At 36.7% G+C, this 132,932-nt stretch overlaps 7 protein-coding genes and 1 pseudogene across 7 annotated transcripts; 5 read left to right on the top strand and 3 right to left on the bottom strand.

Annotated features, from left to right (window-relative positions):
* The first annotated feature begins 24,589 nt into the window (after positions 1-24,589).
* LOC140164061 (uncharacterized) lies at positions 24,590-27,662 on the top strand. Its single transcript, XM_072187322.1, has 3 exons — positions 24,590-24,667; positions 25,472-25,696; positions 27,486-27,662. Exons 1-3 carry the CDS (start codon positions 24,595-24,597, stop codon positions 27,527-27,529), a joined length of 342 nt encoding a protein of 113 aa, XP_072043423.1. The 5' UTR covers positions 24,590-24,594; the 3' UTR covers positions 27,530-27,662.
* Positions 27,663-32,799: 5,137 nt separating this feature from the next.
* On the top strand, positions 32,800-56,641 carry LOC140163801 (ovochymase-2-like). The gene is made up of 14 exons (XM_072187116.1): positions 32,800-32,866; positions 34,368-34,545; positions 36,038-36,330; positions 36,624-36,763; positions 37,628-37,811; positions 38,310-38,426; positions 38,584-38,838; positions 39,299-39,646; positions 40,388-40,825; positions 41,472-41,696; positions 42,303-42,313; positions 50,481-50,585; positions 54,843-55,044; positions 55,750-56,641. Exons 1-14 carry the CDS (start codon positions 32,800-32,802, stop codon positions 55,755-55,757), a joined length of 2,571 nt encoding a protein of 856 aa, XP_072043217.1. The 3' UTR covers positions 55,758-56,641.
* A 3,904-nt stretch (positions 56,642-60,545) lies between these two features.
* LOC140163799 (development-specific protein LVN1.2-like) lies at positions 60,546-64,404 on the bottom strand. Its single transcript, XM_072187115.1, has 5 exons — positions 64,311-64,404; positions 63,444-63,604; positions 62,354-62,432; positions 61,254-61,436; positions 60,546-60,640 (listed from the first exon to the last, which is right to left on the bottom strand). Exons 1-5 carry the CDS (start codon positions 64,402-64,404, stop codon positions 60,546-60,548), a joined length of 612 nt encoding a protein of 203 aa, XP_072043216.1.
* Positions 64,405-71,930: 7,526 nt separating this feature from the next.
* LOC140163798 (L-ectoine synthase-like) lies at positions 71,931-89,577 on the bottom strand. The gene is made up of 2 exons (XM_072187114.1): positions 89,382-89,577; positions 71,931-72,493 (listed from the first exon to the last, which is right to left on the bottom strand). The coding sequence occupies exons 1-2, from the start codon at positions 89,575-89,577 to the stop codon at positions 71,931-71,933; spliced, it is 759 nt and encodes a 252-aa protein (XP_072043215.1).
* Positions 89,578-93,776: 4,199 nt separating this feature from the next.
* LOC140163797 (development-specific protein LVN1.2-like) lies at positions 93,777-105,088 on the bottom strand. The gene is made up of 5 exons (XM_072187113.1): positions 104,956-105,088; positions 99,086-99,249; positions 98,481-98,559; positions 95,422-95,604; positions 93,777-93,886 (listed from the first exon to the last, which is right to left on the bottom strand). The coding sequence occupies exons 1-5, from the start codon at positions 105,086-105,088 to the stop codon at positions 93,792-93,794; spliced, it is 654 nt and encodes a 217-aa protein (XP_072043214.1). The 3' UTR covers positions 93,777-93,791.
* Positions 105,089-106,715: 1,627 nt separating this feature from the next.
* On the top strand, positions 106,716-109,328 carry LOC140163796 (cytochrome P450 2J4-like). The gene is made up of 2 exons (XM_072187112.1): positions 106,716-107,067; positions 108,811-109,328. The coding sequence occupies exons 1-2, from the start codon at positions 106,716-106,718 to the stop codon at positions 109,326-109,328; spliced, it is 870 nt and encodes a 289-aa protein (XP_072043213.1).
* A 74-nt stretch (positions 109,329-109,402) lies between these two features.
* On the top strand, positions 109,403-112,826 carry LOC140163795 (cytochrome P450 2U1-like). The gene is made up of 2 exons (XM_072187110.1): positions 109,403-109,754; positions 112,645-112,826. The coding sequence occupies exons 1-2, from the start codon at positions 109,403-109,405 to the stop codon at positions 112,824-112,826; spliced, it is 534 nt and encodes a 177-aa protein (XP_072043211.1).
* A 4,322-nt stretch (positions 112,827-117,148) lies between these two features.
* Positions 117,149-117,898, top strand: LOC140163794 (cytochrome P450 2J4 pseudogene; annotated as a pseudogene).
* Positions 117,899-132,932: the final 15,034 nt, after the last annotated feature.

The raw sequence follows: 132,932 nt of genomic DNA, 5'->3' as shown, positions 1-132,932 counted from the left end.
GCTGGAATTTTGATACAACAATTTAGATACATCCAAAATGGACAGCCGGAATTCAACCCTAGCAAAACCCCTATGGAAGACAAAACCGGAATTTGTACAATTGATTGATTTACAACCGGAATTGATACAATTTACCTGCTGGAATTAATATAGTTTGGTTTAAACTCATCTGAATGGACCCTGATTATGATTATGACCTGGGGGTTACTTCAAAATGAAATGGCTTGGTGTTGCAGTATTAAGGGCTGTGCAATAAACGCTTCCCCCCTCTCGGCCTGCCAAAATTACTTCCCCCCCTCGGTCCACCAAAAAAGCTTGCCCCCCCAATTGGCAAACCTTAAATGGTCTACATATAGACCTAGATGTTTATCAAGTTTATCAAGTTAAAGCGTATTGTATTGTGTATTAATTGTTTTCCTAAGCCTTTAGAGAATTTTTAATGTAAACTACATTTAGATCACTATATAACTGCTGCACTTCTGGTAACATGTTTCGTCAATCCATAACCTCTATTTAAAAATTCTCTCCCCTGTGCTACATACACATAAAAAAATGAACATTACATTAAATAGCAATAGCTCGCCTGAAAATGTATTCATGGGGCACCTTGCCAGAAAATTTTTGAACATCACTTGAATCTAAACAAATAATTTTTCCGAGGGGTTTTAGTGCTTTGGTACATCACTCAAGGGACAACTTTGGTCCTTTAAAAAAAAAATTAATCAATTTCTTTCAATTTGACAAATATGGGGTCATTGGGTGAGAGATGGATGGATGGTTTAGGGGGAGATTTAGGAGAACATGACCTTTTTAAAAATGAGAATTTTGAATGAGAGCCAAAATAGTCCCGGTTGCAGAACATAGACTGCATGTAGAGGGTATTAATGCATAAGAATGTCTTGAACATGATGGCTTTTTTTTATTTCAAAATAAGTAACAAAATCAGTGATTAATGAAAGTTGTTGAACAAATTGAAAAAGAGGTCTTTGGGTGTGAACCCCGGGGTGTGTGAGCATGTGCTTAAATGCAGAGTTTTAGGTGACACCCTATACGGTGTCACCTCCAAAGTGGGAGTGCCCCCCCCCCCCTTTGCTCCCATTCAGATCATAGAATGTCTGTCTTTTGCTCCAATTCAGATCATAGACTGTCTGTATAGAAATAGAGTCTATGTTCAGATTTATTGGATTTAGCAGGGGATTTTGATAGTTATTTAATAATCACTTGGTTTTTGTCTCGCCTGATAAGGCAGGAGACTATATAATCACTTTTCCGTATGTGTGTAGGGGGGGGGGGGGTGTGGGTGGGGGTGTGTGTATGTGACAAATTTGGTTAAAGTTTTGGTTAAAGTTTGCCTTCCGCCTATTTTCTCGGAGATAAGGAGTCGCACGTTCCTCAAACTTGGTGGGTTGGTGCATCTTGACCCCAGACAGAACCGGTTTGTATTGGTTAGTGGGTCAAGGTCACTGAGGTCATCTAGGGGTCATCTGAGGTCAAATTAGTAAAAACTGTCGTATGGCCATGAAACTTGGTGGGTGCAGTCAACATTTAAAGCCAAATTTTTGGAAGGTCATTTCAAGGTCACCAGGGGTCATCTGAGGTCAAATTAGTAAAACTGTCGTATGGGCATGAAACTTGGAGGGTACAGTCAACATTTAAAGCCTAATTTTTGGAAGGTCATTTCAAGGTCACCAGAGGTCATCTGAGGTCACATTAGTAAAAACCATCGTATGGGCATAAAACTTGGTGGGTACAGTCAACATTTAAAGCCAAATTTTTGGAAGGTCATTTCAAGGTCACCTGGGGTCATCTGAGGTCAAATTAGTAAAAACTGTCGTATGGCCATGAAACTTGGTGGGTACAGTCAACATTTAAAGCCAAATTTTTGGAAGGTCATTTCAAGGTCACCAGGGGTCATCTGAGGTCAAATTAGTAAAAACTGTCGTATGGGCATGAAACTTGGAGGGTACAGTCAACATTTAAAGCCTAATTTTTGGAAGGTCATTTCAAGGTCACCAGAGGTCATCTGAGGTCACATTAGTAAAAACCATCGTATGGGCATAAAACTTGGTGGGTACAGTCAACATTTAAAGCCAAATTTTTGGAAGGTCATTTCAAGGTCACCTGGGGTCATCTGAGGCCAAATTAGTAAAAACTGTTGTATGGGCATGAAACTTGGTGGGTACAGTCAACATTTAAATCCAATTTTTGGAAGGTCATTTCAAGGTCACCAGAGGTCATCTGAGGTCAAATTAGTAAAAATTGTTGTATGGGCATGAAACTTGGTGGGTACAATCAACATCTAAAGTCAAATTTTGGAAGGTCATTTCAAGGTCACCAGGGGTCATCTGAGGCCAAATTAGTAAAAAACTGTTGTATGGGCATGAAACTTGGTGGGTACAGTCAACATTTAAAGCCAATTTTTGGAAGGTCATTTCAGGGTCACCAGGGGTCATCTGAGGTCAAATTAGTAAAAACTGTTGTATGGGCGCTTGATGCAGGAATTCCAAATAATTATAATTAACATTCACTTTTTTCCATATCGCCAATAACACTTCCATTACAAGGTTCTTCGCATAAGCAGGCAATTACAAAACCAAGTGGTCGCGAAAGCAGGCGAGACTCGTGGTTCGAGAACCGCCTTGTTTTCTTTGTGATTTAGCTAGCTTCTTGGGATTTTTTATACTAAAATTTCACTGGCATGGTAACACATAATAACAAAAACACATCCTGTCGCAGATCATTGATCAGCGCGCAGTATGTTTTAAAAATAAAAATACATTTATGATATAGGCCTATAAAATTAAATTAAAATCATAAAATATAAATGAATGCATAATAAGTTTAATGACTTAATTAATAATGTTCAGTGTAAATATTCAACAAGTTTTGTGCTCTACAGTCTATGACTGAAGAAGCCTTTTGGTTTCAAGAACAGAAATTTGCAAAAATATAATGCCACATAAATTTACACTTTATAATTTATAAATAGATAAAATTCCCTTTAAAAGGAAAGCCAGCCTCAATGTAGAAGAGGTCTTGTAATTAGTTTTGGTCAATGTGAAAGGCATTTTAGGATCACGCTTACATCTACATGACAGTCCACCAAACCATCAACGATGAGAACATGCACACTGAAACAGCAGAAAACATTAATTCCTAATCTCATGTCAACTCTTTTAATTCATTACATGTACTCCAAATTGTTCTGGTCTGTTTGTTTTGTTGTTGTTGTTGTTGTTGTTGTCGTTGGGTTTTTTGTCTTTTCAGCTTTTTACCCACGATATCTCAATTTCCAATTTTGTAATACCAGAACTTACGAACTCAATATCTTCGCTTAGGAATGTCCGATTTCACTGCTTTCGATATATACACTGCCGGTTTGAGTTAACTTACATGTACATTTTATTTTAAAATAACTTAATTAATTCGCAATGTATAGTTTAAGCCTACTATATTATAATAGATAGTGGCCAGCACATTTATAAAGGACTGGTTACTCACTACAATCTTCACTCTTAAACTGTGTTTTTCTGAATGTGCTGATCATGTTGATTGCTAGTCGGAAACTCCTGCTAAGCTATGGACATGGCATCTTACATACTCCATTCTATAACAGTCTGCCTAGTGCCTTGTGTGTTTTCTCTTCAATCATTTTGTTGAATGTAATTTTATGAATCAAATAGTTATGTGTCATTTTATTTATAATAAAGAAGTTATTAAATTAATAAAGTAAGACAATTTATTTATCTATAAGTGCATGTCAAATGGGGTACATTGTTCAATACTATATGCATAAATTATGCCCATATTATAGCTAGGCCCTAAAAACTTTATTTTGCATCGGATTTTTCCCGTTGAAAAGACAAAACTGATGTTTATGATAGCAACCATTTCATCAATAACATTTTGAGTCATTTTTATCCATAAAACGACACAGGATATGATAGATAACTACTTTCACATCAATATGGTCCATATGATCACAGATTGTTGAGAATCTGTCATATGATCCGGGGATATGATGAAGATTTTGATTCTATAGATCTGTTATCAACATGATATCACGCTGTTCAGTGGTCAAGGAGTAAGGACCCCGGTCAAGGACACTGATATGACATCATAGGTGATGTCAGATTTTCTTCTGCTGACCATATGATGCTATATATATTAACTATTATTGTTACATTTAGGCCTTTAAACTTTTAAAGTCATAATTAATTAGTTCAAACATAACTTTGGTAATACTCACTCGATTTCATTCGTTGAAACGGCAAAACATACTTACTTTTCCTAACAAATCGAATTAAAATATTTAAAAAAAAATTTAACCACAAAAAGTTAAAAAAAATCATTCCAATACCACTAAAATATAATCTCTTGAGTAAACTGACCCCAAACCTGAAACAGGTACCAGCCCCGAATGGGCTGGTGAAAAGAACCCAGATACACTATTCCATAACCCCATAGACCATGTCTGAAAATAGTCTATAACCTTGACCAGTCCGTCCTCAGTATTGCAAGTACTGTATGTGTATTTGAGTTTTGTGTCTTCTACCCTGATTTATCCTACAGCACATAAATTCTCATTCACTCTAGGATTTTCAACTGGCTATCATTTTAGCCTTGTGTAGGCTCATAGTCCCGCTCATAGTCATTTAAGCTTGCAACATGTTTCTTTACTGGTTTAAAAAAAAATGATATTAAATACTGATACCGATTTCACTGATTTTAGACCTTATTATTTTTCTTAATATAAATATAAATAGTCAGTTTTATATTGACATGTGAATTTCAAACTTAACAAATATGGCCATTTCTTCTGAATTGATTTCTACTGATTTCTATATTCATTGTTGCTATTAGATTTAAATGTAAAAAAAAAAACCGGGAAAAAAAAACACATGGAACTTGCTGAAATATGAAAATCGAAATTCAACGCTACATGATCAAATATTTTTATATCAAAAAGTTGAGAACAAAATCCACCATTCATCATTTATTTCAAGAAATTGGAGATAGGTCAATTTGAAACCAATTTTTAGCTATATATAAAGTTTTATGGTAGTGAACTTGCCTTTTCATTGAAGTTTTTTTTTTTTTTTGCTCTGAGCTGAGATGAATATACCTCTCCAGCTTGTTGTTCCAACTGAGTTCATCAATTTAGATTTATTTTGCCTCTAGTTTAATACCTTCACTATCTATGATCTGCTCTAGACATTCATATATCAATTGAAATGGATATACATGTAATTGTAGGCACTTTCACAGTAAGGGGCATTCGATGAGATGGGGTCAATTGGTGAGAGCTTGATTTTGGGCATTCGGTGAGAGCAAAATGTAAAAAATATGGGGTCTTTGGGTGAGAACATGACCTTTAAAAATGGAGTCTTGGGGTGAAAGCTGAAACAGTATGTCACACAGAAACCTTGAACATTGAATTTCTAGCTCAAAATGGCTTCATGTAACTTTGTTTTTTCAAAATAAGTAAAAAATATCAGTGATAAATGAAAGTTGCTGTTCAAATTGAAAAATAAGATCTTTGGGTGACAGAGCATGTGTTCAAAAAACAATATGGGGTCTTTGGGTGACAGCGACGTTGAAAAGTGGGGTCTTAACAGCCCTACATACGCGTCACCTCAGAAGTGGGAGTGACCCCCCCGGCGGCGAAACCACTACTCCCCATTCGTCTATGATGAAACATATAGCTCAATTCTAATCTTTCATTTAGTTGTAACTGGAGATAAAAGAACAAATTCACAGTTTTATCAATTTCTTGAAAAAAGAGCCAAAAACATGCATTTTCGGCATGTTTTCTGATAAGCGAGTCACAAAAATCATCAAAGACTTGGAACAAGTCTATTAAAGCATTCAAAATCTTGAATATTATCCCGAATATTATGCCTAAATTTTGCTCAATTTTCACTTTCTTGTGTTACTTTAATCACAGATCCTGGAATAATTAAATGGTTGGTTATAAGAATGAAACATGACATATTTTTTCAACTAGAATTACGCGGTTCGTAATTAAGGTGGCCCCCACACATAGGTGTTTGTAAATACAAATAATATGCAATATGCAAATAAGCTCATTAATATTCATAAATTTGTAAATAACATGACACAAACTACACAGCACATCAGGCCACCATTTCCAATCCACAAACCAAGTTAAGGGCTGGGGTATGAACGTTTGGACAGTATTTATTGTGGGACATTAGAGCACACCAGACATATCAAATTGCATTCTGAATACGAAGAATGTCATTCTGATATCAAATAGTTTTGATTTTTGAAATTCGCAATTTAATACACATTTTATGGCAAATCATTAAAATTGATATTTTTGATATTTAACAGTACTTGAAGCAAACTTTGTAAATCTGATGATTTATACTTAAAGTGTATGTAGATGGGATGAAAAGCCGACGATCAATTGAAAATTTTGACCTTTCGTATTGAAGATATGGATTTTTTCTCCCAAAACACCAAAAAAAATTAGGTCTTTTTGGGAAAAAAATCCATATCTTCAATACGAAAAGGTCAAAATTTTCAATTGACCATCGGCTTTTCTTCCCTGCTACATACACTTTAAGAATATATCATTAGATTTATATAATTTACTTCGAGGACTGTTATATATCAAAATTTGAAAAATATCAAATTTTTATAATTTGTCATAAAATTTGTATTATATTGTGATTTTCAAAAATGAATATTATTTGATATCAGAAAGACATGCTTCGTATTCAGAATGCAAATCGATAGGTCTGAGGTGCTCTCATGTCCCACAAAAAATACTGTCGAAACGCAATAAACGCTCATTTTAGATCCCTTAAGTTGATCAGCCTTTGCGACTAAACTGCAGAGTGGATTAATGAAAATGCATGCCAAAATAGGCAAATGAGACATGACACAAATCTATACAGCATATCAAACCACCATCGGGACCACCATATCCAATCCACATACCAAGTTTGAAGTTCATTGGCCTTTGCAATTAAACTGCAGAGTGGATTAATGAAAATGTACGCAAAATATGCAAATCAGATCATTAATATTCATGCATAAAAGCTGCAGAGTGGATTATGGAAAATGCAGGCACATGTTGATGTTATGTGGAATCAATGTAGGCCTATGTTGTTTCAACTTTGAAATTGAATTTCAATGTTGTTTTAACATTGATGCAACGTTGAAATCTCCTATCGCGCATATGTGTAATACACATTGTGTATGTACACTATGAAACTTGTGCCCCCCCCCCGGACCTATGCAAGAGTTATGGTTGTAAAGTAAATGAAGCCATGTATTTTACCAAATTATTTATCACAGAAAACCCTAATTTCATTTCTGGCTTTATATTGTAATACTGGTAATAAGTTTTCAATTCCTAATGTTTACTAAATTAAATATTAATGTTACTTGTCTTCTGCAGTCTGTGTTCAAATCCTGGGGTTCAAATGGACAAGTTAATAATATATATAGGCTTAAAAAGTTCATGCATGTCAATATTTTTTACTTTGATAGATTTGACATTTAGTGTGTGCTTACATTTTAATTATTCTGAACTTTTAGGCTATCCTGCTTTATTGAAATAGTTTAAAACCGTACATAAAAGTATCAGATGAAATTTTTAAACCAAATCTAAAATATCCATGAAAGTTCCTTGGTTTATAAATAAATGTTTTTACTTCCAAATTCTGTCTGCCCAGTATACCAGTACATGGTATATACAGTTTAAAATATGCAAGGACATATGAATGTCTTGGCACCAAGGTCTTTCCTGGCAAAATGTTGTTCCATGCATGTTCCATGTTTATTTTTAATGATCACAATGACCCAACACTCTCAATGCCAAATGTAACCAATTGGAGCTCAAATTTGACCCCAGAGTATGAGTTTTTGTGCTCAATACATTCAAAGGTCATTTTTATGAATGTTCAAACATTCTGTGGTCAAAGAACTGTGTCCTGATCTATGAGAAAGTTTGAGATTTAAGTTTGAGATTCTGTTTTACATACATGTACAAGCAAAATATTCATGTACCAGCAAAATATTCATGTACCAAGTATGTACCAGACATACTCAGATACACTGCAGGTCTACGGACACACATACTAGTACTGTAGTACATGATAGTATTAAATCAAATAATTTTATTATAATTTGTATCATGCTTGAATACTGAATTTGAAAAAAAAATTGTTGTAACTTTATAGTTTTTAATATTACAAATTGACAAAACCGTTTGTTGTTTTTCCGTTTGTTGGATTAAAAAAAATTGCCAATGTTGTATTAAATTGTTGTTATCTACCAATTATTTGATATCAGATTGAACTAAATGTGATAACAATTATTGAAATATGCTTGACAAGAATGTCCACTTCTCAAACATATTATAAGTTATATTCCTCTTATTGTTTTATGCCTTGCAGCACAATTTTGGTGTAGCAATGAAATGATAAAGGCCTTCAACAATTTTGAGTGTACTGTTTCCCACCTGCATCCAAAATTGAGAATTGCTACATGTAGGCCTAAATGTTTAATTATTTTATTTTTATTTGACATTTTCTCTGTTAGATGACATTTTAATTACATTCATTTGCTACTTTCTTACCGGGCTTAGAACACCCCCTGCATTATTATCAATGTATAGAATCAACCATAATTGCAATAAAATTAAATCCTCAGTTCCAAAATGTACTGTTGATATTGGGCTGTGACCACTTGTTTCAAAATAAAGAAAATAATACTTAATTAGCCCTAATAATAAGTTACCTCATGCCTCTTTAAAATGTTAAACAGTAGGCCTAACCCCTATCTAATGCAGTATGTGTCAATGTCCATTTCCACAACAAAAACCTTAAGGGATGAGGTATGAATGTTTGGATAGTATTTATTGTGGGACATTAGAGCACATCAGACATATCGAATTGCATTTTGAATACGAAGAATGTCCTTCTGATATCAAATAATTTTGATTTTTTTTGAAATTAGCAATGTAATACATATTTTATGGCAAATGATTAAAATTGATATTTTGATAATTAATAGTACTCGAAGGTATGTAAGTGGGATGAAAAAGCTGACGATCAATTGAAAATTTTGACCTTTCGTATTGAAGATATGAATTTTTTCCCCAAAACACCAAAAAGAATTAGGTCTTTTGGGAAAAAAAATCCATATCTTCAATATGAAAGGTCAAAATTTTCAATTGATCATCTGCTTTTCCTCCCAGCTACATACACTTTAAAAATATATCATTAGAATGATAAAATTTACTTTGAGGACTGTTATCAAAAATGTGAAAAATATCAAATTTTAATAATTTAGGATTTAGCTATGTTTCATGTGGCATAACAGGATAAGATTTCTTTTATTAAAAAAAATAGTTCTGTATTTTTCTGGAGTAGGGAGTAGAGGAAGAATACATCATATGTTACAATCAAATCAGACACACACCTTGAGAGCACAGATTGTAGAAGCAAAGTACCAGTCTTGAGTCATGGATTCAGGAAGAAACGAAGGCTTAATTTAGGGAATGGGATGGAGGCCATTGGATCAAAATATGTTTTTAAGCTGAGAAACAAAAAATTTAGATTTTGAAGAGCATTTTGTATATTTATGGAGTTCAAACTTAACAGGATATTAAATATAACGAAAAAATGTGTTAAATTAACTAAGAAAATCTATATTAAAATTGAAAAAAAAGACAATTTCGCCACTTCAGCGGCCAAAAAAAACATTGCCGCCATTGGCAGCAAAAACAATCTGTCTGATCATAACTCCCAAGCCCCCCTCCCCTATAATATGGTAACACCCATGAACACACTAGACACATGCTAAAATAGCCTAAAGCATGTAGAAGTACGCCTACATATTTTCTTTTTCTTTCCGTCTTTCTCTCTTTTATTCTTTCTGCTTTTCTTTCTATTTATATATATTTCATATTTCTTTATTTCTTTTATTTTGTTTTCTTTCTTTCATTATTATTATTTTTTCCCTTTATTTTTTTTCTTTCTCGTTTTTATATCATTATATATTTCAAACGTGCTTGTATGGCTTTGTCTCGCTGCCATATTATTGTGATAACTGCTATTTGGTCAGATGAATTTAATAGACAAGTCTGTTCGGATCTATATCAGTAAGGTGAGAACTCAAGACCAGTGGTTCAAATCTAAGCTGCAATCCAAAAAATGAAGGCCTACAATGCATTATTATAACATATATGGAGGACAAATTTGTTTTGATCAAAGCATGTAAATTAATGAACAACGACTAATTATATTTGTGCAAGTACTGTCCGTGCAAGTACTGTCCGTGCAACAGGTGAGACAAATTCAATGCGCTTAAAGCCATATTATAACATTTGCTGCGGAAGACGCCCTCACTGAATTTTTAAAATTCCTTTTTTACACGATTAAATTGTACTTTATTAAACCAATATACCCTGCAAAAATCAAGACTCTAGGTGTTGTAGTTTTGTCAAAATCCAAGATTTTGAATAAAACACCGGAACCGGCGCTTTATTATTACGATGGAATTATTAGTCGAACGCATACACAATGTTCATAACACACAGTACGTACACGGCGTGCGGGATGGTGATACACAACAAAGGGTCGTACCACAACATGACCGAAGGAGTGGTACGTATTGGCGACATGTGCGCTGGTAGTAAATTCCAATTTTCTTTGCTTTGTAGCAGTTGTTCGGCTCAAAAATAAAAGGGGATATAACTGACAGTAAATGCTAATCTATTTTGTTTGAAAATGTTATAATATGGCTTTAAATGAACATTGTATGAATCTTTTTGATCAATATATGAATTCATTTGACCAAAGACGAAATTTAAGTTTACAAAAAGACACTTCAAAATTGTTATGGACGAATTCAAACTTAACGGGATATTAAATATAACGAAAAATGTGTTAAATTAACTGAGAAAACCTATATAGGCCTATACCTATACAGAGTTGGGTAGAGATTTTTTTTATGCATCGGTGTAAAACAAAACAACAACAAATTCTGTAAAATTAATTGCATGAAACAAACAAGAGCAGAAAATTTCTCACAGCAAATTTCAAAATAGAGCAGACCTATTTCATATGATATATATTTTATGGCAGATACAGAGAAATTTTACTTGTTACCAAATATGGGCTGTCACTTAAGGGATCTAGAATGAGCGTTTATGGCGTTTCGACAATATTTTTTGTGGGACATGAGAGCACCTCAGAAGTATCGAATTGCATTCTGAATACGAAGCATGTCTTTCTGATATCAAATAATTTTCCTTTTTTGAAATTCACAATATAATACAAATTTTATGACAAATTATTAAAATTTGATATTTTTCACATTTTGATATATAACAGTCCTCGAAATAAATTTTATAAATCTAATGATATTTCTTAAAGTGTATGTAGCTGGGAGGAAAAAGCCGACGATCAATTGAAAATTTTGACCTTTTATATTGAAGATAATGCATTTTCCCCCAAAAGACCTATTTTTCTTTGGCGTTTTGGGAAAAAAATCCATATCTTCAATACGAAAAGTCAAAATTTTCAATTGATCGTCGGCTTTTCATCCCACCTACATACACTTTAAGTATAAATCATCAGATTTATAAATTTTACTTCAAGTGCTGTTAAAGGAGTATTTCGTGATCCTAGCATCCTCTTTTTATGACATTTTCAGTACATATCCACGAAAAAAGCATATTCGCAAAATTTCAGTTGATTCCGATATTGCGTTTGCGAGTTATGCATGATTATGTGTATTACACTGCTCCATAGACAATCGAAATTCAAATTTAACGATATCTTTGCTAAACGAATTAATCTGCAAGAAATATTTTGTACATAAACATTATGTAGCCAGAGGTTTCAAGTGATATAAAAATCTCAACTTTATTTGAGAAAAGCTAGTGGGGGATGAGGCTGTGGATCACGAAATGCCCTTTTAAATATCAAAATATCAATTTTTAATGATTTGCCATAAAATGTGTATTACATTGCGAATTTCAAAAAATCAAAATTACCGGTATTTGATATCAGAAGGACATTCTTCGTATTCAGAATGCAATTCGACATGTCTGATGTGCTCTAATGTCCCACAATAAATACTGTCCAAACGTTCATACCCCTTTAGTTTGGTTCGAGGAAAAAATATAGAAAAGTGAAAAAGTGAAATAATGGTGGTAAACTTGTTGTTGGCATAGAAAATGTGAATACCAAACACAAATTGTGTCATTGATATTTTGAATAATATGATTAAGTGGGCTTATTGCCTCAGCAAAGACAAAATCTGACAATTTTTCATCCCCATTTTCATCCCTGATTTTTTTGGGGGTGGGCAACTTTCCCCCTGGCTCCGCCACTGTATTGCCTGGAATCGGCCTCAATGAAAATATCCCGGAAAATATCATCTGTGATATAATTATTATTTAAGCCAGTTTCAATCTAAAATAATATAATTTTGCTTAATTTCCCAGGCTCAATTTTGCACATTACTGATTATTTTGATTTCATTTCCAGGATCTGTGATTTCATGAACATTCAAAACACAATATTTATACTGAATATCATTCAGCACATTTGACCATGAACAGGGATTTACTTTTACTGTGTGGAATGTGTGTGTAAACCACTAAGAATAAACTTGTTACCTGTCAGATTTAATTATGATCTGCCCTTGCCTGTATCTCATTCTCAGTAATTTGGGGTTTAATATTGTAAGATTTCAGTTGAAAAATTTTGAACTATGTCATGAGAAATGAGGCTGTGTCCCAGATTCTGTCAATCAGATCTGGATGGGGAACATTTTGTCCTGAGATGACCTATGTAGCTTGTTGCAAAAATTCTATAAAATGCTGTATATTAAATCACAGATTCTCAATCACAGACCTAGAGGTAGTGCAATAATTATGGTCCTGGGGGAGGGAAAATTGGGTGGACAAGAATTTTTGGCTAGTTGAAAGGGAAGCACTTTTTGGCAGGGGGGGGTCAAGCAATTTTGGGCACACATTCATAGACCATTTAATGTTTGCAAATAGAGATCTAAAAATTTGGCTTGTGCAAAGGGGGGGGGATTTTAGCAGGCCGAGAAGGGGATCTTTTTGGCACACCGTTTGTAAATTTTACCCCCCCCAGGCTGGGGAATTTGAGCATTTTCCCAATTTTCCAGCCGGATTTGAAAGGGAAGGCGAATGTCTTCCATAGGGTCCAGCTGGAATTTGAGCATTTTTCCCATTTTCCAGCTGGATTTGAAGGGAAGGCGAATGTCTTCCATAGGGTCCAACTGGAATTGGAGAATTTTTCCCATTTTCCAGCCGGATTTGAAAGCAAGGCAAATGTCTTCCATAGGGTCCATCTGGAATGGGAGCATTTTTTCCCATTCCTGCCGGAAATCACATAAATGCCGATGTCTTCCATAGGGTCATCGGTACTAGAAATTAGGAGCTGCTGGAATTACAGCTATTTTGTCCATCTTCCAGCCGGAATCTACAAAAATGTCAATGTCTTCCATAGGGTCTTTATAGACTTCTCATATATTTATTGATTTGATATCTGCTTTATGCGTAATTTAGACCAGCCGGAATTGTACCAAATGTCCATACCTCCTGCTGGAATCTATGCTTAAATTGCCAGCTGGAATTTGAGCTTTTCCCAAATTCCAACCGGAATTGCACTTTTTTCAAATGTCTTCCATAGGGGGGGGTGCGGAATTCAACTGGAATAGCCCATTATTACATGTTTCTCATTTGCAATTTTGATTTTCTGAGTAATAAACCCATAATGAATCAAATTTCCAGCAGCATTCTTCATTAACTTGTGGAATACATCTCTTTTGATAAGTGGATGAGTTAAATGAATTAAGCAATTCAATTAAAATTCAATCCAACGCATCAGAGATCAAATGGAATACATAAACATTTTAATGAGATTAGAAATCTAAAACAAGAAATAGATTACGACATGAACATAGCGATTCCACATACTGAGCGAAAAGCGAGCAGGAAAAGGAGCAATGATGAACAGAAGAAAAAGAGTCATCCGCTCACTCAATCATGAACGAAATAGAACTGGAGCACGCAATATATCACGTCTAGAGTTGAAAATAATAATATTAAAATAATAATACTAGTGAACACAATAGTATTAATAATAAATATAAAGTATAAACAAATTAGATTAAATTAATAAAATAATTTAATGGGGGATATAGGCCTATATATATATATAGAGAGAGAGAGAGAGAGAGAGAAGTAAAATAGAATTAAACAAAATACAAATAAATTAATTGATCCATGGATAAGCAGTCACAATATGTAAAAAAGAGGCGGTTTTAAAAGTTGCATAATAAAACATTGTGACCGAATGCAATGATGTGTCCAGAGACAACTCTCAAACAGTAGGGTATGCTAAGGAAATTGGGCTCCTATGTACAGTCAAGGCAGACCTACTGCATCTTTTGAGAGTTGAATGGACCCAAGTGCAATCTTTTCTAATACATAAAAAGCCATTGTGATTTAATGACGTGCGACATTGTAAATAAGACCAATACCTGAACAAAAAAAAATGTGCTACCAAATACTTTTTAAATTTTGTAACAAATCTTTTCGAATTATTCTAAAAGTCTTGGGGGACCTACTGCCAAAATACAGAACTCATTTTTTAGAATTAAAAACATATTATCTTGTTTTGCCGAATGAATCCTTTTGTTAGTTCTAACTGGCAATAAAAGTCAAATTGTAATATCTGCTCAGTTTGAATGATCAAAAACATGCACGTTTTCTAACAATAATGTAGTTACAAAATTATAAGACTTGACACAAGTCTAAGCATTGAAAATCTTGAGAATAGTCTAAGAGTAATATTTTGTGTTATTCTTGATAAAGAAAAGGCTAGTGTATATGTTTCCCAAAAATTAGAATGCATAACTTGAAATTAGTCTTTGTACAAGTCTTTGAACTTGATTGACACAGTATACGAAAAAAGATTCGGCCCTATTTCCATAAATTGACCAAATAGTAAAATTGGACTTTTATTGCCTGTCAGAACTAACTAAAGGATTTTGATTTAGCTATGTTCCATTTGGTAAAGAAGAAAATATATTTATTTGTTAAGAATTTAAATAAATTGTTGCTGCATTTTCCTGGAGTAGAATTTGTTAACCCTTTATTTCTGTTTTTCATCAGTATGTGGAAATAACATTATAATGTCAATTCCAGCAAGGCAAGGCTCAGCTAAAATTACATTTAAAATCAAACTATTTTAGTAAACAAATAAAAGCTTATCCTTTTATCTGACTTTTTTCCAGTTCTGTTCTGAATGATCCTCCAATCTACGAGTTTATGCTTGGTAGCAACTCTCTGGAGGAAATATCAAATCATTCACAAAAAATTCCATGCTCTGGAGTCTATGTTCATCCTATGTATGGTGAGCATGCTAACGCTACCTATGACGCGGATATTGCATTAATGAAAGTGGAGAGGCCGTTTGAAATAACCGATCACGTCAGGACGGTATGTGTCCCGCAGGTGTCACAGGAAGATGATTTCAAAGCTGGCAAACCTGTCACGATTACTGGATGGGGTACAACGTATGAAGGAGGTTAGTTCAAAGAACTGGTACACATGTATGATAGTATCGGGAACAATCCATACTTAAAACCATTACAACATTTTCATAGAAAATAGATTAGTATTTCTTTGTCATAAAATGATAGATTTTACTGTCAGATATATCCCCTTTTAATTTTGAGCCGAACAACTAAGGCAAAGCAAAGTAAATTGGAATTTACTACCAGCGCCGATCGCCAATACGTATCACTCTTTCGGTCGTGTTATGGTACGATCATTTGTTGTATAGATCACAGTTCCACACGCCATGTGCATACTGTGTTATGAACATCGCGTATGCGTTTGACTAATATTTCCATCGTAATGATAAAACGACGGTTCCTGCGGGGTTTTTTTTGCAGGGTATGTTGGTTTAATAAAGTTCAATATGATCGTGTAAAACAGAATTTTGAAGAATATTGAGGGCGCCCTCCTCAGCAAATGTTATAATATGGCTTTAAATTAAATAATTATACATGAATGAACGATGGAGGTTTGCAACAGAGAGCAACGTTTTGTCAAGCTTGTAAGTCATAACTTACGATGAGAAAGTTGCAAATTACAAAGTGCCGTAACTTTAGTCACCAGCGATCACTTGCATTTCAATGAATGTATATATTTCCCCGGCATTTTAGGGCCACAGAATCCAGATTTATTTGAAGTCACAGTACCAGTCGTAGGTCAACAGGAGTGTATAGATTATTATGATCCGGAACCAATCACAGACAACATGATATGTGCAGGATTACATGAAGGTGGTAAAGATTCTTGTCAGGTAATTTGTTAATACTTTGTATATCCCAAGAACAATCCCCGTCATTCGGAGGGCAATATTTAAGATTAGTGTGTAATTAATCACACTCTCACGTAAACCATATACCGTAAAACCTCGTCTACAAGCATATAAAATGTCTTTGATGAAAGCTAAACTAATACGAAACAGCCGCAAAAATGCCAATACAATAGATTGGTCTTATAATAATACTTGTTTGTATATGCTTGTATCGGTAATGAACTTGTGCCAATTACACATTGTAACTGGTCTGTATTTGTTGTTGAACCTCACAGCCACAAAAATACTGGCATATTTGACACCCAACTCTGGTTGGCAATATGCTAGGAGTTGCTGTTACCATGGTTACTGTTAGTTTAAGCATTTCTTTTTTACAGTCTATGGTTTGAAGAATAATATTAGGAAAAGGGTAAAACATTTGATAGATTAATCAAGTTAATTAATATTAATTCTGTTAATTAATTAATACTAATTAGTTCAATTTTAAATTAATAATTAAATAATAATACAATTAAATGAAAACCAGTGGTCTAACTCCTAATTAAGTGAAGTGTACACTTAGCTCGGTCCACCAGTTTGCGGTGCAATAACCATGATAACCGCTCTTGTTTTAACAAGATTCGACCCGCTTTTAAATTTTCACCACTACATAAACGGCCATTTTGGTTTTATACAAATTAATTTTGTGTGAGCTTTTGGGAGATAGACGCATGGGAAATAGATTTTGTTGGGTGATTTCGTGCTTTGACTGGGCTACATTGAGAGAGCGGAAAAGTGATTTTAATATACCAATGTTGGCAATTTGTCAATACCCCAGCAAGTTACCACCGCCGTGAATTGAACCCGGGACCTCATACACCATAAGGCGACTTGAGTATGCTACTAGGTCACAACTAATTCCATATCGGTTATTTTGTAGGGTGATAGTGGTGGTCCCTTAGTAGGACCCATTGAAGATCGATGGTACCTTGGAGGGGTTGTAAGCTGGGGAACCGGTTGTGCTAGACCTGAATTACCCGGAGTTTATACAAGGGTCACTGAATTTGAAGACTGGATAGCTCCTATTTTTGACGGAGGAGAGCCTGATAAAAGTGAGTTTGATTGAATAAGTAAACATAGTATTAAGTAATTAGAATAAAATGATAATATCGATTAACTAACAAAATAGTCGATGCTCTATTCATAATTAAGTCCCCAACTTCAAGTTAGTCTTCATTTTTGTTTTCTTATTTCATCCGCGTTACATGTTTTGCCCTCTTCTTCGATTTTCTTTTTGTTTGTTTTTCTTCTTTCTCGTCTGCTTCCTCTTGATCTTAACTTGACCTGTCAAATGACTATTTGTGCTTAAATGCGCTCGAAGAGTGCGAAAATTTTAACTTTCATCGCTTGTAGGGGTCACAGAATCGATGCTGAATTGGTCAATTTGCCCCCCCCCCCCAGGTTGCGCCCTTGCGACCCCTCGTTAGAAGTATTGGTGCATAGAAAAAAAATGGACCTAATTCTAGTTGTATTGTTTCAGGTTTAGGATACCAAAAAGCACTACTTCCGCTAATTAATGTAGCAAGACGAAGTGGTAATTTAAGTATTACTATACAGCACTATGTACTGTATGGGTGTTCCATCCATTAGCGGGAGCGAGTTGGCGCAGCGGTAGTTCCCTCGCCTTGCACCACTGAGGTCCCGGGTTCAAGCCCCTGCGAGGCCCAAGGACTCATGTGCACTTGGTTTATCTCGATCTCATGCTCGCTCTCGCAGGTTTTCTCCGGGATCTCCGGTTTCCTCCTGTATCGCTAAAATCGGTGATTAGTTGTTTGGTTATCAAAAACTTCCTTCACCCAATGGAATTTGGGGAGCTACACAGATAATTGGTGGATGTTACAATCTAAATGCGGATAGGTGTGCACCGTTCGGCAGCAACTGGCCTAGTTGATGCGATCTGATTGTGATGATTCACCATTGCAGCGAATACAGCGCTTTGAGTCCTCTAAGGTCTGGAGAAAGGCGCTTTATAAATCCAAAATTTATTTTATTTATTATTTATTTTTGTTTGCTTATTTCATCCGCGTTACATGTTTTGCCCTCTTCTTCGATTTTCTTTTTGTTTGTTTTTCTTCTTTCTCGTCTGCTTCCTCTTGATCTTAACTTGACCTGTCAAATGACTATTAATGCTTAAATGCGCTCAAAGCGCGCGAAAATTGTAACTTTCATCGCTTGTAGGGCTCGCAAAATCGATGCTGAATTGGTCAATTTGGCCCCCCCCCAGGTTGCGCCCTTGCGACCCCTCGTTAGAAGTATTGGTGCATAGGAAAAAATGGAGCCAATTCTAGTTGTATCGTTTGAGGTTTAGGATACCAAAAAGCACTACTTCCGCTAATTAATGTAGCAAGTGGTAATTACTATACAGTACTATGTACTATATGGGTGTTCCATCCATTTACTAAAAACTGCTTGATCTGCCCATTCACTTGCTTTTGCTCTTTTAGAAACGAGTGACTGTGATGACGATGAATTTCTGTGTAGAGGTGGCTGGTGCATCTCCTCTGCGTCAAAGTGTAATGGTGGACGAAGCTGTTACTACGGTACTGACGAACTTTATTGTGGTACGTAACTAAATTAATTTTATTGCGTTACGATGGAAGAATTCATAAGTATATGAAACACATAAAGATAATCATACTAGATAGGATCAGTGCGAAATGTTTTTAACTTTTATAAATCCATTCCACAGGTCCAAATTCCATTTTCTTCAACCCATTTTATTTTGAGAAACTATCTGAAGAATCTATTATTGATACAAAGACCGTCGAAGAAGTCGACGAATGTGCTGAGTTATGCCTCGCACAAGCAGAAATCTGTACAGCATTCGATGTCACTGAAATCAACGATGTCGGTTATGACTGTAACATGGCTGGGGCAACGTACCAAGTCTTGAATACGACTGGTAATGGTACAACAGTGCATTTCAAGATTGAGATGTTTCCAGGTAATGATATATTTCAATAAAAATGATCAATCTATGTATTTAATTACAATACCTTAATATGAGCTACAGAAAATGACAAAAAAAAAAAAAAAAGACGTAGAAAAACAAAACCTAATCGTTTTGCTTGTTTGATGACAACTGACATTTGAATATATGAATACAAAAGCCACCTAAGTCCATACTTTGGCCAAATTGAGTTAAGCATGGGAAAGTGTTGCTATACATAGGCTTGTCATATGTATGAAAGAACAACTCAAATTCATCCTCTGTGTCTATTGAGCATGTCAAAAATAGCATGTATGAAAGAATTAACCCAAGTCCATGATTTGAGTCTTGTAACACATTGATTGAAATCCAGTATGTATAAAAGTCCACTTGTAACATCTTCATTGTTGGAGAGTGACTTTTGAAAAAAATGAGTTTAATCAAGGAAAGTGTGTGGTTTATATTACATGGCAGAATGCTTATCAACATTATACATAACTGTGTGCTTTATTTTGTATTATCTTACTAGTGGTAATATCATTCCAACATTATTGTCTTGTATATGATTCAAAAAACCACCCAAGTCCAGAATTTAAAATGAACCCCACGAAGTCCCTGAAATGCTAATCGTCATACCTAATACAGTTTAACCCACCCATTTGCACGTACAACTCACCATATTGACCAGGTAAATCTAACTGAAGGAATTAAAATGATACACAGGTTTTACTCTCAAAATCACTTCCCATGGACTTGGGTGGGTTTTGGATTCATGTATTCATTTGTAAGAAAACTTGCATAACATGATATTCAATATAGATCAGTATATGCCAATAGTTAAAGCGGAACAAAAACAGGCAAAGTTTGATGGCCAAAAATTACCAATTACAGAGCCCACAGACTTAAGTGTCAGGAAAACAATACAAAAGTACGCTGAAAGTGATGAAAACCACTGTGCACAAACGCAGACAAACAGAACCAAACAGACAAAAAAACGACCTTTCGAGCAGATACCCTGCTCTTCTACAGGGACAGACAACTTAAAATCAAACAGCGAAAACTACATGCTATAGTTTAAAGACAAATTTATATCAATTTGTAAGCGCTCTTTAGCAAATTCACAGTTCATTGAATTTACAACCGTATGATAAAACAGGCGAAAAAAGTAACTTTTTGAACAAGATTTGCAATTTAAAGAGAATTGGCCATTACTCATTCCAGTGACGCTAGTATATGGACAATATAAGTGTGCTTTTTCATTTAATGACATAAAATTTGAAAAATATTGAAGGAACACTTGAGGTCTTGACCTTTAAAACCTACATTTTGTTCAAAAAATGTGCTTCGGTAGGACTTTTTCAACAGATTTACCACATTCGCCTTGCTATAACATTAAATTGCGTTATCTGTTGACCTAGTGACGAAAGGTATTTTTAGAGGGAAGTGTTAGCTTTCGTTTGATATAATAAAAAATTCTGATTAGATGAAAGGAACACGTGAGGTTTCGACAAAAACCAATCAAAGAGGCCCATTTTTCAGCTGGAAGCTCCACAGCTCTTCTGGTTCTGGTTCTGGTTCTGGTTCTGGTTGAGTCGGCATTGCCAGACATGCTGTACTTCACCAACTTCGCGGTCAAAGGTCTATGCGCATTTAATGGCGTCGCGTCGCGAAAAGAGCTAATTAATGAAGTTTATTTTTGAACATTTCCCCGCTCGTCGCTGTCACTGTCGTCTCGTCGAGGTCATTCCAGTCGGTCGTCGTTCTGTGGAAGTAGCTGAATTTGTGCACATCCTTCCTGATCAGCTCCTTTTGAGTTTCCTGCTGTTTCCTCTTGTTTTCAATCCTGCTGTTCCACCCTGATGAACATAGTCTTCCGCTCTAATTCCAACTTCCCCATTCATGATCCTATACATGAGCTGGAGTCTGGCGTCTTTTCTTCTGTCTTGTAACGCTTCCCATCCCAGCACTCTGGTCATTTCTGTGACACTGCTGAGTTGCTTGTAGTCATTCATACAGAATCTTCGATGCTATGCACGCAACCGTGTAGTGTAATCAATGACTGTATAGTGGAGACAATCACTGCTTGCTTGAGACGAAAATGTGTGCTCAGGTGTATTAAGGTGGAAACTGTGCGCATGATGGTTTATAAGAGAATCGTTTTTGTATAGAAACATTTCCATATGCTAATCAAAAAAGTTCAAATAGAACTCAGTAGCAAATAAGAGTTGTGTTATATCAACCTTTATTCAGCAAATGCTAAATACAAACAATGCAAGAATACAAGGAGGAATAAAAAAAACCAGGACAAACTCTGGACAAGATGCCCCAAAAATACAGGGTGACACATTATACATTAGCAAAAATACAAGAGAATATAAAAACAAGCAGAACACACCAGGAATACCGAGCAGCAGTAGCGTAGCTAGCAGGGGGGGCAGGTGGGGCAGAGTGCCCCCTGACAAAAAATGAAAGAAAAAGTGCCCCTCTGACAAAAAATGAGAGAGAAAATCAGGAGGGCAAAGGAAAAGAAAAAGGCAAGGAGCCCTTTTCTAGCAAAATTCAGGGCCAAAATAGTGTAAAATACAAAATTTTCCGCGCTACGCGCGCAAATTGTAACAATAAAGCCCTTTTTAGCCGGATAATGGGCGAAAATAGTGTAAAATACCATTTTTTTTTTTTTTTTTCGCGCACATCATCCCAATAAGACCCTTTTCGCGAAGCTCGATGACATACAGTCTCTATGTATTTTATGATGCAACTGCAATTTTTTTCGTCTGTGCCCCCAAAATTTTATTTTGCCCCCCCCCTGACCAAGAAAGCTGGCTACGCCCCTGCCGAGCAGGACTGAAAGAACCCATCAAAATGGCAGGGCGGCGGGTGCGGTCACAAACTGATGTGAGGGTGATCTTCGGAGCCCCTGGTCGGCTCCTGCATAACATTCCAGATCGTGTAACTAGACAGGAGGACTATTTTGCTGAATTCTTTCATGAATTTCTTGGACGGTTTGGATCTGCCTACAAAAGAGAATATCTCGACAATATGTCCAACATTTTCCCGGGTAATGAGCCCACGTGATCCGACGAAATACGATGGCAGGAGCAATTAAAGAAACAATATTAATAGGTGTACCATTGTTGTTGTTTTGTAATATAGGATTTAAAAAACTTTTCGTGTTGTAAATCTCCTAGTGTTGTTGTAAATATAGCTTTTAATGTCGATAACCATAAGTTTTAGTTTGATCGCATTTGTCCTTTTTATTTCAGCTCCTGGTTCAGTTCTTACATCCATGGGTGGACACATAGCAACTCCCAAATGGATACAAGGCAACACAGATACAGAAGGCTGGTTCACATGGGCAATTAAGCCGAGCTCAAGCAATCTGAACACAATAGTTTTTAATTTCCCACAAGTCCATTCTCAGAATCAAACCATTGAATGTACCGATTCAGGTAATACAAACATGGTGATTATCCGATCAGGGAGCTCAATTGACTCCCCTGCTGTAGGAGCATACTGCCTTAACGATGTGCCAGAGACTTTTAAAGTGTCCTCCGCTGCGGCAAGATTGGAATTTTACACACCTGCTGCCATGGACTACGGGTTTCTATCAAGTTATGGTGGATGTAAGTTATAGTTAAAATCAAGATAATTTTTAACTTATTATTTAGAATCAGGAGACAATATCGTTACATTTGGTCTACGAACTAATAACCTTAAAGGGAGTCTCCGGCAATCTTAAAATTATGCCTCATATGTTAGAAAAATGATTATCATGCACAAATCACATGGTTTTATTTAAAGCAAGCTCATATTGACCATAAAAACAAATAAAAACAGTCGGCTCTCAACACACGATATTCAAAATTAGTGTAATGACGTAATATTTATTTGTGCTCAATTGTCGTCAGCCTTCGTTGAATTACTGAGACGTCATTGCACTCGACAATTTCGGCGCCCGGGAATTTTCAATTGAGAGACGGATGTTTTTATTCGTTTTATATGGTCACTATGAGTTTGTTTTAAATAAAACCGCGTGATTCGTGCTTGAAAATTATTTTTTTTACATATAAGGTATAATGTTGTGATTGCCGGAGACTTCCTTTATTAAAATAACATGTGATGCTGTTCTCCAGTGGACAGAATAACCAGCATCCTATATTGATCACGTGATGCTACGAATTGCAATGAACTACTCGCTCTAGATACCAAGTTGACCTCTGAAAGCATGAGAAAGGTTTTTAACACTAGTCTCCACATACATAAATGACAGCCAGTGAAGTTTTCTAAAATGAACTTGCTTAGAAAAGATATCTTCTGACAAAGATTATATCTTGATAAAGATGTGGTTTCTTTCAAAAGTCACTCATATGATTAGTATCACGAAATACTCGAATGCATTATGATACATTAGGATACAGTGTTGATCTAAAGGTTTTAGGTCATTGGTTCGACTCTAGGGTAACTTTACTACGATGCCATAATATATGTCTTATATTCAGCAGGGCCGGATTTACCTTTTCGGGGTCCTGGGCCAAGCCAAAATGTGCAGGCCCAAAACGCACCGTGTGGAAGGCATGTGGACTTAAGTGGCCAAGGTTTGGCTAGATATGGAGCATTACAATTTATATATGACATTTGCGCACGAAGCGCGTGAAAAATTTCAATTTTAGACTATTTTAGCCCAAATTAAAGCTGTATTTTGCTATAACAGGCCAGTGCGCGTGAAGCGCGCAAAAATAGTAATTTTTTACCCTATTTTGGTCCAAACATGGTGTTTTTCGGCTAAAATGAAAGATGCACAGGGCAATTTAGGGATCCCCAAAATTTTGGGGCCCTGGGCCCGGGCCCATCTGGCCCAATGGTAAATATGGCCCTGATATTCAGCATAAATATATATTTGCTTAATCAATAGATTGGGACTGCGACAATCAATTTATCGAAACAACAGGAACATTCCAGAGTCCATTCTACCCGGATGACTACCTTGACAACCTCAACTGTAAGACATTAATACAAGCTCCAGAAGGCCTCTTTGTCCAGCTAGATATCATAGACTTCTCTATTGAGTTCGACGGATACGAGGAAGGCGTATGTAATAGTAATTGGGACACGTTCAGAGTGTATAATGGAATGGAAGAGAATGATGAAGATCTGATGGGAGAATTCTGTGGGAATCTAATACCACCACAGTTTGTGTCTACAGGAATGTACATGCTTGTAGTATTCAAATCTGATTCCAGTGCTACCGAGAGAGGATATAGAGCATCTGTTTCGTTTACTGATGGTATGTATGCTGATATTATTGTAGAAAAACAGGTAAATCTTATTATGATATGCTTGACACGGTGGTTAAATTAGTTGAACAAGAAGTTCAAGAAGTCTTGGGTCCTATATTTACCTAGACTATGCCATAGTCGAATTTTGATAAATAAAAATATGTTATTATTAATGATGATGAACGCATCCTGTTGGAACTCGAAATTATACTGATGTGTATTATAATTAATAGTAATGGTCTTAAAGAGTTTATATAATTAGTGACAGTAAAAGTAAAGTATACTTATGTTATTGAATGCAACATATCTTGCATAATCGCTCACTTTAATATTGGAAAATTCTGATTTTGCGAAAGCCCGAGTCAAAAATCCAAAACAAACAGAGGGAGTACGCTGACTGAAAAGATCGGATGTGAAAATCTATTAATTGAACACAAATTAATACAAATCAGAGTTTTATGCTGATATGTAATAGCCAGAGTATGCGAAATGGGCAAGTGGACAACGGAGAAGTCTAATATTTACCATGCAGAAGACGCCAGAGGATCTCCGATTGGAAATATTTACTAAAAAAATAATTATTGACATTAACTTCCTATGTATCCCGCCTTTCATTACCACATTCAATTGAGAATGCTAAATAATGTGAGAAAATAAACACTTGTGTTAAATTTTTAGGAGTTGTCACTCCCGCACCCACCGAGCTACCAGAACTAATAGAATTACGACAATTAGTCAAAGAACAAGATAGTCAAGATAGTCATTATTGACAATGCTAAGTGAGAAAATAAACACTTGTGTTTAATTTTTAGGAATTGTCACTCCCGCACCCACCGAGCTACCAGAACTAATAGAATTACGACAATTAGTCAAAGAACAAGATAGTCAGTTAGAAGCCTTCAAGTTTAGTATGGCAGCTATATGTGTCGTGTTGGTACTACTCACGTGTGTTCTTGCACTATCAATCTATACCATTACAAAACGGGAAACTCTAACGTGCAAGGAATTGGAAGGTTTGAAACACAACCCAGAGCCTGGTAAGTTTGAATAATGAGCGGGCTATTCCAGTTGAAATCCATACACCCTCCATGTAAGGCATGACCTTAATCTTCTACACAAGGACCGTTCGAATGGGGTTACCTGAATGGGTTACTCCATTTAAAATCTGCTCCCCATGTGTGGGAGATTAAGGTCATGTCTTCCATATAGGGTGTGTATGAATTTCAACTGGAATAGCCCATTGGGATTGCGGTCAAGTAATTATAAGAGTTGAATTTTGTGTATCTCACTAAGAGGCCCCATGTCACATGGGCAAAAACGGCAAATCGCACATATTTAGCAGCATTTTTGCACATTTATCACCATTTTGTAGACTTCAGCACAGATTTCTCGTGTCTTGCCATATTTTGTGACGATTTCTGCCGATCTTAGCATATCGATCAAAATCTGATACAATCTTTGTAAAATTTACCGCTATTTCCAAATTCAGCATTACATTCCAAGAAGCATCAATCCTAATATAATGTCCGCACGTTATAGTCGTGCGAGAGCCAAGGGCTTTTCCTGTCACATCATTTTGGTTACTACGAAGCTGGACTTACATTTACGACTGATGTTTGTTGTTTAACCGGTCGGTCAGGGCGGACACACGCTTGTGTTCTGATGAGACCAGGCTCTTAAAAATGGCTCGAGCCAAGCTTTAACGCTTATTATGATGGTCTCTATGGGTCTGAAACTTGTGTTTGACTATTTAGACTTTTGTTGAGCCAAGTCTAAGAGCCCCCGACATAATGCCCCATACTGCTTCATAGCCTTTGCATCGATATCTTACTTCTCGGGGGTGACTTTCTCTGGCCTTACTGGCTTTCTGGTCATCCCCTCCATAATTCGTTTGTTTGATATTGCCTTTGTTTTTTAAAATATATACTTGTGTGATTTCATGTGAATTATGGGAAAATAAAATATCTTGTAAAAATATCTTGTATCTCGACCCAAGTGCTAAGAGGAAAATTGTTCGCTTGATTTGAAGGGAGCTGAATTTCTTTCCTTCATCCTTGATCTTTTTCATCAATTCTATTTCTTTCTTTTCACTTTATCAGTTGTCTTAGGGCATTTAAATAAAGGCACTTAATTTAATGCCCACGTGACTAGATGGGCGCTGACATTACTGCGTCTGCTGTGTATTTCACGCGGGATGCATGTCCAAATTTTCTAGCAAATTTGTCATTTTTTGCAACTTTGTAGTATTATTGTAAGAGTTTCCGTCGATAACTTTTTTTCCGTCGATCAAAACTTTCAAAATTTAGTTCTTGAAAACATACTAAAAACAGAATCCCCCAATGTATAATTAAGTTGCCTTTTAAATTTTCAGCAATTTTGATGATATTTGTCTGAAAAATTCCTATCTCTTAACATTGTAGCACATCTACTGATCACTTGGTGGTCTTGGTATGGCGGCGCCCATGGGTCACGTGGGTATTAAATTTAGTGCCTTTTATTTAATACCCTATGGTAACTGTTTATACAGGCCAACATATATTAAAGCTTATAAGCTTGGCTTGGGCAATTTGCTTAGATACAGGTCCCATCAGAATCCAAGCGTGTAATAATCATGATTATGATCGGTTTTTAAGCAAGATTTAAGGAAATTGATATCCTTCATTGGCTTTCCTTTTTATCACCAATCAGTATTTAGTTTACGGTCACCTCCAGCTCAAAGGGTTGCGAAGTGAAAATGCACAGTTTAAGGTATCTTCAACGTAATTTTACTGCAGCCCAGGTTACTGGATACACTTTAATTCGAATATTTTTCTATTACTTCAATAGGTCATCACGCTGGTAATACAAACGCTGGATATAACCACGAATAGGGACACTACGGAGCGAATATCTCTCGGAAGTGAGGCTGTGTCACAGTTCTTTGCTTATTTGCATAAGTATCAATTACACAAATCATATCACAGAATAGTACTGTATGTTTTGGATTTTTTAAAGAATCTTTTTGGCGGAGCAACTTTGTAAATACTGTGAAATATCACAGTAGAATTTTCTAATGAAACTCAACATTACACTTTGATGAACTTGCACCTCAATGCTTAGCCTTTAATTTTGAGACTAGTTCGCGTCTGACGTCAGGGCAAAGGCATGGTGTGATTGGTTGCTGACCTGCGCAGGATTACTTTCTTGAGAGCTTTATTGTGACGGGTTTGTGGTTCAGATCAACCGCTTTGGGAAGACTTTCCTTGTTTTGGGATTGTCTTGTAATCTTCGGCATTTCTTGTGCGATAATTGTGTACCTCTATGCTTCATAAAATACTTTCTGGTAGTTTAAGTTTAAAACTATCATAAACCTGTAATATTTTGTAATGGGATGACACTGGACTTGAATGTAATTATAGTGACTATCTGAAATAGTTCTTAAGGCCAACTCTTGTCTTTTCAACATAATTTATTTACTTATTTATATTTTTCCTCATAATAAGGTATTTTGGGATACATTATTATTTATGTAAGGCAGTGTAAGTGCACAACACAAGCATAAAGTATTGATAAGTTACAAAGTGCTTAGGTTACTTAGTACACCAATATTAAGTGTTTTTATGTAGCAGTTTGAGACTTTATTGCGCTTTATTATGTTAAGCGCTTTATTAGCATGGTATTATTATCATTATTATATTTGGCTTGAAATTGTGTTGGTATATTATCTATGTATAATTATGATTTTTACATGTATAGTTTTCATCAATAACAGTTCTAAGAAATTTGGTTCTACCTTCATGTAAAGCATAATCAGGAAATTTAAGGTTTGGTTTTAGGGTTCAGGGTTAGAGTTAATGTGTTAAGGTTAAGGTTTAGGGTTAGGGTTTAGGATTAGGGGTAAAAAATCGTGATGCTTACATGAAGGAATAATCAGAAATTTAGCTTGATTTAGATAAAATTCATATTATCTTATACTAAATTTATATATATTTACTTTGTTAAGGGAACCTACTCCTTTACCATGTTTACATCTATAACATGCGGTATACATGCATTTTCACCAGATTGGTCTAGTATTGGATTACATTGAATGTCGTTTGCATTTTCTATTATGTCACTATTATTCAAATCTTATTGCTTCACTTGTATCAAGATATCTGGATGTACCATTGGAGTGCCGAATATCATATAATTTATTTTACTTACATTCACCGATAATTTATCAATTTGATTTTAACCAGATGCTTATATCCTAAAATTTGTTTATGTTTCAAGTTCCTAATGTATGTAGAATAAAATAGTGGTGAGGTATTTGTTGTATTAAGAGAATGAACAACAAACCCGAAACTTTTTATTCAAATTGTTGTGTTCGTTTATGTAATTTCTGCATTATACTAAAATGGTATCGATTTAGGCAGTCTTTTTTAGATTTTTTGGGATGGCATCCATTTTAAAATTGCCACTTTGATATCCTTCTGATATCCAAATTTTTGAAATTTTGACATTAGTCCTCGAAGTAAACTTTATAAATCTACTGATATGTAAGTGTGTGTAGCTGGAAAATCGATCATCAATTGAAAATTTTCACCTTTCTTATTGAAGACATACATAAAGTTTCCCAAAAGGTCTCAAATATTTAGGTCTTTTATGTAATTTCACGTATAACTTCAATACAAAAGGTCAAAATTTTGTTTAACTTAAAGGAGCAAATTGAACAACTTTATGTAAATCCAAACGTGAATATTAAATTTCAACAAGCGCGTAAAAACATACAAACAAAGAGATTACAATACTACATGGCTGTAGTTACTCACCCTGAATAGGGCTTTCTTTTTTAGTTGTGTGGTGGCAGTCCTGCCGATGTAAATAGCACTCATCGAGCAATAAACTTGACTTAGGCCTAAATTGACACACTTGCTGAGTTAAAACATAATAAATAAATTCGTGATAGGCGAATCTAATCACTGTACTGGACTTTGGACATAATCGTATATCATTATACTGTAATCAAGAAGGGCTATCAATATCAATATAGTACAAGGATCTTTGACCGTAGACTTAAGTACATAACTTATTGGACCTACGGAACATACAGACGTTTAGATGAGGTAAGGAAGTTTTTAAAGATAAAATAGATTTTATTAATACTCGCATGATATTTATACTATACCTCCTTTTCATATGCCATACATTGTAGAGCGCAATTTTAAATCGGTCTCATATTGAAAATGAGCCTTAAAGGCCTCGTGACTAATCCTAGGATTAACGATCCGCTAATACAACTTGTAAATCTATTTGCTCAATTTTCATGTATATATGTATCTTAGTTTAATGTTCATATACCTTATTTTGATGTAACTATGTTATACAGTAAGCCAAAAAATTAAGGTACCAGTTGTGTTCACCCCTGTATATCCTATATAAAGAAACATGGGTCAAAATTAAAACCAGCAGCCAATACCTGCACTCTTTAGCTCTGATTTAAGACCTCATTTGTTGAAATTTGTTGAAAATTAAAGAAACGGTGGTCTAAAACCTAATAAAGAAACGAAATCAAAAGTTGCACTTTTGTGTTCTAATCAATGAAAGCACGATGCTAATTTTAATGTGTTAATCAATGGAAGCACGGCGCTGGTTCTCTTGCTCGTGAACGCATTGTGTGCAAATCAATAGGGCACGCAATGTAGCAAACTGCAACTTTTACATTGGCATCTTCCTTGGGTTTTTTGATCGTCATATCTTTATTGCTTGAACAATTTCAACAAACGAGGTCTTAAATTCGAGCTAAAAGATGCAGCTATTGGCTGCTGGTTCCAATTATGACATATCTGTCTTTGTTGAGGATATACAAGGGGTGAACATAACTGGTACCTTAATTTTTTGGCTTACTGTATTTTGAATATAACCTAATTTCTATAAAAAACAAATCTGTTGCTTTTTGGCGGACTTCAAAAGAACGTGTTTTTTTGTCAAACGTAATCTACAGTAGAATCAGAAATGAATATATGAATTTCATTTCAAGTTAATACCGTTAAAGGGTTACTTAAAAATCTATATTAACGTCATTGGATTCAAGAAGTATTTATTATTTAATATGTTTTAAGTCATTTTTAGCTTCTAACGAATGTTTGTTCACGGTATTCTACATCGAATATTTTGTATCGAATCCTTTTTGTTCGTTAACAACTATGGAAAACTTTGGTGCATCTGCTCACGCCAGTTTCAAAAGGTCTTTTTAACACTGGAAATTCTAGTGAAATTTCGGCTTTTCTACCTATCTTCAACCACTACAGGAGAATGAAAAATGTTTTTAAATATCTTCGCTCGGTATTAAAAACTTTGCTATATCTACTTTCAAATAATATAAATTATAAATCCATTGAGTTTTGGGAAAAGGTGGTACTTTTTACTTAGAAAGTTGTACGTTTTTCAATTTTCAATGGGAAATGAGAGATTTTTCTTTCTTTTTCAAGTTTTTTGAGCAAATTATTTGATAAATAATTTCAGAACATTTCACTGGAACATGCTAACATTTTTCTTCGCGTTGCAATAAAGACTTGAGAGAGTTATCTTTCTTATGATATAAAATTCATGTTTATTAGTGGATAGCAAATGGTGGCACTTTTTGATCCAAAATAATAGTAAATATCACCAAAACTCATTTTTTCGATGTGCACGGGGATTCCAAACAATGGAAATCGATCAGCCATAACGAGTGAACAATGGGGAACACAATGGGTTTTCCCATGCTTGCCACATGCAGTAAATAAATGTTGCTCTTCATGCTACCACTTTTCTGCTCATATTGTGGCCAAACTTTTTCATATATTCGTTTGATGAAAAAAATGACTCGAATCTGATAGAATAACGAAAACCTGTTGAGAGCATTCCACATAGAATAAAAACATAGCTGAACCAGACATGACACTGGCATAATATTTTACAAAGCACTGTTTTCAATGAAGCAGTAGCAACCGTTATCATAGTGGAAACTTGCGAACGACTCGACTTGAAAAAACCCAATTACTTAAAAAGATAAATAATTTGATAAACTGCGCACATGTTAGCTCTGAATTAATAACTATTTTTAATAAATCGTAATGGGCTATTCCAGAAATTAATGGCACCCTCCTAAAGAAGACATGTAAGTTTGTAGCATAAATTTGTAGGAATTCCGAGACCAAAAGTATCCAAAAAAATCCCATTTTGACAATAAAATGATTGAAAAATTGGGAATTCCCAGTGTCCCTAAAGAAGACAGGCAAATTTTTGCCAACATTTTTGGTAATTCCCAAGCCTAAAATAATAAGGTGTCTTTTTCTTGGGAATTCCCATGTCTTCTTTAGGGTTGTGAAAATAATGACCATTTTTTTAAAGTTGGGAATGCCCAGAGCAAAAAATGGTGAAAAATTTTGGGAATCCCATGTCTTCTTTAGGGGGTGCCTTTAATTTCTGGAATAGCCCAATTTAAACCTAAAGAAAACGCGCATAATCAAGTTAAAATAGGCTCAACGTTTCCTTGACAAGGTATTGGACATGTAAAGGTTATCGCTATTACTAGATTATTCCTTACCACTATAAAATGTTATGTACGTTTGTTGTTTGCTTGCCTGAAAAAGCGGTTGTTCCGTGTATAATACCAGTCTTATCTTTACCATGCTGATAAAATCAAGATCCTTATTATTTACTACGTCACAATAAAACTTATTTTCCAATCATAGAAACACATTTTCCAAGCAAAATAACATTGTGATTCGGATAATATCAAAAATGTTGTGTACAATTATACAGTCTAAGTAAGAAAGTTAAACATTGAATGGGGATTTTAATTAGAGAATGTGTGCTAATTCTAAATTTGAATACGATAAATTACCGTATTGTGACATAATGTCTTTGCAATCTTGTTAAATATTCTTTTCAGTGCTGCCAAAGCATGATATAATCTTACTTTAGTTAGTACCATTTGGGGTACAGTGGCGCACCATTTGATTTCTTGGGGGTAGGGCATGGAAGTTTTTGAAAATAAAACCCCAATTCGCCAACTAGTGAGACGAAATTAAATCACCGAACTGATAAGTAGAAAAATGAAATTCACAGGGGGATCGGGGTTTTGTTGTAAATGGGTCACTAAGTTATCAAATATTGATTCTCCACAGGCATAATGGCAATCATGAAGCTGACAGTGTTTCTATTGGCAATAATCATCACATTGGCAGCTGCTTGGCAGGGTGAGTAGGCAATAGTATGAAACCTTTATGGGACACTTCGTGATCTGCAGCCTCATCCCCCATCCCGCCCACTCGCACTAAAAACGTTGGGATTTTTATACCAATATCAGAAACCTGGGAGTTTAAAGTGGATTTTTAGTGGTCTGTACCATCTTTCTGGCAGGTGATGCGTACTCATCACCCGCAAGACTTGCAGATTCGGTAGTTCCCGGGGGTACTTCGACATTGGCACAGTGGTCTATGGTACGCTACAAACGCATACAAAAATGCTCCGATTTTGAACAGTGGTCCCAAATTGTTCCGTTTGGAGGAACATTATAATCAAAGAATAGATTAACATTAGGTGTTTTGTTATCTGGGTAATATCACAAAAAAGGTTAATGTTAACATAATTCAATGGGCTTTGAATCTTTAGCACTGTTCTATTCTTCGGCCACAATGTTTTTATTTTATTTATTTATTTATTTATTTATTTATTTCAGGCGGATCAATTTGAGGCCAATGTCATCATATAATCTTTATGCAAATAACTAAAGTACATCAGAGATAGGTTTATTATTATTATTATTATTATTATTATTATTATTATTATTATTATTATTATTATTATTATTATTATTATTATTATTATTTTGTTCTTTCTTAATTTTTCCGAATCCTAATAATGAGAGGAATGCAATAACTTCTATCCATATTCGCCCAATTTTGAAATTTGAGCAGTACATTACCAGCCATTTGTGTTTTTTCTTGCAAATTTGCATTATTGCATTTTCTTTTTTAATTATGTTCAGGATGGTGCTTAGAGACACTAGCAAGCAAAAACATTGGTGTTACAATTTTGTCCACATGTACCCATTATTTCATTTGAAATGACTAGTCTATTGTTGAAATACAGGTTAAATTAACTGTTAATATACATGTTAATATACATGCAAATCTTGATTTTCGGTGAAAATTATTATGGAAATGAATAAAGTTGGATCAAATATGTTTTTGAAATCGCCTGAATATTTTGTTTATTACCATATTCTTTTAAACTAAATCTGTTTTGTGCATGTAGATCTCAACAGAAAAAGTATATAGCGCCATGACTCGCGATAACTGATCATTTCTACAATGCCATTAATTATTAAAAGGGCATTTCGTGATCCACAGCCTCATCCCCCCACTTTTCTCAAAAAAAGCTGAGATTTTTATATTACTGGAAACCTCTGGCTACATAATGTTTATGTACAAAATATTTCTTGCAGATTAATTCCTTTAGCAAAGATATCGTGAAATTTGAATTTCGTTCTGGTGCACCAGAACAAAATTACAACGCATTGTCTATGGAGCAGTGTAATACACATAATCATGCATAACTTGCGAACGCAAAATCGGAATCAACTGAAAATTTGGGATTAGGTTTTTTCGTGGATATCTAATGAAAAATGACATAAATAGAGGATGCTAGGATCACGAAATACTCCTTTAATGCGTTCACCTGCTCTTTATTTTGCAGATGATCCTAAATGTGGGTTACAAACCGTAGATTTGTTACCAGAAACTCAAATCGTCGGAGGTCAGCCGGCACAAGAGGGCGAATACCCGTGGCAGGCCGCCGTGTATGTTGACGGAAGGCGAATCTGTGGTGCATCGTTGGTGGCACCCGACTGGATAATAACAGCTGCCCACTGTATGTAAGTACAATAGAAAAATAAATAAAAAACACGGTTGACCAGCAATAGGGCAAATGATAAATAAAATGGCCAATAAAAAGCCTATGCGTTATTTTTAATGTATTTTTTGGAAGTTAAACCACCAGCCAGCAAAGAGTTGGCTGTAAACGCTACCATGGTGTACATGCCCTTTGGGGTGGGTCTAATAAATTCACAGTGGGTCTCGGTGTTTACCCGGGCGGGGGGGGGGGGGCTTCGGAAATATACCACGTAGGCTGTCGAATGTTGACTTTCTCCACATATCCTCTTCACAGGATCTGTGTTTTCTCTGTACCAACCATTTGCTATTTTTGCCACATATCATTGTACCATTTTTTCACAAAAAGCACCCAAATGTGAACTAATTGGGCGCTTCTAGGGACAAAATACCTTCAACCAGAAAGAACCCCTTCCTACCTATACAAACATTTATTAAGCGACCTAATGCGAACACAGCGCTTAAAGTAGAATGTCATTTTGAAACACCTGTCATCGCTGTAAAAAGCTCATTTAAATACATCCTTATTTCACTATGATTAGTGTTTTCATTATGACTTTCAGTATTCTATTGTCATGTCATTTATTTTCAAAATCAAGATACCGGACGTTCAGACAGAATTTCTCCACAAAAGATAAGTCAAACACAAAGCCCGGACACAAAGCCCAATCATTGTTTTCGTGCTATTGGTTACGTATTTGTTCATCAGCTGTCAGTAGTGCGTAAGAGCTCGCTCTACTTTTGAGATGCCCACCAGTAAATTTGTGAATATTCTCAATCATCCAGGTAGATAAACATAATGAGTATTATGTTCATCTGACTTCATCTTAATTCATCTTACTATTTTTGATAGCGAGAGTCGCGTCTCATCCAAGACCATCATCAGGCTGACTGAACAGATGCTTACTGTGACACACTTGATAGTATGACGTCACAGGAGAGTCGCCGGGGTAGTTTCCTGTTTGCTGCATCGTACATGTAGGTCCATGAAAGTCCCCCTCCTCTATCTGTTCAGCGAATATATATATATATGGGAAACGAAACAACACTTGCACAAACGCATGTATCAGCACCGTAGACCCAGTTCTACAGGTTTGAATGACCCTGCAGTTTACACGCACCTCAAATTTGCCAATCATTCATTTTGATGATAAGGATGTGCTAGTGCTCGATAGAGAACATAAATGGATTAAAAGAGGGGTCAAGGATGCCATACATGTCCGGCGGGAGGAACCTTCACTCAGCAGAGGAGGGGGACTTCGCTACAACCTTTCAAGGACCACATAGCAATCGGAAACTACCCCGGCGACTCTCCTGTGACGTCATACATCATGTGTGCCACTGGTCAAAAGTTCAGCACCTGATCAGTCGCCTGATGAACAGATTTAATACTCATTTTATTATACCCCACCAGTGGCGTATCGTCATATGCGCTTACGAGTGCAAGCTTACCCTTTTGTCTGCCTTTCTTTCCAGTGATGTTCTGAATGACCCGCCAATCTACGAGTTCATGCTTGGTAGTAACTCTCTGTCGGACATATCAGAAAATTCACAAAAAATTCCATGCTCTGGAGTGTATGTTCATCCTATGTATGGTGAGAATGCCAACTCTTCATATGACGCGGATATTGCATTAATGAAAATGGAAAGGCCGTTTGAAATAACCGATCACGTCAGGACGGTATGCGTCCCACAGATGTCACAGGAAGATGAGTTCGAAACTGACACACCTGTCACGATCACTGGATGGGGCACAACGTTTGAAGGAGGTTAGTTCAAAGAACTAGTACACATGTATAATAGTCTCGGGAATAATCCATACTCAAATTAATTTATACTAGGTTTGCAACAGAGACCAACCTTTGATCAAGCTTACTTCCAGAACATTAAAACATGCAAAGCAGATACCCATATCTTATCACTTACGAAATTCATTACTTTATGATACGTCATAACTTACGATGTGTAGGTTGCAACTTACGAAGTCCGTAACGTTTTTGATCAGCAATCAGATGAAGTCCATTAAAATTCACTTGCATTTTATGAATGTATTTTCCCGCAGGGCCACAAAATCCAGATTTATTTGAAGTCACAGTACCAGTCGTAGATCAACAGCAGTGTGTAGATTATTATGCTCCGGAACCAATCACAGACAACATGATATGTGCAGGATTACCGGAAGGTGGCAAAGATTCTTGTCAGGTAATGTTTTATATTTTGTATATCACGTGAACGTAACCCCGTCCTTCGGAGGGTAATTTTACAGTGTGCATGGCTGTAAAAGAATACTTATACCAGTTAATTAAACATTTCCTGCAACACATATTTTGTCTAACTACACCCACAAACTATAATTGATATATTATTATTATATATGTCAATTTGACCATAACATATCATTTTAATATATCATATCTTCATAAAACATTGCAAGTAACTCGTTATGTACTGGCAATTCCTATCCCAACGTTGACTGCTAGGGTATAACCATATTTTCCGAATTCGATAGCATAATTCGCGTGATATAGGTTCAGCTCACAACTGGGGTGGATATCCCAGACATTTTGCAGGGTCTATTTATGTTTCTTCCTCCACTTTAATACAGCATATTTATTCCAACTTTATTAGGATGTGCCATTTTGTCTCAGATTGCTGTCAGAACCAGTTGCTTGTATTTGTACAATCCCTTAAATTACAATCCAGTATTCTTATGAACTTCTTTTTTCACAAACACTTTTGAGACTATGATACATATTTCGATTTGTAAAGCGCGTTTAGTCTCAAAGCGATTTGAATATCTAAACAGTACCAGTACGGATTAAGACACAGTCACGGACTATCATCCTGCTCTTTTCGAAAGTGACTGCAAAAAACTAGTACAGGTATGGCTTTCTGTACTCGGGACTGATATTTTTCCAAGTCAATACCCCAGCAAGTTTCCACCGTCGTGAATTGCACCCAGGACCTCATGCACCAAAAGCGACTCGAGTATTCTACTAAGTCATGCTCTCGATCTTTCCATTTAAGAATATAAAGCCTAATAATTCAAAATCGTTTATTTTGTAGGGTGATAGTGGTGGTCCCTTAGTAGGACTCATTAAAAACCCCGACGGAGACCGATGGTACCTTGGAGGGGTTGTGAGCTGGGGTTTCGGTTGTGCTAGACCTGAATTACCCGGAGTTTATACAAGGGTTACTGAATTCGAAGACTGGATAGCTCCTATTTATGACGGAGGAGAGCCTGATAAAAGTGAGTTTGCTTGAATAAGTAAACAAGTATAAAATAAGTAGAACCAAATGATAATAGCGATTAACTAACAAAACATTCGATAGTCTTTCTCCAAGTCAGTCTTTATTTTTGTTTACTTATTTCATCATCGTTACTATTTTTGTCTTTTTCTGGTGTTATTTTGTCTTCCTTATCTGCTTCATCCGTTTCTTCCTTCCTTCTTCTTCCTTTCGTCTTCTTCTTCTTCTTCTTCTTCATCCTCCTCTTCTTCTTCTTCTTCTTCTTCTTCTTTTTTGAACTTTGAATTTTGGCCCATCATGACCTTCAACATCTTTTTCTTACTTACTTCCTTCTTCTTCTTCTTCTTCTTCTTCTTCTTCTTCTTCTTCTTCCTCGTCCTCTTCTTCTTTTCATCATCTTCTTCTTCTTCTTCTTCCTCTTCTTCTTTTTCATCATCATCTTCTTCTTCTTCTTCTTCTTCTTCTTCTTCTGTCCATTCGCTTGTTTTTGCTCTTTTAGAAACGAGTGACTGTGATGACGATGAATTTTTGTGTAGAGGTGGCTGGTGCATCTCCTCTGCATCAAAGTGTAATGGTGGGCGAGGCTGTTACTACAGTACTGATGAACTTTATTGTGGTACGTAGCATATTTAATTGCGATACGGTATCTAAACATTCAATCTAGGCGTCACTCGGAAATTCTGATAGTTTATCTGTTACACTTTAAAACATAATCGTATAAAAGCTTCAGTGCAAATTGTTTTTAACCTTCATAATTCAAATCTATTCCACAGATCCAAATTCAATTTTCTTCAACCCATTTTATTTTGAGAAACTATCTGAAGAATCCATTATCGATAGAAAGACCGTCGAAGATGTCGACAAATGTGCTGAGCTATGCCTCGCACAAGCAGATATCTGCGCAGCATTCGATGTCACTGAAATCAGCGATATCGCCTATGACTGTAACATGGCTGGTGCAACGTATGAAGTCTTGAATACGACGGGTAATGGTACGACAGTGCATTTCAAGATTGAGAAGTTTCCAGGTATTAAGATCACTTTCTTTATAAATGTTTTGTAACAAAAATGAGCATTGTATACTATATGAACCAAACCCGTCCTTACTGTTTGCCCAAATTGCAGTTTATCATCGTGTAATGCTATTTATGCGATTGGTATCCAAACTATTGAACTTATATAGGGCCTATTTTTGAATATTTATGCTACTTACACAAATTATACTCTTTCTCACAATTGTAGGCAGTGTACTACGAGTAGCACAAATAGCACACTTTCGTAAGCTGTAAGCTATTTGGTTGTATTGACCAATTATTTCCAATAAGAAAAGGAAAGGGAAAATATATACCTTTATTTGTTTTATGTTTATAATTCGAAAACAACATTCCGGAAAATTGTTCGTTTAGTAATTCTCACTGGCTGCAGATCAAGCTTATAATGTCGATAACAATAATATTCACATTACCGCATTTGTCATTTTCCTCTCAGCTCCTGGTTCAGTTCTTACATCAACCGGTGGACGTATAGCAACTCCCAAATGGATACAAGGCAACACAGACACAGAAGGCTGGTTCACATGGACAATTAAACCGAGCTCAAGTAATATTAACTCAATAGTATTTAGTTTCCAACAAATCCAATCTCAGGATCCAACCATTGAGTGTACCGATTCAGATAATACAAACATGGTGATTATCCGATCAGGGAGCTCAATTGACTCCCCAGCTGTTGCAGCATTCTGTCTGAACGATGTGCCAGAGACTTTTAAAGTGTCCTCCTCTGCGGCAAGATTGGAATTTTACACACCTGCTGCAATGGACTATGGTTTCCTATCAAGTTATGATGGATGTAAGTTGTAGTTTAAATCAAAACCTTGTTTAACATATTATCACCGATTTAAATTTGTCACTACTTGTTTAAAATCAGGGGAGACATTTTCTATGCGAACTAACAACCTTAAATTTGTCGGTCGCATCACATAGTGGCGTAGAGTGATTTTCCATTTCACATAGTGGCGTACATATTTTGTCCGTCACGTACGCCACTATGTGTTGCGACCGACGATTTATTGTGATGTTGTTCTGTAGAGGACCAAATACCTCTTATTTCTAGCTAACCAGATGGTTAACTAGTACGTTTGCATTTGTTCTGAGATCACAAATGACTCGAAGGCTTTATTACAGTCCAGTGGCCTTGATTCTAGCTAAGGTATCTTTACTGCCATGGCATATGGCATGACATGTACTGACTAATGCTGGTTTCATACTTTCTGCCGTTTGCCGCTGAGCGGCGTGACGCTTCATCATGCCGCTTGCACTTGTTTGCAAGCGGAGCAGCACACCGCTGAGCGGCAGCGGTATGCCTCTGAAAGCCACTCTTGTCGCTCAGCACCGCTCCAAAATCGTATTTTGTTCTCATACCTCAGAGCGGTACCACTCAGAGTTGACTTAAATTCAACTCCCAGCGGCAAAGCGGTGGTGTGATATATCGGCTTGCCGCTGATCACCGCTAGCGTTTCGGGTGCGACTGCGCAGTGAAACAAAATCATCTTCAGAGCGGCAAAGCGGCAAACGACAGGAAAGTATGAAACCGGCATTATGTTAATCATAAATTCATTGACACACTTTACCTTTACTTCAATAGATTATGATTGCGACAATCAATTTATCGAAACAACAGGGACATTCCAGAGTCCATTCTACCCTGATGGCTACATTAATAACCTCAACTGTAAGACATTAATACAAGCACCAGAAGGACTGTTTGCTCAGCTAGATATCATAGACTTCTCTATTGAATTCGATGGATATGAGGAAGGCGTGTGTAATAGTAATTGGGACACGTTCAGAGTGTATAACGGAATGGAAGAGAATGATGAGGATCTGATGGGAGAATTTTGTGGTGACCTCATACCGCCACAGTTTGTGTCTACAGGAATGTACATGCTTGTAGTATTTAAAACTGATTCGAGTGCTACAGCGAGAGGATATAAAGCATCTGTTTCGTTTACTGATGGTATGTATACTGTCTAGAATACTGTCATATGGTGACATGATTATTATTATGATATGCGTGACACAGTGGTTAAGGTCTTTGGCTCTTATGCAAGATGTCCTTGGTTCAATACCCGGTGAAAGCAAGCTTCAGGACATAGATTTATATTGTTATATAAAAAAATTGTAAATAAAGACAATTATATTATATAATTGTCTTTATTTACAAATTTAGGGATATCTGTTAATGTACCTATGTTTGTGCAATCAAAAATATAGCCATGTCTCTTTTTCAGGAGTTATCCGCAGTTGGTCTAATAACCACACTTAACATATGCTAATAAGAAAATAAACACCATGAACACGGGTGTTCAATTATTAGATGTTGTCACGCCCACACCCTCTGAGCTTCCAGAACTAATAGAATTACGACAATTAGTGCTAATAAGAAAATAAACGCTTGTGTTCAATTATTAGATGTTGCCACGCCCATACCCTCTGGGCTACCAGAACTAATATTATTACGGCAATTGAATTAGTGCTAAGATAATAAACTCTTGCTTTTAATTATTAGGTGTTGTCACGCCCACACTCTCCGAGCTACCTGAACTAACAGAATTACGGCAATTAGTGCTAATAAGATACTAACTTTTGCGTTTAATTATTAGGTGTTGTCACGCCCACACCCTCCGAGCTACCAGAACTAATAGAATTACGACAATTAGTCAAAGACCAAGATAATCAGCTAGATGCCTTCAAGTTTAGTATGGCAGCTGTATGTGTCGTATTGGTACTAATCACGTGTGTTCTTGCGATCTCAATCTATACCGTTACGGCACGGGAAAATAAAACTATCAAGAAACTGGAAGCTTTACAACAAAGTCATGTGCACGGTAAGTTCGTGGCGTAAGCCACATAGAGTATAAAACGCAATGTATCAAAGCCACAATTTTAATACCGCATACTTTTAGTACTGCATCAAAGCACTCTAATAATGCATTGAATTATAGTTTGCTTGCTCTATGAAAAAGGTGATAAATCCAGGCCTAATTACTGGTAAATTTCACTCCCAGCTGGACAAATCTACCCCAATGATAAACTACAGTAGACAATCCAAAAGATAGAACATTAGAACATTGTTATGTAATAATGTTATTATGGAACCTGTTGGCACACTTTTCACACCATGTTGATAGCTCTATAATAGGGTATCAGCAGAGGTGGAGGGATTTGTGGTTTTGATAGTTATTCCTTTTTCGTAGAGCAAGTAGGGTATAATAATATTTAATTTGGATCATTCATTCGTCCTTAATCAATGATTTGCGTTCCTTTTATTGGCAATTATTTCAATTCAGTTCAGAATCAGCAGCGCTAATAAAACATCTGGTCACCTACTGCCATTGGTTATATAACTGGTTCCCTCAATGACATGACAGATACAAATATACACATGTGGGTGAAACTGAACTTGTGATATAAAAATTCAATCTTTGTTCAAGGCAGTGTTAACGTAAATTACTGTCAACCTTTGGATAAGAGGGAAAAGAAAGAAGGAAGAAAAGAAGAGAAAAAAAGAAGATTGGGTTTGCTTCGGCCCGATTAAGAAAACAAGAGCGGGGATAGCAAGCCATAGGGTATATTGCTGATCCATTAATTATCCTTTTCTGGTGCATTGTGGGATGCCACAATGCACCAGAAAAGGATAATCAATGGATTAGCAATATACCCTATAAGTATTGCGCTGGCCTGGTCAGCCTTTTCGGGGTGTATTTGTGTGCTCGGATGATTGCGATTGCACAATCGCATCACGTGGTATTGTTAATTCGAATATGTTTTCTTCATTATTTCTAGATAACCACTACGAAAATGTTAACACCGGATATGAGCATGAATAGGGACACTACGGAGCGAATCCCCTATCTCTCTCTCTATTTCCTATGTAGTTCAACAGTCTCGAGACACATGTCGTAAACGGAAGTGGGACAGTCACAGTCCCACTACATCAACTACATAAACCACATCACAAAACAATGTTTTTGGTTTTCTAAAGAATATTTTTGTTTGGTGATACAACTCTAAGTTAAGCTACTAAGCTCCCATATTTGGTGCAATTATACACCGGGATTATACACTTTCGGATAGAAGCATGGGGTTTCCACACATGAAGTACATGGTCAAAAGTTTATTTTAAGATGTGGAGGCATTTTGGACTTGACCCATAGTGATCTATAGATGGCAAATTGGTAATACAGGGGTGAAAACTGAAAAATGTATAGTTTATGCTATCTACGACCGACATATCGTTACAGAGTTATTCTACAAAAACATCGTTTTGAGTAAAAAAAAATACATTTTTGGTTGTGTGGGGTAACTATGTCAACTTTCAAAAAGATTCCGGCAAAATGGTGGCAAAGTCTTTGCCTTCATATGAGAATCAAGAAAAGGCCACCTTGCCACCTAAAATGAGCTCTTTATTTGTTATGAGGAAATGGCAGTTAACAGTGGCTTATGGTCAGCCAATTGCCTATGACCTCTATTTTAGTAGGTTAACACAGAAGATATGCATAACTATTCTTTTCGTGTTTCCTTTCAGCTAACCAAACAATTTGCCACCATTTTGAAATGTTTACCCCTGTACATCCAAAAAAATGTGTAATTTTTATCAAATATATTTTCTAAAATAACTCGAAATCGATAGGACATACACTCTAAAAACGATCTACTCATATTTGAATAGAAAGTTGTCAATTTTGACAGGTAAAACTATTTAGATGGGGACATTTATCTTCAAATGAATCGGATATTCTTATCAAAATGACAAGAAACGCATCAAATTTGATAAGTTTGCCTTATCATTTAAAAAAAAAAGGTTCTTGTCAGAAATAACCCAACTGTTCAAATTTGAGTAGTTTGTCTTAAAATAAAACGTAAACTATTCATTTTAATCATATTGTCGGTGCTGTTGAAACACTGTGAGCAATAAAAACTGATATAACTGATGTGGTTTTCTTATTTTTCGGTTACCTTTCTTTCAAATGTCGTTCTATGGCCTAATCCTGATACACAGTATAGCTTTTTGCCCGTATACTTTCGATGCAGGAAATGAGCGATTCATTTATAGGATAATAAATGCGTATCACTTGCTGGGAGTAAAATTGTACAAAATAATGCACGCGTACTGAGATGTTCATCCGTCTAATGCACGAGCCCCGAAGGGGAGAGTGCATTAGACGCATCAACATCTTAGTACAAGTGCATTATTTTGTACAATTTCTCGAGCAACAAGTGATACGCATTTAATAACCTATTTCATACACGAGAAAAAATTCCAAGATGTTTGCTATTTTTATAACAACATTGTCACTAAAAGTATTGAAAATACAAGCAAATATAAATGCATCAACCCACAAGAAAAATGTACGAGTCCGAAAGCACTGCGCGTAGTACGCGGAGTGCGCGCCCGTATACACAATCAATGCATGGTTTGGATTTTACTAATAATTGCTCTGATTGGTTCTCGTTATCTAAGCGTGTATGAAATCATAATAATCAATAAATATTAATAATTTTACGATACAATATCAAGTAACCATGAATATTGCAACTAGAATTCGTCAAATATAATGATGAGATCACAATATTTGATTAATCACTATCAGTACATGTACTGTAAATAAATTCATTGTGTTTGGTACAATTTGGACTTTGTAACCACGATATCAACAAACTCCAAGACATTATCGCCAGTAGTTTGCATAAGGCGAGAAGAGGTTAACCCTGTTTTAATTGTATCATTATTGTCTGTCCATATCTATATAGATAGTAAGGGCCAGAATAAATTAAATTAACGTTTCCTGTAACGATGACTAAAATGTACAGAAAATGAAAATCAAGCGCGTAGGTTGCATTGTGTCGACTGTCGAGGAGTAAAACTCTTGCAAGCACGATCATCATAACAACATCGTATTGAAAAACATACATGATTATTGGCCCGCCCCTAAATAATAAATAGTTATTAAAAACAAAACTTGCGGTGGCAAATTCTGGCCACATATAATTCGTTTGCTTAACCGTTTACTTATATTTTTGTATTTTTATCATGTTGATTATGGAAATAAACTTCTCTTGTATCTGATACTAGTATCTTATCTTGTTTTACACTGCAAATTCCTAGCTGTAACCCCTTTAAACACGTTAGGCGTTTAGCCAAATTTTTATTATCATGTACATGTTCCTTTTCAGAAAATAAATTTCATATTTTGAAACCTATTTTCCTACACATCACAAATCCAAAATAAAACCAACGGCGTCCCTTTGGTTTACAAAACTCACACTTAGAATCTAAACGCATCCTAAACTATAACTATTCTTATATTCTGTATCTATATCTGTTCTAAATACTCCAAATGAGGGATTTACAATGTAGGTTTAGCGTACAGTGCGTCGAGGCGTAAAAGTCTACTTTGTTGAAATTTACATAATCTTGCACTTTGTTTGTAAATTTTCTTCCTCTAATTCCTCTTTCTTTCTTGTGTGTCCTTTTCCTACTAACTGGGTCCTATTATCTTGTTTCTTGTATTTAATCCGATTATTTAGTGTCTGAAAAACCAAGAAGAAGGTCTGCATGGTTATAACATGGAAGGAGATAAATATATCATCCTGCCATTTGAGATGACTTCTGTTTGATAACCGGTGACAAACGCTAGCATCAAACATGTCAAAGGATAAAGTCTGAAAATGACGCAATGAGCGAAAATTTTCCAAGTTCCAAAATTTACAAGCTGATATCATCCTAAAAAAGGCTCAAATGTTACCTGAACTGTTTTGAAATTGGGTCCAGAGATCTGGTTACAAATGAGAACGTGGGGAGATTGCGTGATACCTTCCAATTTGCAGGAGCCAAATTCTCTAAGCAATTGGTCCGGGAGATTAGTAAGCTCGCGCTCGTCAGCAGCTTTATACAATCTGGAACGCCCGAAATGAGCCCCATTGGGTGGCGACTCCTTACCTTAAAATCTAACCTCACCCCTTGCTTGCAGCTATGCATCTCTCCCCACGTCCTCATTTAATGTGTTTAAAAAAACAATGTTGGCATTTGTATTTTATACTAGTTGTATTTTAATATTGTGTTTTGTGTTGCCTTTTTAAGGCCCTCCTGCCTGCTTGATGTCCTGCCAACACAGGTTTTCAGCGTGTCCTACGGGTGTTCGTACATTCTTTTGTTAATTTTGATGTATTTTTATGATGTGATTAATAAAGAATGATTGAATATAATAATAATATATATACCTCTTTTCTTCGTCCATGTTTCTTCATCTTTTCTTTATTTTTGTTTTGCTCTGGATGGGCAAGTAACCCATACGGGGAAGCCCTGACTACGCAACTGAAATAATTTGTAAGATTGTTGTGTTTCAAAGACAACGCCTGGGGGTGTGGGGTGGGGTGGATTGTGGTGTGGGGTGTGTGTGTTGTACTAAATAAACGAACATTATCAAATAAAATTAAAACAGTATTAAAATTTTTGATCTTTGTGGTAGAACAGAATATTTTATTTATTAGTGTACTTTACAATAATGCACTTGAAGGATATAAAAAGACTTGAAATTTGAATCACAAGTGTAAGGTAAGTACGAAAAGATCACTCAATTCTATTGAGAATAAAATGTAACGTACAGTGAGTGTTACGGGTAACAACCCATAATTTGTATATGCCATTGTAAGACGATCCAGCAGCCTGATGTTAATGCCGTGAGAACATCACATGTGCTTGCTGGTCATCCGTAAATAATCAAATAGATATATCATATTAAAACCGCATCAAAATAAACACTACATGCAATAGCTGCCTTCAATGATCCATGTGCTGCTAAACCTAGGAGATTGCGGATACAAGATATATAGGATCCGTTTAGATATAAATTCACTGTGTGTGATAACTTGTAAGCCAAAGGCATGGTGTTGATCTTATTTTGGATTTGTGATGTGTAGAAGAAGGTTTCAAAATATGAAATTTATTTTCTGAAAAGGTACATATAGATGATAATAACAATTTGACTAAACGCCAACCGTGTTTAAAGGGGTTTACAGCTAGGAATTTGCAGTGTAAAACAAGATAAGATAGCAGATACAAGAGAAGTTCATTTTCATAATTCACATATTTAAAATACAAAAATATAAAAAAATCGGTTAATTAAGGGATGGGGTATGAACGTTTGGACAGTATTTATTGTGGGACATTAGAGCACATCAGACATATCGAATTGCATTCTGAATACAAAGAATGTCCTTCTGATATTAAATAATTTTGATTTTTTTAAATTCGCAATGTAATACACATTTTATGGCAAATGATTAAAAATTGATATTTAACAGTTTAACCAAAACACCAAAAAAAATTGGGTCTTTTTGAGAAAAAATCCATATCTTCAATATGAAAGGTCAAAATTTTCAATTGATCGTCGGCTTTTCCTCCCAGCTACATACACTTTAAGAATATATCATTAGATTTATAAAATTTACTTCGAGGACTGGTATATATCAAAAATGTGAAAAAATATATTTTAATAATTTGTCATAAAATTTGTATTATATCGTGAATTTAAAAAAATGAAAATTATTTGATATCAGAAAGACATTCTTCGTATTCAGAATGCATTTCGATATGTCTTATGTTCTCTCATGTCCCACAAAAAATACTGACGAAACGTTCAAAACGCTCATTCCAGATCCCTTAAGCAAACAAATTATTATAAATGTGGCCAAAATTTGCCACCGCAAGTTGTGTTTTTATAGGGACAGGTCAATAATTGCCTTCTTTTTTCAATATGTTGTTATTGTTGTTTTGCTTGCAGGAGTTTTAAATTTTGGAAACGTCAAAAGGTTATTAATTGATGTCACAAGATAATTCTCAAAATAAAATAATTATATTGATATTAATCCGCGATGTTATAAGGCCCCGCCGATTACGAACTGGTCAAACTATAGGGACATCACGTGTCCATCAATCAGATTATGGTCGGGCCGATTTCTGGGAATTGTTTTAGGGGCGCACCATTAGATTTCCATGGGGTGCCATGGGAGTTTTTTGAAAAACAAACTTTGCCCACTAGTGAGATGGAAAAAAAATCCCCCACCTTTGTATAAGGGTATTATAGGTATACATTAAAATTGTGGGGGGGGGGGATCGCCGCGACGAAAACAAAATTTGCTGCCAAAGGCAACAATTTTTTTTCACCTGACCCAAACTGCCATGCCCCCCAAAAAGATTGAAATTTCAATCTCGCCGTCCCGAATTAGGGACAAATCGTTTTCGACTGTATATTCAGTCGGGTGATTTGAATTTTTTTTTCAATCAAAAGTAGTGATTCTCAATCTTTTACAATCTTTTAGCGATTAAAGTTAGGGGAAATCTTTTTGGATTGAATTTTCAGTGGAAAGGATTTATTTTCATTATTTTTTCAATCTTTTGCTGTCCCAAATTAGGGACAAGTCCTTTCCAGTTGAAAAAGAAATTGAAAATGTTCACTCTAAAACAGTTTGAAATCTCATTCCAAACATTATGCAACGCATGTCATTTGGCAGTACATTAGGAGTAACACTTGATTAGATAATGAAATCAGTCTACAAAGAGAGTTAAAATGAAAACAAAAAACATTTCAATCTATTTAGATTGATTCCTATCATCAATCGTTAAAAGATTGAAACATTTCAACCGGCTAATTTAAGAGAGTGCATTCCTTAAGGCCCGGTCACACTATGACGGACGATAAGCAACGAAAGGTGACGAACGTGAAAATCACAAAATGTTAACGGCAAAGCGACGGCAAAAAGATGAAAAACAACATTCGCTAACGAGTGGGGACGACCTTCAGCGACAACACGACGGCAAGGGACGAAAGGCTGCGGCAGGAAACGGAGACTTGGGCCCAAACCCGGACGTTGTCTGGGCGGCGAGTGACGATGTCTCGACGGAGCCCGACAACAAGCAACGAGGTCGGACGGCTGGCAGCGGATTTGCTTGCGGCAAGGAACGGTAGCTGACGGTGGATTGCGGCGATGATGACGTGACTCAGCGGCCGACATCAAAGACTGTGTGTGTGCGGGTCGTATAGTCCACTTTGGCGTTTCCACTCCTCACAACATCAATGATAATCAAAAATATTAACATCAATATCAACAATAATCAAAAATATTAAAATCAATATCAATAATAATCCAAATTATTAATATCTTTATCAATGATAATCAAAAATATTAACATCAATATCAATAATAATAAAAAATATTACACATATCAATAATAATAATTAAAAAATATATAAATATCAATAATAATCAAAAATAGTAATATCAATGTCAATAATAATCAAAAATATTAACATCAATATCAATTATTATAATCAAAGATATTAATAAGAGTATCAATAATGATAACAATTAAAATATCAATAATAATTTAAAAAAATAATATAAATATCAATAATAATCAAAATATTAAAATCAATATCAATAATAATCCAAACTATTATATCAATATCAATAATAATCAAAAATATTAACATCAATATAATTATGAATAATGATCAAAAATATTATCATCAATATTAATAATAATCAAAAATGTTAATATCAGTATCAATAATAATCAAAAATATTAACATCAATATCAATAATAATCAGAAATATTAATATTTTTGATTATTATTGATATTTCTTTTTATATGAACTTCAAAATTGCACCGTGCCGGACAGTCTATTGAAATCAATAACGTCAAAAAATGTCAAAAATCGCACAAAAAGGTTAACATGTTAAAATCGTGGACCATCGTTTAAAAATCGTAACCCGTCGCAGACCACCGTTTCAATGCCGCAGGTACTCGCAATCGACCGGCCATCAAAAGTCAACATCCGTCACCCTCCGGCCAAAATTCGTAAGTCACTGTCGCACCAAGATCGTTACAATGTGTCGTCAGTGTTCGAGATGTGACGTTACTTGCCGTTGTTTTTTCGTCAATTGTCGTTGACAACGACTACCAACGAAATTGTGACGACCTCAAAACGACTAAAGACGGCTACGTACGGCATGGAAACGTCAAAGAAATGAGGGTTGCGGTCTCCAACGAAATCTGAACGGAATCACAACTACTACTTTTGCCGTCACAAAATTTTCAACATGTTGAAAATTTGCCGACGAACGCGACGAATAATTTCGGCCGTCTGCGGTCGCTAACGGATTCGTCAGCGACAACTAACGGCAACACACGATGAGTGATGGTAAATTCAAAAGTGCAATTCGCAGCTTAACGTCGCTTGCCGTTCACCCCTATTCGTCATAGTGTGACCGGGCCTTTAGCAAACTCAAGCCAGATGATGGTGGATACGATATAGTAATTTTTGAGGTCGCCAGTGGATTAAACACATAATCATGAAATCTTCACAAACAATTCTAAATTTGTTATGTGGTGTCAAAGCTAAATTATCTTACTCTAAAACCGTTGGGGTACGACAATGTACCAGGCTTGTGCATTTGTATGAGCTTGGAACGGTCCATGGTTTTCCGTGGATTAGCATGTGTTCCTCACGGACCAACCTGGGTAAACAAACAAACTGAAAGTGTGTCGTTTTTCAATTTATAACTGCTAACCGTATAATTTGAATGGGGCTGTCAGCCTTGTATTTTCGCCAGCCTCGAACGTCACGTGTTGCGTGTCCTATGCCGCCTGACTCAAGCTGGCAGATGGTATGGTCAAGAATCACAGTATCACGAGGCAGCCACAATACATGTAAGTACGTGTAGACCCTCTTATTACAATCAGTAGATAAGTAAATAAAGTTCTTAGATCTTCTTGTATTTTGTATGTGACGTAGCAAAATAGAGGAGACCGTTTCAGCGTGGCAAAGGTTATGATACAGCACACGAAATACAATCCTCTCGCTCCGTGTGATCGTCTGCAACTCATAAGTTAAAAGGTGAAACGGAAATATTCTTATTGAAATACTAGAGGATTGATCAAGGAATTTTGCAAGAATTTCTACATCTTTGGATATAACAAGAGGATTATTTCTATTGCAAAGAGTGAAGAAATCTACCACATTGTCTCCTCATTTAAGTTCAACTAATAACAGTTCAAGGTATGGATGGTGAAGACAGATTTGATAACTTTATAAATTATAATGTAGTATGTATATAGTATGTAGGAGGGCCGGTCGGTATGTCATGCCCTGTAGTTTTCATGGTTTTAGAGTTTCGACAGGCTACATAATTGTGTTTTCCAGTGTTTTTTTCATGCAAAAGGTTTTTAAAAAATTTCATGACAATTATATGCTAGTAACCTGACAATGAAATGTTATAAATGTTTTAAAAGAGTTTTGTGTTTTCTGGCATTAATGTAGAAGCAGGAATACACACGGAATTAGCTGGAATTCTATACTACTGAGATGTTGATATACTAGTATTGAGATTTAGATGTGGATATCTTTCATCAAATTATTCATATCTATTACAGTAGAGTTTTGATCTAGCCAACAACATTTAGGAAACAAATTATATACAGGCAAAAAGTACCATATTTTTTGTATTGAATTAAGAAATCAGATAGCAACGTTCACACTATATTTTTGCGGGACTGAGAGCACATCAGACACACCAAATGTCATTCTGAATACGAGGAATGTCTTTCCGATATCAAACATTCTTGATTTGCTTTAAATTCGCGATATAATGCAAATTTTATGATAAATTATTAAAAATTGATATTTTTGATATTTAACAGTCCTCGAAGTAAACTTTGTAAATCTAATGATATGTTATTAAAGTGTATGTAGCTTGTAATTTGTATTATAGCGCAAATTTCAAAAACTCAAACTTATTTGATACCGGAAGGACATTCAGTGTATCCAGAATGCAATTTGGTGTGTCCGATGTGCTTTCATGTACCACAAAAATACTGTGCAAACGTTGCTATCCGATCCCTTAAAGAAATATTTTAAAACTGCTTCAGTTATATCGCAATGATGGCTCGATTTTACTCCAAAATGTAATACCAGTTCTCCAACAGCATTGTGAAATATCTTCCACGTTTGTTATACGTTTTGGCACTAAAATGTACGCTAAGGTTATGCATACTCATACAGAATATAATCTTAATTGAAAAAAAAGCTTGTTTATCACATTGGATATGGTGGAAATAGCTCAAATGTAATTCATAGTTTCAAAACAATATTACATTCGTTTATATGCTTGATGCATTCTGGGTAGTGCCCCCCCCCGACTTAAGAAGTGTCGGGGATGTGCGGTTAAATTATGTTACTTTTTGCATGTAGTTTCTTCCCTACATGTTGTTGGTTAGATCAAAACTCTTAATGAACGATATCCACACCTACGTCTCAATATATCAACATCTTGTATAGGCAAAGGAAATTTTGTGAGTATTCCTGCTTCTACATTAGTATGCCCAAAAAAACAAAAACAAAAACAGGGTCATTCGGTGAGAGATTATCAGAAATTTCCCCAAATTTTTTGAAAAAAATACAGCATACAAAACAAGGATACTTTGCCTGTTGGTGAATATTCAAAAAGCAACTTTACTAGACATAGTTGATATCATGGTGCCTTCAGAAAAGACCTAATTATTGAAATGGGTTGTATGTTTGAAGGTCATGAAGGTGAAAAACTATTCGGTAGTGCATGCTGTTTTCGCTGCGTGCAGAAATTGCAATCATCACGACAAACCGTCTGAAGTATGATTGACATGGGAGTGGACTTGGCGCGAACTATAAGTATATTATCTTTAATTCTGACTCATTATAAACATCTCAAAAAGTAACTAACACCCATTAAACAATGGCCATTATTAACAAACGGGGGATTGTATTACAAACATAACAAAATGTTATGTAAATGCGTCAAATTTGGGAAGCAGAATTTGATTTCTGCGCATTTTGACAACTCATTTGGAGCAATTGTCTAAAATATTGATGCCGCAGCGTACTGGCCATAATGTGTGATTTGTCACAGCGACGCCCTCAGCTCAATTTTACTCGGATTTCTACTTTTTTCATAATTATAATGCCCAGTGGTGTACTAAAATACCACGTAAAAGACTAAGCCTGAAGTGCTTTAATAACAGTAAAATTAAACTTTTTATATTAAAACCTGGTCGACCCGGTTTTATTCAGAGTTCTTTGATTGAGTGCTTGCTAACATCTCCCGTGGATGTCAGCTTATGTGTACACACGTCGAGCGCGATGCTCCGTGCAGTATTACATGTTACGATCGGCGAGCGTAGTGCACGCAAGGCGTTGGAATGAAATCGCAATTTACTTCGTTATACCTCATTTTGTTTGGCTCGAAATTAAAAGGGGATAATGTGATCAGTGAAAACAAACATTTAGATAGGTATCTATTCTTTATGCAAATCAAACATTATTGCTTTAAATCAATGTAACCCAAGATTTGAAGGTTGCAGTAAATTCTATTGATTTGTATTCAGTAAAATGGAAGGAAATCTGTGTGATGTAATCTGAGTGTTTTGTGTTGTTGTAAGTACATCTTTCAAATCTAGACCTCACTACATTAAATTAAATGTTTTATTGTTTTCTGGGCTATCGTGTCAAATGAGGTGTCAAAATGCGGAGAAATATATTCCGCTTCCAACATTTTACAGATTTGTAATACAATAGCCCATTTTTGAATAATGGTCATTATTTAAGGAGGAACTAGTTTTTCTTGAGATGTTTATTAGGATTGCACAGCCGACTTTCGAATGCTTTTGAGCGTGTTGACCTTGAGGCGCCAAGAAGTAAATCTGGGAGGGACAGAACAAAATACAAAGTTTCTTTTTGTTTTTATAGAGATACATTGTTATAGGTAAGTATTAAAGAACTGTTGTAAATATATTAATGCTTTCCATACGGGCACTCTTATATGCAATAGGGTAGTCTTTGAAGTCCGTGATAATTGAAATTTCTGCACGCAACGAAAACAACATGCACTACCGTTAAATTTCACCTTCATGACCTTCAAACATACAAACTATCTCAATAGTTAGGTCTTTGCAATAGTGTGTGGTTCTCTGTATGCCTTAACATATCCGTAGGACGGAGCATTCTCGTGGATCTTTTCCCAATTCTAAAAATCATGGATAGAGTGGAAGTATTATTTTAATTACAGATGTTGCCAACCAAATTCATACATTTTTATTGCCCAAGTCAATACGCCAGCAATTAGGGATTGAATGTGTACAGTTTTAGGGTACCTTTTTAGCGAGTTTTAGCGAGTTATAGTGTAAAATGTGCATGAAGGTCGTATTCATAGGTACCTCAAGTTGGTGCGACAAGTATCTGATTTTAAAAGCGCTAGTCAAACATCATTTTAACCAATCAATAATCATTTTGCTGAAGAGGATAATAAGCTTCTACCTATTTCTAAAGAATTTTCAAATAGCTCTGGTCTTTGCTTGCTTTGCCTAAATCCTGTTCAAGTGGTGGATTACAAAGCATTGTATTTTGTCTAGGTATATATAACTAACAATTAACAAGACAGGATCTCGTTGACTTGGGGATGATTTGAAATGACCACCAATTATTGAGCAAAGTTCAACAAACCATAACCCCGCTTCCGGATATCGTTTGAAGTCAAATGGTATACCATTTTAAAGCTTATGGTATATATTTTCTAAACATGAAATAAAACTAAATTGACCGGGGGAGGAATTTACGGCTCATTCGTAGTGTACAGTCACATATATATATATATATATATCCATGGGTGAGTTTCAACAAAGAGCAATTTGGGCGAAAGCGCCCTTAAAAACACCCGATTCGGGCAAGTTTGGGGATTATATATTATAAAATGGGTGCTTTGCTTTTTGTACAAAATTGGTGTACTGATGGGTTGCAAAAACAGCAAAACGTAGGCATAGAGAAAGTCAGTATCCAAAAGTCTGCGTGGCACATATAAAATTTTGATTGAACCCGAGACCTCATACACCAGATTCGAGTACACTAACCACTACGTCATACTGTACCCTTGATTTCAGATGGTTGAATACGACGAAGACTATGTTAATGGACTCATCAATGATCTATCTGCCTTCAAATTCGGCATGGCGGCAATATGTGTACTATTTGTACTGCTCTCAGCGGTCTTGGCAGTTTCGTTATACACCGTCACAAAGAGGGAATCGAAAATGTATAACAAGTTGCAGAATATTGATAAAACTGAAGCGGGTAATCAGTTGGGTAAGTACGAAGAAGAACAAATAACAGTGTACTTCGGTTATGTCTATAAATGCGCTTTTATAAATACGCACGTGACCCATGGGCACGACATATCATGACCAGCAAGCGAGACCAAATCCTCATGCATTGACCACTATACAGAAAGGGATAGGAACTCTGTAGATAAACATGATAAATAGCATCAAATTTAAGTATTAATTGAATAGCAAAATTATTACACTTTTTGCAATTCCGAATTTGTAATACGAGTATGTTATCAAAAACAACATTTTGAAAGTATTTGACGACGGAAAAAAATCATCGACGGAAACGTTTACAATATGAACTCAAAGTTGAACACAATAGACAATTTTGCTGCACAGCAGTCTCATGTTTTCCGCCTTTGCATTCAGTTGTATAAAAAGACAACTCGCTATGCAGAAGGTCACTTCGAGACTTACTGTTATGGCAGCGCTGAGGTGGTCACGTGCGTATTTATAAAAGCGCATTTATATATAACCCAGGCGTTTTGAGATATTGGACGGACAATTTTTCCAATAAAATAAGCCTTACATTAATGTCATGTTCCTGCTGCTTGTTTGCAGATAGTAAAAATCAGTAAAATAGTTTAGCCCATTCGAGGCGGATGGTCACAATAGTTCATTATTATTGATATAGTTTCCCAGTCGCTCTTTTTAAAACTTTTGTTTTCTCTTCAAAATACAGATAACTAGTTGGAGGCACCGTAATTCACGACGTTTGTACGCATCCCTGTTATGTACATGGAAGCTGGGACCACTTAAAGCGGAACATGGCGTCTCACGGGACTCAAATCATCGCACTACTAGTATTATGTGCCTCAAATTATCTGCAATAAATGAAACAATAAGACGAGGTGCGGCTTATGTCGCGACCTAAATCTTGGGGAATATTGTATATATTTTTGTAAACAGCGAACTTTTACGATCATAAGTCTTCCTGACTTGTCATAATTGATTACTTACCCCTCACTTCTTATACGTATGCCAGTTAAATGAAATTGCATTGATTGAATTGCCGTTGAATTGGCTTAAGTTATAAGAGTTAGTGTAAGAAATCAAAATAGAGGACAAGACATGCTAGGTGAACGAATCTGAACGCGATACCTGAACTCGGGTTGTCCATTTGCGTTTCAGTACAGTGTTCACGTCCGTATACCTAGTGTTGTCTAACATCTCTCAAATATCTACTTCCTAGGAATTTGAACCTCGCCTACCTCGATCTGTAGGGCCTATTCAAAATTAGCGCCCCCTTGCGCCAAAGGTATAAATGGTATAGCGTCCCGTTTCGTTGCTTTTGTTATGACTTTCATGCCGAGTGAAGCTCAACACGGAGCTCAACAATGAATCTCTCGTACTTCGTGATCGTAATTTGGACGATTTTATATTAGTTTAATAATAATTTACAAACTGTTCAAAGATTCAATAATATTTTGCAAGAGGATGAGAGTACATCATACGAACAATGTCAAAAGGTTAGGTCTTAAGCCATGCAAGACCAAAGGTACATTCGACAGTCATTAGAGAGATTGCGATTTCCAAACGTAGCATCGAACGTACGTGGAATCTATTCAAAATCCCGTCACAGGAGAGTGATTTTGAATAGATTCCACGTACATTCGATATGTACGTTAGGAAATCGCAATATCTCTATTATAAACGCATTTGCGTTCGTCAACTAGCGTGGGTAGTCTCTTCCGCCACCGTGCCGGTTTGATTCCGCTCACTGTACGGATTGAGTATGTTGAGCAGAATCAAACTGGTGGTGGAGGAGGCTATACATGCTTTCGTCGGATGGCTATAAAGCTTAATACCTTCTATTCTATTTATATAATTATGATAATTGTGAAAATGTTAACAAATATATTTGTGTACAAATCAAATGGATACCCCATACGCATTCCTTTCCCATAATGTCACTTTCTCCCACTTCTTGATGTCAAGTCTAAAAACATTACTTTGGTTTCACCACAACAGAAGTCCTAATAATACATGGGTCTGTTCGTTTCTCGTCAACTGAGCTTGGTAGTGACGTCCGTTCTTTTACGCGATTCTGTCGTAACTAAGTGTGTTAGTATACGCATGTGTATACGCTCTGCGGGCTAAAGTAATTATACCACATTTCTCCCTGATGTAGCAGTGACGTTATTACGAATTTTATTGGGTGCAGCTTGAAATAGCTAGCGCCTAATAAAGACGCCATATAGTGGGGCGCGAGTAACAGCTGCCTCTACGCGTCCACGTCACTGCCAAATCAGGAAATACAATGGTGTAGCCTGCGAGATTCTATACTGCGACCAAGTGAAATAAGCAACTACGTCACTACTATACTTGTCTTCTTGAGGGAAACAAAGTGTTACTGAACACACGTTATTTACACAAGCATAACTCTTTTTTCGTCCTAATCAGATGAAAGTTGACTCGATTTTGATTTTGATAATGCCAATAGGATCATGTAAGCTCAAACCCGTGTCAAAGTAACCCGAAACGCAAGAGTACCCAGCAAACACAAAAAAAAACGTTTTAAAAACGTTTTAAATAAGTTATATTTTGGCTTTTGGTTTAGGTAAAAACGTTTTAATAACATTAAAATGTCGGGTTATATAAAGGTCATGATAACATTTTAAAACGTTTTGTATGAAAACACACTACAACAATATTTTTTAAATGTTTTCAAAAAATGTTATTTTAAACTATTTTGCACACATTTTTGCCAAATATTTTGTCAATACTTAAGGGCTGGGGTATGAACGTTTGGACAGTATTTATTTTGGGACATTAGAGCACATCAGACATATCGAATTGCATTCTGAATACGAAGAATGTCATTCTGATATCAAATAATTTTGATTTTTTGAAATTCGCAATTTAATACACATTTTATGGCAAATCATTAAAATTGATATTTTTGATATTTAACAGTACTTGAAGTAAACTTTATAAATCTGATGATTTATACTTAAAGTGTATGTAGGTGGGATGAAAAGCCGACGATCAATTGAAAATTTTGACCTTTCGTATTGAAGATATGGATTTTTTTCCCAAAACACCAAAGAAAATAGGTCTTTTTGGGAAAAAATCCATATCTTCAATATGGAAGGTCAAAATTTTCAATCGACCGTCGGCTTTTCCTCCTGCTACATACACTTTAAGAATATATCATTAGATTTATATAATTTACTTCGAGGACTGTTATATATCAAAATTTGAAAAATATCAAATTTTTATAATTAATTTGTCATAAAATTTGTATTATATTGTGATTTTAAAAAAATGAAAATTATTTGATATCAGAAAGACATGCTTCGTATTCAGAATGCAATTCGATAGGTCTGAGGTGCTCTCATGTTCCACAAAAAATACTGTCGAAACGCAATAAACGCTCATTTTGGATCCCTTAAATAACATTATGTTAAAATATTTGATCCCAGCAAACACAGAAATGTTTTTCAAAACCATTTAATAACATTTAAATGTCGGGTTATATAAAGGTCATGAAAACGTTTTTAAAACGTTATTGCAAATATTTTGGGCAAACATTTTTCGCAAAATATTTTTTCAACCCCAAAATCACAATCTGTTTAGAATGTTTTGTATCAAGTTTTCAAGAATGTTTTTGGAATGTTATTAAAACGTTTTTATACCCTTTATATAACCCGATTTTTAAACGTTTTCTGTAAAACATTTTTGTTTGCTGAGCAGTAGATTATCAAAAAATGTTTTTTAAGGTTATGAAAACATTTTATACTCTTAATATACCCTTTATATAACCCGACATTTAAACGTTTTCTGACAACCTTTTATAACATTTTGCTAATGATGTCAAAAACGTTTTGTGTTTGCTGGGTATTTCCGTTCCGCTAACAACAGCGTCATTTGCTGTCTACTGATTTAATATTTTGGCACTAGTCGAAATGCTTTGAGCAAGACACGGCTGGAGGCATGTGTAGTGAACGTTTTAGAAGAGAGAAGAACACAATAATGTATATTGTTCAATATATTTAATGGAATAAAGCTTTCTTTGTCTTCTTCACAATCATACAAACTCATTATATTTGGTCTATTAAAGCTGATATTTTGCTTATATTGCTGATAATTTTATCTGTATACGTACAATCGTTGTGATTTCTACCTGTTTGCCTCAAAAATACATTTCATCATACTTTTTTTCTATCACTTATCACAACTTCATAATCATAAGGGGTCATGTCCAAACTGATCCGTTACTTTTGTCGTGGCCCGTACGTTCACGATTCCGATGAGATTACTGACCACTAGCCGAAATAATACCGTGAGCTACTTCGTACAATTGTACCACCCTGCTAATGCTGACCGATGTTGATTGCTATGCACGACAGAGCAGCAAGGACAGTACTTACAACGGCAAGGAGTTGCTTGCCCATCTGATATATGACACTCTTAAAATTTTAAAATACATGATACATATTCCAAATGTGTATGATATAGCGTGTGTTTAGGGTCCACGACACGTGCACGACACCAGTTACGATTGTACGACAATATTCCATCGGTAAGAGTAGTGGGTCTAGGTCTAGAGACTGAAAGACCGCAAGTTTGCTTTTACTTAGACATTAACCCTAGAACTACTGAGCCATTAATTTGTAACACGGAATACGAAGGGGGTTGCTACACCCCCTATTTGTAATTGAAAACGTCACATACCATGGTACTAATTTATAGCTAGTTTCCTCTAACATCCAGTGATATAAAGTCGCTCTGATGTCATGATGTGCGCGCGCCCTTGCAAAATTGAGTTATTCTGGCTGTATACTAAAATATAGGCAAAATTGATTTTTGGCTAAAAATTCTACGAACATGCGATTTCCACCGAGTGCTCTCCTATATAAATGGAAATGACTATTTTAAATAAACTTGCAAGTAAAAAGTCAACATCTCTTGGAATAATTTTTCAAGAGCGAAATGAAAACCATTGATTTTACTGTAGAAACCTATGGTTGGCCTCACCAACCCCCTTTGTGGTGATATATGATGATCGGTCCTACCCGAGGGGTAAGGTGCTGGAGTAAAAAATGTATCACTATTAGCTTAAGTCGTTTGGGCGTAAACACGTATTTTGTTATGACGTATGAAAGTCTTTTAAGGGGTTGATACAACTTCCTCTTCGTAGTTCTAGGGTTAAAACATCTAACGCATAATGGGCAATTCCAGTTGAAATCCATACACCCCATGTGGAAGCGTTGATCTTAACCTTCCAAACAGGGCGTGTGAATTTCGAAAGGTTTTATCTTCATGTGTGATTCCATTTGAAATCTACACCCCTTTTGCGAGATATTAAGGTCATGATTTCCACAGAGGTGTGTGGATTTCAACTGGAATAACCAATGCCAAGTTGTATGACCCAAACGGATCACGGATGGAAAGAAATTACATATAAATGCTTTACCCATCTCAAGAATCTAATTAATTAAAACTAAGATCACTGACAATGTGTTTTTATCATGTCTATGACGAGCACGAGCTGGGTGGCTCAAACCATCGGCCTGGATCTTCCACACCTTTTCGGAAATCACTGTATGTCCGCACGGATAAATCACGCCCTAGTGTAGAATATGGAATAAAACATCAATAGAAAAATCAAAATGTAAGTTCTTACGTGGTGGGAAATTAGTAACATCATATAGGATATCACGTTAAATACGTGATTTAAACATTCAAACCTTGGTTTTTTAACGTTACCATGGTTACACACGTCCTCCTCTGATAGTCGTTGACTAATTGTTATTTGTTCGGTTTGACATCTCCAGATAACATTTAACATGTGAAAGCCTTTTGTGAAGCTTATTTCCGTTCGGGTTAATTACACACTTGGACAGATTTTGACACTGACTGCGAGCTACATGCATATCAGGTGTAGCTCATTTGTACAAAGGACCAAAGTTTTAACGTCCCCTCCGAAGGACTGGGTTATTTGATGGTTCATTTACCCAATTCTAAATACACCATGCATGTAACTCTAAATGCGTTACTTATATATGCTTACCTAAAATTATATCAAGAACAATAGAAAGACTTATTTTATTTTGCTGAGTGACGTTATGAGTTTTCAAAATGAATCTAACATTTAAACTTAAATAAAAAATGTCTACTTTTGCAGTTCTGGTTTTAAGCCCTCATAATGGTTAGAACATGGATATGGATAAGATTACTCACGTGGCTCTCGTCCACTTTCTTTGATAACACCAGAAAACACAGAGGCGACTGGAATGCAGTTACCACGTGTAAATGTAAAAGAGCCATAGCCTTCTGCTTCATCATCTCGTACATTATCAGCCCAGGTTTCACATTCTAACTGATGGTCACCGATAAAGTACGACCCGGTAAAATTAGCCGTTTCTGTAAAAAGAGAACCGGAAAAAAGAAAATGTAATCCTACTCAGTACAAGCACGGATTCCCTCAACTCTTCGGCTTTTCCTTTCCATATGCATGAGTGATCACACTCACGCACTCTGAATACTATTTATGATATATACCTATTCTCCACAGCTCAAAACCTGAACAAGCGGTGCCACCTCTGGCATACCTGGAGCGGACCGAGCGGACAGCATTATAGTGAACGTGAGTAGGATTTAATCTTCCCCAATAGAAGTCCTTTTCATAGGGCTAAGCGAGTGCCATTTTCAGAGCGTCTGGTTTAAAACAAGATTTTGTGCCTTATGGGATCTGTCAAGAGATGTTAATATAATTGACAGGAAGTATCAATGAGTCAATAAGGGAACTTTTGTGTGGAGAACAACAGAAGTATACCATACTGACATCCACTCTTGACACTTTCTGTCAAGTCCTCGTGATAGCTCCTCTAGTTATATACATACATACATACATACATACATGATTTATATAGCGCCTTTTACAAATAGATCAAGGCGCATAACAGTGCATGACAAGAACATACAAAATAGTAAACAAAGCATAAAATTAATAAACATAATAATGAGATTTTAAGAGTTTCTTAAAACTTGTGATTGAGCGTGCCTCCCTGATGTTACGTGGGAGGCAGTTCCACAGTGCCGGTGCAGCAGCTTGGAATACTCTTTCGCCAATTTGAATATAAGGCACAACATCTTGTTTATTTAGTTGCTCTGAAGATGGAACTGGCTGGAGTACCAAAAGCTCATCCCTCTGAAAAGGACTTCTCCGGGAAAAGATTGAATTCTACTCATGTTTCCCAATCTAGAGTACCAATGTAATTTTAAATCACGTGATGAACATCCAACTTAGTCAACCTTATGGTGTTAAAGTAAATACTCACGGGCTACACATCGGTCTACTCTTGTTTCACGTGGTTTTTCCTTAGTACACTTGTCGTTTTGAATGAAAAATCTTTCGTCCTGTTAGTGATTGAAAAAGTATATTAGAATAGATAAGCGTTAAAGAATGTGGTTTTATTGTTGTTGGATTGAGTGAATCAAATGAGTAAACTTAAATCCCAATAGGCTATCGCGTATCACGTCGATGCTAACAAGAACGCGCCTCCACCCTCCTTTTACAGCGCATGACTATACCACATTACCATGGATTTTTCCCCCGAAGCACCAAATAGATCTTTTTGGGCAAAATGTATATCTTCAATATGAAAGGTCAAAATTTTCAGCTGATCGTCGGCTTTTCATCCCAGCTACATACACTTTAATTACATATCATTAGATTTATAAAGTTTAATTTGAAGACAGTTAGATAATTATAAAAAATTTAAAAAATATAAAATTTTAATAATTTGTCATAAAAATTTGTATTCTATCGCGAATTTCAAAAAATCAAAATTATTTGACATCAGGAGGACATTCTTCGTATTAGGAAATTCAATTTGATATGTCTGATGGGCTCTCATGTCCCATAAAATTACTGTCGAATCGTTCATACCAGAGCCCTTAAGGGATGGGGTATGAACGTTTGGACAGTATTTTTTGTGGGAGATGAGAGCACATCAGACATATCGAATTGGATTCTTAATTTTAATATATAATTTGTCATAACATTTGTGTTGTATCGCGAATTTCAAAAAATGAAAATTATTTGATATCAGAAGGACTTTCTTCGTATTCAGAATGCAGTTCGATATGTCTGATGTGCTCTCATATCCCACAAAAATACTGTCGAAACGCTCATTCCACATCCCTTAACTGTACGGATATGGATACTTTCTTGTAGGCTAGTAAATAAACAAACCGTCCAATTAGCATTATGAACAATTTCAAATACTTCACTGTTGACATCGCCCTCATCGTTTGTCAGAGTACAATGCGAGGAATTTACCAATTTGGAATTCATCCATTTGAGCAAAGCACGGCGATAATAAAGGTTAACAGATTGACAGATACCGTATTAAATATTCAACATACCCGCTTAATGAGCTCGATAACCTTGAATCTCTCTGTTGTACCATTTGCTCGACGAATCTCTCCCTCATGAGCAAATCTCTCTTCGTTGTAATCGTACGCCCTCTCACTGACCTCTGTTTCTGTCACAGTCCGCCCGTTTTCTTCATAACTGGTTGTGCGAACTACAATTTACATGTAGACAATACGATAATTATTTACCGTGGTTTTATAAAAAAAAACTGTTTATAGCAGACATTGGTATTTTGATCTGTTTACTTAATTCAAGAAGTCCAAACAGCACGGGACGCGCGTATATTGGACAGTCATGGGAAATTATATACTGTACATATCTCGGGGCCATGTACAGTACAAGTTTGACTTTTTGTACATAGGCAAAGCAACTTTATATCCCCTCCGAAGGACAGAACTCTAACATAACTCCATTTGAGCCACAGAGGAATAACAAGGCGTGAGCTTAAACGGGTGACCATATACAATCATGTTTTGTAGCAAATAATGCTGTGCAGTGCGCACAGTACGTACACTTGAAACAAAAGCGATACACTAAAACGAAATTATCAAATAAAGTGGTCGATAGATGACTTTTTGCTCGAAACATTAGAATTATGATCACAGCGTGGTGAACATTAATCTGTAACGCTGTAATGAGCTCGTTCAAAAGGCCGTGGGAACCAGGTGGAGAATTTTCCCTGGATAAAGGTATACAGGAATGTGCCACGTCGTTAGGGTACCTTTGCAGTGATTTTTCATGAAAATCCTGTACTACTTTATTTGAATCACGTTTATCAACGAGCGCCCGTCTCGCCGCGTCTGGGTCAACGATTAAGTATATGTGGGAACTTTTGGAATTAAACAAATATTACTTACATTCTCTAAGAGTGTGTAGCTCTGGTGCACAGCATCGTTCCTGCGCCCATACGCAGGCTACAGCAAAGAGCAATACTAAAACTAGTTGACGCATGATGAAAATAGCAGAAACACGAACTCACGACAGTCACCAAAATGGATATCCAAAAGGTGTACCTGATAGTTTAGATTACTCGATTGACCTTTTAGGTAAATCCCATAAGCCTTTGCGAGAACACCTGAGATGCCGATGCGCACATCGTTTAGTGAACATCGTTACTGCGCATTGCAAGTCGGCGTGACATCAAATGACGACATCTCAGGTGTACTCGCAAAGGCTTATGGGATTTACCGTAAAGGTTAATTCTGCACTCTATGGTTGGGCAAAGTGGGTCATTCACGTGACATAATCTATCCAGATTGAATTGTATCCACCTAGATGTGCGTTTAGAATAAATTAAAAGAAACACGCACATTTCTTTTGGTCTCCCCATTTAGGTCTTTGCCGCCACCCCCTCCTCCCCGACCAAATCATCACCCACCCCGACCCCACCCATGCACTGACCCCCGTATAAATGGCTCTAAGCGGCCCTGTACTCATCCCAGCGAACGTGTGTTTAGTTAAGGGACAAACCGAATCTAAAATATTGCAAGGCATTATACCATTTTCACCCTTTTGTGTTGTAAACTGTCATCATTCTTTTGTCTACGTTTTAACACGGGTGATAGATTGCAGTTTAAAATACCCTCCAAGGCCGTATCATGTCACATTTTAGGCTAGGTGAGATGGAGCCGACGGGGACCCAGCTATGGCTGCCGTTGAGGTGTAGGAATGCGTGCAATTGGATTCGTCTATACTAAATTCCACATTAAATTGAATCGTACTTCACAGTTTGGATAGACATACGTCTAATTAGTTTGCACGTCCTTGTTTGTATAAATTTAAATTATTGTGTTTACTTGTCCCGTGAACTGTGTCCTCTAAAGTTTAAGTACATAAAACAAAACTTATCACTGGATCGAGGAATCACATGTTAAAATCTTGTATAACTTTGTCTCGGGAACTTTGTATCTTTGGAGTTTATTTTTCACATGATCTAAAGTCAAGTGTCACTTTATACCATACTCAGCATTTCAATTTGTAAGCGCTCTTTAGCAAAGTCATAGTTCATTGAATTTACAACCGTATTACAAAACAGGCGAAAATAACAACTTTTTACACAAGATTTGCAATTTAAAGAGAATTGGCCATTGCTCAGTGAAATAAAGCTAGTATACGGAAATATTATAAGTGTGCGCTTTCATTTAATGACATAAAATTTGAAAAATATTGTAAGGAACACTTTTGACTTTTAAAACCTACATTTTGGTCAAAAACTGTGCTTGGATAGGTCGTTTTCACTAGATTTACCACATTCACCTTGCTATAAACATTGAATTGCGTTATCTGTTATTTTTAGGGTGAAGTGTTAGCTTTCATTCGATATAAAAAAAATTCTGATTGGATGAAGGGAACACTTGACAAAAACCAGTCACAGAGGCCTATTTTCCACTAGATCTCACACAGCTCTTATGATGCTATTCACTCAACCGTGTAGTATAACCCAGACTGCGTAGAGGCTAGACTCGCTTCGCTATGATTGGAAATATCTATGTACTCGGGTGTATCGAGGTGGAAACTGTGCGTAGATGCATTTATAAGAGAATAGGTTTTATAGTCAAACCGTTTCATATGAGAATAAAAGTATAGAGAGTTCCCGTGTTTTGGGTTACCCGCCATCTTGGTAAATTAAAAATAGCAAAAGTCATACCATTATACAAAAAAGATGATGCCGAGGCATTCTCAAACTATCGTCCAGTTTCTCTACTACCGTGTTTTTCAAAAATTCTTGAAAGGTTGGTTTTTAACAGATGTACGGATTACATTGACAATAAGCAAATCCTTAACCCCAAACAATTTGGCTTTCGGTCAAAACATTCCACCTTTATGGCTATAGAGCAAATGGTAGACAAAGTTACTGCAGCAGTTGAAAGAAACGAAACAACTATTGGAATATTTCTGGACTTATCAAAAGCCTTTGATACAATCGATCATAACATACTCTTACATAAATTAGAACACTATGGCTTTCGTGGTATTGTGTTAGAATGGTTCAGAAATTATCTAAGTAACAGAAAACAATATGTTTATTATAATTCTTATGAATCAGAATCACACGATATTATATGTGGTGTTCCACAAGGATCAATCCTGGGGCCACTTCTATTTATACTCTATGTTAATGATATAACTAATGCATCTAAAGTACTCGAATTCGTCCTTTTTTTAGACGATACCACCATTTTATACTCCCATAAAAACGTAGAACGCCAGACAAACCTTGTTAATGAAGAGTTAAAGGAAGTAAGCAATTGGTTTAAAGCTAATAAATTGTCAATTAATGCTACCAAAACAAATTACATGATACTTGGCACACCCAAAATGACATCGATGAATCAAGACCTGCAAATCACACTAGATCACACGGCTTTAGAAAGAGTGCATCAAACTAAATTCCTTGGTGTACTAATAGACGAATGTCTCACTTGGAAATGTCACATAGATTGCGTATCTAGAACAATTTCAAGAAATGTCGGTGTCATGAATAAATTGAAACATTTTGTTCCAAGTCGTATTTTATTTACACTTTATTGTACGTTAATATTGCCTTATTTGAATTATGGAGTACTTTTATGGGGAAATACATGTAAAACTTACTTAAATAAAATTGTAAAAATTCAAAAATGGGCTATTAGAACGGTCATACTGCAGTTACTGTCCGTTTTCCTATACACAATACACAGTGCTCTCACCATTGACGCGTGACCCCTACAAATGATGTACGTTGCAAGAATGGGCACTTGCCTAGTTAACATCACTGTGTGAAAAATAACCAGCCAATATGTTAGCTATTCTCCAAACTTCTAGCAAATATATTTCTCTAACATGACCTAAAATTACAGCTAGGTTAGATGTTCAGAAATAGTCGCACTTTTGTAAAATATGAGTGAGGGCAAGGCATAGCTAGCCAACTCCCCGTGTTAATTGAATGGAGATTTGACCGAAAATATTGGTATCGGACCGCTCACTTCTGAAGGATGCCACAAAAAACGGTACAAGCTACATCTTAACTATTCTCTGGCAATCATTATGATGAGTTTCTTATATAGTATGCCGAAATTGGGTACTGTAGGTGATTGACAAAGGGTCGCACTTTTCTGATAAATAAGTGACAGTGAACATGAAATATCAGCGCCCATAAACCCAAGTTAGTAGCTAGTTAGTGGAGGCCGTCACGGGACTGATTATTGATTATTGAAGTGCCTTATTAATAGATACGCACGATTTAGGGCAAGAAAAACAAACCGGGACACTTTTGGACACATCATCATCATCATCATCATCATCATCATCATCATCATCATCATCATCGACATCATCATCATCATCACTTTCTACATTTTTTCTAAACAACATAGGGCCTACCGTTTTAATAAGATTAATTATTATTAATGCATGTAACTATAATTATTGTTTAGAGCGTGATGAAATAAAACATCACGATTTTCATCACAAAACAAATATAATGCATAAGAAATCGTTTGTTTTACAGCGTGATGATGAAATAAAACATCACGATTTTCATCCCGAAACAAAGTAATACATAAGAAATCAATTTTTCGTGAGTGATGAAATAAAACATCAAAATTGTCATCACGAAACAAAGTAATACATGAGAAATCGTTTGTTTTAAAGCGTGATGAAATAAAACATCACGATTTTCATCACAAAACAAAGTAATAGGCCTACAAAGAAATACATTTTTTGAGAGTGATTAAATAAACATCACGATTTTCATCACGGAACAAAGTAATACATAAGACATCGTTTGTTTGATTGCAATCAACCGCGACAGTTCGTCTCACACACATAACAATGCACTGCGATCAAATAGGTTGATGACAACATTTGATTGAATGGACTGCACTGCGCCATGATTACGTGCACCGGTTCAAATCCTTTGTTTGGAGCCAATCAATAATTTCACGTACAGCCTCTATTAGAGTTTACACACGCTGCAGCTGGGGTAATCGACCGAAGCTGATTGCCGTTAGTGATCGAATGCATGAGCTTATTTGCTTTACTGAATCGATTTACTGGATTAATTTCCTGTTAACTGGGTTTAATGCCACAAAGGTCGAATCGCCTTTGCCATGGACCATGACTGCATCATGTGGCAAACGTTCACTATTCAGCATCGAAGTGGTTACGTAATTCTCTTGGTTACCGGATCACGCTACTTTGGTATGCCTTCGAGTGCCATATACTTTATGTGGTGATCATTTCGATCGTGGTTCATTACTCTAGCGCGTGATCCCGTTGACATAGTAACATTACGTAACTTCGATACTGAATAGAGACCACACAGTGCCATTGTTTGCTAATTATAACATATTAAAAGTTGAAGATATGTACACACTGGAATTAGGTACATTCATGTACAGGCACTCTATAAATGAGCTGCCCTGTTCATTTGATAATTATTTTACCAAACGTTCTGACATACATAACTACAAGACACGATATGTAAATCTAATCTAAATCTAACCAAAAATAAGAAAGTCTTTTCTGATCATGCTATACGTACAAGAGGTCCCATTCTTTGGAATTCTTTAGATAAAAATCTGAAAGCTTCAAAATCTGTTAAACATTTCCGTAATCAATTCAAAACAAAACTGATCTCTAAATATAATTAATCTTTTTCGTGAGCACCCCCCCTTCTCCCCTTCCCTTGTCTTTTGGTTATGTTATGTAATGTTGATTTATTTTGTTAATTCATTTGATTTCAGGGAAAGGCTAACTTTCAGACCTTTTTGGTCTTCCAGCCTTTTCCTCCATATGTACCGTGTTTTATATATTTTTTTGTAATGTCTTTGATTTTTATGGAAATAAAATATGAATGAATGAATGAATGAATGAATGGAGGGAAACCTAAACTCCGTTTACAATTTTCAGAATACCAACACTCGCGCAATAATTAGCAAATGTTATTTTGTAGAATGTAGCACCAATAGGGTCATTGACCAGATAAAAGGAATGAGGAATACGGCGGTGCGAATCACGTTATAAACACTATTGTAGTCCGTCGCTTGAAAACACGGGAACTCTCTATTGTTTTGAGACCCAGCCGTGTCTCCATCGCATAATAAATTATAAAGCCGTATTTAAAGCTGATTATGCAAAAAAAAAAACACTAGTGTTGCATACAATACGAACAAGTTGGCCCGCTTAATGACCTTTGAACCCAAATATATGAACATCCTATAGACAATTCATGTGTGCCGGGGTAATTAGCGTCACTCAACTATGTTGTTTGTGCCAGAAGGTGTAATTTTAAGGTATTTCGTCTCGGACCGGAAGTGACCCCTTAATGGCCATTGACCCCAAATAAAAAAACCAAAAACATATACACTGGGTAAAAGCAATTCATGTGTGAACATACCGCCTCTCTGCTATGTTATTGACGGTATTCTGTTTTAGACCGGAAGTGACTCCTTGATCACCCCGGACCCCAAATAAAAAATATCACATATATACTTGGTAACAATAATTCATGTGTGAACCACACATGAAACAGCAACAGGGCACAATCCCCGTGCATTGTACGATTGTGAGTTCTCACATATTCATGAGGGCCGATTGTGCCGTGCCGTGCCGTGTCTATCAATCACGCTAGCGTTGCGTGCTTTCGCGTATTCGCCAGTGAAGTGTTACGTGTAATCCGACTATCACCATTTCAACTGAATCATGCTTTTGAGTTCTGTACCACGATCGAAATGATCGCAACACAATTAAAGTCTATATGGCATGTATTACAAATTCCAAAAGGCGCGTGATCCAGTTACCAGGGTGTAATCACTTCGCTGGCAAATACACGATAGAGTGTTGCGTGCTAGCGTGATTACGCGAAAGACCATAAAGATACGTGGTAATTGCGTAGCACTCTCCCCTGTTGCATTTCATGGAACAATCGGCCCTCCTTATCGGGTGATGCTGAGATTTTGACTGATTGCAGTCTGTATCTCTTTCGTCTGTGGTGTGAACATACCGTCACTGTGGTATGTTTTACATGGCTAATAAAAATTGTTGAAGGTATTTGGTTTTAGACCGGAAGAGACCCCTTAATGACCTTTGACTCCAAATCTGTGAACATCTTATACACACTGGCTAATAAATAAATAAAATTCAGAATTTGAGCCATGAAAATGAACCTTTTAGTGTGCAGTGTTTTTGACGTGACGTCTGAACATTCTCTTTGTTTGTTACGCGATTTGATGAATTTGCTGGAATAGTAGCTTGTTTGCACAACGACATATCAATTAAAAAGTGACCGAAAAATAAAGCTTTAAAAGAAAGCTGTAACTTATTTTGGCTATGATAATGACATGAAATCTTCATCCACACCTATGACAATGGGCAATATATTTTAATTTACCCTATTTATCTTATGACAATGTATGTTTTAATAAAACCTTATTTATCTTTTAATTTACCTATAGTTCAAGGTCGCGATCTTATCTTATCTTTTTTGTTTTAGACCGTCAACTGGCCGTCAACTGCTCTCATCAATAATCTTCTCCCAGTAATTTCAATACATACGTCGTATATTCAAAATGACACTATGAAGTCTATGAGCCATCTACCTTGAATAAAATTATATATTTAATCATAACTCTTTTGTTTGTTATCGTGAAATTTATTTGTAGCAATTGTCATATAGAAATTTAAAATGATAATCTACACCCTGTTATTGAATATATGAGGAGAAATATCTTATTATGCGTATTAAATATATATTATATATTCGGCTAATAGTTATGGATCCACCCAGAAAACACGAAAATAGTTAAAATAGTTAAAAGTGTTTTGGTTTTAGTCCAAACATTTCAATAGTAATTACGTTTCACTACCTGTGAGAATTGATCAAAATTTAATCCTTAGTATCAATGAATTTACCACATCATCAGGCTGTCATGCCATTCTAGTTAGAGGCAGCATATGACACACATGGATCAATGAGTTACATAAAAATGTCCTTGTGTGGTATTCAGTTCCCATGAAGTGAGTTTGCCTGAGGCAATAAATGTTGATCCCTCACTATTAGAGTTATTCCCGTCGATCTAGTTAAAAAAGGATGTGAGACATGATCACTTCTGTTCAGGCAGTGACACCTAATGAGTATTTCAATATCGGGTTATATAAAGGTCGTGAAAACGTTTTTAAAACGTATACGTATTATATGACAAAAGGCTATAATTACGACAACAACGTTTTTAAAATTTTGTCAAAATGTTGTTGTAACATGTTTTTGACAAACATTTTTGCGAACAATTTGTCAGCACTTAAATAACATTATGCTATATACCCTTGTAAAACATACAGCTGCAATACTTTAAATAAAACAAAATGTCATTGATTTTATGCAATTATAAAGAGAGAATGTTTCAACTGTTTCTTGAATCACCAGCACGGAAGTTTTTAAACAAATCATCATGAGTAGTTCTTTCTAGCTCTCCCCTCCTTACCAGAATGATCAGTCCTCAATAACTCGAGTAACCATCTTCTGAAAAATGATGGATCTCTTTCCCATCAATTACCGGGTAAAAAAGAGAAATACATTCTGCATTTTCAGTAGCATTCACTGTTAACGTATGCTTATCGTGCTTATTCATGATCATCATTGTGCCGTTTGCATCATCAATTTTTGTCTCCACTGCAACCTTCTCGTCGTCAAAACTGTAAGTAGCTTTACCTCCTGTATAATAATAACACGCTTCCAGATGATTTCTATACTGCATCTTAATGGCAGCTCCAGGATTAATGCTCGTAATGCAAAAACCGACTAAAAACCCGTCAGATTTCAGCAAAAGTCGCCGACTGTAACCACCTCCAAAGTCAATATCCCGGTCGGTTCCCAAGATATCTTGAAAAGATCTCATCACACGGATGTTACTGTCAGATTTGTCTTTGCAGTAAACTACAAAGAGTCGCATACCATTTGGGGATGAGATGGTCAGGTTGCATGACAGACCGGAAGATAATGCGACTAAGTGCTTCCGTTGCAAGGAATATTTTGTCCCGTCATCGGCGAATAAACAGGTACCTGCATTGGAAGGAAGAAAATAAAATTATTTTACTAAATTTAATTTTAATCAACCCTCATCATCACATGCATAAACGTTAATCCTGAAATTAGGAATGAATCAAACTTTAAAAGTGCGTTAGGCACCACATCCAATTTGGTCCTTTAGAACTATCGGTGCCCTGTTGTGGTACCGATGACTTTTAACATCGCTCCCAGGAGATGTAATAAATTGTATCAAGCATAATAATTAACATTTGTATAGTGTTATTGTTTATCATTTAAATAAAAAACAAATGAACTGTACAAATGATCAGGGTACGATGAAAAGTGCCATCGGTACCTCTTTGGGCTATAGCGCTATAGGACCAAAAAGGTGTTGTATCTTAAGTTTTATACCCGGTTTCAACTCGTAATTTAAGGGATACAAACCGCCCAAAACAAACCGCCCACAGGACGCGCAAGAATGCAATACCTGTTTGTCACTTATGATGATTTTGAACTGAACGCTCATTTGTTAATTGGGTAAGACCATACTGCATCTACAATCCCTCATTTCAAATGTTTAGTTTTGGTTTCTCTTTTGTTCAGAAACCAAAAATCAAGGGATTAAAATGTGGAGATGAACTGGTCTGCAATCATAACACTATTATGCTGGGTGGATATATAACCAGAAGTATACAATAGCCTAACCAGAAGTATACAATAGCCTATTGTGCTAACATAATTATTATCATGATTGATATCGGAAATCTATCCCCGGCCCCGCGGACGACAGTTGATGCTCTCTGTCAAAGTTGGCATATTACACCCCAAGTTATAGGCCTAGAAATCATATACATGTGCGTATACATATTGAGAGGTGGGTGGGGTGGGGGCTTTGTTTGTTTGTATGAAACATAAACGATGCATGGAGATGATTTGATTATGAATTATTTTATTATCCCCGGTAAGCACAACTCATACCTTTTACCTAGGCTCCACTCTCCCCCACTTATATAACCCCCTCTTCCTTAAGTGTCTCCTCCTCCCCCTCCTCGCTAGACTATATTCGATATCTCCTCCATCTCGAGCTCTCCTCCCCCTTCCTTTTTCACTTGCAATGCTCTCTCCCATCTGTTTCCCTTTCTCCCTGTCCTTACCTCCCCCCACACACACTCTCTTTTCCCCCACACAAACTCTCTTTTCCCCTCTATCTTCTCTCTTTCCCCCTCTATCTTCTATTTCGATTTTCAGTAAAAATTGCTTCAGTATTGGAAGTCATAGCCTTCTATTGATTCTGGTACATGGGATTAAGGACCTGAATCGATTTTGTTTATAACACTCCAGTCGCCGCTTTTGTAATGTCACGATTTTGTTTATAACAACTTAGTCGCCGCTTTTGTAATGTCGAATGCAAATATTTCGATGGTCTATATTTTTTCACAGGTGAAATAGCCTAGGCTTATTCGATTTTGTAAACCACGTCTTTCAATGTAGATTACCATGCTCAAGTTCTCTCCTCGTGAATATTGCACTGCGAAATTTAAACATTTTTTTGTATACTTAGAGTAGGTAACTTCAAACCAAACATTTTTCTTCGTCACACCACTTATAAGAAACTGAAACCAAAAGTTGGATAACTGCTTGGTTACTGACATGTGTTAAGAGTAGAGTATTGAAGTAAATCTGTGTGTAATTTTGGTTCAATTTGATGGACAGGATTTCAAGATATGACCTTGTGAAAAATTATAAGTTTCTTTTTGAGCTCAGTTTACATAGGAGCAGTGGCTATTTTAACGTGCCTCCTATATTGTATAGTTTGTGGTGATCAGTCAAACATTCAATTGGCAGGGGAAATCAAGCAAATATTGCTTCACGACGCCTCTGGTAACGCCCTTTCATCCTAACCCAGTTTTTCGGTCATTCGTGGGGGAAAGCCTTTGGACGAGAAAAATTGCAACAGGCGTGGGGGTAGCTCCATCTACCGGATAGAAATTGTCCAGAATTGCCCTGTGCATCTTCGTTTTTAGACCGTTAAACACCTTAATTTGGGGCGAAATAGTGTAATGTTGTAAATTATTTATCAAAAATGATAATTCAATTAAATGGAATGACATTTTAAATGAAACCTGCCCTTCTAAGTAAATCAAAAGGATTTTTTTAAATTATTATTACATTTTACAGATATTAATTTCGTGCATATTGTTGGCCCCTGTATGCGTTTTATGCATTTGTGCAGAATATGTATTCGTTTTTGCATATCAATACCATCAATACCATAAACTTAGTGATATTAATGATCATAGTGTATACTTTCATGCAGCTGTAGGTAATTAAAAATAATGAAAAAGTAATTTAAAAAAATAATTAAAAGTCAATTAAATGAATTCGTGAAATACATTAGTGAACCAGGCACGTTATATATGTATCATTCTTAAACACTTGAGAACGTTCCTGCAATCTTTCGCTTGGCATGCGAGGGGTCAAAGGTTCGAATCCCAGGGGTGCCAAGTCAAAATTCTTCTTCTTCTTGAAAAATTCGGATCTTCTCTGACTTCCGATACCAAAAAGCATGGGTCAGTGTTAGGGTTAAGTAAGAGGAAATAATAATGGTAATAAACTCGTGTTACATCTAGCCTCATATACTTACATGTATGTACTAGCACTATGTGTTATCGTATTACGTCCCGTTATGGTTGCAGAAAAAGTTACGCGTGCGGCACACACATACACACACACCCCAGATGGTCGTACCGTATTACAACTGCTGGAGTAACATGCATTTTTCTTTGCTTTACCTCACTGGTTCGGCTCAAAATTAAAAGGGGACATATCGTGCATATTGTTGGCCCCTGTATGCGTTTTATGCATTTGTGCAGAATATGTATTCGTTTTTGCATATCAATACCATCAATACCATAAACTTAGTGATATTAATGATCATAGTGTATACTTTCATGCAGCTGTAGGTAATTAAAAATAATGAAAAAGTAATTTAAAAAAATAATTAAAAGTCAATTAAATGAATTCGTGAAATACATTAGTGAACCAGGCACGTTATATATGTATCATTCTTAAACACTTGAGAACGTTCCTGCAATCTTTCGCTTGGCATGCGAGGGGTCAAAGGTTCGAATCCCGGGGGTGCCAAGTCAAAAATTCTTCTTCTTCTTGAAAAATTCGGATCTTCTCTGACTTCCGATACCAAAAAGCATGGGTCAGTGTTAGGGTTAAGTAAGAGGAAATAATAATGGTAATAAACTCGTGTTACATCTAGCCTCATATACTTACATGTATGTACTAGCACTATGTGTTATCGTATTACGTCCCGTTATGGTTGCAGAAAAAGTTACGCGTGCGGGACACACATACACACACACCCCAGATGGTCGTACCGTATTACAACTGCTGGAGTAACATGCATTTTTCTTTGCTTTACCTCACTGGTTCGGCTCAAAATTAAAAGGGGACATATCGTGCATATTGTTGGCCCCTGTATGCGTTTTATGCATTTGTGCAGAATATGTATTCGTTTTTGCATATCAATACCATCAATACCATAAACTTAGTGATATTAATGATCATAGTGTATACTTTCATGCAGCTGTAGGTAATTAAAAATAATGAAAAAGTAATTAAAAAAAATAATTAAAAGTCAATTAAATGAATTCGTGAAATACATTAGTGAACCAGGCACGTTATATATGTATCATTCTTAAACACTTGAGAACGTTCCTGCAATCTTATTGGTTCTTGCCCAGCTTTACCCGTGTGATATGACACGATATCACACGGGACAGCGCGTTTGCGTCGACGCGATACGCGTACTCGCTATTTGGACCAATCGGAGGCTGATCGATTTTAAGCCCTAGGTAATTCCTTGCAAAATATAGATTTAATTTGATTAAAATTTGTATAATATTTTTTATTTGAATTGAAGTGTTTAAGAATGAGAATAAAGGTATTGTTTTTAGCCGCTGCCGTGCATCTATCGTCTCATATAACACGGGTGACATCATTATTTTTGGCGTAAAACTCGCCTTCGCCTCGTTGTTTTAATTAAAATGATGATGTCGCCCGTGTTATATGAGACGATAGATGCACTCCAGCGGCTAAAACAATACCTTTATTCTCTAAATTTTCAACTTTAGTAGGTGATTGATAAACTTTACTTCGAGGACTGTTAAATATCAAAAATATCATTTTTTAATAATTTGTCATAAAAACTGTATTATATCGCAAATTTCAAAACTTCAAAATTATTTGATATCAGTTAAAGCCATAATTATTATAACATTTGCTGAAGAGAACGCCCTCATTTTTTTTTCAAATTCTGGGTTTTTACACGATTGTAATGTACTTTAGTAAACAAAGATTGTCTGCGAAAACATGACTTTAGGTGCTGTAGTTTTGTCAAAATCCGAGATTTGGAATAAAACGCAGGAACCGTCGTTTTATTATTACGATTGAAATATTAGCAACCATAACGGGACGCAAAATATTACTAACAGCATAGTCCGAGCCAAGGTTCATTATTGTTAGGGTTAGGGTCATAGGGTTAGGGTCTTAAGGTTATGGTTAGGGTAAGGGTTAGGATTAGGGTTTAGGGTTAGGATTTAGGGTTAGGGTTAGGGTTAGGATTAAGTGTTAGGGTTAGGGTTATGGTGATTATATACGAATTTATTAGTACTAATTATAATAGTAATACAGACTTGACATTTAATATGGACTATTTTTCGCAAAATTCCAAGACTGGTCTGGACGGAGTCTGCATAGACCGCACGGGCTAAATATTAATTAGGGTGTGTCGGGAGATGGTGTAAAATAATTGTTTGATAGAAAATGTGCTTTCCATATGTGTACATTATGGTGCTCATAATGTAGTGAATTAGCCTAAAATGGCGGATTTAGAGATGCTGAATTTGAGCTTTGTGGGGGACACAATTTCGGACTTTATGCAAAATGGTTATGTTATTATCAAATTTATAGGGGTTTGAAGTGATATTTCTTAAACTTCGTCAGCAACTGGCATTCATGACAGCAAAAATACACTTACATTGTACCAAGGCTTTGAACAGGGGAGGAGCTTAAAATATGGCTCTTAAAAGCTGTACGTAATCAGAAAGTTTGAATGGCCCCTGGGGTCAAATGTTATAAACTTACGGTACAAAAATAACTGTGCTGATTCCTGGTTGTCCAATGAACTCACACTCTTTCTTTGTGTACAGTAAGTTTATAAAATTTGGCCCCAGGGGACCATTCAAATTTTCTGAGTGCGTACCACTTTTAAGAGGCATATTTTCAAAGCTCCTCCCACTTTCAAAACTGGTAGATCACAGGTGCATTTCAGTTCTGACAAACACTTATTGGTATTTCGGTTCAGTAAGATCGCCTCAAACCTCAATAAATTTTATAATATCAGCATAGGGCCTGCACTTTGGCTCGTTTTTTGCAGGTTTACATGGTCCAATAATCACAAGATGACTGACATGTGGTAACAAAGGAAGCAGTCACTGCAATTTGATTATGTCCCATATGATTGGCCATTCAAGACACCCCTGTGAATATACTATAGCGGCCTTTTCAAAATATAATACCTGTTTGCTTGACTGCATTGACAATACCCGGGAACAATACACACAGTATATGCATTGGACAAACTTTTTACAATAAGCATGATAAGTGATGATGTGACCTCCAGATTTATACATCGTTCGTCTCGCACACTGACGACATTTGATTGAATGGACTGCGCCGTGATAAAAGCATGCAGGGCCTCTATACCCTATACCCATGTACAGTTTATCCCTTACATAACCTATGTCTTGAATACGCTGGCAAAGTTATGTAATAATCGGATTAATACTATATAGCAGTAGGTAAAAACAAGTTTTGAATAATCCGCGCTACAAAGTCCCATTCAGTGATCCCAGCGAAAGTGAAAAAAAATCAAATTGTTACGTGTATACATTTTTAATGAAAACAAATGGCAAAAAAACAAAACAGGAAAACGACAGTATTGACGAAGTTGAAGCCCCATTCAAATACATGTAGCTAATTTATATACTGTCAGTACCGGTATATAAATTACAGACTCACGTAAATGCATTTTTTTTTGTCTTAGACACACGGCTTTCGGCTGAACCACTACACTAGCAAGCTATGTTAGCACATCTATGACAATGACGAAACGTACAAAATCATCCATAGGCCTTGTATGACCTTTGACATTCTTTTGTGGCGAGTGACATGGTCTTTCAATTCACGCCGAGTGTCCTTGACAGGTTCGACTATGCTTCAGTGGTCATGAAAGAATTCAAAAGATAACCTCTGCCCCAATAATCCCAGGCAATTATCTGAAACTGCTCCTCGGATCATAAGAACTCAGTCCTCAAATGATAGTCATAATAATGTCCAAAATATAAAAATTACTGACTATCATTGAAGACTGAGTTCCGCAGTCTAGTATCCAAAATCTGAATTTTGATGATTTGTACGATCGTCGGGATGAAAAAAAAAATCAAAAAAATCACTGAATGGGCCTTTAGTTCCCTACTATCCTTACCCTGGCAATATAAAAAAGAAGAAAAAAAAAAAAAAAAAAAACAAGAAAAAAAAAAAAAAAAAAAGACAAAGAAAACGCATTCTGAATACGAAGAATGTCTTTCTGATATCAAATAAATTTCATTGTTTGGAATTCACGATATAATACAAATTTTATGACAAATTATTAATAAAATTTGATATTTTTCACATTTTTGATATATAACAGTCCTCGAAGTAAATATCATAAATCTAATGATATATTCTTAAACAGTCCCTGGCATACCATACATGTATAGGCCTATGTATAGTACATTAGTCTGCTTTATCTGTTTTGTGCTGTTTAAGCAAATTTAAACATAATTTCCATAAAATGTAGCTTTTACTGTCAGATATGTCCCCTTTTAATTTTGAGCAGAACAAGTGAGGTAAAGCAAAGAAAATTGGAATTTACTACTACTAGCGCCAATGAATGTTATACGATTGTAAAGCGGTACGATCCTCTGGGTGTGTGTGTGTGGGGGGGTGCCTATGTGTGTCCTGCACGCGTATTTTTCTGCAACTATAACGGGACGCAATACGATACCGGTATGTTATAAGAATCAAACTTACAAGAAAGATGGCTCTTGTCAAATCCTACAATTCTGTCAGAGAAAATATGCATATTTGCATTAAATTTTTTATTAATTGACATAATTGGTTAATTAATAAATATTTTATTTAATGATTTACCATAATTCCAAACATGTCAAACAATATGTCAAATTAAAGCTAATGAAATGCTTCATAAATTGGTAAGAGCACATTTTGCAGAATGCATTTAGTATTTTAGTTACATGATTCCAAACATTCTATTCCAATTTTTTGCTACACACGCATAGGAGCTGTACTTTTAGAATCCGCGCCTAATCAATAATAATAGTCTTTCACTCCATTGTCAAAGTACTGTGCTCCCTGTAGCATTATAGTAACCAGGTCGCGATATTTTTTTTCCTAGTCAACATTTGCATCACATACACTTCTAGTGCCCGTTTCTATTCATCGTTATGTATTCTTCTCCCGTGCATTATTTTCGCGAACTACCCTTCACAGCCCAAATTATATAAACCTGCACGCTAAACAATGCATTATCTAATAACCTGCACGCTAAACAATAGATTCTAGATAATACGTGCACGCTCAAATACTAGAAATACTACTTTCACATAACCATATAGTAGAATTAGGTGGCGCTTTCGACACAGAGGTCACATAACTATATAATTGTCTGTTCGATATATATACCATCAAAAAAGTACGAATATACATTCTGTGGTGTTAAAATGGTATAGTTACAAACGGTGTTCTATAATAGGGTACAATTACCGAATAGGGTGCAACTCGCTAGACTTGAGTCCAGTCCTCGTTTACGGAGTTTAGGGTTAGGGTTGGGGTAGGGCAGTCTTGTAATAAGACTAGTAGAGTTGCACCCTATTTAGCAATATCATTGTCATAAATTATGATTAATGACCTCAAATAAATCAAACATCAAATGAGAATAATCGAGCTTCTATTCATTAAAAAGGGCCAAAAACAGGTGGATCATAATTATACAAGATGACACCATTGCAAAATATTCAGCATTTTACAAATGAAATACATGTAGGCCTATATCTAAAATAACATAGCCGGGCACGGGAAACACACACTAGCGCATAATATCATGATCATGCTTTATAATACCATAGGCCTTCAAACACATGTGTTGAAGGCCTATGATAATACTGAACAAATTGTTAAATCCCAATGTCGTGTGTTTTAATATAAGTAGATTTTAAAGTTCAAATTATAGAGCTATAAAGTCCAGTTGATATTCACCGTAGTACTTAGTCGGACATCTAAATCGATCGTTTCGAACTGGTTCAGTGCTCTAAATGATCACAACATAAAGTCAATTGGTTACAAACCATGCATGAATAAGTTACTAAAGTATGACGTATGGCGCAATCGATACCATTGATAGCTAACATACAGGGATTGATTTTCTTTACCAGTTAAATGCTACGTAGCTGGTCAATGTCCTGACGGTGTTTTTAAAATGTAAGATATTTTCCTAATATTAAAACTAATATAATGAATGCAGCAATTAATATTGCCTATTGTTTTAATAGGCCTACACTCAAAGTGTATGACGGATAATGTACTCGTGCATTTTTAATTAATTGACATAATTGATTAATTAATAAATATTTTATTTAATGATTTACCATAATTCCAAACATGTCAAACAATATGTCAAATTAAAGCTAATGAAATGCTTCATAAATTGGTAAGAGCACATTTTGCAGAATGCATTTAGTATTTTAGTTACATGATTCCAAACATTCTATTCCAATTTTTTGCTACACACGCATAGGAGCTGTACTTTTAGAATCCGCGCCTAATCAATAATAATAGTCTTTCACTCCATTGTCAAAGTACTGTGCTCCTGTAGCATTATAGTGACCAGGTCGCGATATTTTTTTTCCTAGTCAACATTTGCATCACATAATACATTTACATGATACAGGACTATATGAGGCTGGATTGAGCTGTGTTCAGTTTTATACGGCGGATTTATTGCCATAATTATTACCTCTTACTTAAGGGATCTAAAATGAGCGTTTATTGCGTTTCGACAGTATTTTTGTAGGACATGAGAGCACCTCAGACCTATCGAATTGCATTCTGAATACGAAGCATGTCTTTCTGATATCAAATAATTTTCATTTTTGAAAATCACAATATAATACAAATTTTATGACAAATTATAAAAATTGATATTTTTCAAATTTTGATATATAACAGTCCTCGAAGTAAATTATATAAATCTAATGATATATTCTTAAAGTGTATGTAGCAGGAGGAAAAAGCCGACGGTCAATTGAAAATTTTGACCTTTCATATTGAAGATATGGATTTTTTCCAAAAGACCTATTTTTTTTGGTGTTTTGGGAAAAAAATCCATATCTTCAATACGAAAGGTCAAAATTTTCAATTGATCGTCGGCTTTTCATCCCACCTACATACACTTTAAGTATAAATCATCAGATTTATAAAGTTTACTTCAAGTACTGTTAAATATCAAAAATATCAATTTTAATGATTTGCCATAAAATGTGTATTAAATTGCGAATTTCAAAAATCGAAATTATTTGATATCAGAATGACATTCTTCGTATTCAGAATGCAATTCGATATGTCTGATGTGCTCTGATGTCCCAAAATAAATACTGTCCAAACGTTCATACCCCAGCCCTTAACAAAAGAAAAACAAATTTATTCCAATTAAAATTCTACCAGGGTTCGAACCCACAACCTTTTATTTAATAGTCGAGATCGAATACCACTACGCTGTGAGTGCTTCTGCCAGAAATGCGTTTGTTCATCATACTTATTGATTACGGAATAAATCGCAAACACACGATATATATATGTATATTACTTGTCTATTAGTAATAAATACGTATATAATCTCCAATCAATAATGAACCTTGCCTCCGACTATGCGGTTCCTATGCAAATGTTGACTAGTAAATTAATATAGGCGACCAGGTCCTAGAGTGTGATGGTTTTGTAGCAGATGACAGTGCTCATTCAAGCCTGTCAAGGTCAGTTAGTAGCCACTTGCTGAATGGATGGCCATTATCAGCTATCAAAGAGATGCCTTGTGCAGCTGCCAATCACAGTAGAGGTTTGATAACATTTTGTTAAAAACCCAAATGTGATATAAGGACAAAGCTGTGCATGTTGGTACTTAATTGTTTGGATTCTTATGTTGAAATTCCCTTGTATTAGTAGTTTTATGTGTAGTGTATATTGTTCATAAATTATATAGCTTTTAAATTTTGGGCATTTTTGCTCTGTTGCACTGTACCATTATGGAATTTGAGCAAATCAATTACCGACACAAGCAGGTATACAGTGTATTATTTTATTTTTATTTCGTATCTCAGGAGCACAGCTCACTTGGTAAGGCGTCAGAATTTGGTACACGAGCGCTTCAAACTTTAAATCGGAAGGTGGTGAGTTCGAGCCTCATCACGGTCACATTAATTTTATAAACCAAATATTGTTCGAACTTTTCATATTTGTTTTTCTTTTATTGTTTCTTTTTCTTTTTCTTTTTTTTCTTCTTGTTTTATTTAATTTTTTCTTTATTTTTCTTTGATTCATATTGCCAGGGTAAGGAGTGGAGGGAACTAACGGCCCATTCAGTGATTTTTTCATCTGGACGATCGTAAAAATCATCAAAATTCAGATTTTGTACAATGATATAGTCAGTAATAATCTTTTGATCATTATATGACTATCATCATCCGAAGAGCAGTTTCAGACAATTGCTTGGGATTGTTGGGGCAGAGGTTATCTTTTGAATTCTTTCATGACCGCTGAAGCAGAGTCAAACCTGTCAAGGACACTCGGCGTGAATTGAACTGATTTAATTTATATACTGACAGTATATATAAATTAGCTACATGTAGGCCTATTTGAATGGGGCTTCAACTTCGTCGATACTGCCGTTTTCTTGGGTTTTTTCCCATTTTTTCCATTAAAATTTTTTATAAAAGTAACAATTTGATTTTTTTTTCACTTTTTGCTGGGATCACTGAATGGGGCTTTGCAACGCGATATATTCAAAACTTGTATTCACCTACTGTTATAGCATTAATCCGATTATTACACAACTTCGCCAGCGTATTCAAGACATCCAATGCAAATAATCACCTAGATTATGACGTTCATACCGTAAATATGGCGGAGTATTCAAATTCATTCAACAAAAGCATGATTACAAGCTATTGCAATCTACCGCGACAGCTCGTCTCACACACATAACAAATGCACTATAGGATCAAATAGGTTGACGACAACGTTTGATTGAATGCACTGCATTGCGCCATGATTACAGTGAAGGACACCGGTTCAAATTCTTTGTATGGAGCTAATCAATAATTTCACGCACATCCTCTATTATTGCCCAATTATTGCCCGGGATGATTGCACACTGTAAAAGAGCTATTGTTATAATGTTTGATGAAATCGTGTTTAACTATTTGCTTAAGAAAGGCACAATACAGATAAAGCAGACAGATTTACTACATGTGGTACATGTATATACATATAGGGAATGTGTTCGAGTATTACCTAATTATAATAGGGGCGTATCCAAAAATGAATTCACACCCCTTTCAAATGTCGAGCCAAAGTGCAGGCCCTATGGAATAATGTTGCTCAAATTCAGAAATGTTACCCCCGCAAAAATCAAATTCAGTCTCCTTAAATCCGCCATTTTAGGCTAATTTACTACATTATGAACGCCATAATGTAAACTAATGGAAAGCACATTTTCTGGCAAACAATTATTTTAAACCATCTCCCGACACACCCCAATTAATATTTAGCCCGCGTGGTTCATGCAGACCCCTTCCAGACCAGTCTTGGAATTTTGCGAAAAAATCATTCCATATTAAATGTCAAGTCTGTAGTATATTATGTGTATGCACTTTATTCCGTAATCAATAAGTATGATAAACAAACACCTTTCTGGCACAACGACTCACAGCACAGTGGTGTAGGCATTGGACTATGAATCCATAGATTGTGGGTTCGAACCCCAGGTAAACCGTTGTATAATTTTAAGTCTAGTAAGTTTCTTTTTATTTTATTAACCCTAACACCAGTAAAAACACAAAATACCACGATGAAACATTCATAACATACATGCATCCCAGGGTCTGCGATGACGCAATCACCCCAAGTGTGATATGCTCACGGAATTGCTGGCCGGGCAGCAATAACCCGAGCAGCTACCGGTCCGCGATCGTTCGCTTGGCATGCGAGGGGTCAAAGGTTCGAATCCCAAAGGTGCCAAGTCAAAATTCTTCTTCTTCTTGAAAAATTCGGATCTTCTCTGAATAACAAAAAAAAAAAGCATGGGTCAGTGTTAGGGTTAAGTAAGAGGAAATAATAATGGTAATAAACTCGTGTTACATCTAGCCTCATATACTTACATGTATGTACTAGCACTATGTGTTATCGTATTACGTCCCGTTATGGTTGCAGAAAAGTTACGCGTGCGGGACACACACACACACACCCCCAGATGGTCGTACCGTATTACAACTGCTGGAGTAACATGCATTTTTCTTTGCTTTACCTCACTGGTTCGGCTCAAAATTAAAAGGGGACATATCTGACAGTAAAAGCTAACATTTTATGGAAAATAAATACTACTCTTTTTTACAGAAATTTTATAACATGGCTTTAAGGCTATTCCTCGTATTCAGAATGCAATTTGGTATGTCTGAGTGATGTGCTCTCAGCTCTCAACCCCAAAAATAAGTCGTTAAAGTGCGTTAATAGTAAAAGTTTACAGAACTCGAGGGACGAAACCCCTCTGCCAGCAAACCATTTCCCTCAAGCTTGTCTGCGCTAGCTGATCTTTTAGATTTTGCTAACGTGCAGTGTTTTTTTTCTTCTAAAATAGCATAGGACCGGTTTTATAACTGGGCGCATGCGCACTTTTAAATTATAAAGTATAACAGGCTAGGATTTGGTTTCAAAGATCTCATGTGCACAGGTTCAAAGTTTCGAAGGCGAATATTCGGCTTCGAATACTTTTTGGTCGTCAAAATATAGAATATAAAACTATGAACCGGAGAAAGATATATTTCTACAATTCACAGCGTTGCCCGACTGTTAACAAGTATTGCCCGTTGACCTAGGTAAGCAAAATTTAGATAATTTCTTTAACGTAGTCAATACAATAATAGGTAAACTCAATATTGAACTACTGTCATGATTTAATGTCTGTAAAATAAAAAATGAATAAATAAATTAATAAGTTAATAAAGAAAGAAATAAGTCAATAAATAAGTCAATAAGTCAGTGGCCATGCGTTTAAAGTGGAGATGTAACATTTTGGGGTTCATAATATAGGCCTACCCCGGGGAGGCCTACAGCCTATGTAGTTAAATTTGGTGTCAAACTAAAGCTTGTGATGAGACCAATACAGTAAGCATAATAAATGTTGTAAAAAATTATTAACATTTGAATAATTCGTATATAATTAGCATAATTTGCGGGGTGGAGGATGATCAGGAGGAGCAAATTAAATATATGTGACCCCAGTGGTCATATAATGCAAGAGGTCCATTTCTTTTTTCACATTTTGTTTACAATTCACTTTAAACTGCATACATTAACACCATACAATCATATTCCAGGTAATTTAATTTGCTTTGAGAAGCAATTTTGCATATTTTATTTTCTGTAATTATCAAACACATGGCTAATTGTTATCTAATCAAGTATAACATTATAATTATAATTATAATTATAGGCCTATTAATAGTAATGCGTTGAGTTTTTAAAAAGTAATATCCGCCTTTTTTTTTTTCTTTTTGAAATGACATACTCGTTACAAAAACAAATCAGCATGGAAAACATTTTTTCGTCAGAGGCAGATATTTGGTCTGTTCAGTGTCATAAAGCTACAAATAGACGATTTTTTAAATTCATTTTTAAATGGCTTTTTCTTTTTCAACCTTATTGTTTGTATTTGTAATGTTCACACAATCTGACAATGTCCCAACTTATACCTAATGTGAATCGAGCCATTTAACATGTGCTTGTAGGACAACGATTTTGAATTAAACATGTTAATTGTGATATTTTAATTCCCCTAGAACACCACAGTTAAGCGTCAAGTCCAAAATTGTAAGTGGGTTTTCTTTTATTTTACCTCATTATTTCGTTAAAATTACTCGAATTATTACTGATATACATTTCATAATTTTGGGCAAAGAATAGCCAAATAGTTGACCGAATTCGTATATTTGCACCAATATTTGACTGAAATCGTATATTAGCATTACCGCCCCTTCGTGGCTTTATTGCAAGCCAAAGCGCTGCTAAATGTGAAACGAGATTACTTGAAATATATATTGAACCCTCGTTTTATCTTTGCTGTTTCGGTTTCGGTTTCCGGTTTCGGTTTCGGATCTCATTGTTATTTTGAAGTGTTAGCATGGTACGTGTGAACAATCCTTTTATTCTAGTCTTTTGTTGACGAAGATAACTTCTGTTTCGGTTTCGGGAGTTTCTGGCATGAAAAAAAGTGAGATGAGAGGGTTGATGCTAATCTAGACAAAAGAAGTGTCTAAATTTTACGGTCGTAAATTCGCGATAAATTGTACGGCTTCAATTGACTTGCGTTGGGTGTATATATTCGCTCTAAATGTTTATTTGATTTTTATTTTTTTATGAATTTTTTAGGCCTACTGGTAAAGTGTAGAAAAAACTCCAAACGCACTCTAGGAATTTTCATCAGCAGCAGTAGAAATTTCTCTTGCATAGATTTTCGGGTGATCTCGCTTGGATTTAGCAAACAATGGACCGTTCACTTGTACATTTGTAGGTTATGTTTGTAAGCCTAAATATCATATTATTTGCATAAAATATAACTTACCATCACTACAGCATTGGAATGCTATTGCCTAAAATGGGTACGCTTGTACCGCACTAATAACGTTTTCTTTCAGTTCGTTATCGGCCATAATGCAAAAAACGTTTTCTGTGACGTCATCACTTCGGTACTCTATTGTCTAGACATAGGCTACATCTTCCGGTTAGGTTACGTCATTTCAGATGCCCATCCCGACTATTGATCCCTGCTCTTACATGTAAAAGGGAAAAAAAGGTTCCAAAAACTCCCTCATTTCAAATCATTAGTTTTGGTTTCTCTTTTGTTCAGAAACCAAAAATCAAGGGATTAAAAAGTGGAGATGAACTGGTCTGCAATCATAACACTATTGTGCTGGGAGGACACAAGAGGGTATATATAACCAAAAGTATAATGGCCTATAACTATACGTATATAATAGCCTATTGTGCTAACATTTTCATTATCGGATATCTATCAACGCGGGCAATAGTTGCTCTCTTCCGTAGGTGGCACACTTTCATGACACCTTATAATTACACCCGAGTTCTATATACGAGGCCTACATGTAGAAATCATGTGCATATATTGAGGGGGGTGGGGGGAGTTTTGTTTATGTGTCTGAAATATAAACGTTGCATAATTGATGATGTAGATGATTTGATTATGAATTAGATTATTCCCCGGAAAGCACAACCCATACCTCTTACCTATGTTCCCTCCGCCACCTATATATAACCTCCTCCTCCCCCTCCCCACACTCGATATCAACTCTTCCCTATTATTCCCCTCCACTCCTGAGCTCCCCTCCCCCCCTCCTTCCCTTCCCACTTCCAATGCTCTCTCCCCTCTGTTTCTCTTTCTCCCTTACCCTCCCCCCCCCACACACCCTGTTTCCCTGACGATCTCTTCTCTCTCTCCCTCTCTCCAATAAATAAATTAAATAAAAGTCAATTCAAACCAGCTTTCTATGATATTGATCTTCCGTCATGCGACATGCACATAAATAGAGTTGTGTATAATAGTGTTTATATCACTGAAGTTTCTAAGTGTATAATCTTTCAAGTGCTTATTGTAATGTGTGTGGAAATATTTCGATGGTCTATATATTTTCACAGTGAAATAAGCTAAGGCTATTTCGTAGTCTCAAGTCAATGCTTTCAAACTAAATCAATGCTTTCAAGTGTAGACTGCTTTGTTCGACTTCTCTGCTCGTGAATATTGCACTGCGAAATTTAAACATTTCTTTTGTATACTTAGAGTAGGTAACTTCAAATCAAATAATTTTACGATTCACACCACTTATAAGAAACTGAAACCAAAACCGAAACTGACTGACACAAATGTTCAGTTTTCAACAAAAGAAACAATGAGTTCGATATCTTATGATTCAAGTGGTTAGGCAGGACAATAGGAAACCACGTGACCAAAACCAAAACCAAACCTAAAACTAAACATTTGAAATGAGGCATTGACTACTCGGTGTCAGAACGGCGTTGTGGAGCAAAATATCTCTATATTTAAGATATGTAAAAACCTCAAAATTGATAACCTACCCAAAAGTGTCTCCTTTTGACATGACACGTCACATTTACACACAGTAGGCCTATATTGTGCTCATCATTTACACATGGCAGCTACACATGCATGACATGGCAGCTATTGCACGTAACCCACTTCTGATAATTAGCAATCGAAGTATCCTTATTGGGGAACCCTCGTCCTTCGGGACCTCGAATAAAAAAGTTCCTGAAATTCCAATAAGCCTTCAAGGAACCAACATTACAGGTTCTGCAAGTCTTTTGGAGAACCACAAAAGCTCCTCAGCTACAGAGCACGAAGATAATTCCCTTTTAGAACCATTAAGGGCTCTCCTGAGAGGACAATATAATAAAGAACCCATTTTTCTGAGATACATACCTTCGCCACTGATGCAGTAATAGATATGAGTCATCCCATCCCCAGGCGATTGAAGACATACTGTACTACCATATGGTACATTGGCTTCGTAGCTGGTAAAATTCATGTCGTCAGCATCAGAAACCAACTGCCATCCTAGAAGAGCTGCATTTGGCAGTGGTGATTTGGGAAGATCCGCGGAATGACGAAAACCCATGATGGTCAAGAGGTATGAATGTAGGTTTACAAAGACTTTGCCCTAGCGGTTGTGTTTTAAAGAGGTTTTTTTTTTTGAACTTATTAAAACTAACACCACACACTGTTGCGTTTCCCGAATGCACAGTTTTTGATTGCCCAAAAGTGGGCTTGGATTGCCTTATCAGTTTCCCATGGACTTTGTATTAGCATTGACGTGTAAATTACAAAAAACAGCAATACAAGTTGATTGCCATTCAAGGTCACGTGGAACGTAAGCAGCAAGTTTTTTTTAAACAAACGACTGATAAAGAAGAATTAACAGATGCTCCCGCGAGATTACACGAAACAGTAAAACACTTGAGTTTTATTGTTCTATGATATTTGTCGCTTGGTACAAAAATATTTTTAAAACCATGCTAAATCTTATTACAGTCTCAAGGGTAATATTTTAACAATTACTAATTAATACAAAATCTGACACCAATTCTACAGTCAATCATTGTTTGATAATAAACAAACATTCTTGCTTCATTTCACGGGGTATTTCATAGCCAAAATTATTGAAAAATAATGCTGATATCAAGAATTTTTCTAGACGGTTACAGGTCTAGTCGCGAATCACTTTCACACTTCCTTTTCAGATTCACTTTCAAATATACCCTACATACAAATTCTGAACGCCACCTCTGCATCTTTCAGCTGTTCCTGCTTTAACGCGCATCCATCTATATCTTTCTTCTATCCCCCTTTTATCCATCCCTCTACATAGCCGCTTTCGCCAAACGTTTGACAAACATTTAGCGATCAAAACGTTTGCCAAACGTTTACAGGCGTTTACGAAAATGTTTGACAAACGTTTGTGCTCGGCAATTGTTTAACAAACGTTTGGCGAAAACGGCTGTGTATACTTCATCCCCGTCAACTGAGCAAAATATGAAAATATAAAATGTAAATTGGGTTTTTTTAAGTCAGTATAATTATAGTACGCCCTAAACGCCTATAAAATGTTTGCATGATACGCTCGTATGTTCGTTAAGTTCGAAGGCTACCCATGTTTTGCGAGTTATTAAATAATACCACCAACATATATAGTATGTACCCGTGCACTCTCTTTATTCATTTGGTACTCGCACAGAATGCCTAGCGTCACGTAGAATTTGATCGCGGGCGTCGGCGCGATAATTGCGGGTGTGTCCAGATGACACGAAAACTGTACCCAATATCGATTAATTGGTGACGGTTTATACACTCAGCTGCGCAGTTCAATACGCAATCAACATTACTCTGATTTTCGTAGCTGTCGTGGACGGTCTCATATAACACCGTCCGGCGACATCATTATTTTTTAGAACAACGAGACCAAGCAGAAATGTTTTACGCCAAAAATATAAAATAATGATGTCGCCCAGGTCAACCAACTTGCATGCATGCATGTGATTGGCTGAAAATGCCATTTTAGAAGGATCAAAGGTTTATGCCAATAAACATGATAAAGGAACGTGATGGTCCTTGAAGTTGTCAAAATCCTTTTAGTGGGGGTGAGCTGCGTTCAATTAGAAGATTCATGAAAACAGACACAGACAAAAATATAGCAAAATTAACATATTCAATCCGGAAAGACGATTTAATGGATTTGACAAACAATCAAACATCACTGTTCCAAATACAAGCCGCAAAAGAATTAAATTACCCGTTATAAAAGAAGACAAAACCCTTTGTCAAACACAAAACCGTAGCTATACCCTTTAGCTTTGATTTAAGGAGGTACTACACCCCTGCCCAATTTTGTGCCTATTTTTGCATTTTTCTCAAAAATTGTAGATAGAAATTATAGCGCATTGGGGATAAGTAAGATATGTATATTATTGGGGCAAGGACTACAACTACTGCACTGGAAATTTTATTTCAGCACAGACAACAGTTGTGAAGTTACAGTCAAAAATGCGGGAAAACCAATATCTGATCAATAAATCAATAACTAATTGCTTTGAGTTGCTGAATTTTGAGAACAGTAGTTCTAGTCCTTGCCCCTATAATATACATATCTTACTTGTCACCAACGTGCTATAATTTTTGAGAAAAATGCAAAAATAGGCACAAAATTGGTTAGGGGTGTAGTACCCCCTTAAGAACTAGTTTGTTGAAATTGGTTGAGAATTAAAAAAACGGTGATCATATAAAATCCAAGGAGGGAATGTTATCAAAAGTTGCATTTTAATGTTCTAATCAATGGATCCAATTAGTAAACTGCAACTTTTGAATTTGCATCTCCCTTAGAATTCCGGATCATCATTTCTTCATTTCTTGTCCGAGCTGAACATTCTAAATGATGTAACTGTTGGCTGCTGGTTCTAATCTTGACATTATACAGGGGTAAAAAGAACTGGTATTCTTTTGCGGTCTTTGTGTTGTTTAAGCATAAAATCACATTAAAACGGAAGTATCTTGTACCATGTTTTTGTCTGAAGCAATAATTCTCGCTATTCGCAATAAGGGCGCCGCCAGCGGTTTGCGATATAATCGTGATGTATCATGGGAAAATCGTGATGTATCATGGGAAAAGGTCGACATCAACGTCCGCGCAATACGAATATTACCATGCTATTACATAGGAACACGTGACAATATTTTTTAGTTTGTCAATATAACGGTATTACACGCAAATCGATAGAGAAAAAATTGATTGTGCACATTTCAAATCACATTATTAAGTATTATTGAGTATCGATTCGCGTGTAACACCTTTATTTTGACAAACTAAAAAATATTGTCACGTGTTCCTATGTAATAGCATGGTAATATTCGTATTGCGCGGACTTGATGTCGACCTTTTCCCATGATACATCACGATTATTATCGCAAAATCCGCTGGCGGCGCCCTTATTGCGAATAGCGAGAATTGAGTAGTCTATCGACTTATGCCTTTCATTGATGAAGTCAAAACGTATAGTTTCGACAATCTATGAGTTTTGGACTGACGAAGTTTGAATTTGGCCTTTAGCAGAAAAGGTCGTTACCGCTGATTAGCAGATATTAGTACACAAATATTTGGACAAAAGGTCGTTGTAATCTACAAATGTGACCTGCTACCACCGTCACGAAATGAGCATAAAGTCGCAAGTTGGTAGCTCCAAGACGTCCTGGCTGCTGCCTTAGTGTTCTTTGTTTCTGTATGTCATTTGTGCATGGAAGTACAGTGGGCCATTCACGAAGGACATACTGCTGGTTTGGAAAGGTGCGAGGCAAACAAAGAGTATCAACTCAGCAACCAGGATGTCTCGAAACTACCAACTTTATTCTCATTTCATGTAAGTCGTAAATAAGCAGACGTTGTCATTACAAGATGTAATGGCATGAGGTATGCCCAGCAATAATGCTTGCCGGAAGTACACACCAGGAGAGTTGTATTTAAATAATGGGGTGGTTTAAAACATGTCTATTAAAGACCCATTCAGTGATCCCAGCGCAAGTGTAAAAAATTAAAATTATTTATAAATTGCTTAAAAGTGAAGGACAGATAAGTCATTCAAATTGTCATTTGATATTTTTGATATGCGAAATTTGGCAAAAAACGAAGAAAACTGCAGTACTGACGAAGTTGAAGCCCCATTCAAATACATGTAGCTAATTTAGATACTGTCGGTATCTAAATTACAGATTCGTGTAAAATGTCTTATTTTGTCTAATAAATACACGGCTTTCGGCTGAACCACTCGCAGGCTATGTTAGCACATCTATGACAATAACAAAGGTACCAAAATCTGAATTTTGATGATTTTTACCATCGTCCGGATAAGCAAATCACTGAATGGGCCTTTAAGACGAGCGATAGGAGATTACTCTCCAAATTAAAGAATTTATTGCGAACATTGTGCTATTCCAGTTGAATTCCATACACCCCCATGGAAGTGAAGACATTACTCTAGGGGTGTAGATTTCAAACTGACTCACCCATGCAGGTAACCCCATTTGAAATTCACACTCCTTCTGTGGAAGATTAAGGTCATGTCTTTCATGAGGGGCTGTATGGATTTCAACTATATAAAATAGCAATTAAATAGAAATTAACACCCCCTACAACAACTTATCGTAAAGTAATATTTATATTCTTCGTCTCATGATTTAAAATATATTTTACCAAAATATTTAATCTGAATTTGAAAATGATCACGATGGCAGTTTTAAGACATCTTTCGGAACATCAAGAATTTCAGGATTTCCATAATCGCCGAGCTACTTTTCGCAGTTAGCCGGAAGAGTAAAGTAGCGTGCTGGATCTGCTATTCCTTTCCGGAAATTGGCAAAAAAGCCACTATATGCTGAACCCTCTGAAAAAAAGAATCAGAATCAGTGTGTTATAAACGACGTTTAGTTCAACTGCAGAGTGGACGACGCACACCGACATCGCCCGGTTAATAATTACACTATACAGCAAGAGACACTGAAATGAATACACGGGATCGATACACGTGGATGTGCTATGCACGATTGATATTCAGACGATAAATCTTTGGATACCGGGTTTGAAAATGATGAATATCTCCCGTAAATGATTTCGTATAAAGAAACCAGATGTGGTTCCTTGCACTTGAATATATATTTTTAACAGATATGATAGTCGCTGGCTTGCGCTTTGAGATACTAGCTTGCGTCTTGAGTCAAAAACTGACAATAATTTTGATTTATATGTGCCGAATTATATAGCGCAGTGTATAGGCCAATCGTGAAGGTAGTCTAAAACCATATGACCTATGGTGTACCAGGCTTGATTAACACACAGCGAGGACAGTAACCGGGCTAATCGGGGCTATTGTCAGCAGCCTTAGTCAGATGTCCTTCGGCTCTTATGCGACACAAACTATTAAACAGGTCGATATAAAATGGCTATGCGTGGCGGTGGATTTAACCTACCATGGCGATTTCTGCCATGAAGATATCAGGGCGATGACACTGTGCGACGTATTCAGTACGATACATTATGAATGACAACCATAGTACACACGGTAACACACCTGCCCTTAACTAAAGGTTGTATTATCGTAATTGGTATGCACTTGTGCAAAAAGCTACAATTGCGAATTATTTCTAAATCCGAATGATCTACGGGTATATTACATTTTTAATAAATTTGTTTGTTGCTATATTTATGTCCACCGTCAACATCTAACTTTCCCGAATGTTAAAAAAACCACACATTTCTCGGGTATTTGATCACATTCTTTTTTACTTCACACGGGAATTATTGGGAGAGGCAGAGGGTATTTTAGCCGCCTTACCAATTTCGTGAATGAACTGTGCCCCCGGGGGTGGGTCACTCCCATTGTGGCCTGTCTACCATCCGCGATAATAAAAACGCGTAAAAAGGGTAGTTTTTCGTGTTTAGTAACGCGTTTAGGGTGTCAAAAACATGAAATATTGGAAAAAAGGGTAGCAAAATTGCAATTGCTAATACACGGAAATGAAATTTAGGATATGAAATTTGATGCAAGGAATAAAATCCCTGTTTAGGGTGTGAAAACACCTGTTTAGGGTATCATTTTAGCCAAGGGTTAAATCCTTGTTTAGGGTGCTTTTCAAAAGTTGATTATCGCGGATGGTGTACAGGCCACAATGGGAGTGACCCCCCGGGACTGTGCCCCATTAGCTCCCGGTTTCTAAGCCTATGACAGGTACGACAAAGAGAAGGGGGTCAGAGAAGTCATAGCTCTATACTGAAAGACAGAGATAAAAAGACTAATTCGCGTCTCGAATTCTGACAACTTGACAGAAAATGGCGTACTACGCCGGTCGACAACCAATCACGGCGCGCTTTTGCCCTGACGTCAGACGCAAACTGTCTTTTTATCTCTGTCTTTCATTATACCTGTTGTCTTGTCATCCGGATTAATGCGTTCTCCTCTGAAGTGGTTCTCTACGGGCACACAACCCCCTCTGGTATAACTGATCGATTCAAATCCTTTCTTCTCGTCATTTCTTTCGTATTCCCATCTGTCGATAGCAAGCTGTTCGTCACCAAGGAATGTAGACTCCACGAATCGGGAATTAGCTGAAATTTAAAAAAAATCAAGTTGGTACTTTACACGGGAATTCAAATTTAGGCTGCCAGATTTTTTCAAACTATTTCTCTTTGAAACAAATATACGGACAAACAAGTTTCAGTTGCCTGATAATTGTGCCACCATTTTCCTTTTATTCAACATTTTTATCAATGCGCAAACCTTTTAAGGTTCTTAAAAGAATCATAACGAGCAGATATTGATTAATTTCATACTTTTTTGTGTCAGTTCCTGTAGAACTGACACCCTCTAGTACAGGTTTGACGATCACACGGTTGTTTGATGTATATAGAATTGGCTTCATTATTAACTAAATGCAAACTATAGATGGCGCTATCTATCCTAAATCATATTTGTTTATTCGCAAGGGGTAGGTGATTAATACTGCCATTAAAACAGCTGGAATAGGTGAAACAAGCAACAAGGGAATTTTATAAACGTATTTCATCAAACAATAAAAGGAATTATCTGTATTATAAGCTTAAAAGATTAATTTCCATTAACTAAATAGCGCCACCAATTTTGTCATTAATAGATACATTTTATATCCGAAAAAGCTATAAAATGCTATAAAAGTGAATAATTTTGTAAAAGAGGGGAAATCAAAGTTGACTCAAAAGCATCTGTATACATTAGCATGATATCACATTTAGCTGTTTAAGCCTAAAATTTGGTTGTACATGTTTTGTTTGAAAAACTAATAAATGATCCCATCAAACAACCGTGATCACGTGACAAATCGAATCTGTGACGTCAATATTGATATCGATATCAATTTAAGGCTGTTCTAGTTAAATTACATACCCATTGGCATTTTGGCTGTTCCATTTAATTTACATACCGGGTACTCAACATTTCCCTGTGCACTTTAATAGTCCATAAATTGATCTTGATTTGCATTGTCGTATAGAGTTATTTTTTGTACACAACAGGGATGTTACTATTGTTTAACTAAATGAAGCAAACTTTTGCTTTTATCTTTCTTTGTCCTTTATTAATTATAAATTAGGTGATTTAATTAAATAATTCTTTGTTTCAGCGACCCTGGGGTAAACAGACAAACAAAAACATGGGTCAAAATCCTTCAATTTCTGTGAAAATTGAACAAAAAGTACCCAAATCCCTACATTTTATATCTCCCTGTGTTATAGACAAATTTTATACGTCACATTTAAAATCATTTAAAATGACTTATAAATTGCCTTATGCTATAATGGGGTCTTTATACATTTGTATTGTGTGAACTCTGTTTTTAAATGCCTTTGGCTTCCAGGTTAGTTTCTCGGAGCAGGTGAGGTGTATTGGGGTGTAACTTGATAGGGTGGTGGTAAGTGGCTGCCCTAAGACTTGATGCAAAATATGCAAATTAGGTAGCTAATTTGCATATTTAACTCTTAATTTTTTTTTGCCATTTCGAAGAACCGGTGAGGCGTATAGGGATGTAACTTGATGAGGTTGTGGTAAGCGGCAGTTTCTCGGAGCTGGTGAGGTGTATTGGGGTGTAACTTGGTAGGGTGGTGGTAAGTGGCTGCCCTAAGACTTGATGCAATTTTTGGCGCAAATTAGGTAGCTAGTTTGCATATTTAACTTAAAAATTGTTTTTGGGTGTTTTTTTTTTGCCATTTCGAAGAACTGATGAGGCGTATAGGGATGTAACTTGATGAGGTTGTGGTAAGCGGCAGTCGTAAGATCCGTTGAAATTTTTGTCGCAAGATATGCAAATTAGTCACCACATTTGCCTATTTTTTATTTGGCGAAATGCTTTTGGCCATTTTTCGGAACTGGTGAGGCATATAGAAATGTAATTTGGTGGGGTGATGGTTAAGAGCAGTCTTAAGATCAGATGCTATTTTTGTTTATTTTAAAAAAGGCTTTTTGCCATTTTTTGGAACTGGTGAGGCATATAGAGATTTAACTTGGTTGGATGGTGGTAAGGGGGCAGTCTTAAGATCCCATGTGATTTTTGTCGCAAAATATGCAAATTAGCTACCTCATTTGCATATTTTTTTATTTTTTGAAACGTTTTTATCTAGAATAGAAGGCTGACGCTGCGCCAAAACACGTATGTAAGTGTATAATTATTTAATGATAAATGAACTACCACTAAATGTACCTGTCAGTCCTGCAGTGCAAAACTTCTCATGCAATTCCATCTTTAACATTATATTAAAATAATAATTACCATGTAAATTGGAACTGACACAAATTTTTTTCAGGAATATCTTGTTTTCTTTAGGGCATACAAGACATCATCAATAAAACTAAGGCTCAATGTTATGCAACTCAATAAATAATAATAATAAAGCAACCAATTGAATGGAAATTTTCAGACAAACAATTAAATCTTTGTGATGTCTCTTGTGATATTTTCTTTAATATTATTGGATTATTTTAGTTAACACCCATACACCCCCTATGGCAGACATGACTTTAATCTGGGGTCACTCCTTCAGGTAACTCCATTTGTCCATTTGAAATTTACATTCCCTGTGCGGAAGATTCAGGACCGTCATGTTTTTCATGTACAAGTGATGAATACGGTTTCCAACTGGAATAGCCGATTTTAGATTTTGATTTGCTTCATTGAGGTACTGTTCAATTCTGGCCTAATTATCTTCCATTAGCGTATGTTGTTATATAAGGCCCCGTATCCATAGGCTGTTCCCTTGTGGCGTGTGCCCTTGTTCCGTGTTCACTTGTTCCCATGTGACCTGCCACACAGACAACCTATGGATACGGCCACTAAGCAAAACAAAGGTTCGTTGTCTGTGTGGCAGGTCACGTGGGAAAAAGTAAACACGGAACAAGGGCACACGCCACAAGGGAACAGCCTATGGATACGAGGCCTTATGCGTCTTGTACTCACGCGGAACACACCGATGCAAAGTCCTGTTTGTCATGGTATACTTCTTGCATTCATTGGCATCAAATCTCCAATAAGTGTGCTGTAAAAGGAGAAAAATAATCCCAGTTTAACCTTCGACTAAACGAACGACTTCATTATTACTGAATGTATCAGCACATGCTTTTTAGAAGGGACATTTAAAAAAATTGTCATTTCAAATTCAAATTGTCATTTGGTATTTTTGAAATCCAATATTGGCAAAAAAACGAAGAAAACAGCAGTTTTGACGAAGTTGAAGCCCCATTCAAATACACGTAGCTACTTTATAATACTGTCAGTATATAAATTACAGATTCATGTAAATGCCTTATTTTGTATTAAATACACGGGATTCAGTTTAAACAGGCTATGTATTGTTAGCCTATGACAATGACAAAGGTACCAACATCTAAATTTTGATGATTTTTACGATCATCCGGATAAACAAATCACTGAACGGGCCTTTAATATTGCCTAATAGAAAATTAAAAATATCAAAGATGATAAAACTGTTTGACATGGATTAACTGTATATTTGGTCTAAATCTAAGGATTAAACCAATTAGATAGAAACAAGACAACTTTACCTTGGTAAAATCTTCGATGAGTCTGTACCTTTCCACCTTTCCATCTTGTAGATGTGTAATCTCTACTTCAGCGCCTCTCAGTTGCTTGGTGTGATCCTGAGCTATTTGATATACCTCATTGTAATCATCTCGGAGATGGTCCCTGTTTAATTCACCAATTATTCCTGAAAGTAATCGATATGTTTATAGTAAATTTACTGATTTTTCAGCACATCATTTATATCAAATCAAATTTTCCGCAAATAATATTTCCTAAAAATGTCGAAATGGCCGGTCTCATATCAAGGTCATTACTACATATGGGATGCAATTTTCATTAATCATTGTGTGTTTTATATATATTTTTAGCCCTTTTTTAATTATTTTTTTTCTTGCCATGGTGGAACATGTTATTTGCACTGTGATATGAGGAAAGTTATCTGTGTTTTGTTTTGTCACTTGTCCTGCATGTATGTGTGTTTGGGGGATGGGTGGGCGGGGCACAGTGTCGACTTCCTATTCGATAAATATAAATTTAATACTCCGTTGGTGAGCGACGGGCGACTGGTATTTCACCGAACGCAAGAAAAGGAGTTCTATCTGATTGGCTAGCAATCGATCGCTTAGGTCGCTTAGTAGTCAACTATAAACTCAAAACTGAGCATCGTATTCAATTCGATTGAAATCGATATTCTATTATTGCCGTAGATAAAGAGAGTGATAGTGTGTCAATAATGTACATTGTATTGCAGCTGGATTTTACATGCATTCTTTTATATAAATTTTTTCTCAAAGAGTTGAATATGATCAAAATTTTTACTCAGGATTTCAAATTTTTACCCGCAAATTGCAGTTAAACATATCCACAGCAAAATACCGGTCCTCACTAATTAGTGTATTTAATTTCCAGTTAGTGTATTTAAGATAAAACCTGACAACAAATAAAAAATTTTTGCAATAGAAATATCATATGGGATACTGATATGGTAGGCCGCAACCGCCACAACGTGGAGCTGGATATACGCGTAGCTGACTTTTTGCTCCGTGGAGCCAAATTGACCAATCATGATCATGTTAGAGTTTTTCATTACTCGGAGGTAAAACTGACTAATTAAGTACGACTTACTCATTACGTGAAGCGAATTTATTCATTAAGAATTTGCCAGACGAGCGTCACGTAGTTGCAAGATATCCTCGGTCACGAAAGTTATGATTCAAAAAGTCGTTTATGAAAAGTACGAACTGACTTATTATTAAGATGGACATGCACTCATAAGAAACTCATACAGTATTGTACATAACTATATAGCTAGGCAGAGTGGTGGTAAACTATGCACACAGTTCTGCGATCTGCAGTGTATCGCCGGGAGCTAATTTGTATAACTTGCGCGGTGTCCCTGCGGAATTCGACCTTCAGCAAACTGCAAACCAGTTCGGATTTACTTTATATACTAGTAGTAGGCCATACATACTGTAGTTACTGTCCGTTTTCCTATACACAATACTCAGTGCGCTCACCATTGACGCGTGACCTCTACAAATAGTGTATGTTAGAAGTATAGGCCATTGCCTAGTTGACGTCACTACTGTGTAAAAAATAACCGGCCAATATTTAAAGTATTCTCTGAAATTCTAGAAAATATAGTTTTGTAACATGTCCTAAATTTTTAGCTAATTTAGGTGTTTGGAAATATTGGTACTTCTGTACCAAAAAATATGAAGAAATTATTTCTAAACCGTGTTAAGTCATTAAGCTTCTCATTTTCAAGAACGCTGGTTAACAATAAGCAGACTATTGTCTCATTTCATAAACAAAAGCCCACAGTATTGTTACCTTGCGTTCGCTTTATAATCGTTCACCCAACTGAAACTATAATACCAGCTCATTGCTCATTGCACAGGTAAAACAGACACAAGTGCAGTATGTATTTAACCTGAGAAGATCTGATGTAACATAGTTGAGCCGTTTTCATTGAGTGTTATCTTGGTTTAATAGCTTTTAATAGGGTTTAAGTCCTTCAAAGGTCGTGGTGAGTTCTACTGTAGACATGACTGCATCATGATTATTTTTAAGTCAACAACATTCAACAATATGATCACCGTGTATGAGAGTATCAGTACCGTGGGTGTCAGTGATCCTGGCCTGACACAGTAGACAAACAAACAAACAAACACGCCACACACATGACACATGCATGCAAGGTAAGATTGACTATACACTAATCAAACAATAGTATTGATCCTGTACAACTGGTCGTGGTTTATTTACAATCGATTCATTTAAAATCCCCATAGTAAACATTAATTTTGGCAAGAGTTTTCTCTCTCTGGAACGAGGATGCATCCACTGGCTCCGCGTAATGAAAAGATCTAACATGATTGGTCAATTTAGCTCCGCGAAGCGAAAAGTAAGCTACGCGTAGCAGCTCCACGTTGTGGCGGTTACGGCCAGCCATATATTGATCATGCGAAAATCGTAAAACATAGAATAGAAACAGTGTGGCAGGCGCTCAAAATCTCAAATTGTATGCTTAGCCTGAGTTGCACGGCCTATCTCGAATAAAATCACCATGCGTAGTTGTTGAAAAACGTGAGGATTCATCGTACTATCACGGCAATTTTTAACACGAAGATATAGGGATGATGACGGTGTGCGGGGGGGGCGGGCGGCGGTGTTGACTGTTGAGGGGGTGTTTGGGTGGGATATTTATGTTTTTGTGTAGAAAATCCCTGATCTAGTTTATTGATGCACTCGTAACCAACATTATTTGTTTCATCTAATTATACATGTTGTAGGGTGCTGATTCTGTCCACCCATGGCAGGGGGACCCAACAGTTGCCTTTGTGTTTTCATGCTTTTGCTGGGCTACCACTTCTTTTTCTGATTGCCTTTTTCATCACCTTTGGTAGTGCGCAGCATTTGCTCTTTTGTTCTCTTTTTACAGAGGTATCGGTTGGGTCCTGTTGTCGTGGTAGGACAGTATTATTTAAATCTCATTGTCATAATCTGATTGTATCTTTGTATCTATCTTGGTTACCGTAATTAAGATGGGGTCTGGTGGACCATGTCTGTATGTTCTTTTTTTTCCTTCCACCAGGCCCAAGTACAGGTTAATAAAAATGGGGAAAAAGGTCATTACTGCATAGCAGTGTGTAAAAAAACGATTATGTACCTAATCTCTACAGTACCGCGGTCAGTTTAGCCTCGACTCTACAAGCGCTTCAATCCATCTGTTACGGATATTCGACTTCCGGTAAATTCGGGTGTTTCCAGACATTTTTTATCACACAAAATACGCGCGTCAAGTTACGGTATATCGAATCTGCATGCACTACAAATACACTGAATTAAATCCTTAGGCTTTTTTTGTTTTTTGTTACCAAATTCATATGGTGGAAAATACAAGTATTTGTGACCATAGAAGCACTAAAAAGAAGTTTATTACGTATTTCTATCAACATTGGTTCAAGTGTTTGTTAATTAACCCCCTTATAAAATCTAAAACACTAAAATAAAATCTTTCAAAATATTTTTATTCCAGAAAATGTCATTCTGTCTACCCTTGGGCGAACAATTGTCTACCTCAACACTTTATAGAGGAATAATATTTTATCGATAAAAATAATTTTGAAAGATTTTAATTTAGTGTTTTTCGTAATTCATTCCGTTTCCTACAGAAAACTTATTAAGTGAAACGGAATCCAAAACAGAGCACTGTCAATCAAATTCGGAATTATACTAAGCAAATTATAAAATATACAAAGCCTTAGCGTTAATAATACAATATAACCTTTTTCACATTGCCTACCTGACTAGCAAGTATGAAACCTATCAATATGAATGTCTTTTAATTGGGATATTCCAGTTGAAATCCATACACTCCATATGGAAGCCATCACCTTAATATCCCACACAGGGAGTGTGATTTTCGAATTACCTGAATGGGTGACTCCATTTGACATGTACACCCCCTTTATGGGCGATTAAGGTCATGTCTTCCATATGGGGAGTATAGTTTTCATCTGGAAAAGCCCATTGTTATGCAATACTTCAGATTTGAACCGAGCCATTATGTAAACTTTTTTATCGTTTCAAAAAACATGTGGCACAAAAAAGTTCTTTAACGAAGATATTTTCTTTACAATTCATTAAATATTAATTACCAAGCGTTACTTCATACACTTCCGGTTCACAACAGAATTCCTGACCCCAAACAGATGCAATCACTGCTGCAATCACAATTAAGAATTGCCCCTTCATGATGAACGTAATTATTTCAGCTTTCGACACCGTGAAGACACCTGCTGAATTCGGAAGAGTTGACAATGAACTGAACTAACTAGACGTCTTTACAAGTGGATATCAAATAAAATCTCAAAGTTCAGATTGTCATGATTAGGTGCGGACCTGGAATCACCTGAGGTCTAAACTTGATGTTTGATTTGAGATTATAATATCAGAAATTGTGATCAAAAAGCTAATATTATTATATATAGTAATCTAAATCTACAGGTAAATCGGCCAAGGCTGTAGTAAGACCCAAAGATCAATGCGTTGACACAATTTTATGCCAGTGAATTTCGTATTTTTAGGGTTAGGGCTAGGGGTTAGGGTTTAGGGTTAGGTTAGGGTTAGGGGTTAGGGGTTAGGGGTTAGGGGTTAGGGGTTAGGGGTTAGGGTTAGAGTTAGGGTTAGGGTTAGCGAGCCTTATTCTATATTCAAAGACAAGGTTGCTACGTCGGCACACAGAGGAAGCTTAAAGGCATTCCTACAATGCACTATGATTGTGAAATTTGATCAATATAACCTATTTTAAAGGCAAAGTCCCCATTGCCACACACACAAAATGGCAATTTTAAAACTGCAGCCAACGAGCTAATAGTTTAGACTTATAACTGATATTTGACTTTCTTACAGGAAACATTCATATTGTCCCACTGCATTAATTTTATTCAAAAAATTCTCAATGTTTTGAATGTTAAATAAAAGGATGAGAACAGCGGATATGTGCACACAATCCCAATGCAAGGTGTGGTCAACTGTGCCACATGTGTACAAAAGGCAGACATACCAAGGTCAGAAACCCCGTTGGGTTATGGGAATGTCTTTAAACATCCTCTGGTCGGCACACAAAGTAGGCGATAAAAGTGGTTTTCCAAGTAAAGTGTTGGATGCGTGCCGTTAGACCAATATGCCTATAAAATAAACGCCGTGTCAGACAAAAGTCTTTAAACAAGGCAAAAGTTCCAAGTCAGCAAAAACATTTAAATCCAGCGATGCTGAGGTCTTCATCAGTGCTCGGGCCCCAGTACTATAAAATAGAAATACTCGGAGACTCGTTTCTGATTAGAAAACATTAGCACAAACGTGTTTTTCTAACCCAAGCAAATGTTTGTACTGAACTTTGGTCAACATAATCATCCCACTCTAGTTATGTTCATTCTCCGCACCCAGCCTGTACCCCAGACAAACAAGTACCTAGACCAGTGACTTTGGTTCGCGTAGTGAAGCCGACACTGCTTAGCAACGACTTTGACAAGGACGCATACCCGGATGCAAGCTAGCAGATATGTTCGCGTCTACGGAACATGTTGCATTTGACGCGAGCGATAATGATGCAACAATCACGCAAATGAGCGCGTCTTTCTCTCCAGACATGAACGCTTATTTCTCCGCGTCCGACAACCCGACCAAAATCACCTTGGAAACGTGGCTTCACCTACAGCCATGGTTAGGGATGGGCACTCATAGGTCTAGGTGATATGTCTATGGCCTGTACAACATCAAGGTCTGTGCGTCAGTGTTTGCGTCACCAGTTGCGTCTTCCATCTGCGCCTGTCGACTGTCGTGTATTAAACCACGCGCGGCTTGAGCACCGTACGCCTATTACTTGGAATGCCTCTACCATCTGGCAGCTCTGCAGTAAACAACCATGGACTAAAGATATAGAGCACGTAGTGCGATGGACTTGAGACTCCGTTCATCGACGTAGCCTTTTCCTTTATCGCTGGTGGCAGCAGCATTTTTCTTCAATTATATATTCATAAATTCATTACAAAATGGCGGTCCTGGAGTCAGCTCGCGCATTGTCTGCTTCGGCTGCGATGATTTTACAATAAATACGGATCAAATGTGCGATTATTGTCGAAATGAAAGTCCATATAAAAGATAATAGTGTTATTTAACATATTATAAAGTATTAATTATCATGAAATTGTACAATTTAAAGCTACGATATATTGAAAAGACGACAAAAAAAAAGAATTTATCGCGTCTGATGTCACTGTCAATTACGATCCTTGATTGGTTTACACAGGTTAATCAGCGCGTAAAGGAAGACCGATCTATCTGGTGCTGATCGGAGAAAAGGAATAGCAGCAAATGGCGAAAAATTACGTACTTTTACAAGGCAAAAAGCAGCTTTTCTAGGCATTGTGGACATGGTGCCTTCGGTTATGAAAGTTTCCAACTATAAAGACCTAACTTTTGAGATGGTTTGCATGTCGAAAGGTGCAAAATTAACAATAAGGCGCCCGGTTATAAATCCGCGTTCAGCAAGTCATCATCACGACACTTGTAAACAGACCGTGCTCGAGTTTGATTGACAGATGACGTCAGACGCGATAAATTCTCTTTATCTTCGTCTTTCATTATACGGTGCCTGCCAAGGTATTACAGCAAATTTTCCCATAGTCGTCCGGTGGCTGCAGCATTTTTCTTCACTTTTTTAAAATGGCGGCGCCCAGGGTTTAATTACAAATTCTACAATTAATCAATATTTCATGAAAATTTACCAAACAAACGGATACAGTCATGACAGTTAATATTTAAGGTACATGTTTAAATGGTCATAGTTATAAAAGAAAGAATATAAGAAACATAAACAAATGAATTGTAACAATATTCAAAATTAATGGCAGCGCCCTGACTTATCAATGGCGCGGGCCTGAATCTGTAATTTCTCTACTATTAGTAGTACTCTTAGATTATTAATACACAGATTGGAATTTTCCATGCTTGTGGCCTCTAAGCGTACTCGAATTCAGCTGACGCCGGTACAGCGTACAGACCTGGCGACATCGCTTATCTCACGCGCGAAGTTTCTTTTGTGTACGCTCGCGCTATTTGCGCTATTTTGAGTTTGCTCACGCGGTACCTGACTTAGCGTCGATCCCCTGAGGCAACATGTCATGTTTCCACGGTATGGTAGTACTATTCGCGGGGCAATTGAAGTACCATTTCCCGATGTCATGGCAACAGCCTATTGTCTCGTGCGCCGTACACACTGATTTACGCGGAGATGACGCTCGAAATAAACAAACCGACTCAGTTGTGGCTTCTTTGTGACATTTACGAAAATAATGGTTCGTTGTCATGGCTGTGTAAATATTTGGTAAGAAATGTATGTATGAGGTAAATAAAACAAATATTGACTCTTAGCCCCTGAATGGTTAAAACTATTGCTCCTCGTGATCTCAGAACAGCACTATTTTCCCAAAACGAAGTACGGTTTTGAGATCAATCGGAGCAATGGTTTTGACCATTTAACTCTTGGACAGTCAATATTTGTATAACAACGGGGTCATATACTGTACAGTCGCTTGAATTGCACTATTGGAAATTAACCTCTAATATTATTGATTTTCAATCATGGTATTCCTAGCCAACATTGATACTCCAACTGTCTTTATCTGTATAACCGCATTTCTGCTCCTATATTGGTGGCTACATAGCCTTAAGGATCTACCACCAGGACCATGGGGTTGGCCACTTCTTGGATATTTACCAAATCTTATCATATCGGCATATCGTACCGGGCTGGCACCAGCTCAACAACTCAATATACTGGCCAAACAATACGGGCCTGTGGTCAGCATTAAAATCGGATGGAAGTTGGTTGTTTTCTTAAACACATTCAAATGTGTGAAGGAAGGTTTCAATAATCCCCGTTTAAATGACAAACTAGTTCCTCCCATGAGGAAAGAACTCGGTTTGGATGGAGGTAAGTTCCAAATGATTGGTATGCGAAATTCCCAGGAGGTACAGGACACGACTATAGGCTGATAACCCGTTCAAAATAGATGGTTACCAAAATATTACAAATTGAAAAACAGCATACCTACAACGGTTTTAGAATAATATGTGACTGGACACTACGAATGAGCCGTAAACTCGGCAAATTGTATTCTGAGTTACAGTGTAAAATGTGCGTGAAGGTCGTATTCACAGGTATCTCAATTCGGTGCGACAAGTATCTCATCAAACACTGTTTAAACCAATCAATAATCCTATTGCTGAAGAGGGGATAATAAGCTTCTGCCTATTTCTATAGAATCCTTAAATAGTTCTTGTCTTTGTTTGCTTTAGCTAAATCCTATTCAAGTGGTGGATAACAAAGCATTGTATTTTGTCTAGGTATGTATAACCAACAATTAACAATGAGATGACATTCCTGAACCTCGTTGACTTGGGGATGATTTGAAATGACCGCCAATTATGACTGTTTGATATTTATTACCAGGAATGGGGAAAAAGAGACACATGTAGAACCGAAAAAAGATACAATTTTGTTGAAGGAACAGAGTTCAACAAACCATAACCCCGCTTCTGGATATCGTTTGAAGTCAAATGATATAGCATTTCAAAGCTTATGATGTATATTTTCTAAACACGAAATAAAACAAAATTGACCAGGGGCCGACATTACGGCAAAAGTTTTGCTTTGACAACACATAACACATTTAGATTGTTTGTGAAAATTTCTTGATGATTTGTTATCCAATAGCGACGTCAAATATTACGATATCGCGTACAACTCTAAATCATTTTAATCTGTTCATGTACATCATTGAACATTTTAACAAACTGGCCGTGGACATGGTGGTTGTATCAAATCTTCCCAGGCACTATAAACCTGGGTCGCGACATTGCTCTTATGAACTCTAACCATCCTGGGTCGATATCACACAGCCACCATTGGTCGCGCGAGCAAATGTGATAATATTAATGTTGAAATTAGCTCAACGAAAGATTCGTGAATGCTCCTCTCGGCGAATATATCAACCTTGACCCCTCGCTTAAACCACTTGCGTTCTTTGTCGAGCACTAAAACCTCCTTGTGATGGGAATATAATGAAAAAAAAGCGCAGTGATTTATAGTGCGCTACGCACAGGCACAACGTCTAGACGTTAATCCATAAACCTCAGCACACTTTACAGTGTCTACAATGTTGGTACATGCGTTTGTGTCTACAATGTTGGTACATGCGTTTGTGCAACGGTTGTTTGGTTTCCCCTATATACGAATCTTCACAGTCGAGATCTTTACACTGTACTGCATAAACGATGTTAAGCCCTACTCTGTTTATGCCTGGGGTTTGTCCTTAGGGTGAGGAAAGTTCTGTTTAAGCGTATTGGAATGTTACGTTTCCCGAAAAACCACCTGAATTTCTCCCAAACACCTGATATGTACGGAATAGTAATGTTCCTAGGGCGAGTGCTCCTCGTGGTGACGGATTCCGAAGTATTTTGGTTCCGGTGCCCGCCGGTGTTTGAGGGCTTTTGCATTTAAACGTTGTAAGTAGATAAGCCTTCTAGGCTGTAATATATTAATATATAAACAGCCTACAAATGTTCCTTGTTGTGCCCTTATTACTAGTCTGCGTTGTCCCAGGTCAGGCCTAGGCGTGGCATCACAAAGAAAAAGGCTGACTATATGTTTGTATTTTCTATTAATTTTTCACAGGATTTCTGTCTTCAGGAAATTCGTGGAAAGAGCAAAGACGATTTGCTCTGACAACTTTACGCAGCTTTGGAGTAGGTAAAAGAAATTTTGAGACAAACATCTCTCAAGAAGTCAGATGTTTAGCAAATAAGATCAGCAGCCTCGAAGGCAAAGCCTTTGATCCCGGCCATTTGACTAACAACGCAGCATCCAACGTCATTTGTTCAGTCGTTTTTGGAAAGCGATTTGAGTATTCTGATCCTAGCTTTAAGCGCCTGATGGAGTTGCTGCTTGGGAATCCCAAAAACATTGGGCTATATCAGGTCTTTTCATTTGGAAAGTACTTACAACCTTCTGCTTACAGTGCTGTAAAAAGAACCATGAATAGCGGATTGGAATTCATAAGAGATATTGTGAACGATCATAAAAATGTCCATGTCGAAAATGAGCCGAATGACTTCATCGATGTGTATCTTGACGAGAAGAAAAAGAATCACAAATTAAACCGCGATTCTTCCTCAATGACAGAAATCTCTTGACGACTGTAAGAGCTTTCTTTATAGCTGGTACTGACACAGTAGCGTCTACGTTGCGTTGGGCGATATTGTATATGATGGCTTTTCCAAAGATTCAAGATCGCATTCATCAAGAGCTGGATGCAGTGGTGGGAAGAAATCGCCTACCAAGACTAGCGGATGAGAAGGACTTACCCTATACATGCGCAACTCTTCTTGAAGCTCAAAGAATGGGATCCGTTGTCGCATTTGGATCCCCACACGTGTGTGGGGAAGACACCACCCTAGGCCCATATGCCATTCCCAAAGGAACCGTAGTCGTGGCCAATTTATGGGCCATCCATTACGACCCGGATTTGTGGCCAAATCCGGATGAATTCAACCCGGAGCGATTCTTGGATGAAGACGGAGTATTGCAAAAAAATGAAGAATTGATTCCTTTTTCAACAGGTAAATAGTTTGATTTGATCGATATAAACTAGGTCTAATGTAACGCGGTGCGGTGTCTTTTGTTTATAGCGTAAATCCTCACATTGTTTTACGGGTGTAGCTATCTAGGTCGAAATTTCGCTGTGTCATAAGGTTGTTATGTCGAATATAATGTTCACTAAGTCGAATCTAACTCTAAACCTAACCATGACCAGAGCCTATAGCCCAAGGGCGTAAATCGGGTGGGGGACAGGGGGACACGTCCCCCTCACTTTTCAAAGTGGGGGGGACACAATATCAAATGTCCCCCCACATTTTGGTCCCCACCCCAAAAAAAAAGGGAAAGGAGAGAAGAGAAAGGGAGAAAAGGAGAAAAAGAGGAGAGAAAGGGAGAAAAAGAGAAGAGAAAAGGGAGAAAAGGAGAAGAAAATTTTTTAAATTGCACGTAATTGAGTAGGCCCATCACTGCCCATACCTAAAAATCCGCACAGCCGGGTCGATCGTAATTATAATATATTACAGGCCTGTGATTATTTTGGGCAAATTGCTTGAAGGCGGGTCCTCGGCCCATATGCAGTCGATATGCAGGGCCCGTCACATTTTATCACCAAAGTCAGTTTTAAGACGGACTCAATGCTGACTTCAACATCAATCATCAATCCATGCATGCTTTAGTAGTAATTCCGAATCTCAAATCTCAAGTAAAATTTTGCAAATTGAGTTCGGTCCCTTTTTTGTTTGTTTTTATGATAACTGTGTAAAAATTATGCACCAAATGACTTCAATTGGACCTTCATTTTGCAAAATTTTCCAACTTCTGATGGGGGATGTTCCGCCCCTGCGTATACATAAACAAGTGGTCTCTTTCGCTTCTGTTTTAGTGAAGACTTGTCCACAAGTTAGGCCGTCATTTCACAGTTTTTCAGCTATTTCAAGCTAAAATTTTACAAATTAATAGTGCCAAAATGGTCCACCAAATGGCTTCAATTAGGTCTTCATTTTGCATTTAGCTTCTTACTTCTCAGGGGGATCATCCCCCTCAGACACCCCCCCTGCGTATACATAAATAGGTGGTCACTTTCGCTTCTGTTTTAGTGAAGACTTGTCCACGAATCGCTTATTAGGCCATCATTTCAGAATTTTTCAGCTGTTTCAAGCTAAAATTTTACACAATAATAGTGCCAAAATGGTCCACCAAATGGCTTCAATTAGGTCTTCATTTTGCAAAAGTTTCTTACTTCTGAGGGCACATCCCCCCTCAGACACCCCCTACGTCGCAGCAGTGCAACGTGCAGCGCTGACGCGCCGAAGTATCAATGACTAATGATTTTCATTGTGTCCCCCCCCCACTTTCAAAAGTGGATTTACGCCCCTGCTATAGCCTACAGCTACCCTTATTTAAAAGTCGACGCAGCAAATAGAGGCGTATATCGAAGCTACCGTCCCAAGGAGGGCAATGTTTCAAAATCTTCCCTCTGACCAGCTACTATAATGACCTTACCTGGACAAATACGCACATAATGAGTCAAATTTAGGACAATGGCCTCAAACCGGGCCAACGGGAGATGCATATTACAACTTTTGGTCGATTTTCTCTTGGATTGTTCTTGGGGATGAAATCAAAACTCGACCGCCGGTTGACCGGTGGTTGAACCGCGTTCCATTGTTTAGATCAATAGAAACTGGCTCCAACCAGATGGAACCACCAGAAACCGGGAAATTTAACTTTTACACACATGAGCTACACAATTTGACAATTTTTCACAGGGCGAAAAATAATTTCACCGGCAGGAAAAAATTAAAAAGCAAAACAATTTTTAACGGTTTTTACTTTTATTAATCAAAATTGATGAAAAAATACCACTGATCATGCGGATTGAAATACATTTCTTTTGCGGAGGATGGCAGATTTCATCTGGATCCATTATTATTATTATTCATATTCATATTTTATTATAGCAGAAACCAACTGATCTACAACCTTAAAATTGAGTAGGATCAACGAGCAATTCTTAAACACTTGAGAATGTTCTTGCAATCTTATTGGTTCTTACCCGTGTGATATGACACGATATCACACACCTTAGCGCGTGCGTGTCCACGCGATACTCGTACGCGCTATATGAACCAATCGGATGTGCATTGCAACAACAGGATTCTCAGCCCCAGGTAATTCCCTGTAAAATATAGGATTTAATTTAATTAAAATTTGGTATACTTAGGATTAATATATTTATTTGAATTGATGTGTTAAAGAATGATAATAAAGGTATTGTTTCTAACCGCTGTCGTGCATCTATCGTCTCATATAACACGTTTTACTTAAAATAATGATGTCGCCCGTGTTATATGAGACAATAGATGCACTCCAGCGGCTAAACACAATACCTTTATTCTCTAAATGTCACATGGTAAAGAGGGGGGGAGTTGATGAGGCTCAGCGATTTAAATATGTTGGAACTTACGTTGGTATGACAGGATGCACTGTTACCAAAGAACAGCGCGTGGTTTATTATACAATCCATAGAGGGCGTTGTAATGGTAACACCACTTGTTTAGTGAAGCGTTCATAACAAAAATGACATGTAATGTCACCGTATGTGCTACCTCATAGCAGGGGGTACCGGGACTTCATAGCCAGGAAAGGGGGCACATTTCCAAATCGTTAAGTTCAAACAAAATGTGCCCATTAATTTCGGTAATTTTGACCCGGTATAATCTTGTCACGGGATGTAATGCCTTTTTGTCCCGGTATTTTGAGCGGGGTGCAGCTTTCCTCCCGCCTCCCCAGTCGGTGCGCCTCTGCTGCCTGATAATAAATAAATAAAATAAATTTCGGTGTTTTATATAGATTTATGTGTCACGAAAGTCGGATGAGAATACTGATTTGTGCATTTGTTTGATTACACAGGTCTTCGCATGTGTCCTGGAGAACATCTTGCCAAGATGGAGCTTTACATCTTCTTCACTCACCTGCTTCACCAGTTTACAATCAAGAAACCAGCTAATACACCACCTCTTTCACTGAAAGGCCTTAATTATTTTGCCCATCGTCCAGGGCCATTCTTGGCGGAATTTGTTACACGTGATTGATTTTCTGGAGTCTCTGTCTTTTTAACATAGTTATAGAATTATTATACTGTCTACAATGTGATCGACTTGATTTGCACATCACGGGGCACGGGACATGGGGCGGAACGGGGCGGAAAGGAGCGGTAAACACGATACGGGTGGTAAAACATGGGATTGGGCGGGAAAACAACGCACGATAAAACACGGGACGGTATAACACGGGACGGTAAAACACGCGACGATAAAACACGGGAGGATAAAATACGGGAGGATAAAACACGGGACGATAAAACATGGCACGGTTACGGTAAAACACGGGACTATAAAACAGGGGACGGTAAAACACGGGACGGTAAAACACGGGAGGATAAACCACAGGAGGATAAAATACGGGACTGTAAACCACGGGAGGATAAAACGTAGGACGGTAAAACACGGGACGGTAATAAAACATGGGATTATAAAACACGGGAGGAAAAACACAGGAGGATAAAACACATGACGGTAAGACACGGGACGGTAAAACACGTGACGATAAAACACGGGAGGATAAAATACGGGACGATAAAACACGGGACGATAAAACATGGCACGGTTACGGTAAAATACGGGATTATAAAACAGGGGACGGTAAAACACGGGACGGTAAAACACGGGAGGATAAAACACAGGAGGATAAAATACGGCACTGTAAACCACGGGAGGATAAAACGTGGGACGGTAAAACACGGGACGGTAATTTTTTTACTAGGGTACATACTGCTATTGTGCTGAAATATCAGTAAAATCGGAGCCTGTTTCGCCCAGGCAGTAGATTTTCAAAAAATACCTACTTATTTGCTATTTCTTACCTTATAACTAGGAACAACCTGTGAAAAGTAGGCATTCAAATGACATAAAACACTTTGAGTACTTTGTTTGGACCCTCTAGAACATTACCAGATAGCAAGTTTTCTCAAATTGGTTAGCATCAAGTAGGGGTAGCATTATGGAACATTTCATCAGTTTTATTCAGTCAAATTTCACAATGTTGGTCTGCAGTATTACCAAAATAAATGATATATGATTTTTGGGCAGCCATGTTTCGACCAGAGGTTGAAAGGTCACACAACCTTTAAATTTACTGCAAATCAACTGTCACATGACCCTAATTTATCCCCTGGCCAAGTCGGAACTTCCCTAAATTACTATTCCATTTATTTTTTTGTGCTTTTGCAGTTCATATCCATGCTAAAATACCAAAACTATGAAAATTGACTGAGTGGAAACTGGGGAAACGTCCCATGATACTACCCCTACACCCTGTATTTACGAAAAGTTGCATCGCTGAGAGGCGTATCGTACGATACGCCACTATGTGATACACTTTTTCTACATTTTTTGTTATTTTCAAACGCCAATTTAATCATTTATTTTTAAAATCAAAAATACTAACTAATTACTTAAATTTCAGCTTTGGGACTTGGCGTAATTAAAGAGGACAATATTAAAAACTTATATCCAAAATTGCAAAAATGACCAAAATCAGGATACGTCACTATATGATAACCCGATGTATTATCGTTTAATTTTAAACATACAGTCGTATTGAGTACAAAGTCTATCTGGGTACATACGTCTAACATGTCTAACAGGTCTTCGCCGCCTGATTTAATGATCGATGTAGCAATTAACGGGTCCACAATAGGATATTTCCGTTATATTTCATCATACCAATCTACCATTGCATTAACGGGGTCATTTACCTTAGGTTTACATGAACAACGCTACTGGAAATCGGCATCTTCTTGTTTTCAATCATGGCATTCCTAGCCAACATTGATACTCCAACTGTCCTTATCTGTGGAGCTGCATTTCTGCTCCTCTTTTGGTGGCTACATAGCCTTAAGGATCTACCACCAGGACCGTGGGGTTGGCCACTTCTTGGATATTTACCAAATCTGATCATATCGGCATATCGTACCGGGCTAGGACCACCTCAACTACTCAGCATATTGGCCAAAAGGTACGGGCCGGTGTTCAGCATTAAGATTGGATGGAAGATGGTTGTTGTTTTAAACACCTTCAAATGTGTGAATGAGGGTTTCAATAATCCCCGTTTAAATTACAAATTAGTTCCTCACATAAGGAAGGAGCTCGGTTTGGACGCAGGTTAGTTACAAATGATTGGTATGCAAAATGCCCAGGCGGTACAGGACACGCGGCCGATGAAACTATAAGGCTATAAACCCGTTCAAAATAGCTGGTTACCAATTACAACTTGAAAAACAACATTATTTACAGTGGAGTTTGTTGTTGAACTCCAACGGTTTTACATAATTTTGCTTTGACAACATATAACACATTTAGAATTGTTTGTGAAGATTTCTTGATTGATGTGTTAATCCAATGGTGACGTCCCAAATGGCGATATCGCGTCCGGCGATTCGCGATTCCATTCGCCACCACCAGTTGTTCTTGTCAGTCTAATTTGTGATCTCCATGGTTGACCTGGTCTTTCTATCCGGGAAGGGCAAGTGACAAAAAGTCAAGGGAAGTCACGATTCCAAAAGTGGTATGTCCCAAATATTAATTCCGTCCAGTCCACAACTTGTGGTCCAGGAGTCCCGGGACCACAATTCTAATCAATACCTTGGTCAATTCAGTAGAAGCTTAATATCATACTGACCAGTACGCCTAGGAGGGGAGCTAAACCAAGGAGCGTATCGAGGGAGCTTCGGACTGAAGGAATTTAATATGCAACATTTTCTTATTGTAATTCATTTTCAAAGCAAGAAGATGTTATGGTTTTATGGTTTATGTTTGAATTGTTCGGCGATACGCCAATGCTGGTATTAGAAAGAGAACATATTTAGTCGGTAATGTGTAAAATCATAATTTTTACAAAATTGTGTGCGGTCATTCTATCCCCCTCTTTAAAAGATGTGGTCCTAGGCATGGGCGTAAATCCTATCATACCAGTACGCCTAGGAGGGGAGCTAAACCAAGGAGCGTTTCGAGGGAGCTTCGGACTGAAGGAATTTAATATACAACATTTTCTTATTGTAATTCATTTTCAAAGCTAGAAGATGTTATGGTTTTATAGTTTATGTTTGAATTGTTCGGCGATACGCCAATGCTGGTATTAGAAAGAGAACATATTTAGTCGGTAATGTGTAAAATCATAACTTTTACAAAATTTTGTGCGGTCATTCTACCCCTTCTTTAAAAGATGTGGTCCTAGGCATGGGCGTCAATCCTATCATACCAGTACGCCTAGGAGGGGAGCTAAACCAAGGAGCGTGTCGAGGGAGCTTCGGACTGAAGGAATTTAATATACAACATTTTCTTATTGTAATTCATTTTCAAAGACGCATCAACATTAGACGCATCAACATCAGCTATCATTGTACAGCCCTCTTCCTTAGTAAAAGTGGCACAATTGTGATTTTACTATTTCGTTGTTAACTAAACATATCTCGAGATTGAAACAAGCAAATCGAACAGAACAAACGGCATTGGCGAGCTAAGACTGCGCCCTTGACGTTGATGTAAGCATCATGTCACAACGGTATTTTCTAATTGCCAAAGAGAGCGCTTTTCACTTGCATAAATTTTTTTTGAGACAGGCTGCATATAGTCCTGGGACACAGCAGTGATAAAGATGTATAAGACAATGACGTATAAGATGTGGCCCTGCATGCGCGTATTGGGGGGGGGCTTTGTGGGCGCGAGCCCCCGGGGTAAAATCAGGGGGCGGCCAAAACGAAGGGGCGGCGGAAGACGAAGGGGCGGCAAAAAGAGGGGCGGCGGAAGAAGGGGCGGCAAAAAGAGGGTCAACCTTCTCGGGTTGTTGAGGAAGGGCGGCAAAATTGAATTTTCTTCAGCCCCCCGGGATAGGAGCGGCCACGGTACGCCACTAGCCCTGGGACATAACACAGATATATGATGTATATGATGCGGGCCTGGGAGTTAACAACAGGCCATTTGTAAGATGTAGTCCTGGGACACAGCAGTGATAATGATGTATAAGATAATGCTGTATAAGATCTTATATGGACGCAACAAAGATAAATGTATTTTTGAATGTTATTAAAACGTATTATACCCTTTATATAACTGACATTTAAACTTTCTGTAAAACGTTTTGTGTTTGATGGGTCCTTGTCATGCTTTTTTCACAGGCTTCATGTCTTCGGGAAATTCTTGGAAAGAGCAAAGACGATTTGCCCTGACAACTTTACGCAGCTTTGGAGTAGGTAAAAAAAGTTTTGAAGCAAACATCTCTGAAGAAGTCAAATGTTTAGCAAATGAGATCAGCAGCCTCGGAGGCAAAGCCTTTAATCCCGGCCATTTGACTAACAATGCAGCAGCCAACGTCATTTTTTTCAGTCGTCTTCGGAAAGCGATTTGAGTATTTTGATCCTAGCTTTAAGCGCCTGATGGACTTGCTACTTGGACATCCCAGAAACGTTGGTTTGTATCAGGCCTTTTCATTTGGAAAGTACCTACAACCATCTGCTTACAGCGCTGTGAAACGAACCATGAATAGCGGATTGGAATTCATAAGAGATATTGTGAACGATCACAAAAATGTCCATGTCGAAAATGAGCCGAATGACTTTATCGATGTGTATCTTGACAAGATGAAAAAGAATCGGAAATTAAACCGCGATTCTTTCTTCAATGACAGGAATCTCATAGCGACTGTAAGAGCCTTCTTTACGGCTGGTACTGAAACAGTATCGTCTACGTTGCGTTGGGCGATATTGTATATGATGGCTTTTCCAGAGATTCAAGATCGCATTCATCAAGAGCTAGATTCAGTAGTGGGTAGAAATCGTCTACCAAGACTACCAGATGAGAAGGACTTGCCATTTACATGTGCAACTCTTCTTGAAGCTCAAAGAATGGGATTCGTTATTGGATTAGGATTACTACGCGTGTGTGGTGAAGACACCACCTTAGGGTCATTTGCCATTTCCAAAGGAACCGTAGTCGTGGCCAATTTATACGCCATCCATTACGACCCGGATTTGTGGCCAAATCCGGATGAATTCAACCCGGAGCGGTTCTTGGATGAAGACGGAGTATTGCAAACAAAGGAAGATTGATTCCTTTTGCGACAGGTAAATATTCTTATTTTAATCGAAATAAATAAATAAATATGCGGTGTCTTTCATGTATAGCGTAGATCCTCACATTGCTTTGCGGATATAGCCCTCTATGTCGAAAGCTTCGCTATGTCTAAAATAGGTATTTTATGTCGAATATGAAATAAGATTCGCTATGTCGGAGTGCCATTATAATGCACTCCACGTACTTTCCTAACCTCTTTTTTGCTTGGCTTCTTTGATATAGGAGTGCATGAATACATTTATGAGACTCATGCCCTTTAGTTTAACATGGACGTTGCCCCTGGACCCAACCAGGGGCCATAAGGTGAGTCCCTGGACCCCACGATGCACGCTTCCTTATCGAGTCCTTAGATAAGGATTAGTAAATCGACAAATATTTTCACTACCAAAATGTCTTGTAATCCACTTGAGGATAATGATTTGTGCTTTTGATTGATTACGCAGGTCTTCGCATGTGTCCCGGAGAACATCTTGCCAAGATGGAGCTTTACATCTTCTTCACTCACGTGCTTCACCAGTTTACAATAAAGAAACCAGCTGATTCACCACCTCTTTCACTTAAGGGCTGGGGTATGAACGTTTGGACAGTATTTATTTTGGGACATCAGAGCACATCAGACATATCGAATTGCATTCTGAATACGAAGAATGTCATTCTGATATCAAATAATTTTGATTTTTGAAATTCGCATTTTAATACACATTTTATGGCAAATCATTAAAATTGATATTTTTGATATTTAACAGTACTTGAAGTAAACTTTATAAATCTGATGATTTATACTTAAAGTGTATGTAGGTGGGATGAAAAGCCGACGATTAATTGAAAATTTTGACCTTTCGTATTGAAGATATGGATTTTTTTTCCCAAAACACCAAAAAAAAGGTCTTTTTGGGAAAAAATCCATATCTTCAATATGAAAGGTCAAAATTTTCAATTGACCGTCGGATTTTCCTCCCAGCTACATACACTTTAAGAACATATCATTAGATTTATATAATTTACTTCGAGGACTGTTATATATCAAAAATTTGAAAAATATTAAATTTTTATAATTTGTCATAAAATTTGTATTATATTGTGATTTTCAAAAAATGAAAATTATTTGATATAAGAAAGACATGCTTCGTATTCAGAATGCAATTCGATAGGTCTGAGGTGCTCTCATGTCCCTCAAAAAATACTGTCGAATCGCAATAAACGCTCATTCTGGATCCCTTAAAGGCCTTAATTATTTCATGAATCACCCAGGACCATTCTTGGCGGAATTTGTTACACGTGATTGATTTGACCCAAGTTTTGCAAGCTATATACAATTAAAAACCTCTTGAGTCTTAGTCTTTTGAACATAATTATAGAATTATTATACTGTCTACACTGTGATCGAATTGATTTGCACACGCAGGTTTCAATCACGGGGCATTGGGACGGGACGGGACGGAAAAGAGCGGTAAACACGGGACGGACGGTAAAACACGAGATGGGGCGGAAAAACACCGGACGATAAAACACGGGACTGTAAAACACGGGGTGATAAAACACAGGACTGTTCAATCCCGGGGGGCACTCCCACTTTGGAGGTGACGCGTATGTAGGGCTGTTAAGACCCCCTTTTTCAGCGTCGCTGTCACCCAAAGACCCTTATTTTTTACGAACACATGCTCTGTCACCCGAAGACCCCTTATTTTTCCATTTGATCTGTCACCCAAAGACCCTTACAAGTTCAATTTGAACAGCAAATTTCATTTATCACTGATTTCGGTTCTCACCCGAAGGGTCCATTTAAAAAAAAGTTCATGTTCTCACCCAATGACCCCATATTTTTTACATTTTGCTCTCACCGAATGCCAAAAATCATGCTCGGTTGTCACAGGCCCCTTTATCCCCTGGCTAAGTCAGAGCTTCCCTAAAATGCTATCTCATTAATTTGTTGTGCTTTTGCAGTTCATGCCAAAATACCATGCATTGCATTTACATAATCAATCAGAATAGCTTAGGCACGAAATTAAAAAATAAACAGGTTAGAGTAAATTCATGCATATGCAGATTTTTTTATTATGATAAATAAGTATTATTATCATGGTCTTCATCTTCTTTCGATGATGTACATGAACACGATATCTGTGACTCGCAAAAATTGTTAAATCTGTGTCTTGAAGAACAATAATTTCGTGTCCTTATTGAACAAGATATCCTCGGACTTTTTACAGTATCATTTTAAAAACGTTGTATGGTGCCATTTACTCGTTCAATTCAAGTGGAGCAGGAATTACATCATACATTTAAAGTTTACGCCTGGTCCTGCAGGCTTGCGTAAACTATGGCTATAGAAGACGGATTTTTATTTTTTTTTTATTTTAGCGAAGACAGTTGCTAATCCTACAAGCATGACAATCTTGAATAGCTTTCCAGATAACATGGCTTCATTGGCCAAATCCAATATTGGCTGCTGATTAATGGTCTACTGCAAATTAACTCTTGGGACCCATATTGGAGGCAATAGTATTTTTAATTTCTTACATACTAGATGAGACTGTCTTTACATTTTTTACCCTTTGCCTAACTTTTTCTTTACTTTTTGAACCATTTTTCTTTTTTCGGAATTTTCCAATAAGGGCTCCAATTGTATATAAGTACGGATTAATTGCCGAATTAATTGGCAAAACAAATGTAACTGACCAAGCAAACACTGAAGCAGGCAATGTGAGGACTCTAAACTGCACTAAAATGCCGAGAATAATGACCGGAAACCAGCAACAAAAATCTGTGGCTACGATTGCTATAACCTTTGTAGTCATTTGAATTTGTTTCCTCATTTCTTGCGTTCTACCAGTATTCAGAGATGATTGTTTGACGGCCCTTACAATACCAATGTAACATAAAAATATAATCAAGTAACATATTCCATTCAATCCAAGAAAAACAGCCGATGAAAAATACATCCCTGAAATCTTGCCAACAGGAACCGTTTTTACATCTGAATTGTGTACCAGTATCCCATTGACGTATTTCACTGCTGACCCATCCAAGTTCCTTGTTTCGTATTTATCTAGAAGAGCTAGAGGTAAACCAATACAGACATGAGAGTTGTCGTAAAATTTGAAATTCCTGCCAGATAACACAGAGGGAATAATACCTAATCCGAGCGCCAAGAACCATGCAAGCGCGATTGAAACGATTACAGATTCTCTACCGAGTTTTCTAGTGGAATACGGGAATTGTATGTTTATGAACCTGTCAATGCTAATCAGCGAAACAAAAAACACGGAGGCCTCGCTAGATATGATTGAAATTGCTCCAATAATTCTACAAGTAGTTCCAGACCGCCAAGTTTCAGCATTCATCGGGAAATAATCTCCAAAATAAATATCAGCCGATGCCAGGATGATCATATAGATCCCCATGAGTAGGTCTGACATTGCAAGGCTACTAAGCAATCGATCTTGTACTGATGTGCTTGATGACTTCATCAGATTCAAAACTAATACAAATATATTTCCAAACAATGCATTCAATGCAATAAGCCACATCAAAACAACCAGGACCCTGTCAGACAATAATCTATCGCAAGTTAGGTATGGTGACCTATCAGATCGCGAGATGCAATTGACGATATCGGAATTAACATAGCACTCGCACATTTCATGATGACTCCCCATAAGAAAGGAATTTATCGGGAGTTGGGAAAAGGTAGTTTTATCAATACCAGTTAATGGATTTCCTTCAACATTGATCAATTTTAAACTGTTCATATGTTGTATGTTTGGAATGCTCTTTAAATTACATTTTTAAGGTATAGGTATGTAACTTTATTCAAGTCTCTGAATACGTAAAACGGCAAATTTCCGAATTGATTTTCTTCCAAATTCAGACCTCTTATGTTTTTCAAACCCTGGAACACGTTCTCATCCAGTGTTAACAACCTATTATATGCTATATTCAAAAGTTCTAAGTTCGTCAAATCTCGGAAAACGTGGCCGCTTATAAAACGTATTTGGTTATTTACCAAATTTAGGCGTTTTAAATTGTGTAAACCTCGGAAGAGCTTATTGGGTAATGTCTCTAACTTATTGTGCAATATGTACAATAATATTAAATTGGGTACATCTTGAAACACATCTTCATCTAGCACCGTCAAATTGTTTCTAGTGAGATACAACATTTCCAAGTTGCTTAATCCCGCCAATGTTTTCTCATGTAATATATCTAACTGATTATAACTTAAGTCAAGAACTTTCAAATTGGGCAAATTTTGAAACGTACCTTTCTCGATGGCAGTTATTTTATTGCCTTTAAAATCCAACCCTCCAGCATTAGGTTGATATACAATGACTGTATCGTGTTCGTCTCTTCGATTCCATTGGCCTAGACATTGAAACTTTACCTCATTCTTATTTGTCAAGCTTGATGTACAATTTGAATTAAAAGTATATTTACAAATAACAGGAATATGATGTGTAAGATGCACAAAATCTGAATCTATATGAATATCACATACGATTACATTCTGTAATTTCAATACATCCAAACAAGCAGGTGTTAGAGATTCGTTGTCAAATTTCGATCTAATCTCGAGGTATTCGTCATCATTTTCTGGACAATCTTCTTTCAATTCTGAACGAAGTGTTTCCATCAAGAGAATAATGCTGATGTCACCCTGAAGATTCAGTTGAATATGGCTCTGTTTGAAGACAATGCTGCAGGATGGTTGCGATTCCTTCACAACGACAAACTTGTCAGAACAAAGAGGGTGTGGCCGTAATTGCTCAACCCAGAATATGAAGTCATCATTGGTAGCGTTAACAACAGCTACAATAGCAGCCCGATCTTGAGGTGCACTAACAGCCAAACTGCAAGGATGGTCTTTGTTACCATGAAAAATCAAGAAATCTTCAGAGTGATTCTTCTCCAGGATACAAGCTTCAGAGTTGACATCGCTTTCGTTCCACATCGGTGTCATGAGTAAGTTCGCAATAGACATTGCATCAATAAATATACCCAATTTGATATTGTTATGGAAAGCTATAGTTAACAGAATTACAAGCGATGCAAGCAATAGGTTGGCCATATTATAGGGTTGGATTGAGTAAGATTGTGGTGCTGCAGTGTCTTGTAATGAGATGGTATATCTGTCGATAATAGAAACAAAATCGGGGAATACTAGTAAGTAATGGCAGTTTGCATTCATTAATTGATATTAGTAAAACCTCGATAGTTAGCATATGTTCTTACTATCGAACGCTTTTGAAAACATGAAATTTTACCAACGTCCGGCGCTTTACCAACTGAGCTAATATATAGTTGAGATGCATATTTGCAGGTTTACTTGTTCGTATATAATTGTATCGATGATTTGCTCAAAACCCTTTACACTTTTGTGGATGGGCTCTTCATGTTTTCATGTCTTAAAGGCCTCGATAGTAAGCACATCCCGAAGAACATTATGCTAACTATCGAGTTTTTACGGTATTAATCGCTAACCAATGCCTTTACCATTGGGTAAAGCTTTACAATTATTGCAATGTACTTTAATTAGCCCTAATATGGCCATTACTTTTTGGTGCTGGGAAAGGAAAGAAGCAAATTGGGAAATGAAAGAAGGACGTTCTAAACATAGGCGTAGATCTAGTGGGGATGCATCCCTAATATCAGTGGGGTAGCATGGGTCATCAATGGGGGGGCACCGACCATGATGGGGGCGTCAGGTCTGATTGGAGGGCACAAGCCGTTTTTTGGCATTTTTAACGCTACGTCACTGCCCAATATTTTGATACGGGGATGGTCCCTACAATCACCCCCCATGTTGACGCCGACTGTGTCTTAGCCGTATCAGCATATTTGACCATTGCTTCGCGCGCATTTGTACAAGTAGAGGGAGTAGACTCTCTCTACTTCAATTTTTTACACAAATACAAAGAACTTGTTTGTTTCCCTCGGGACTCGATCCCCAGATCCCTTGGGCGCCAAACACGTTACCGTTTACCGGTAGCCACGTGTGTTTCGCTGGCCCAGCCAAATAAATCGTGCGTATCCGTTCGTACCACTACACTTCAATTTCTTAGAGCTGCGTTGCGTTGCCTACTGCAAAATACTGCATTGCGGTATCGCAATTAAGTTAATTACATTTAGATTTGGCAAAGTGATGCGTTACAACTCGTTACGTTGAGTTGCCGCAAAAAGTAATCGATATATCGGGAACACAACGACTGTGACGCAAGTGCAGCGTAGTATGAACGGACCTTTAGGGTGATTGCGGCATCACATCACGTGCACGTGATTTTGTAAGATTCATTTATGTAGGGTTAATGAAATTACTAAGTGCCGTATTTATGCGACTTTGATATAGGTTATAAATTTCATGTTGTCCCTCTTGATCAAAATAAGTGATCATTAAATATTATTGTGTTTTAATAATCTCATCATACGTATTTGAGTTGACGAATAAATTCATAAAAATAAATGAGTACAAGAAGAGTAGAAAATAAATAATTAAATCGACCCATTGCTCATTATTCATATTGTTACTTGGTTCATAATTGAAGTTATTTCAGAATTATTATCATTAACAATTCGTCAATTATTAATTATGCAGACACGGCAAAGTCTTTGAATTTAATACCCGGTGAGTTTATACCAAAGTAAATTCTCTAAGATCATTGTCAATACAGCGTGTCTCTGACAGAACTGAACTGGCCGAAAATTACATTTTTAAGAATGTTAATCGTGTTAAAAGGTGGTACTACACCCCTTGTTAAATTTGTGAGTATTTTTGCATTTTTCTGAAAAAAAGAATAATAACACACAGGCAACAAACGTTATGTATATTATAGGGGCAAGAAATCCAGTTACTACACTGGAATTTCAGTGACTCGAGACAAGCGGTACGTTATTTATGATAAGAAAAGAGGTACCTCTAGAATGTACCTCATTTCTTTTAAAACATATGTTAAAACATATATAATCAGAATACTACCCAACACTCCACTGGGTAAACTTGCGGTTAGCTTAGCTGTGTGAGTGAACATGACACCACTGCTCGCCCACTGCATTGACGTGCATGGTTAAATTTGAATTTGGACAGATATATTAACAATAAAAACACATTCAAAATGTTTGTCGATTTCACATTTTATGTTATCTACAGAAGGTGTGATTTATCTTTCATGCATACATCACATTTGTTCTGAAATCAACCACATAATAATGACACACACACAATTCTAAAACAACATCTTTTGCACAGAATTCAAAAGGATTTGAAAAGTAAAGTGGCAGTTGAAACTCTAGTGATAACACTTTTACAGTGCATGATGAGGCTTCATTAAATCATCATCCTCTGATATATAATGAACCACTTGTCTTGAATCACTGAACATTCAGTGAAGTAATTGGATTCCTTGCCCCTATAATATACATAACTTTTATTACCAGTGTGTAGTTATTATAGGGCAAAATGCGAAATTAGTGACACAATTTATCAGGGGCTGTAGTACCACCTTAAGCATGTTAAGTACAAAATCAGCTACCACATATTGTATCTTGAATAATTTGAAATTCGGACCTCATTCTTAATTTATTCCAAGGGTCAAAATCTGTAGAAAGGATTCAAAAATGATCTATTGTCGTAAAAGTGTCATATTCAAGAAAGAAGCAGTTAATTTACTTTTATTCATTATTGCATAAATTTATCTTAATTCGTTCAGAATAAAAATACAAACATCCTAGTATCATGATTATCAATAATTTGCTCTATCCCCCAAAAAATATATATATATCGTATGCCGTACATCGCCCGCCCTTTACCCCTCTCCACCCGCTGTCGACTGTAGACAACAAGTTTCATTTGTTTAATTCAACAATAATTGTACATTTTCATGACCAAATTTAAATCAGCATGAAAAATACATCAAAATGAATACAAACAAGCCTATTTTTGGTTCAGAGGCTGTTGAGATAGCTTTTGATATTTTAGGAGAATATCGCAAACCTTGCATTTTTATGATGAAGGTTATCATGGCTAGAATACAGAAGATTAAAAATAGATATGCAAGTCGTCTACTTACCTCTAATTCGTAATTTTTGATATGCCTCTATTTTCCGATGTGCATGTTTCCTGTTCTCTACGATTCATAACACCATAGGCCCTAATACACACTTGTTGTCCATCAGAAGATCAGGCCAGCTATAAAGTTATCCAAATGAGAAGCTAGTGCAACGGACTCCGGAAAACTCTCTCGCTAGCGGAACTCTGACTACCTACTAATAACAGCTTGACGAATCGAATCTTTGTGATTTGAAGTCACATTTATAGATAAGAGGAAAACAAGACTCTGCTATATTGTGTAAAATCGCGCAGCGCAGACGGCAGAAGCGCATGCCAACTGATTTCCCAGGAGTAAGTTATATTATGATCGGGTATAAAGTATCGTATATTATAGGGCCAATCCATTAGTAAAAATTGATTTTAATCTTCAAAATCAAATTAACGATCCTTTGTCTCTTGAAATCAAGTATACATTATATATCTGCTTTATCTCATTTCTAATTACTCGGAAAGTAATATGACAATAGCTAATATGATTGCGAAATGGATATGACTTTGTCATGTTTATTTTTCTAATATAAATAGAAACATCTTCTAATTCGTTTTTTATTCGTACTATTATTTGGATTGAAATTGGCGTAGTTTCTAACTTTCTCTACAGTTTATGAACAAAAAAATATATTGCCAAAAAAGATGAAGTGCTCATAACAAATAGAAATACCAAAATTGGTGTGTGAAAACAACAAAATGTTGTGTTGATCTTTTATTACTAAAAAAAAAAAAAAATAATAAGTATATAATAGTGGGTCAACTACTATTTATTTTTCCAAGAAAGTTTTCTAATTTGAAAAACGAATGTCTTTTTGCTATAGTAATGTCGAAATTAGGACTTACTGTCAAACATACGAAGAAAATGCATGACAGGAACATAAAATATGATAATATTTGAATGAATTATTGATTTAATAAGTATGTAAAGAAAAACACACAATAGTGACTAGGTGTTAGAGTAAAGCACAAATGAATCAACAAAAGTCTGACTGAGGTCACGCTGAGGTTACAGGAGTGAAAAGCACATGGGCCAGCCTGCAGTGTTTTAAGATTGGCGGCTGATTTACATATAATTACTCGAAAGTTTATCTTGGTCAGTTAACATAATTATATTTTAGATACTGAAAAATCGTGGTTTACAGCACATCTATCTCAATACTGGTCGATCACGATAAGATTTCGGTTTTCTGATGAGCGCGCTTTGTTCTCGTTTAAGCCCTCTCTAGCTAGCTTTTGATTCATCAAGCTACCTTCATGTAATTATTTTGTGTAAGTAATCATAACCCTAAGCTTATTCATAACCCTAATCCTAACCATAATTCTAACCCTAATCCTAACCCTAAAGTAACCCTAACCAATCAAATGACAGTGCATGCATGATCGCCTGCCGAATTCGACCACCTCTTTCGACCGGAATTTCGACTTTCGACTAAGTTTAGACCCCAGCCCTATTGGGTAGCTGTACAACTGCTATCAAGCATTTTTGTGTAGCACATGATGTCAACTACCTATGGTAAAAGTGTAGCTTTGCCCCCCCCCCCCACCCCCTTCCCTTCACGGTTGGCTCCTATACAAAAGTATAGGAAGAGTTGTTGAATATAGGATATATCTAGCTCTAAACTTATACGACACCATGGGAAATGGAAGATTTGGGACACAGTGTCGACACCCTGTATTATAAATATAAACTTAATACTCCGTTGGTGAGTAACGGGGCATTGGTATTTCACCGAACGCAAGAAAAGGAGTCCTATCTGATTGGCTAGAAATCGATCGCCAGATCGCTCAGTGGTGAAGTACAAACCCAAAATAGAGAGATGTATTCAATTCGATTGAAATCAATATTCTATTATTGACGCAGATAAAGAAAGTGGCATAGTGTGTCGATATGTATATTGTATTATGGACTTGTGATTTAATATTCCTGGATCTTAGCTGAATGGGCTAGACGTGTTCCTTTATATAATTGTTAAATATATCACTATTTTGATGAACGATTTCAAAATCGTTATGGATAAAATGCAGTAAAACATATCTGCAGCAAAGAGCAATCCCCGCTAATCAGTGTATTGCATTTCCAGTAAGTGTATTGGAAACAAAACCTGGGTTTTACCTGACAACAAATCGAATTTTCTTGTAATGGCAATATCATATGGGGTACTGATCATGCGCAAATCGTATAAACGTGTAGAATAGAAACTCTGTGGCAGGCTCTGTGGTATCTCATATCGTGTAAATGGTATGCTTAGCCTGAGTCGCTCGGCCTATCTCGAACAAAATCGCCATGAGTAGCAGATAAAAAACGAGAGGATTCGACGTACTATCACGGCAATTTTGACACGAAGATATAGGGATGATGACGCTGTGTGGGAGTTTCGACAGGTTTTTGAAGCTTAAGTCTCACGTACGGCACTATTTTGTGAACGTAGCATATCGGACTGGTAGTGTCTTTTTGTACCTTGCACCACATCATTCGTCATTTGTTTGCAGTAAGTTATAACCTTTATACCCTTTATATAACCCGACATTTACACGTTTTCTGACAACCTTTTCTAAGCTTTTGCGAATGATGCCGAAAACATTTTGTGTTTGCTGGGATCATCAATTCCGATTTTCGCCGTTTCACATAGTGGGTGGCGTATATATTCGTGTTTGTGCGATCATCTTGCCAAGAAGCGGCTTCTCATCTTCTTCACTCGCCTGCTTCACCAGTTTACAATCAAGAAACCAACTGATTCACCACCTCTTTCACTGAAAGGCTTTAATTACATCGCTCATATTATTTATTACACGTGATTGATTTTACCAAGGAATTTATTACACGTGAACAAGTTTTGCAAGCTATAACCGCTTGAGCCTCAAACTTTTTAACACAATTATAGAATTATTATACTGTCTACTCTGTGATCGAATTGATTTACACACGCAGGTTTGAAACACAGGGCACTTATACACATTTGCTTTTTCTTACTATATATGTACCTAAAGAGTAGGCATTCAACCTACACGTTGGATACTAGCTCGGTTTGAACCTTCTAGAGCATCACAAGATAGGAATTAGTCTTTAAACTACATACCTACTTAATTACAACTACTTTTACCCGTTTTGAAATTCACACTAAGTTATATCAGGGGCGTATGGATTTTAACTGGAATCTAGCCCAGTATTAGAATCTTAATCTTAAGAGACTTCTTAGTAGAAAACGCACATTGTAATTTGAATTACGGTACTGCTATGTCGTTGTTGCCATCATTTATGTGCACACAACATTTTCGAACAAAACACAAAACAAAATATGAGAGAAATTACGAAAATTAACATGAGTGAAGATTAACAAGCCAGCATTGTCTTTAGAGTAACTTCAAAAAATGTACAGTACATTAGTACATTTAAATTCATGCACATTTAGATTCTTTATTACGATCCAATAAATAAATGTTATCAGCATTGTCGTCTTCATCTTCTTTCGATGATCGCTAAACCTCTTGTTTTATTACATCTTTAATTTGTGTTAAATCTTTAAATCTTTAAATTTCGTGCATGTCCGGTCTTTATTGAACAATATATCTTCTGACTTTAAAAGTCATGTATTTTGAAGAGCTTATTTCCAAACCGTGTTAAGTCCACAAACACATGTTTCCGATTTACCTGTGCGATATTGTGATGCTAAAGGTATTATAATTGCAGTTGGATGCACCATTGCAAAGCAAACAGTGTATGGATGCACAGTAACAATACTGTGTGAGGCCTTTGGTTCCCAAATGAGAGCAATAATCTGCATATTGTTATGCAGCGTTGTTATGGTAAATAATGCCTTGTTGGTGGTACAACTTATTGTTGCTAATGTCAAACTTCTCAAAGTAATTGTAAATGAGAAACATGTGGTTGTGGACTTACCACCTTTTGGAAATAAGCTCTACATTTATAGAAGCAAGCCTTGTTGACTGACTACGAACGAAGACCTGCTCTGAGGGACCAATAATGGGGCAATGGTATATCTAATTGTCTATATACTCGATGATATCGTGTTAACACTAAAGGTCCCTTTGCCAACCCCTTTTCTACTTTTTGAATCTTTTTTCCTTTTTCGGAATTTTTCAACGAGGGCTGCAATTGTATACAAGTACGGATTAATTGCCGAATTAATTGGCAAAACAAATGTCACCGACCAGGCAAACACAGAAGCAGGCAACGTAAGGACTCTAATCTGCACTAAAATGCCGAGAGCAATGACCGGAAACCAGCAACAAAAATCTGTAGCTACGATTGCTATAACCTTTGTGGTCATTTGAATTTGTTTTCTCATTTCTCGCGTTCTACCGGTATGCCGTGAAGATTGTTTTACGGCCCTTACAATACCAATGTAACAACAGAGTATAATCAAGTAGCAGATTCCATTCAATCCAAGAAAAATAGCTGTTGAAAAATACATCCCTGAAATCTTGCCAACAGGAACCGTTTTTACATCTGAATTGTGTATCAGTATCCCATTAACGTATTTCAATACTGCCCCATTCAAGTTCCTTGTTTCGTATTTATCTAGAAGAGCTAGAGGTAAACCAATACAGACATGAGAGTTGTCGTAAAATTTGAAATTCCTGCCAGATAACACAGAGGGAATAATACCTAATCCGAGCGCCAAGAACCATGCAAGCGCGATTGAAACGATTATAGATTTTCTACCGAGTTTTCTAGTGGAATACGGGAATTGTATGTTTATGAACCTGTCAATGCTAATCAGCGAAACAAAAAACACGGAGGCCTCGCTAGATATGATTGAAATTGCTCCAATAATTCTACAAGTAGTTCCAGACCGCCAAGTTTCAGCATTCATTGGGAAATAATCTCCAAAATAAATATCAGCAGATGCCAGAATGATCATATAGATCCCCATGAGTAGGTCTGACACTGCCAGACTACTAAGCAATCGATCTTGTACTGATGTGATTGATGATGTCATCAGGTTCAAAACTAATACAAATATATTTCCAAATAATGCATTCAAGGCAATAAGCCACATCAAAACAACTAAGACCCTATCTGACAATAGTCTATCGCAAGTTAGGTATGGTGACCTATCGGATTGCGAAATGCAATTGACGATATCGGAATTAACATAGCACTCGCACATTTCATGATGACTCCCCATAAGAAAGGAATTTATCGGGAGTTGGGAAAAGGTAGTTTTATCAATACCAGTTAATGGATTTCCTTCAACATTGATCAATCTTAAACTGTTCATATGTTGTATGTTTGGAATGTTCTTTAAATTACATTTTTTTAAGTATAGGTATGTAACTTTATTCAAGTCTCTGAATACGTAAAACGGCAAATTTCCGAATTGATTTTCTTCCAAATTCAGACCTCTTATATTTTTCAAACCATGGAACACGTTCTCATCCAGTGATAACAACCTATTGTATGCTACATTTAAAAGTTCTAAGTTCGTCAAATCTCGGAAAACGTGGGCGCTTATAAAACGTATTTGGTTATTTACCAAATTTAGGCGCTTTAAATTGTGTAAACCTCGGAAGAGCTTATTGGGTAATGTCTCTAACTTATTGCGCAATATGTACAATAATATTAAATTGGGTACATCTTGAAACACATCTTCATCTAGCACCGTCAAATTGTTTCTAGTGAGATACAACATTTCCAAGTTGCTTAATCCAGCCAATGTTTTCTCATGTAATATATCTAACTGATTATAACTTAAGTCAAGAACTTTCAAATTGGGCAAATTTTGAAACGTACCTTTCTCGATGGCAGTTATTTTATTGCCTTTGAAATCCAACCCTCCAGCATTAGGTTGATATACAATGACTGTATCGTGTTTGTCTCTTCGATTCATTTGGCCTTGACATTCAAACTTTACCTCGTTCTTATTTGTCAGACTTGATGTACAACTTGAATTAAAATTATATTTACAAATAACAGGAATATGATGTGTAAGATGCACAAAATCGGAATCGCTATGAATATCACATACGATTACATTCTGTAATTTCAATACATCCAAACAAGCAGGTGTTAGATATTCGTTGTCAAATTTCGATCTAATCTCGAGGTATTCGTCATCATTTTCTGAACAATCTTCTTTCCATTCTGAACGAAGTGTTTCCATCAAGATAATAATGCTGACCTCACCCTGAAGATTCAGTTGAATATGTCTCTGTTTGAAGACAATGCTGCAGGTTGGTTGCGATTCCTTCACAACGACAAACTTGTCAGAACAAAGAGGGTGTGGCCGTAATTGCTCAACCCAGAATATGAAGTCATCATTGGTAGCGTTAACAACAGCTACAATAGCAGCTCGATCTTGAGGTGCACTAACAGCCAGACTGCAAGGATGGTCTTTGTTACCATGAAAAATCAAGAATTCTTCAGAGTGATTCTTCTCCAGGATACAAGCTTGAGAGTTGACATCGCTTTCGTTCCACATCGGTGTCATGAGTAAGTTCGCAATAGACATTGCATCGACAAATATACCCAATTTGATATTACTATGGAAAGCTATAGTTAACAGAATTACAAGCGATGCAAGCATTAGGTTGGCCATATTATAGGGTTGGATTGAGTAAGATTGTGGTGCTGCAGTGTCTTGTAATGAGATGGTATATCTGTTGATAATAGAAACAAAATCGGGGAATACTAGTAAGTAATGCCAGTTTGCATTCATTAATTGATATTAGTAAAAACTCGATAGTTAGCATATGTTCTTACTATCGAACGCTTTTGAAAACATGAAATTTTACCAACGTCCGGCGCTTTACCAACTGAGCTAATAGTTGAGATGCATATTTGCAGGTTTACTTGTTCGTATATAATTGTATCGATGATTTGCTCAAAACCCTTTACACTTTTGTGGATGGCCTCTTCATGTTTTCATGTCTTAAAGGCCTCGATAGTAAGC

Source organism: Amphiura filiformis, chromosome 11, assembly GCF_039555335.1.
Source record: "Amphiura filiformis chromosome 11, Afil_fr2py, whole genome shotgun sequence".
Lineage (NCBI taxonomy): Eukaryota > Metazoa > Echinodermata > Ophiuroidea > Amphilepidida > Amphiuridae > Amphiura > Amphiura filiformis.
This window is presented reverse-complemented; position numbering and strand designations above follow the sequence as displayed.

What these genes read in the sequence shown, in the direction of transcription:
- LOC140163799 (XM_072187115.1), bottom strand. Translation starts at nt 64,404, where the DNA reads ATGCGTCAACTAGTTTTAGTATTGCTCTTTGCTGTAGCCTGCGTATGG. An exon ending in TTATCGAGCTCATTAAGCGG is followed by an intron (nt 62,433 to 63,443) that starts GTATGTTGAATA and finishes AATCACTAACAG; the next exon opens with GACGAAAGATTTTTCATTCA. An exon ending in AGTAGACCGATGTGTAGCCC is followed by an intron (nt 61,437 to 62,353) that starts GTGAGTATTTAC and finishes CTCTTTTTACAG; the next exon opens with AAACGGCTAATTTTACCGGG.
- LOC140163801 (XM_072187116.1), top strand. Translation starts at nt 32,800, where the DNA reads ATGGCAATCATGAAGCTGACAGTGTTTCTATTGGCAATAATCATCACA. An exon ending in ATTGGCAGCTGCTTGGCAGG is followed by an intron (nt 32,867 to 34,367) that starts GTGAGTAGGCAA and finishes TTTATTTTGCAG; the next exon opens with ATGATCCTAAATGTGGGTTA. An exon ending in TACTGATGAACTTTATTGTG is followed by an intron (nt 38,427 to 38,583) that starts GTACGTAGCATA and finishes TCTATTCCACAG; the next exon opens with ATCCAAATTCAATTTTCTTC.
- LOC140163798 (XM_072187114.1), bottom strand. Translation starts at nt 89,577, where the DNA reads ATGGGTTTTCGTCATTCCGCGGATCTTCCCAAATCACCACTGCCAAAT. An exon ending in TTACTGCATCAGTGGCGAAG is followed by an intron (nt 72,494 to 89,381) that starts GTATGTATCTCA and finishes CTTCCAATGCAG; the next exon opens with GTACCTGTTTATTCGCCGAT.
- LOC140163797 (XM_072187113.1), bottom strand. Translation starts at nt 105,088, where the DNA reads ATGCTGCTGCCACCAGCGATAAAGGAAAAGGCTACGTCGATGAACGGA. An exon ending in TCATCGAAGATTTTACCAAG is followed by an intron (nt 98,560 to 99,085) that starts GTAAAGTTGTCT and finishes CTCCTTTTACAG; the next exon opens with CACACTTATTGGAGATTTGA. An exon ending in TCCGGATGACAAGACAACAG is followed by an intron (nt 93,887 to 95,421) that starts GTATAATGAAAG and finishes TCTTTTTTTCAG; the next exon opens with AGGGTTCAGCATATAGTGGC.
- LOC140163796 (XM_072187112.1), top strand. Translation starts at nt 106,716, where the DNA reads ATGGTATTCCTAGCCAACATTGATACTCCAACTGTCTTTATCTGTATA. An exon ending in AGAACTCGGTTTGGATGGAG is followed by an intron (nt 107,068 to 108,810) that starts GTAAGTTCCAAA and finishes AATTTTTCACAG; the next exon opens with GATTTCTGTCTTCAGGAAAT.
- LOC140164061 (XM_072187322.1), top strand. Translation starts at nt 24,595, where the DNA reads ATGCTTGTAGTATTCAAATCTGATTCCAGTGCTACCGAGAGAGGATAT. An exon ending in ATCTGTTTCGTTTACTGATG is followed by an intron (nt 24,668 to 25,471) that starts GTATGTATGCTG and finishes TTTAATTTTTAG; the next exon opens with GAATTGTCACTCCCGCACCC. An exon ending in GAAACACAACCCAGAGCCTG is followed by an intron (nt 25,697 to 27,485) that starts GTAAGTTTGAAT and finishes TTACTTCAATAG; the next exon opens with GTCATCACGCTGGTAATACA.
- LOC140163795 (XM_072187110.1), top strand. Translation starts at nt 109,403, where the DNA reads ATGGCTTTTCCAAAGATTCAAGATCGCATTCATCAAGAGCTGGATGCA. An exon ending in ATTGATTCCTTTTTCAACAG is followed by an intron (nt 109,755 to 112,644) that starts GTAAATAGTTTG and finishes TTGATTACACAG; the next exon opens with GTCTTCGCATGTGTCCTGGA.